Source organism: Lepidochelys kempii, chromosome 28 (assembly GCF_965140265.1).
Source record: "Lepidochelys kempii isolate rLepKem1 chromosome 28, rLepKem1.hap2, whole genome shotgun sequence".
Lineage (NCBI taxonomy): Eukaryota > Metazoa > Chordata > Testudines > Cheloniidae > Lepidochelys > Lepidochelys kempii.
In genome coordinates this window covers 1,741,971-1,884,472 of record NC_133283.1, presented here as the reverse complement: position 1 = coordinate 1,884,472, position 142,502 = coordinate 1,741,971, and the positions used below count along the sequence as shown (strand labels likewise).

The window sequence follows — 142,502 nt, the reverse complement described above, 5'->3', positions numbered from 1 at the left end:
CCCCAAGAATGGTAAAATGTACCGCTAGCCAGGTACAATCTTTGCAGTGCTGAACCTGGACACAAGGAGGTGCTCTGGAGAGGAGAGACTTGACGACAAGTGTACTAACAGGAGCATCCTATGTAAGACGTGGTCGTTAATTGTTGCGCTCTACTTTGGCGCAGGTGTGACCTCAGATCATAGAATCATAGAATATCAGGGTTGGAAGGGACCCCAGAAGGTCATCTAGTCCAACCCCCTGCTCAAAGCAGGACCAATTCCCAGTTAAATCATCCCAGCCAGGGCTTTGTCAAGCCTGACCTTAAAAACTTCTAAGGAAGGAGATTCCACCACCTCCCTAGGTAACGCATTCCAGTGTTTCACCACCCTCCTAGTGAAAAAGTTTTTCCTAATATCCAACCTAAATCTCCCCCACTGCCACTTGAGACCATTACTCCTTGTTCTGTCATCTGCTACCACTGAGAACAGTCTAGATCCATCCTCTTTGGAACCCCCTTTCAGGTAGTTGAAAGCAGCTACCAAATCCCTCCTCATTCTTCTCTTCCACAGACTAAACAATCCCAGTTCCCTCAGCCTCTCCTCATAAGTCATGTGTTCCAGTCCCCTAATCATTTTTGTTTCCCTCTGCTGGACTCTTTCCAATTTTTCCACATCCTTCTTGTAGTGTGGGGCCCAAAACTGGAGACAGTACTCCAGATGAGGCCTCACCAATGTCGAATAGAGGGGAATGATCACATCCCTCAATCTGCTGGCAATGCCCCTACCTATACATCCCAAAATGCCATTAGCCTTCTTGGCAACAAGGGCACACTGTTGACTCATATCCAGCTTCTCGTCCACTGTAACCCCTAGGTCCTTTTCTGCAGAACTGCTGCCGAGCCATTCGGTCCCTAGTCTGTAGCGGTGCATGGGATTCTTCCATCCTAAATGCAGGACTCTGCACTTGTCCTTGTTGAACCTCATCAGATTTCTTTTGGCCCAATCCTCTAATTTCTCGAAGTCCCTCTGTATCCTATCCCTACCCTCCAGTGTATCTACCTCTCCTCCCAGTTCAGTGTCATCTGCAAACTTGCTGAGGGTGCAATCCACACCATCCTCCAGATCATTTATGAAGATATTGAACAAAACTGGCCCAAGGACCAACCCTTGGGGCACTCCACTTGATACCGGCTGCCAACTGGACATGAAGCCATTGATCACTACCCATTGAGCCCGACAATCTAGCCAACTTTCTATCCACCTTATCGTCTATTCATCCAGCCCATACTTCTTTAACTTGCTGACAAGAATACTGTGGGAGACCGTGTCAAAAGCTTTGCTAAAGTCAAGGAACAACATGTCCACTGCTTTCCCCTTATCCACGGAGCCAGTTATCTCGTCATAGAAGGCAATTAGATTAGTCAGGCATGACTTGCCCTTGGTGAATCCATGCTGACTGTTCCTGATCACTTTCCTCTCCTCTAAGTGATTCAGAATTGATTTCTTGAGGACCTGCTCCATGATTTTTCCAGGGACTGAGGTGAGGTGAGGGTGGAGTATTGCATCCAATTCTGCGCACGGCATGTTAAAAAAAAGAAGAAGTGGAAATTGGAGAGAGTCCAGAAGAGAGCAACAAAGACAATGGAAGGGTTAAAAAAACCTGACTGATGAGGACGGGTTAAAAAAATGGGGCATTTAGTCTGGAGAAAAGAAGACTGGCGGGTGGGAGAAAAATGGTAAGTCTTCAAATCTAGTAAGGGCTGCTATAAGGATATGGATCACTGGTTCTCATTGGCCACAGAGGACATGCCAAGAAGTAATGGGCTTCATCTGCTGCACGGCACATTGAGGTTAGATGTTCGGAAAAGCACTTTCATTCTAAGGGTGGGTAAGCTCTGGAATAGGCTCCCAGTGGAGGTCATGGATGCCCCATCCTTGTAGGTTTTTCAGAACAGCTTAGACAAACACCAGTGGGTAATGATCTAGGTTTCTTTTGTCCTGAGTCGGTGCATGGGGCTAGATAAGTGACCTCTTGAAGTCCCTTCCAGCACTACCTTTCTAGGATTCTGCCATTCTAAAACCTCCACATGTTGGGGGATTTTCCTTGTCTTTTCCATTATCCCCAGAGACGACCCTGCCTGCTGATTGGGGTTAGAGACGGAGCTGGCCTGGAGGCAGAGAGGGAAAGAGGACAGAACTATGCTGGGGACAGGAGGCACAGGCAGAAGCAGAGCCTCAGCTGGGGCTGGAGCTGCAGCTTGGGGGTGGGGGCACGCTGAAGGCAGGGCCAGAGTGGAGCTGGGGGCAGAGTGGCACCCCCCAAAAAACCTAGGGGGGCACACCCCAGTTTGGGGACCACTGCTCTATCTTCTCAGCTCATTGTGCTTGGAAGAGGGGTGATGCCCTGCCCTGCTGATTATTAATTTCCTGATTATTAATGAAGCTAGCTAATGGACATGACCTTGACAACAGATTTTTTTTAAAAAATGGTTCAAAGCTGCTAACATTGTCTGGATGAATGGGTGGTCTTTTATTTTTGGTTAGCTCCATTTGTTTTGAACCCAACCGTTGCTAGGAATAGCTGTATCTGGGCTGGGCTCTAGTCTTCTTTGAGTTTTACTCAGTGCTTGGATGGACAATTGTTAATCCAGTTGATCACATCTTTTAATTGTGATGCATCATCATAATCAGTCAAATCAGGGAAATCTACTCCATCCCACTTTGGAGGCTTATGCAGAATTTTAGAACGCACCCCATGTCTTTTATGTTTCCATCTGAATTTTAATAGCACATACTTCCATGTTTTCAAGGTCATGGCAGGGATACCAACAAGGGTGCACTGAAACAAAAACAACAACTTTGGAAAGACAATTCCTCTGTACCGAGGCTACCTTACCTAGCCAAGAAAATTCCTGTTTGTTCCATTGTCCTGGGTCTTCTTATTTTATTCCACATTGGAGGGTAATTTGCCTTAGAATGATTTGTATGTTTCTCCACCATATTTATTCATAAACAGTTTAAATATTTCTTTACCCATTTAAATTTATGCAGCTGATGACAGTTTGGTTTTTACATTTGGGGAATATTAATTCCTAACATTTTGGATTCATCATAGTTCATTTTGAAGCCTGATAGCTATCTAAATCCCAAAATCCATTGTTCTATATATATATGAGGCTTCTGGCTCCTCTCACTATAAACAAGACATCATCAGTGTTCAATGCTATTTTGACTTCTAGCCCAGAAGGCATTTTGATGCCCTTTACCAACTGGCTCATTCTCATCTTTTACTGCAGATGGTTCCATTTCCAAAGCAAAGGGGGTGGGGGAAAAGGGGAAAACTGTAAAAAACAGGGCACAAACCGCAAACTGGTTGTGAGTCCTAAACTTATTGCACCAAGTGCAAAGTCCTCAGGCCTATGAACTGCCTCACAGAAAGTCCCCTTGGGTATTCCAGTCTGTCTTGCCACCCTGGTGAGCATCTCTCTGCGATAAACAGCCCCAGAAATGACCCGCGCCTGCTAATAGTGGGGGTCAGAATTAGGGCAGCTGGCTTCAGCAGTGCTACTGAGCATGCTCAGTCTGTGTGAGCATCCTCAGTACAAGCCAAGCAGCAAATCTGGGGGGCGGGCACATGACCCCACATGTTCACCTCGCCCCCCTGCATTTCCTCTGGGTGGCCTCTTACACCAAGAATCACAGCAATATTCAGATTAGCCCTGATCCTAAAGGACCAGTCTCTTATCCCAGGTCAATTACACTTTAGGTCTTATACCAAAGTCAACTCTTGTAGCCATTCCTATAGTAAACTATATGAAGGTTTATTAACTAGGAAAAAGAAGTCAGAGAGTTACCTACAAGGTTGAAGCAAGCAAACACAGATGCACAAATGAGTTACACAGTCTTCGGTTTCTGCCATATTTCTCCTTTAGGACTAACCCAGACTAAGCAACTGGGGATCTCTTACTTATGTCTAGAAACACCTTTCCTCCCTGCCCCCCCAAGAATCCAAGCATCATTGAGATCCATAGTTCCTTTTGTTTGGGGTATTTATCTCCCTCCTGCCATGTGTTCTGAGCTTTAAAGTCAGTTGATGGGATGAGTCCATGCGCAGAACTCATCTTCATGGGGATGAGAATGGAACAAGTCTTTCGTCCTTTCGTTGATGTAGAGTTTCCAGTTGTAAGATCCAACCATAGCCCGTCTGGCAATAGGGGGGCTGGGGAAGGGGGAACAATTTCTGTAGAAGAGCAGCCATTCGCACTAATTAATATCCCCTCCTATATGGCGATACGTACAGTCACAGAGGCTCACACGACACACATTCAACATATTACAACATGGAATTATATTACAACATGGAACATAGATAGAACAACTAAGATTAATGCATGGCATTCAACAGAGTCTAAACATTAAACACTTTCTTAGCAGTCTAATACCTATTTTATCAAAAGTATCCCACAAGACAGATTCTAGTATCTGTTAGTGTCCAGTTCAGACATGGGGGACTTGCCACAAGCTGGCCCCTGGCCTGCCATGCTCACACCTGCCTCATTCCCTATACAAATTCCAAGGAGGGAATTGATGACTATTAACAAAAGCCGACACTCAAGGAGGAATATATAGGGTGGATGAACAACAAATAAAACCGAGAACTCTTAGTACTAATGCTAAATTATATATTACTATAAAAATACTAAACTGTATTAAACAATACAGTGAAGATCAAATCACAAAAATCAAAGCACTAATGCCACTGCATTGGACTCAAGTCATCAATGGAGCCAAATCATCAGATTAATACAGCAGATAATCAACTCTTATAAATGCTAAAACTCGAATCCAAGGAGCTAGCTGAAAATCAGGGGTGAAATATGCTGTGGCTACAGACAACATGGCCTGACCCAGTTGGAATGAGACAGACTTTGGGTTAATGTCAGCTAGGAAAAGTCTCCCTTAACCAAGCAGTTTTCTTATAATATCTATTGTTACAAACCAAATTTTGTGGGAATGTGTGAACCCCAAAGGTATCAAATGTGAAAGGAAAACAAGTTTTGAGGACGTTTCCATAGTCAGGTCTCAGGGTTAATATTCTAAGAGCTGGCCTCAAAAGGAAAAGGGGGTTCAGCACCTGTAAAAATAACTAGTTGCAAAGGTTTTAGCAGAAAAAGTACCCACTGCATCACTACTCTTACAAATAAATGTGGACATCTCATGACAGATGTCACATCCTTTGCAAATAAAAGAAGAGGGGTACTCAGTGACTTTTGCAGTCTAACTGGATAAAAGGTTACATAAGAGAAAAAAATACTTAAAGACAAGTTAACAGAAATTCACTTTGATGTGTATCAAAATAAATTCCATTCAAAATAGAAACAATTGACATCTATACTGGGTCTGTAGTCTCATATAAAGTATTTCTCTTACATATCCACCATCCCAATACTTGGAGTGAGTTTTTACTTCAGAACTCTTTAGTCTGAAGGGGGTAAATTACATTGCATAAACTTTTCAGGATTATCCATCATTTCCTTTATTACTAACAAAACAAATATATATATACAACTCTCAGTTTTCCAATGATCACATAATTAGTCTCTTACTCTTTAACCACCATCTTTGTGGTTAATTTCATTTTCGCTGGTTATAACAACATATTCAAAGCTTACAAAATCTTATCATACATCAGTTTTCTTTTAATTCCCATTTCCACCAAGTGAACTTTTATGTCAAGTTGATGTTTACCCCAACATAGGTTCTTCCACATCTACAGGTTCATTTAACTTTGGGTCTTCTGTCATAAGTTTTGGAGAGAAGAGCCTCACACTATGTAGCGAGATTTGCATCACAAGCAAACACCTGTATGCTATTTCCACACTTTCTAATCTTTCGAAGTAGCAGGAGGTGGAAGAGAAGTGATACAAATGCTTGAGACACAAGAGCAAAACTATGAGACAAAAGAATAGCATCAGGACTCAACATTTATGTATGTTGAAGTCTCAACTTGGAATCTGACAAATTCATTCCCTCACTGTAGCCATCACTTGCACAAAAGGGAAGTCGTTGTTGTCCAACCAGGCAGCCAGATTGTGATCCTTGAGGAAAGAATGTTCTCTGAAGACATCAGCTGTTTCTCTTGTTACCTCATGAAACGTTGGATCCAAATGGAAAAGGACAATTGTCCACGGATCTAAGCATGGCATCCTTTGGCCATCAGTGACACTGAACTAGGAAATGGTGTTCTAAAACAATTTGACTTGTGCACCGTTCACCAGAGCTTTTTGACTTTGTGATGTAAGCTAACAACTGGCTGCATGCCATTTCTACCTGAACTCTTGCCAAATCTTTGGTCTTGGTCAAGGTTAATTTACACCCCAAATCTCAAGAGTGTTAGTGAGGAATGGTCTCTCCCAAGCATGCTCAATTTCTTTCTTTAATCTGGTGGCACAGGTCTAAATTAGGGACTGGACACAAACCTGGATCCCGAATTTCTTTAAGCTAGTAGAGGTAGGATTTCTATTTGAAAACAGTTTTTTTTCCTGCAGCTACATAACATTCAACACTTACTTCATTTTATACACATTTACAGCACGTACAAGGGGTGAGTTCAACAAAAACACCACGTCTATTTCTCTACATCTGCATAGTTAGGGACAGTATTTCCCAAATCACAGGAGTAACCTCCTGTCGGGCCTGGGTCACACGTGCTTGGGGGGGGAAAAATACATGGGGATTTTTGCCCAGTTGAAAGCCACATACTATGACACTGTCTCCCTGGATCATCTGAGATAATATTGACCTAAAGAACTGAATGGCATTGTGATCGCAGGCAATTACTTCAGTTAGTTGCACAGTCTGGGGTCTGCTATTGCTCACCAATTCAGACTGGAGACTTAAAAACACTACTATTGCTTTGCTAGCATGCCAAATAGCTTGGAGTATTCAATCCTGTTGACTGAACTGCACTTGAATTTCCTGTGTGTCATAATGGAGAGGTGGGAGGAAAGCAAAAATATACTAAGAAATGACTATTTTAGCAAATGGTCATTTGTCTCAAAGTCCCCAGTAAATCTGAGCTACGTCCTGTCAAACTAAATTAATATCTGGTTGTGTGACCAAAGGGCCTCCAGGCATGAGAGAAAAACCCACTTCACAGAGAGGTCATGAGACACATTTAGGGTCATGTAACGTGAAATTCCACAGCAGGTTACATCCGATAACTCAGAAGCAGGACCACTGATTCTCCCATCATCTTCTCTGAGTCGTTCAAACCTCCTTCACTCACCACTGTCTCATTAGTGAGTTGTGTTATTTACAAAAGCTTTAGCATCATCAGAATGGGAGGGGGGGGGGAAGGAGTGCAAAACCAGCCAACTTTCCCATCTGCGAACAATCCCAACTCAGTAGGAAAGAGACCAAAGTGGCTTTGCCAATAGATGAAAACTGGGATTTAAACTCAGTATGATCACACTGTGTTTGGGATCCATTGGAATTCCCCTTCCAGGTCTGTGACACTCATCTCCAGCCCGAATGAGTCTGATTTACGATCAAAGAAATCAAAGCACCATTCCGAAGCACAGAAACCTGAGGCTGCCGCATCACATGACTCTCTAGGATGTGGATGGGTAGAATGTGAAGACAAGACCTTCTATTTTAGCAGTGCAGAGATTAACGCTGCTGGGCTGATGGGGAAGGAGGGGATCCCTCTGACTCTCCCCACCTTCTTCGGGTGTCACAGTGGTGGAAAAGACACTTTTTTCCCACCCATGCTCCTTCTTTTTATTATATTTAAATACATTTTAAATGAGAAAAATGGTAAAAAAAAAGTATATAACTGCTCATCAGCACACCCTAGGGCAATGTGAGAACAGCAGAGAATGAGACAATTTATCCTCAAAGCAGAACTTGATGACTCTCACAACCGCTTTGCAATGGGAGGAACAATTCAAATGTGCTGCTCTGGGCTTTTTTAGACTATGAAAAGCCATAAAAGGTGAGGTCAGCTCATGAGAAAATAGCCTAGCTAACCACACCCATTCCTGCAAGAGTAGCTGTCTTCTTCATTGGGATAGTGAACATGAGCTAGCTAACTGCATGGGAAAAACCTAGCGGAGGTGAGGCCCACATAGACTGTGCTTCAATGTAGCTAATGAAGGTCATCCTTATCTCCCTCGCCTTGGCTGATGGACATTCCCGGCAAGAGAGACTAGCTCTCCCATGACTCATAGGAGTTGATAGAGAGGACCACGGTATTCATCCCAAGGAAGGGCGAGCAGCAAAACACAAAAGTGGACAACTCACGTGGGGAGGTGAGAGACCACAGTAAAAATAATTCTGCCAATATCCTTAAAGATCATTAGGTGGGAATTAACAAAAGCATTAATGCAAAACAAACAAACAAAAAAACCCAACAACTTTTGTCAGGCTTTGAAAAGGTTATTAAAAGGTGGTTCTCTCATGTGTAGTAAGGTGTGAGCTCAGTGTGAAGGTTTTCCCATACAAAGCATTCATAGGGTCTTGCATCTTTGTGGGTTCTCTGATGTGCATTAAGGTTTGATCTCCGCGTGAAGGTCTTCCTGCACTCACAGCACTCGTAGGGTCTCTCTCCGGTGTGGATCCTCTGATGTTTAATAAGGTTTGAGCTCTGGCTGAAGTTTTTCCCGCACTCACAGCACTCATAGGGTCTCTCCCCCGTGTGGATTCTCTGATGCGTGATAAGGTCTGAGCGGTACCGAAAGGTTTTCCCACACTCACAGCATTCGTAGGGTCTCTCTCCGGTGTGCATTCTCTGATGTCTAGTTAGGTGTGAGCTGTGAGTGAAGGTTTTCCCGCACTCTCCGCATTCATAGGGGCGCTCTCCTGTATGGATCCTCTGATGTTTAATAAGGTTTGAACTCAAACTGAAGGTCTTCCCACACTCAGCGCATTTATAGGGTCTCTCTCCCGTTGGGATTCTCTGCTGGGCTGTGCTTTCCTTGAAGTTGTTGTGAGTCTCCTGACAATTAGGGGATTTACCCACTTTCTCCCCTGGTTGACTTTCCAGCTGTCTCTCTGGCCTGTGCTGACTCTCACAGGCTTTTCCCTGCACATGATGCCTGGACACATTCCCTTGATATCCTTGCAATAATCCCCCATGTGCTTCCACTTGCTCAGCATGTTCCTGGTGAGGATTCTGCTCCACATTCTCACTCAGCATCCCACCGCCTGCTGGGATAGAGAAAGAAACCTCAGGACGAGTCTACGCTACAAAATTAAGTCAGCCTAAGTTCAGTCGACGTACACCCTCCACAGTAATTAAATTGCTTTTGCACGTCCATGCTAGGCTCTTTATGTCAGCAGTGCACGTCCTCACCAGGAGCGCTTGCACCAACTTAACAGGCAGCGTGGGGCATTGTGGGACAGCTTCTGAAAGGCAGTAACAGTCCATGCAAGCAACACAGTGTCTACACTGGCACTGCGTCAACATAATTACATCGACTTAAGCACCACACCTCTCACGAAGGGGGAATTATTAGAATGTAAGAATGGCCATACTGGGTCAGACCAATGGTCCATCTAGCCCAGTATCCTGCCTTCCGACAGTGGCCAATGCCAGGTGCCCCAGAGGGAATGAACAGAATAGGGAATCATCAAGTGATTCATCCCCTGTTGCCCATTCCCAGCTTCTGGCAAATAGAGGCAAGGGACCCCAACCCTGCCCATCCTGGCTAATAGCCATTGATGGACCTATCCTCCCTGAGTTTATCTAGTTCTTTTTTGAACCCTGTTATAGCCTTGGCCTCCACAACATGCTCTGGCAAGGAGTTTCCCAGGTTGACTCTGCGTTGTGTGAAGAAATACTTCCTTTGGTTTGTTTTAAACCTGCTGCCAATTAATTTCATTGGGTGACCCCTAGTACGTGTGTTATGAGAAGGGGCAAATAACACTTCCTTCTTTACTTTCTCCACACCCTTCATAATTTTACAGACCTCTCTCATATCCCCCCTTAGTTGTCTCTTTTCCAAGCTGAAAAGTCCCAGTCTTTTTAATCTCTCATCATACGAAAGCCGGTCCATACCCCTCATAATTTTTGTTGCCCTTTTCTGCTCCTTTCCCAATTCCAATATATCTTTTTTGTGATGGGACGACCACATCTGCTCACAGTATTCAAGATGCAGGTGTACCATGGATTTATATAGAGGCAACATGATATTTTCTGTCTTATTATCTATCCCTTTCTTAATGATTCCCAGCATTCTGTTCGCTTTTTTGACGCCACTGCACATTGAGTGGATGTTTTCAGAGAACTATCCACAGTGACTCCAAGATCTCTTTCTTGAGTGGTCACAGCTGATTTAGACTCCATCATTTTATACGTATAGTTGGGATTATTTAAGTCATTTAAGTCAGCGCAGTGGGGTGAGGGCTGCATTTTAGCATAGACACGTTCAGAGTTAGTCAACAAGAGGCAGCTTACATCGACCTAACTCAGGGATGGAAAAGGGGCGAGTTAACCAAAATAACTGGAAAGACAGAAAAAAAAATCAGGAACTGAATTTCCCCAAACTCTTCCCTGTAGGAGAAAGAGAAGGAGGTGAAGTCTGCCTCCATCCTATCCAAACATTCAGGGGAGGGGAGACCAGTGAGGGAGTTCCTGCCAGGTGTGAGTCAGGATGGGTAGGAAGCCATGAGCGATAGCTGCCCTGAGGATCTGACACCCGCTGGGGACAATCCTGAACTCACAAGGCTTTTGTAGGGAATCCTAGCTCTTTCCTTCAGGCACTAACATCTTTTGAGTGGATTTAATTATTCCTCACCAGAACAGGTGGCCATCAGAATCTCTCTTTCCTCCAAGCCCTGGAGAACCGGGGGCCCTGGCTCTTCCATTTGTTTCACCTGGGAGATCACATCGGATTTGAACACAGGAAACCCTGCTCAGGGGAAGAAAAAGAAGCAAGATCAGGTGAATTAATTTAATTTGTTCAGAAAAAAAAAGTTCTATTATTTTAACAGCCCATTGTAATGCAGCTCCCCAAACGCTCAAAGGCGCGGGACACTGTGCTTAGGAGGGGTTTACTATTGCCATCTCTGATGGGAACACACAGCCAGACACTCGTCATGAAAGGATCCCAAAAACACAGAAAAGGTAACTCCATGTCCCAGAAACGGAGGACTCAGAGGGGAGCTCACTGACAGAGATCCAGAGACATAGAGAGAGTCATAGGGAAGACGGGATGGGTGAGCAAGCTGTGACACGGAGGCCCAGTTGTGGCTCACTCCTCCGTGTCCGGAACACCTATAAGGTCTGACAAACTCACTCTGGTTTAATAGAATTTATTCAAAAAGTTTCTTGTAAGGCATCAGATGAAAGCCGGTGAAGAGCAACAAAAATGATTAAAGGTCTAGAAAACATGACTGATGAGGGAAGATTGAAAAAATTGGGTTTGTTTAGTCTGGAAAAGAAGAGTGAGAGGGGACATGATCACAGTTTCCAGGTACATAAAAGGTTGTTACAAGGAGGAGGGAGAAAAACTGTTCTTAACCGCTGAGGATAGGACAAGAAGCAATGGGCTTAAATTGCAGCAAGGGAGGTTTAGGTTGGACATTAGGAAAAACTTCCTACCTGTTAAGCACTGGAATAAACTGCCTAGGGAGGTTGTGGAATCTCCATCATTGGAGATTTTTAAGAGCTGGTGAGACAAACACCTGTCAGGGATGGGTTAGATAATACTTGGTTCTGCCATGAGTGCAGGGGACTGGACTAGGTGACCTCTCGAGGTCCCTTCCAGTCCTATGATTCAGAGAATTGTGAAATGTGTGCACTGATGCTATATGAGGAATAATGTATACCTAGTGATATTATGCTTTAAAACAGTGGTCCCCAAACTTTGAGGGTCACCCCTCCCCCTTTCCCCTGTCCGCCCCTGCACCCTGGGCCAGGAGCAGGTGGGTGGGGACGTGGACAGGGGGCCAAGGCTGGGGGTGGGTCTGAGGCCAAGGCTGGAGCTGCGGCCAGGGACCGAGGCTGAGGATGGGAGCAGAGCCGTGGTGGGGGCTGGCAGCTGGGCTCATGGCCGGGTGCGACTCTGCTCCTCTCCCACTCCCAGCCTTGGCCTTGGGCCAGGAATGGAGCCACAGACAGGGGCCCAGGTGCAGGGCCAGGGGCGGGGCTGGGTGGCACTCCCTCCCTGCCCCCCATGGGGACTGGCTTGGGCCACCGCCCCCCACCCCCGAACGTTCCTCTGAGCCCCACAGTTTGGGGACCTCTGCCTTAATGTCTAACCAAACAAAGGGAGAAACAGGTTTCTTCCAGACAGGAGGGAAGGTCTCTCTTTCCTACATAAGGTCATGTCTACACTAGCACTTATGTCGGCAAAACTTTGGTCGCTCGGGGGTGTGAAAAAAACCACACACCCCGAGCGACGTAAGTTTTGTCGGCATAAGCGCTCGTGTGCACAGCAGGAGACGCCTCCCACCGACACAGCCACTGCTGCTCATTGAGCTGGTTTTATTACGTCGATGGGAACGCGCTCTCCGGTCGGCATAACGGAGCTACACAAGCGTTCTCACCGGGGCACAGCACACCGGAGAAGAAGCAATGGGGGAGAGGTGTCTTAGCTGATAGTCCTCCTCAAAAGGATACATTTCAGAGGTTTACTGGACTATAAAAGGCAGGAAAAAGAATCCCCTTTGTTATCCATTTCACCAAAGAACACCCTTAGCGGAAGTGGATCGTTTGTTAACGTTCTGGATCCTGGTTTGACCGGAAACCAGCAAGCTCTGCAGAAAGGCTTTGAAGACAAGATAAAGCAGTGGACAAGGACTGTATCTTGATAAGTTTAAGTCTTGGTCTCTAGAAAGCACAGTACAGTAGAACCTCCGAGTTTCGAACCCCTCTGGAATGGAGATTGTTCGTAACTCTGAAACATTCGTAAATCTGAACAAAACAGTCTGGTTGTCCTTTCAAAAGTTTACAATGCAACATTGACTGAATACAGCTTTGAAACTTTACTATGCAGAAGAAAAATGCTGTCTTAACTGAAATGAAACAAGCACAGAAACAGTTTCCTGACCTTGTCAGATCTTTTTTTAAACTTTCCTTTTATTTTTTCAGTAATTTTACGTTTAACACAGCACAGTACTGTATTTGCATTTTGTTTTGTTTTTGTCTCTGCTGCTGCCTGATTGCGTACATCCAGTTCCAAATGAGGTGTGTGCTTGACCGGTTAGTTCTTAATTCTGGTGTTCGTAACTCTGAGGTTTTACTGCATGTTAGGATATAGATATTCAGGCCTGTCTGTAAAGGCCTATACTCTAAGAATTTAGGTGTATTCTTATCACTTGGCTAGTTCTAGAGGTATAAAAGAAAGAATCAAAATCACTGTCTGCTGGTGTAAGGGCCTTCTCTTACTGTGACAGTCTGAGGCCCTGTTCTTAGGCTAAGACCTTTGGCTAAGCGACAGAGGCAGCCATAAGCTGGGAAGCGAACGGTCACATCCTCACATTCCAAACTAGTCACATTGAAATAAGGTGCTATTGGGCTGTTAGGCACTATCAGGACAGGATTGTATTCCTATCACCTCCAGAGAAAGGGAAGTGCCTAGAAAATGTAAAAGGAAACTTAGTTTGATAGCATCCTGTCTGGCAAGAACTCACTTATCAATAGCTGGGATGTGAAATCCTCACTTCTGTATTGTTTTGTCATTATAGTTCCCACTTTGCTGTTGTTTGTCTGTATAATCTCTGTCTGGTTCTGTGATTGTTCCTGTCTGCTGTATAATTAATTTTGCTGGGTGTAAACTAATTGAGGTGGTGGGATATAATTGGTTACATAATCATGTTACAATATGTTAGGATTGGTTAGTTAAATTTCAGGAAAATGATTGGTTAAGGTATAGCTAAGCGGAACTCAAGTTTTACTATATAATCTGTAGTCAATGAGGAAGTGACGGGGTGTGGGTGGGGGTGGGCATGGGCATGTGGGTGTGTGAGATGGGAACAGGGAATGGGGGTAAGAAAATGGGAATCATGTTTTGCTAAAGGGGGAAATGGGAACAGGGAATGGGAGTAAGGAAGTTGGAATCATGTTTGGCTAAGGGCAGGAATGGGAACAGGGACACAGGTGTAAGGCTTTGTGGTGTCAGAGCTGGGAAGGAGGATACTAAGGAAGGAAACTGGAATCATGCTTGCTGGAAGTTCACCCCAATAAACATCGAATTGTTTGCACCTTTGGACTTCGGGTATTGTTGCTCTCTGTTCATGCGAGAAGGACCAGGGAAGTAAGTGGGTGAAGGAATAAGCCTCCTAACACTGCATACTTTTGTTTTATTTGTAACTAATTCAGTTCTTATTACCCTTGCTCACTGCCCATTTGAATCTCTGAGTCTCTGTTTTTTGTCAATAAACTTATATCTGTTTTCCCCATGAAGGGATTACAGTGCTGCGTTGTTATAAAGGACCCGCTCCAGAGTTGTAACCTTCCAAGACGCTGGTACGCTGCCCCTTTGGGGGCACCAGACCTGGTAATTTCTGTGAGTGTCCAGTGACAGGGGCTGGACACTACAGGGGGTGCTTCAGGGGAGTTGGTGGAAAGGTGTACACCAAGGGTTAACCTGCAAGGCAAAGTGAGAGCTGGCAGAACCTTGAGGAGTTTCTTTGTGGGGCGCTAAAGACTGGGAGTGGACACAAAGATTAACTCCAGCACCTCTCTCCCTGAGGCAGGAGGAGAAGACAATGACCTACAGTTCTGGACGCCCCAAGAAGGTGTCACACATGGGCTGGTGGGGTTCAGAGTAGTAAGGAGTAGGAGGGACCAGGGATGTCACTGAATGCAGGATCTCAGGGTTATTAGATGTTAGGAAAGCGCATAGAAACATAGAACTGGAAGGGCCCTTGAGAGGTCATCTAATCCAGTCCCCTGCACTCATAGAATCATAGAATATCAGGGTTGGAAGGGACCCCAGAAGGTCATCTAGTCCAACCCCCTGCTCGAAGCAGGACCAATTCCCAGTTAAATCATCCCAGCCAGGGCTTTGTCAAGCGTGACCTTAAAAACCTCTAAGGAAGGAGATTCTACCACCTCCCTAGGTAACGCATTCCAGTGTTTCACCACCCTCTTAGTGAAAAAGTTTTTCCTAATATCCAATCTAAACCTCCCCCACTGCAACTTGAGACCATTACTCCTCGTTCTGTCATCTGCTACCATTGAGAACAGTCTAGATCCATCCTCTTTGGAACCCCCTTTCAGGTAGTTGAAAGCAGCTATCAAATCCCCCCTCATTCTTCTCTTCTGCAGGCTACACAATCCCAGCTCCCTCAACCTCTCCTCATAACTCATGTGTTCCAGTCCCCTAATAATTTTTGTTGCCCTTCGCTGGACTCTCTCCAATTTATCCACATCCTTCTTGAAGTGTGGGGCCCAAAACTGGACACAGTACTCCAGATGAGGCCTCACCAATGTCGAATAGAGGGGAACGATCACGTCCCTCGATCTGCTCGCAATGCCCCTACTTATACTCATGGCAGAACTAAGTATTATCTAGACCAGGGGTTCTCAAACTGGGGGTTGGGACCCCTCAGGGGTTTGCACAGTTATTACATGGGGGGTTGCGAGCTGTCAGCCTCTGCCCCAAGCCCCTCTTTGCCTCCAGCATTTATAATGGTGTTAAATATATAAACCAATGTTTTTAATTTATAGGGGGTGGGGTCCACACTCAGAGGCTTGCTGTCACAGAGTCCCCGGGCGATGCTTTGGAACTGCTCCCTACGAAGCCAGGCAGGACTCTGGGGAAGACCCCTTTCTCTGAGCAGACTGTCTGCAGGACACACAGCTCACATGGTTTCCACCTTCCTGGGTCTGACCTCGGAGCATTCAGCATCCTCTGCCTCTCTGTGCACTTCCCACAATGAGTCCGCCCAGGCGGGGTCTTGGGGAAGCCAGAGGGTCCTGCCCCCCCAACTCCGTAGTCAGACATGACTCTCAGCCAGCTAGTAACACAGAAGGTTTATTAGATGACAGGAACATGGTCTAAACCAGCTTGTAGGTACAGAGAACAGGACCCCTCAGCCGGGTCCATTTTGGGGGGCAGTGAGCCAGAGAACCACGTCTGCACTTCACTCCATGTCCCCAGCCAGCTCCAAACTGACTCCCCTCCAGCCCCTCCTCCTCTCGGCTTTGACCCTTTCCTGGGCCAGGTCGTCACCTGATTCCTTTGTTCTCCAACCCTTTAGCTCTCACCTTGCAGGGGGGAAGGGCCCAGGCCATCAGGTGCCAGGAAACAGGGTGTCGGCCATTCTCTGTGTCCAGACCCCTGCACACACCTGTCCTCTAGGGCTCTGCAATGATCATATACCCTTATCCCACCATCTAGAACTGCATAGGGGAAACTGAGGCACCCCCACAATATTCAGAGGAAACATTAAGAACAGTCCCGCTTTGTCACACTTGCTGTGTGAAAGGGATCACCAGTACAAAAGTTTGAGAACCACTGATCTAGACCATCCCTGACAGGTGTGTGTCTAACCTGTTCTTAAAAATCTCCAGTGATGGAGATTCCAGAATCTCCCAAGGCAATTTATTCCAGTGCTTAACCACCCTGACAGTTATGAAATGAAGTAGGGAACGAATTAATAAATTTGCACTGCTTGTCTTGAGCAGTGCAGGACGGTATATTCCTGAGGTACAGGGCTGGGAGCTGGGAGGATTTGGTGCCTTTCTCTGTGTGATTCATGAGTGGCTCTGGGAGCATTCATGAAATCTAGCTGCATGTGGGGCTCCACATGCCGTTGTGCTGAGTGTTCACAGGGCCTGGAGGGGTTTGCTGCTTGTCACTAGCAAAGCATTGCGAGAGAGAGCCCAGGTTGGAGAGTTAAGGGGCAACAGCGGTCCCATGGTCCCAGGCTGCACCCTGGGGATCCCATCACAGGCAGGATAGCCAGTTCAGGTAATTGTTTGCAGGAAAGAGACAAAGAAATGACCCTGATGGGATGTCTGAAGAAGTTAGACCTGCTGAGGTGTCCATCAGGGGATGGTCAGCCAGGCAGGCATGAAGACCATTTTCAAATCTTTTTTTCCTACTGCAGAATAAACACTCCTTTGGTCTGAAGGAGACTCTTTTGTCACTGATCTCAGACTCCCGAAGGGAAGTAGTAAAGGTGTCCGCACTCAGCCTGACCTGCTGGGTAAGCACAGAGGGTAGCACCGCCCAGGGCCTGGTTTAGGAGAAGAAGAATTGCTGAATTCCACTCCAGGAGACAGAAAGGCGTGAGACCTGACCCCAGGGTAAGGAACTCTGAGAGAGGAGGAAGGGGACAGAAATGCAGCTAGCCCATCACTCACCGTGGCACTGTGACAATCCCAGGGGGAAAACAGTGGGGTCTGAACCCCAGAACAAGGGAAGCATCTGATTGTATGCAATATTACTGTGCTATAAAAATGCTCAATAGAGCAAGGTCTTGTCTGAAAGCCTGCAATATGCTGGTCATTACTATCTGAACACCACATGAGGAATTATGGATCCTCGCCTCTACTATGCTTTCGAGTTTGTGACCCGACAAATGGAGAAAAAAGTTGTCTAGCTTCCGGTCTGCAACAGCATCCACGTCACACTCCCTACCAGTACCTGGCCTGAGCCGGGAAAGCTAATGACCCGACCAGCAGAACAAACTCCGTGATGACTGCTAGGAGTGTTAGTGATGATAATGTAGTATTCAGGCCTGTATATCTGCCTGAGATAGAAGTTTGGGTCTTGTTTGGCTCATTTGACTTCTGATATTTTTATATTCTTATTAATGTGTGTGAACAAAGAACAAAGGCACCGTATGTTACATCTGCCCACAAGCAGATGGGGTGAAAAGAGAAAGTGTCGCTGGGCAGAGTGGGAGAGGACACTTGAAGGACAGCCCTGCCTCAACTTCTCTCCCAAGATAAGGTCAAGCAACAGGTTGGGAAGGGCAAGGGGAGATTTTTTTTGGGGGGGGGGAGGGAGGGTGGGTGGAAGGTATAAAAAACACTGAAAGCCAAAGAAATGCCTGTCCCTGACCAAAGCACAACCTCACTCCTTACCCTTCCCATGGGATACAAAAGAGGTGACACTGAGCCCCCAGACTCACGACCCTCCAAAACAGAACATGACCATAAATTGTAAGGAGTGGGATCATGGGTGTGCACTGCAGGTATAACTATGCCTTCTAGGGAAGCGGAAAGTGGGACACTGGGGAAAAGTCTCTGCTGGCGTGTAGAGCTATGGATATGCTTGATTAATGCCAATAACCATGGCATTGCCTGCACTTTGCCTGCTCATCTTCTGCTTTCTGTCTGCGTGACAAGAAGCAAGGGAGGGCGAAGAGAAAGCCGGCCCCTAACAATGATGTAAATTAACCAGGGGGGAATCAAAACAATAGAAAAGCCATTTACATGCAAACGAGTAGGGGATGGGAAGCGCACAGAAAGGGAAGAACAGGAGGAAGCAATACTGGCTGTTGAAACAGAGACATTTCATGGGGAGATAAGGTGGGTAAAGAAACAATTGAGCAGGAGACACAGGAACCAAGTGCTCTGGGTTTTGCTGGGTTGTATCCTGGCTAAGGAAGGAGGAGCGTGGGGAGCAAACGACTTGGAACAAAAAACCTAGTTAGTTAAGTTTCAGAGTAGCAGCCGTGTTAGTCTGTATTCGCAAAAAGAAAAGGAGGACTTGTGGCACCTTAGAGACTAACCCATTTATTTGAGCATGAGCTTTCGTGAGCTACAGCTCACTTCATCGGATGCATGCCGTGGAAAGTTTAGACGATCTTATTATATACACAGAAAGCATGAAAAAAATACCTCCTCCCACCCCAGTCTCCTGCTGGTAATAGCTTATCTAAAGTGATCACTCTCCTTACAATGTGTGAGCTGTAGCTCACGAAAGCTCATGCTCAAATAAATGGGTTAGTCTCTAAGGTGCCACAAGTACTCCTTTTCTAGTTAGTTAAGTTAGGTTTTAGTCTCAGAAGCATATTTTAACTTGGGTTTGTTTGTAACTATTTCTATCCCAATTCCCTCTCCTTGGTGTGAACAAAGAATGATTATTTAGGTAACAAACTTACTCGTTTTACTGCACAAGCATCCCAGTGCAGAGCTGCACCCTGAGGAGTGAAATCAGCCAAACTAAGGCCAGGTCTACACGAGAGAGCTTACAGTGAGGCAGCTGCATGTAGCCGCTCTGCATAACTAAACCACCCCCAACGAGGAGCAGCGGTAGCTATGTGGGCGGGAGAAGCCCTGCCACTTTCACAGCACGATGCACACTGGCGCTTATGCCGGTAAAGGGGTGATCTCACTTTGCTAGTCTGAGCTGGCTCGTGTGGAGTAGGCTGAGTGTTGGAGTGGAGGCCAGTGGCAGGCAGCTTCTCTTCACTCTGCTGGAATTAAACCCCAGTTTTGCCTTCGCAAAGAGAAGTTGTTAGACTTTGTGCAATACCGCTTCTGCTCCTGTTCCCAGAGCGTTCTGTAGCAGGGGAGGGCAGAGGGCGTCACTGTGTGTGTCACTGGCATGTTGGGGTGATGCTGAAACAGGGCAGAGGAGAGGTGGCATTGTGGGGTGTCGTGAACCTTAACTCTTCATTTCGTCTTCTAAGAACCAAGGGGAAAGGAATCCTTACCCAGCGAAGTCACATTCTCATAGTTCTCCTGCATGACGTCTCCGCAGAGGGCTCTCTGAGCGGGGTCCAGCAGAGCCCACTCTTCCCTGGTGAAATACACAGCCACCTCCTCGAAGGTCACCGGCCCCTGAAAGAGCAAGAGTCCCACACTCAGGACCTGCTGCCCCACTCACAGCCCCACCATTCACGGGGGAGAGGGACCTACCAGATGGAAGCTCTGGGAGGCTCACAATCAGCAAGTTCCTCCTCCACCCTGCTCAGAGCAGCCAGAAGGCCTCAGAGTGAGGTGAGAAAGAGAACTTCTCGTGCTTCCCAGCAGATAGAGGGGGCAGGGTCTTCACATTCATCACACACCTACTAGCCAGAGCCTGATACAGGAGATGGGGCCCCTAGCAGGCTCCAGGCCCCCTGGTAGGAATCCCAACCCCCTCCCCATTGCCATTAGCTGGATGTCAGGAGATGGGGCATCTCCCCTAACACCCTCTGGTGGGTGTCCCCTTCATGTTGCTCAGAAACCTTAGGTTGGTAGGTTGAGACTCCAGCACTAGTAATCTGGTAAGTTTTCCCAGCCCAGGCCAAGGGGTTTGTTTCCTGTTCCACTAATATGTGGATCTGAACCCCCAACCCCCATAGGTCTGTTCCTAGAATCCGGGCCCTAGGTTGAACAAGTCCCAGCAGGTTCGCCACACCCTGTCCCCCTCCCTTTCTCCACCCTGTGGATTTCCTGCGCCCCCCCCCACCTCTTGATCAAACTCTTAAGCAATCTTGACCTCCTCTGTATTTTCTGCCCCCCTCTCTGCAGCATGAACCCACCAGCAACTCCATCAGAAACCTTACCTGGACTGGCTCCACCGCAGCCATTGTCCTTTCTCGTCCCCGGGGAGGATGGGAGCATCGGGAGCCAAAGGCAGGTGTTACTCTACAGCCTGTCAGGGCAAGAAGGGGGACTGGGGAGATTTCAGAAGTGGCTTTAATGCATTTCACATCACGATTGCCCCTGGCTCTTTCCCTACCGACAGATTTTTCTTAAGAGCAGGTTAGACAAACACCTGTCAGGGATGGTCTAGATAATACTTAGTCCTGCCTTGAGTGCAGGGGACTGGACTAGATGACCTCTTGAGGGCTCTTCCAGTCCTATGATTCTGTGGAATTGAATCAGCCCCACTGGTTGACCTGATGCCCAGAATTCTTTCGGGCTGCATTCACCTCTCCAGTTTTATTCTGGTCTGCAGTGATTCTGGTCTATGTCTCATGTTCCTAAAGCTCAGGCTTCCAGCCAGCCAATGGCAGGGGTCAGGAAGGGATCTCTCCCCACCTTCCCCCTTCCAAATGTATTCTGGGAGATTTTTTGTTTTTATCTCCTTCCTCTGAAGTATCAGGCATGGTGACGGCTGGAGATGGGAGACTGGGCGGGGGTAATCATTTCCCTGTCAGGGGCCTCAAGCATCTCACTCCCCATCTCCCATTCTCTGCCTCTGGCGTAAAACAATCTAGTCTGCTGTGGGCCGTGATACTTGGATCTCACTCCAGCTGTTGGGTTTAGTAGGCGGGTGGTGGCTGGGGTTGGTGGCCTGTGACACAGGAGGTCAGATCAGATGATGTAGTGGACCCGTCTGGCCTGAAACTCTCTGCCTCTATAACTGGACCAGTTTGGGACCCTGTCACCGCTCTCCCCACTTACTTCTCCTTCAGTTTCTCTATCTCCTTCCCCGTCTCCCCTCCCTCCAGCTGGGAGACTTGGCCCACACCTACGTCTGGGTTCCCTCCCACTCCTACAATCGCTAATGGCAGCGAATACCATTTGGGATCCAAACTTGCTGCCCCACCCCCATCTCTGCTAATCACCAGAGGGGGTTACTGTGATAGAGACCCAGCAGTGAAAGGGTTACTGTGCACAGCTCCAAGGTCCCTATTTCCACAGCTGGGATTGTGAAGGAAAGGAAGAGATTTTGAAATGTGGGTTTTATCAGAATGACGAGTCCCCAGGGTTGGTCCATGTATGCTATAGCACCAGCAGCTCATTCATCTTTATATCCCCTGGGAGAATAACACGAGGGGGAAAGGAGTCCAGGAGAGCTGGCTATATTTTAAAGAATCCTCATTGTGGTTACAGGGACAAACCATCCCGATGTGTAGAAAGAATAGTAAATATGGCAGGTGACCAGCTTGGCTTAACAGTGAAATCCTTGCTGATCTTAAATACTAAAAAGAAGCTTACAAGAAGTGGAAGATTGGACAAAAATGGCCAGGGAAGAATATAAAAATATTGCTCGACCATGCAGGAGTGAAATCAGGAGGGCCAAATCACACCTGGAGTTGCAGCTAGCAAGAGATGTTACGAGTACCAAGATGGGTTTCTTCAGGGATGTTAGCAACAAGAAGAAAGTCAAGGAAAGTGTGGGCCCCTTACTGAATGAGGGAGGCAACCTAGTGACAGAGGATGTGCAAAAAGCTAATGTACTCAATGCTTTTTTTGCCTCTGTCTTCACGAACAAGGTCAGCTCCCAGACTACTGCACTGGGCAGCACAGCATGGGGAGGAGGTGACCAGCCCTCTGTGGAGAAAGAAGTGGTTCGGGACTATTTAGAAAAGCTGGACGAGCACAAGTCCATGGGGCCGGATGTGCTGCATCCGAGAGTGCTAAAGGAGTTGGCTCTGTGATTGCAGAGCTACTGGCCATTATCTTTGAAAACTCATGGCAATCGGGGGAGGTCCCAGATGACTGGAAAAAGGCTAATGTAGTGCCCATCTTTTAAAAAGGGAAGGAGGAGGATTAGGGGAACTACAGGCCAGTCAGCCTCACCTCAGTCCCTGGAAATATCATGGAGCAGGTCCTCAAGGAATCAATTCTGAAGCACTTAGAGGAGAAGAAAGTGATCAGGAACAGTCAGCATGGATTCACCAAGGGCAAGTCATGCCTGACTAATCTAATTGCCTTCTATGATGAGATAACTGGCTCTGTGGATGAGGGGAAAGCAGTGGACATGTTATTCCTTGACTTTAGCAAAGCTTTTGACATGGTCTCCCACAGTATTGTTGCCAGCAAGTTAAAGAAGTATGGGCTGGATGAATGAACTATAAGGTGGATAGAAAGCTGGCTAGATCATCGGGCTCAACAGGTAGTGATCAATGGCTCCATGTCTAGTTGGCAACTGATATGAAGCGGAGTGCCCCAAGGGTTGGTCCTGGGGCCGGTTTTTTTCAATATCTTCATTAATTATCTGGAGGATGGTGTGGATTGCACCCTCAGCAAGTTTGCAGATGACACTAAACTGGGAGGAGAGGTTGATACGCTGGAGGGTAGGGATAGGATACAGAGGGCCCTAGACGAATTAGAGGATTTGGCCAAAAGAAATCTGATGAGGTTCAACAAGGACAAGTGCAGAGTCATAGAATCATAGAATATCAGGGTTGGAAGGGACCTCAGGAGGTATCTAGTCCAACCCCCTGCACTTAGGACGGAAGAATCCCATGCACCGCTACAGACTAGGGACCGAATGGCTAGGCAGCAGTTCTGTAGAAAAGGACCTAGGGGTTACAGTGGACGAGAAGCTGGATATGAGTCAACAGTGTGCCCTTGTTGCCAAGGCAGCACTGGAATGCGTTACCTAGGGAGGTGGTGGAATCTCCTTCCTTAGAGGTTTTTAAGGTCAGGCTTGACAAAGCCCTGGCTGGGATGATTTAGTTGGGGATTGGTCCTGCTTTGAGCAGGGGGTTGGACTAGATGATCTCCTGAGGTCCCTTCCAACCCTGATATTCTATGATTCTATGATATCATGTTCTCTTCCCATTCATAATTAATGGTGACACAAAATAATGATCTAGTCTGGTGTTTCAACTGCCTGTAGGCTCAGGAAAGGCAATGCAGTGTTGAGGAGTAGGGGCTGTAAGATTTTGAAAGTTTTATTACGCTCTAAAGCAAAGAAAATCTCATTCCCCCACATCCAGTGCCCCCTTATCCGTTACGATCAAGTATTCTCCGTCAATTGCTTGAAACACACACATAAAATTTATATACAGGCTTGGCATGGATACGTGTTTTATTCTTACTTTTACAGTTAGTATAAGAGGGGATGTCAAAAAAAACCGAGTTCAAATAAGCATTCTGTTGTAATAACTGGGCCTAACATTTGTAATCTTCACTGTAAAAAGTATATGAAAGTTCTTAAGAGGTTACAATAACCTATAATAAAAGTAGGTCAAGTGCATGGTAAACAAGAAAATATGGGAATGAGGCTACCTAAGCCAAGTCTGTCCTGGTGGAAATAGATTTAGTTAGGAAACAAAATAAATTATGCCTCTCCCTTTTACTACTTTTGGAGGTTCTTAAAAAGAGACTTGGGGGAAAAAGTCATCTCCCACGCACCCTGACTTGCCATCATTGCATCTCATCTTTAATCATCTCACTTTCCTCAACCCCAAGTCGGAAGAAACAAAGCAAACTGAAAGACTGTCGTCCTGAGAGGCCTTGTTTTGATTATGTTTTAACCTATATTCCCTCTTTCCCTTCTTCTCCTGTGATGAGTGATTATAATTTGCATTTTTTATTTTTGGCTGTAGACATATCCTGTTTGTTTTTCTTAAAGTCTCTAAGTGGTTGTAAGTTATGTTATTTTCTAAAAAGACCCCATAAAAAGCAAGGCTAGTAATGAAATTTATCCTGTTACCCCAGAACCACGCACTCTGTGCCTTTACCCTCCAGTGCAACTCCTTTAAATAATTCTAGCAGTTTTAGCTCTGCTGAAACGGTTTCCCATAAATTAACGATCATAATAGATGAACAGGAACGTACTGGAAAAAACTTTAAGATTCTATCTTAAATGTATAAAATCATTCCAAGAAATATAAATGCTTTTCAGGTATAATTTAAGCATAAAAAATAAGTTTAGAGTAAAAAATGTAATTAAAAAAAACTATTTTTAAAAGAACAATGTAAAAACAGAAACACATCTGAATTTGTGTTTTAACAAAATTAGCTACTAATAATGGTTTTATCAATTTAACGGGTAAAAATCAGCTAGTCTGTGTAGCAAGAGTTAAATAGTGTGCTAAGACCAGTCCATTTGAAATGTACATACATTACAAACAAATTTTAAAAATTCACAAATAAATAACTTCTCCATTTAAAAAAAAAATGGAAAACCCCTCTAAATACATTAACTTAAACTCTCAAATAAGTGTTAAAAAAGCTCAGCCTTTATTCTTTTTAAAAAATTAATATCAGCCATTCACAAATGTTACCAGCTGTTACAAAATTTCGCAGCCTTAAAAAAAGAAGCACCAAAATTAGACTATATAAACTTAATAAAAAGAAAAACAATGATTGGCGTTACTACAATTAAAAGTGCAAAATAGTTACTGAAATTAGTTCAATGTAATCATGAAAATAAAATGTAATAATTTCAAAAAGAAAAAAAAAAATTGGCACTATAAAATTACATATCATTTAAATCTTCAAGTGACATTGAGAGAAGAGCTAAAAAACTTAAGAGAAAAGTTCATTTAAAAAATTCAGTGGTGCAAGGACAATGTAACATTGTAAAAAGTCAGCAAAAAAGCAAACTTCTGTCACCTTTGCGTCCTCTGAAAACTGTTAAAAAGCTTTAAAATAATTAGCAAAAAATGAAAAGAAAAAAAATAAAGCAAGCACGTGGTAATAACAATACAAACAGTAAACAAAAGCAACTCCAAAGTAGTTAGTAAAAATATTCCATATTTAAACCAAACAATAAAAAATATTAATCCATATAATCCAAAATGCTAATATTTACATGTGCTTAACTGTTGTGAAAGAAAGAAAGAAAGAAAGAAAGAAAGAAAGAAAGAAAGAAAGAAAGAAAGAAAGAAAGAAAGAAAGAAAGAAAGAAAGAAAGAAAGAAAGAAAGAAAGACCCACAAAACACACATCTGGCAAAAAAAACAGTTAGTTTTCACAGACTTAAATAAAATAGTTATTAAAACAAATGTCTACTAAAAAGGTTACAAAATAAATCTTTATCAACAAAGCGTCAGCAGAGCTTTACATGAATGTGGCTTGGTTTAAGGAGAGAATATGGCATATTTAAGAACTCCCTCACAGCCTGGCAAATAGCTTATAATATTAAAACAAAAAAGACAAGTATTTCTAAGTCTTATAAAAAGTTAAGGCAAACCTACTTTGGGGATCAAAAACATCCCCAATGTAAAGACCATAGTTTTAAGGAACTTTTAATCAGGAAATTAAATTCTCAAATACAAAGCTACCTACCATGCCCAGCTTACCTAGGAACAAATTCACTGGTATAAATGGTGACAGTTTTAGATTTTGAATACAAAGTTTTACCTATTGAAAGGACAACCCTAAAACCCACCAAAGGCCTGTTAAAATCTGGTGAAACAATTCCAGAAGTAGCACATGTAGTTGCAGAAAAATTTCCCTGTAAACACACTAATTCAGAAAGGACAAGCATGGAGTTATCCTATAGCTAATTACATTCCACTCCATGTTTCCAGGAAACTAGCCTAATATTAGCACAGCCCCCCACCCCGCCCACCTCATCTCTTAAATTTTAAGGAGGGTAATGCCTTTATTTTAGTGAATAATCCATTGTCTAAAATGATTAAAATTCCTCTCCACCATTTAATTTAGGTATTGTGTCATCTTCCACACAGAAAGGCAGAAAGTTCGTCCCATCAGTCACCATGATTGGTAAAGTTAAAAACTAACCCCCCAAAATGTTATGTATGTGTTATGCTGTATCTTCCTTTCAATTTAGGATTTATTTTAAAAAATTTTCCCTACACCTAGCTAATTAATGGGCAAAAATGAATTACATTTAAAAAATAAAAATCAATCAATGAAGTCCTGTTTAATGTTTAACAATCTAACATACTAGGTAAAGTTTTAAAAAAGCAGCACATAATTTCCAGAGCAAGTGAATAAATTAACAAAACTGGCAATAGTTTAACCTAAAAAGAAAATAAAGAATTAAAAAAATAATTCCAAAATGTCTGCCTGAATCGTTAAAAAAAAAAACAAAAACACAAACATCTCCACAAAGTAAAATTTAAAACCTCTTCAAAATCAAATCTAGTGTATATAAAACAATATTGTATTCTTAGCTTCTGAAAAATCCATGCAAATTATTTTATTCTTAATACATACACCCTTGTGGCCAGTTTTTTTTTTTTTATCTAATCAGATTTTAACAATTCATTATAAACAACAAATGCTCCTAAACTGGTAGCAACGGCCGTTTATAAATCAAAACTTAGCCAAGCTAAGTAAAAAAAAAAAAAAAGTATTTTACCACATCTTAAATGTAGTGAACACTTTTTAAACCCTAAAAGTAGTTCCAAAACACCAACATCAGCTACTTTTTGCTTTAAAAAAAGTCAATGTATCTGGGGAAAAAAATGTCCCGGGGATAAAAATGTCCCCAAATTTAATTGTTTCATTCACAAAGGTTTACCTAAAGTAAATAAACTAAAATAATAATAAATAATAATAATGTTTTAATTTTTAGTACAACTAAAAATAATGTAAAAACCCAATGAATATATGCTAAAACAACTTAAAAATGCTTGTCAAAACTGTCTTTAGTAAAAAGTCAATAAAAAAAGAGTAAATTATTTGGGCTTTAAAATTTCCTCAAATGGTCTACAACCCCCAAGTTCATAAAGTGCAATTTCTAATTAATTAAAAAATATATCAAAAGTACATAGTTTTTTGTAACCCTGCAATTACTGCAATTCATCCCAGAATATGCTAGAGTACACTTTAGTAAATTTACAAATACATAAGGATTGGGACTGGGAACCTGCACAAAATCAGACTAAAAAAAAATAATTATAAACAAAATTAATTCAAGACCCTAGCTTAATTTACCCTCAAAGAAGCAAAAAGTATTACTTAAAGATTGCATGTATAGAAGTCAGTATAAGTGCCAAGCTATTAATTATGCAATCAAAAAATTGCTGTAAAAATACTCAAACTATAAAAAATAATAAAAAAGTCACTATTCACATTAACCACCAGTCTTTAAAATAACTAAAATCCAATAACATTTTTAAAGTAAAGTGTCAAGTGCCAAACTAATCTCCTAAATTCAGGGGGGAAGGAGGGGAAGAGAGTAAAAATGAAGTATTTTAAAAATAGTTTGCAAAAGCACAAAATTAACCCAACTACATCAACATCAGGACAAAAAGAACACAGACAATTTATTTGGGCATAAGCTTTCGTGAACTGTAGCTCACTTCATCGGATGCATGCAGTGGAAAATACAGTAGGAATATTTTTTTTTTACCGTCACCTACTACAGGACAGGCCCAACAAAGGAAGTTACAGAACACCACTAGCCGTCACCTTCAGCCCCCAACTAAAACCTCTCCAACGCATCATCAAGGATCTACAACCTATCCTGAAGGACGACCCATCACTCTCACAGATCTTGGGAGACAGGCCAGTCCTCGCTTACAGACAACAAATACTCACCAGCAACCTCACACCACACAACAAAAACACTAACCCAGGAACCTATCCTTGCAACAAAGCCCGTTGCCAACTCTGTCCACATATCTATTTAAGGGACACCATCAAGGGCTCATTCACCTGCACAACTACCAATGTAATATATACCATCATGTGCCAGCAATGCCCCTCTGCCATGTACATTGGCCAAACCGGACAGTCTCTATGCAAAAGAATAAATGGACACAAATCAGACATCAAGAATTATAACATTCAAAAACCAGTTGGAGAACACTTCAACCTCCCTGGACACTCAGTTACAGACCTAAAAGTCACAATTCTTCAACAAAATAACTTCAAAAACAGACTCCAAAGAGAAACTGCAGAACTGGAATTAATTTTCAAACTGGACACCATTAAATTAGGCTTGAATAAAGACTGGGAGTGGATAAGTCATTACACAAACTAAGAACTATTTCCCCATGCTAATTTTTCCCCTACTGTTACTTACACCTTCTTGTCAACTATTTGCAATGGGCCATCCTGATGATCACTACAAAAGTTTTTTTTCTCCTGCTGATAATAGCCCACCTTAATTGATTAGTCTTGTTACAGTTGGTAAGGCAACATCCATTTTTTCATGTTCTTTGTATGTGTATATATATATATATCTTTGTACTGTATTTTCCACTGCATGCATCTGATGAAGTGGGTTTTAGCCCACAAAAGCTTAAGCCCAAATAAATTTGTTAGTCTCTAAGGTGCCATAAGTACTCATTCTTTTTGCGTTTACAGACTAACACTCTGAAACCTGTCAACATCAGGACAGTAATCTTAAGACAATACTTAAAGAAAAAGTAACTTATTTGTCCACAAAGTTTACAGTATCCATCTTATAAAGAAAATAATTTGTGCCAATTTACCCATTGCACACATATGTAGTTATTCATTTAATCAAAAGAGGGTCCAGCATGCTAGCACAAAAATACATGATCAAAACCCCCAAAAAATCTTACAACACTTTAAACTAATTCCTGTCACAAGTCATTATGCTGACTTTGCTGCTGTATTAGCCTTAAAGTCAGCTCTAAAAACTAATGTATAGACTTTCATTTTAGGTACAAATGAAAACTACGTGACGAGTAGCCTCCTGTTATGTCTTTGTACCTGGCGTACCTACACATTCCAAAATGCTAAAAGAAAACAAAGCAAATGCTGTAAACTACTTGCACTAACAAATCAATTAATTCAAACCCATAAATTAACCATTCATTAAAACACAGTGGAAAATGATTCACATGCAAATAAACAAAATCATCTAAACAAGTGGTTCTAGGCAGGGGTACATGTACCCTGGGGGTACGCAGAGATCATCCGGGGGCTACATCAACTCATCTAGAGATTTTCCTAGTTTTACAACAGGCTACATAGAAAGCAAGTTAAGGAAGTATGGGCTGGATGAATGCACTATAAGGTGGTAGAAAGCTGGCTAAATTGTCGGGCTCAACGGGTAGTGATCAATGGCTCCATGTCTAGTTGGCAGCCGGTATCAAGTGGAGTGCCCCAAGGGTCGGTCCTGGGGCCGGTTTTATTCAATATCTTCATAAATGATCTGGAGGATGGTGTGGATTGCACTCTCAGCAAATTTGTGGATGATACTAAACTGGGAGGAGTGGTAGATACGCTGGAGGGGAGGGATAGGATACAGAAGGACCTAGACCAATTGGAAGATTGGGCCAAAAGGAATCTGATGAGGTTCAATAAGGATAAGTGCAGGGTCCTGCACTTAGGACGGAAGAACCCAATGCACAGCTACAGACTAGGGACCGAATGGCTAGGCAGCAGTTCTGCAGAAAAGGACCTAGGGGTGACAGTGGACGAGAAGCTGGATATGAGGCAGCAGTGTGCCCTTGTTGCCAAGAAGGCCAATGGCATTTTGGGATGTATAAGTAGGGGCATAGCGAGCAGATCGAGGGACGTGATCGTTCCCCTCTATTCGACATTGGTGAGGCCTCATCTGGAGTACTGTGTCCAGTTTTGGGCCCCACACTTCAAGAAGGATGTGGATAAATTGGAGAGAGTCCAGCGAAGGGCAACAAAAATGATTAGGGGACTGGAACACATGAGTTATGAGGAGAGGCTGAGGGAGCTGGGATTGTTTAGCCTGCAGAAGAGAAGAATGAGGGGGGATTTGATAGCTGCTTTCAACTACCTGAAAGGGGGTTCCGAAGAGGATGGCTCTAGACTGTTCTCAATGGTAGCAGATGACAGAACGAGGAGTAATGGTCTCAAGTTGCAGTGGGGGAGGTTTAGATTGGATATTAGGAAAAACTTTTTCACTAAGAGGGTGGTGAAACACTGGAATGCGTTACCTAGGGAGGTGGTAGAATCTCCTTCCTTAGAGGTTTTTAAGGTCAGGCTTGACAAAGCCCTGGCTGGGATGATTTAACTGGGAATTGGTCCTGCTTTGAGCAGGGGGTTGGACTAGATGACCTTCTGGGGTCCCTTCCAACCCTGATATTCTATGATTCTATGATTCTATGATTCACGAGCGAAGTCAGTACAAACTAAAATTTCATACAGACAATGACTTGTTTAGACTGCTGTATAGACTATACACTGAAAGGGAAGCCCAATATTTCTATTCCAATTGATGTGTATTATAATTGTATGATAAAAATGAAAAGGTAAGCAATTTTTCAGTAATAGTGCATTGTCACACTTTTGTATTTTTGTGTCCGATTTCGTACTTTTTAAGAGATGTGAAATTTGGGGGTACGCAAGACAAATCAGACTCCTGAAAGGGGTACAGTAGTCTGGAAAGGCTGAGAGCCACTAAACAATAATAAAACTATCACACTTGCCAAAAAAAAGTGCACTAAATGGAACGCCATGGGAATTTACATCACCTGACAAAACCCCAGGTGAAAACACTAACTCTGGCTTAATCAATACGCTGTTGACTTAACTGCTTTTAAGTGTTTATCAAAAAAAAAAAAGGGGGGGGGTGGAAGCCAATGTGAAAAGAGTGAGAGACACAGATTATACACACAGATACTTTGCAACTCCCTCCTACATTCAAAATCAGCCTATATTCAATGTAGCACTCTCCTCCCATTCATAGTCACTGTACACAATATAGCAGCTTGATTTCCCATTCAGGGTCAGTCAATACAGGATACAGCTGGGCTCCAGCCCCTGCTCCTGAATCTTCGCTGCCCCCACCCCTCCAATACCATTTTTGGTCACTCCATACAGCTGTCAGACTGTTTTATTCTTGTCTCATCCTATTTCACACCATTCAGGGTGTTGTTCCTGTTCCCAAAGGGAAACACACCCCTGAGATCTGGATTCACTCTGAACCCATATCAGATGTCACAACAACAGTGAATTAGTCCAGGTGCTCATCCTGCTTTGCATTGCTCCACAGCTTCCAGGTGCACATCAGGGGCTGAAAGCCATGATGCCCTGTCGCTACTTTGGTTATTGGTCTGAAATCTCCCCATGGCCCTTCAGAGACAGAAACTGTCATAAAAATAAAGGGAAGGGTAACCACCTTTCTGTATACAGTGCTATAAAATCCATCCTGGCCAGAGGCAAAACCCCTTCACCTGTAAAGAGTTAAGGAGCTAAGATAACCTTGCTGGCACCTGACCAAAATGACCAGTTAGGAGACAAGATACTTTCAAAGCTGGAGGGGGGGGACAAAGGGTCTGTCTGTCTGTCTGATGCTTTTGCCAGGAACAGATCAGGAATGCAGCTCAGAACTCCTGTAAAAAGTTGGTAAGTAATCTAGCTAGAAATGCATTAGATTTCCTTTTGTTTAATGGCTGGTCAAATAAGGCTGTGCTGAATGGACTGTATATTCCTGTTTTTGTGTCTTTTTGTAACTTAAGGTTTTGCCTAGAAACATTCTCTATGTTTTGAATCGGATTACTCTGTAAGGTATTTACCATCCTGATTTTACAGAGGTGATTCTTTTACCTTTTCTTTGATTAAAATTCTTCTTTTAAGAACTGATTGATTTTTCATTGTTCTTAAGATCGAAGCATTTGGATCTGTGTTCACCTGTACCAATTGGTGAGGATTCTTATCAAGCCTTACCCAGGAAAGGGGGTGTAGGGCTTGGGGGGATATTTTGGGGGAATATCCAGGTGGATATTTCAAGTGGGCTCTTTCCCTGTTCTTTGTTTAACACGCTTGGTGGTGGCAGCATACTGTTCAAGAACAAGGCAAAGTTTGTATCTTGGGGAAGTTTTTAACCAAAGCTGGTAAGAATAAACTTGGGGGAGGTCTTTCATGCAGGTCCCCACATCTGTACCCCAGAGTTCAGAGTGGGGAAGGATCCTTGACAGAAACATACCTGTGTCACTCCCCAGCTCCAGTCGCAGCATCTCTAGGGGAAGAAGAGGATGGGAGAGGTCAGAATTGAAGCCCTCACATTCAGTGGGAGGTTCCCAATAGTTATTAACAGGGCCCTAACAAATTCGTGGCTGTGAAAAATGTGTCATGGACCATTAAATCTGGTCTCCCCTGTGAAATCTGGTCTTTTGTGTACTTTTACTCTTTACTATAAAAGTATACAAAAGTACACGGCGTCTCTCAAACTGGGAGTCACAAGGCTATGGGGGGGGGGTGGAAATCGCACTATTGCCACCCTTACTTCTATGCTGCTGGCGGCAGGGCTGCCTTGAGAGCTGGGCACCCGACCAGCAGCCGCTGCTTTCCAGCCACCCAGGTCTGAAGACAGCACAGAAGTAAGGGTGACAATAGCTTGAATCCTCCGCAATAGCCATGAGTCAGTTTGAGAAACACTGAGTCTTCCAAGAGATCATAGAATCATAGGGTTGGAAGGGACCTCAGGAGGTCATCTAGTCCAACCCCCTGCTCAAAGCAGGACCAAACCCCAATTTTTGCCCCAGATCCCTAAATGGCCCCCTCAAGGATTGAACTCTCAACCCTGGGTTTAGTAGGCCAATGCTCAAACCACTGAGCTATCCCTCCCCCTTTTTTTTTTTTTTTTTTATGGGAGCAGGCTGTTCACAGCAAGCCTTACCGAAGGAGCTCCCTTGTCCAGTTCACTTGCAACTTCACAGGCTTCCCATTATGGCTGAAGAAATGCCTGGCTTGCCCTCTAAGGCAACTGGATTTATTTCCGAACACTCAAGCTTCCTCACAGCAAGTCCAGCCCTCTCTGCCTTCATAGAATCATAGAATATCAAGGTTGGAAGGGACCTCAGGAGGTCATCTAGTCCAACCCCCTGCTCAAAGCAGGACCAATCCCCAATTTTTGCCCCAGATCCCTAAATGGCCCCCTCAAGGATTGAACTTGCAACCCTGTGTTTAGCAGGCAAATGCTCAAACCACTGAGCTATCCGAGTCTTAAGGCCTTTATATGTTTTGCCATTTTTAAATACATACTCATGTTTTATTACAACACCATGAGATTTAAATATCTGAAACTGTGATATTCAAGATTTTTTAAACGTTAAAATTGTGAAATTTACAAAAATGGACCATGAATTTGGTAGGGCCCTAGTTATTAATGTAACTGCTGTTAACTATGAGATGGTGACACAGACTGAGGCCGATAACGCAGCCGCTGCAGACAGAGCCAGCCCCACAGGGCTACTCCCATAGGGAAGGGCGACCCGCTGAACTGGGGCTGTGAGATGGAGCCCAGGGTCAGTGACATCACTAGAGACCCCGACTCCTCCCCAGGACCAGGGTCGCTCTAACCAGAGGAGACGCCACCCCGAGACTCCAACTCACCTTTGAATCCCAGCAGCACCTCCTGCAGGTGGGCGCTTTTCAGAGAGAAATCACTGAGTCTTTTCTCCAGCTCTGCAAACCCCAGCTCCAGCTTCCGAAACGTCCCGTCCTCCCTGCTGAGGAAAGGAGAAGGGGTAAGAACTGGGACCGATCCCCACGCCAACCATTTGTTACTGTTCTTTATTAAGTCCTTTATTTTCATGATCAGTATCACTCAGTAGGGAAACAGCCCCCTCTCACACACATTCAGGGCCCCTGCTATTTCTACTGTTTGTTTCCTTTCCTTTCCCACCCTCCTGTCTCCATTTCTCTCTCTCCTCACTGTCTTTGTGTCTCTCCTCTGTTCTTCCCTCTCTACATCAGCTCCCTATTCCCACCCCTCAAAGGCTTCTCTCCCACCACTCCCCTTCCACCTGCTCAATTGATTGGCCATGGAATACTGAATGTCGATGTTAAAGTGTCGTCATTTCAGTTGACACTGCAATGAGATTAAGAGAGGACAAGGGCATTCACGCCTCTCTGAATTGGTGTTTCAGGCTGTCTGCAGACTCAGGAAGGCAACATTGTCTCCGTGTCCATTTGGGAGAGTTTCTTTGTAACCAGGAGAGCTAGAAACTTACTTTTAAAAAAATGGAAAGCTGAGATTCTGCACACTCTGAATACATGATGTTGCCACATAAATAGGTCAGACAAGCCAGGTCTGGCCTCTATGTCTGACAGCCCTGGTGGGACCTCATTAGCTGTAAGAGTAACAGGCTCTGGCCCTTGCTGAGGAAGCCGCTAGGGGAGACAGAATCCCAGGCTCTAAGCCAGCATGTCACACTCCAAGGGCAGGGAGAAGCTCTGTATCCAGTGCAGTTTCCAAGCGTAATGGAACATGAGGGGGAGTGAAATGGAACCAGGGACTCACCTGCTCCCAGCACCCTGCAGAAGGAGAGAAGAAAGAAGCCATCAGAGGACTTGTCGCAGCCTGGGGAGCTCTCCTGCTCTGCAGGGGAATTACCATTGGAGTCTAATTTCAGACACTCGGGTTCATGTTTCCAGAGCAGCTGCCATCCCCTCAAGCAGAGACTTCTGCTCTCAGCAGCCCCACAAATCCTTGCTGAGAAATTGCCACAGGGGGAAGTTTCTCCCCAGGCATTTTACAGGAAGAAAATATTTGCTGCATTGAAAGTGAAATTCACTCTGACACCACTAAACCCATTAATCTGGTAGCAGTGGGGTCTTAGGCCTGGCTCAGGACCACGGCATGGGGGGAGGGGGATTTCAGTCTCCAAGTGCAAATGCAGACAGACATTTACAGGGCAGGAGAGAAGGTCTTGGGGTTGCAGCATCCAGGACTCCCGGGATCCATCCCTGGCGCCGCTGCCAGACTTGCTGTGTGACCTTGGGCAGAGCTCTGCCCCTCCCCCGCCTCACTTCCCCCATCTCTCCCATAGGGATAATGCCCCTGACCCCACTTTGTAAAGTGCTTTGGGGTCTAAGGCTGAGACACTCCTATAGGAACGCTGCGTATGACCACTGCAATGACAGTCTGACCTGCAGGGGTTGGCTCAGCGGCTGCTGCCCCTTCTCTCCTCCCCGCTCACTGTGCAGGGAAATCTCCCACGATAGTCTGCAAATGCCCTCATCCCTTCTCTGGACAATGGCTCTCTCTAGCTCTTCCAGCTGGTACAGCAGCCGCTGCTCCTGCTCCTCCAGAAACCCTCGCAGCTCCTGCCACTCCCAGACGATCTTCTGCCTCTCAGCTTCTGTCTGTATCTGCAATCACAGAGAGAGGGCGGCTTGGTAACAGGGGAACACAGAACATAAGAATGGCCACACTGGGTCTGACCAAAGGTCCATCTAGCCCAGTGTCCTGTCTTCCGACAGTGGCCAATGCCAGGTGCCCCAGAGGGAATTAACAGAACCGTGATCATCAAGTGATCCATCCCCTGTCGCCTATTCCCAGCTTCTGGCAAACAGAGGCTAGGGACACCATCCTTGCCCATCCTGGCTAATAGCCACTGATGGACCTGTCCTCCATGAACTTCTCCAGTTCTTTTTTGAACCCTGTTATAGTCTTGGCCTTCACAACATCCTCTGGCAAAGAGTTCCATAGGTTGACTGCGCGTTGTGTGAAGAAATACTTCCCTTTGTCTGTTTTAAACCTGCTGCCTATTGATTTCATTGGGTGACCCCTAGGTCTTGTGTTAGGAGAAGGAGTAAATAACACTTCCTTATTTACTTTCTCCACACTAGTCATTTTATAGACCTCAATCATATCCCCCCTTAGTCATCTCTTTTCCAAGCTGAAAAGTCCCAGTCTTATTAATCTCTCCTCATACGGAAGCTGTTCCATACCCCTAATAATTTTTGTTGCCCTTTTCTGCATCTTTTCCAATTCCAATAGATCTTTTTTGAGATGGGGCGACCACATCTGCATGCAGTATTCAAGATGTGGACGTACCATGGACTTGTACAGAGGCAACATGATATTTTCTGTCTTATTCTCTATCCCTTTCCTAATGATTGCCAACATTCTGTTTGCTTTTTTGACGGCTGCTGCACATTGAGTGGATGTTTTCAGAGAACTATCCACAGTGACTCCAAGATCTCATTGAGACCCCATCATTTTATACGTATAGTTGGGATTATGTTTTCCAAAGTGCATTACATTGCATTTATCAATACTGAATTTCATCTGCCATTTCATTGCCCTGTCACCCAGTTTTGTGAGATTCCTTTGTAGCTCTTCGCAGTCTGCTTTGGGCTTAACTTTCTGGAGTAGTTTTGTACCATCTGCAAATTTTGCCACCTCACTGTTTATCCCTTTTCCCAGATCATTTATGAATATGTTGAATAGGACTGGTCCCAGTACAGACCTCTGGGGGACACCACTATTTACCTCTCTCCATTCTGAAAACTGACCATTTATTCCTACCCTTTGTTGCCTTTTAATCAGTTACTGATCTATGAGAGGACCTTCCCTCTTATCCCATGACTGCTTATTTTGCTTAAGAGCCTTTGATTAACCATAAATGTGCCTCCAGTTTTATTGACCAGAACATAGGATCTCTTGCAGTGGGTGATGCAATTAGGCCAGGAAGGGTGGAGGGATCGGGGTGGGGTGAGCTGTACATCACCAACAAGAAGGACTGTTTTTCCCAGAATCTCATCAACTTGAACTGAGCCAAACTCTCCATCCCACATTTCATCTCTTTGCCCCCCTTCTCCCCTAAAGGTGCTAAAAAGGATCCCCGGTCACTGAGACATGCAGACAGCCCATGGGCAAGGGCTCTGGGCTAACATAGACTGACCCTCTCCTGCCCAGCAGCCTCCTGCACCCTAAGGGCATCATGTTACCCACGTATCTGAGCATGCCTCTCCCTGGGCTCCAGTGGGGACGATTTCAGGGCTAAGGCTGGAAGGACAGGCCCTGCATTCACCACATCACCCAGGGCAGTGGTTCTCAGCCAGCGGTACCCGTATTCCTGGATGTACCCAGAGGCCTTCAAGGGGGCCCATCAACTCATCTCGAGATTTGCCTAGTTTTACAACAGGCTACATAAAAAGCACGAGCGAAGTCAGTACAAACAAATTTCATACAATGACTTGTTTAGACTGCTGAATAGACTAAACACTTGAAATGGAAGTACAAGGTTTATATTCAAATGGATTTATTTTATAATTACACGGTAAAAATGAGAACGTCGGCCATTTTTTCAGTACTAGCGGCTGTGACTCTTTTGCATTTGTGTGTCCGATTTTGTAAGCAGGTTGTTTCTAAGAGAGGTGAAACTTGGGGCTACACAAGACAAATCAGCCGGCTGAAAGGGGGACAGTCGTCTGGAACGGTTGAGAGCCGCTGATTCAGGGCACCGGGATCCCAGGCAAATCTGCAGGGCAGGGGCTCCCGGGGAACCTACCAGCAGCTCCTCGCTTTGCTGCTGCTCCTCGGCTTTGGCTGCTTCTCGCTCTTTTCCCAGAGGGGCCCGATGCTCTCGTGGGGGCTCCTGGAAGAAGTGGGGGAGGGGCTTAGAAACTGCCGCAAATGGCCTCCCAGCTGCCAGATTTCAGGGCCCGTCCTGCCCTGCCCTGCCGAGGGTCGTGCAGAGTCTCTAAGACTCAGACTTTTATCCCAGGTCTTGTTTGGCCTCAGCGAGGCAGCTCTGAGAGGGGCTGGTGAAAGGGGCACCAGGTTTTCCAGAGAAAACTCAGGACCCCTTGGAGAAGTGACAGGGGTGCAGCCCCCCCAACCCGAACATCCCCAGGCCCTGCCCACATCTCAAGCAGCCAACGTCAGATATTGCCCCCAACTTCCCCAGCTCCAACCCCCAATGCTCCCGCAGGGCCAGATCTGAACATGGACCCCCCCCCCGCAACCAAATATCCCCCAAACCCCCGTTCCGCCCTCCCGCCCCAAACTCCAGCAGCCCCACGATCCCCAACACCAGCCACTGCCCCCCTCCCCAGATGCCCCTGCTCTGACCCCCACCAGATGCCACCATCCCCTCGCTCTCGGGGCTCAGCCTGGGCTCCGAGCTCTGCAGCCGAACCGGGCTCCGGGCCCTCCCGGCAGGAGCGTGTCCGCCCCACGCGTGTCTCGGGCCCACGCTTCCCCTCCGCCCACCCGGGCCCTGCCCGCTCCGCGCGGCCCCCAGTCCTACCGCGCTGCCCCGCGGGCTGCAGGGGTGGAGCAGCCTCCGCGCTGCGCTCCCGGCCCCGGCCATGGCTCCGCTGCAAACACAAAGGGCTCCTGGGTTGGGGGGAGGCAGGAAGGGGCGGCTCCTACCCGGGCCGGGCCCTGCCCCTGCCCCGGGCGGTCCCCTCGCAGGGCCGAGAAAAACCTGAACCCGGGCAGCCGGCGGGGGGGCCATGCACCCATGGGAGGGAGGGGAAACGTTGTTGACATTGAAAGAGCAGTGAAAGCCAATGGGGCATGGTTAAACCTACCAGCATTAATCTACTTCTTTGAGAGAAATCCAGGAGAGGGTACCACATACCATCTAAAATATGAGCCCTGCCCCAAAGAGAAAAAATATTTGCAAATCATTCATTAAATGCCTGAACTAAACAGTATTCATGAATAAGTCGAGATTTCTGTTTACTATTTTGGTCATCAAGCAAGCAGCCTCTGCTTAAATGACATTGATTTTTGTGGAGAATGCGGAAGACAACTTCCATATGAGGAGAGATTAATAAGACTGGGACTTTTCAGCTTGGAAACCAGATGACTAAGGGGGATATTTACTCCTTCTCATAACACAAGAACTAGGGGTCGGCCAATAAAATTAATAGGCAGCAGGTTTAAAACAAACAAATGCAAGTATTTCTTCATACAATGCATAGTCAACCTGTGGAACTCCTTGCCAGAGGATGTTGTGAAGGTCAAGATTATAACAGGATTCAAATAAAAACTAGAGAAGTTCATGGAGGGTAGATCCATCAACGGCTATTAGCCAGGCTGGGCAGGGATGGTGTCCCTAGCCTGTTTGCCAGAAGCTGGGAATGAGCGACAGAGGATGGATCATGTGATGATTGCCTGTTCTGTTCATTCCCTCTGGGGCACCTGGCGTTGGCCACTGTCGGCAGACAGGACACTGGGCTAGATGGACCTTTGGTCTGACCCAGTGTGGCCGTTCTTATGTTCTGTGTTGCCTCTACTGCAACCTTGTCAGCTATGGAAAGGAAAACAAGGATCGCAGGATGGGAAAAAACACAAAAGCATGTCCAAAACACACATCATATCTTTGAGCAGACGAGTAAAGTGAATCTGGTTGTTCGTCTTACAAGAACAAAAGTTATCCTCTAGCAAAGAATTCCACCTGCAAGTTTTGTTTTTATTCCTTGTCACAATGGTGAAATTATCCAAATTAGAAATATGCCTCTTTTTCTTTGTGTCCAGAGTTAAAACAGAGACATCATCATGGTAGCAAATGGTGATGGGAGAGGGCCCAATAGGTCCGAATGCATGGAGATCATCCTCAAGAGAACCCTTCCATTTGTGGGGTGGGGGGAGAAGCCATCCGTTTTACAAAGGAGTACCTAGATCAGTGGTTCTCAACCCGTGGCCTACATGCCGCCCAATTAGCACACAGCTGTGGCCCAGCTGTGTGCTAAAAATCATTCAAAATTTGCTGCTCTGGTCTGGCAGGGGGTGGGGCTGGCTGAGGGGGAGACAGCATCTTGCAGTCTGCACCAGTGTTCCTGCCAGCAGGGGGCTGGTGAGTGGGTCTGTGGGTAGGTTGAAGGGAACTAGGGGTTTGTCCCAGGTTTTAGGTGGGGTTCTTTCCTGGCCCCCCTTCTCGGGTCCTGGATGCTGGCCTTGCTGGGCACTCTGGTCCTGGATGGTGTCCAGGTCCAGGGCCTGGGTCCCAGCAGAGCCAGCTCTAGGTTTTTTGCTGCCCCAAGCTCCAAAAGCACAACTGCCCAACCCCCCCCAAAAAAAAAAGGTGGCCAGAAAGCCACCCCTGGGATTGTGCCACCCCAAGCATGTGCTTGCTTTGCTGGTACCTAGAGCCGGTCTGGGTCCCAGCTCTTGCCTGGCCTCGCGTGGTGGGGTCTGGGTCTGAGTCCTGGCTCCTGTCCGGGCTTGTGCAGCACGACCTCCACAGCAGGGTTTGGGTCCCAGATCCTGGCTGTGCCCACGTGGCAGGGTCTGGGTCTGGGGTCCGGCTCCTGTGTGCAGCAGAGTCTGGGTCCAGATCTGGGGTTGGGGTCCTGGTCTAGGTCTAGGTCCCAGCTCCTGCCTGGCCCCGTGTGGTGGGGTCCTGATCTGGGGTCCGGCTCATCCCTGGCCCCGTGCGGCGAGGTCTAGGTCTAGGGTCTGGCTCCTGCATGCAAAGGGGTCTGGGTCTGGGGTCCATCTGCCTGGCCTGTGCCCAGGACTCCACTACTGGCCCCGCTCTGGGCAGGGGCACTGGGCATAGGGGACTGTGGGCAGTTTTAGGGCAGGGGAGTGCTGTGGTTCTCAACTTAACACAGCCTCTCCCCCACAGCTGGCTGGGGCTGGCAGGCTGGTGCTTGGGCTGCACTTAACACATTGGTAGGTAAAACAGGTTGAGAACCACTGACCTAGATATAAAGTTGAACCAGGGGCTAGATCCTCAAACACATACATCACAAGTTATTGTCATCCAATACTTCCGCATACGTCAATGAAGGGGCCATTCTGAAGGCAGTTCTTGCTGGGTTTGTTGAAACACTGGAGATGAAACTAGAAGCTCAGATTGGGGGGTGCATGAGCCCCCAGTTTGGGAAGGTTAGCTCCCAGTCCCACTCCTTCCGCCATAGGCCGGGGGACAGGGGACGACGACATGGGGAAAGAGCAGGACACGGAGAGGGGTCTCACAGTGGAGCATGGAAGGGGCCACGCCTGGCTATCTGGGGAGGCTTAGCCTCCCCCTGGCCTATGATCTCATCTTCACGGGCGGTAGGTAAGATTCTGAAAAGAAACCCCTCTGGGTAATTCAGAACTGCCCCCACTGTCTTGCTCCTGAGCATCATTTACCCTCTCTGATTTTTCCCCTCAAATTTCTTTAGGGCACTGTAGTCCTACGCATTTGGGGGGTGGGGGCTGGGGGTTTCTGTGCCATAGGGGGCACCAGGGCCAGGGGCTTCAGTCTCGTGGGGTGCACCAGGGCTCCTGCAGGTTTGAAAATATTTACTGGAGCAACACTTCAGATGGCTCCAGCTGAAGTTAAGCCCTGCTCTCATGATTTCAAAGCCAGTCTCAGGGGTTTTGGTCACCTGGGGTTGGCAGGGCTGCCCCTTGGTACAGCCAGGAGCAGATAGTAACCCCAAGGAAAGGCAGGGTCAGGCCAGTGCCTTCAGCAGATGTTGCTAAACATCTTTATCATAGAATGATAGAAGATTAGGATTGGAAGAGACCTCAGGAAGTATCTAGTCCAACCCCCTGCTCAAAGCAGGACCAATCCCCAACTAAATCATCCCAGCCAGGGTTTTATCAAGCAGGGTGTTAAAAACCTCTAAGGATGGTTACCACCTCCCTAGGGAACCCATTCCAGGGCGTCACCACCCTCCTAGTGAAATAGTGTTTCCTAATATCCAAACTAGACCTCCCGCACTGCAACGTGAGACCATTGCTCCTTGTTCTGTCATCTGCCACCACTGAGAACAGCCGAGCTCCCTCCTCTTTGGAACCCGCTTCAGAGCTGAGCGAATTCTAACCGGGGCAGCAGCTTTTAGCCTTGCAGTGTGTGTGTGAGAGAGAGCCAGTCCATCCCCTCTGAGGCGTGCTGGGGGCGGGGGGTTCCCAGCAGAGGAAACCCTTGTCCCAGTGAGCAGCTGCAGCCGGGTTGCTATCCAGAGACACAGGAAGGGGCTGGAGCAGGAGAGATCAGGAGGCAGGAAGAAAACAAAGTACACAGATAATACCGAGGCGCTCACTGCAAAATGCAAGACGCTGCCTCCTCCATTGTGACCTGGGAGCTGAGTGGCTGCTGCTTCCCCATGGGGATCTGTGCTGGGGAGAGACCTTCGTACCCGGCCAAGTGCGGGGGACTTTCTCCAGCTGGATCTAGCCCCCTAGGGCAGCCCTGGGCTCTACCAACATCAACTCCTGAGCTGGAGACTTCAGGTGACTGAGAGTCCCAGGGGAAAGTGCTGGGGACCGGCAGGAAAGTGACTCTCTGGCTGCCCAAGGGATCCTCAGATGTTGCAACCCTAGGCAATGAAGCCTCTGTCCTCTCTCTGCCTCTAGCTCAGGTCAGAAGCTGCCCCAGAGGGCAAAACTGGCGGGGGGAGGGAATTGGGGCCCCAGTGGGGATTAGAATCATAGAATATCAGGGTTGGAAGGGGCCTCAGGAGGTAACCAGTCCAACCCCCTGCTCAAAGCAAAAGTTGGGGAAGGGGAGGTGTCAGGAAGCAAAAGGGATGAAAAATAAGCCAGAGTTGCAGGGAGGGGAAGACAGACTGTGAACTCTGTACAGGCAAGAGATTGCAGGGGAGAAGAAAAGCAGCTGATCTGGGAAGGGCGGGGACATCTCTGATTTTGCCACTTCTCTCAACTCTTGACAAAATTCTCTCCCCGTCTCTCCCTAATTGTCACATAGGGATTGTCATAAATATAAATATAAATATAAAGGGAAGGGTAATCACCTTTAAAATCCCTCCTGGCTAGAGGAAAAATCCTTTCACCTGTGAAGGGTTAAGAAGCTAAAGGTAACCTCGCTGACACCTGACCAAAATGACCAATGAGGAGACAAGATACTTTCAAAAGCTGGGAGGAGGGAGAGAAACAAAGGGTCTGTGTCTGTCTCTGGGATGCTTTTGCTGGGGATGGAACAGGAATGGAGTCTTAGAATTTAGTAAGTAATCTAGCTAGGTATGTGTTAGATTATAATTTCTCTAAATGGCTGAGAAAATAGCTGTGCTGAATAGAATGAATATTCCTGTCCGTGTGTCTTTTTTGTAACTAAAGGTTTTGCCTAGAGGGATTCTCTATGTTTTGAATCTAATTATCCTGTAAGGTATTTACCATCCTGATTTTACAGAGGTGATTCTTCCTTTTTTTTTTTTTTTTCTTCTATTAAAAGTCTTCTTGTAAGGAAACTGAATATTTTTTCATTGTTCTAAGATCCAAGGGTTTGGGTCTGTGGTCACCTATGCAAATTGGTGAGGATTTTTTATCAAACGTTCCCCAGGAAGTGGGGTGCAAGGGTTGGGAGGATTTTGGGGGGAAAGATGTTTCCAAACGATGCTTTCCTAATAAAAATAAACCCAGATAAATGTTTGGTGGTGGCAGTGGAAGGCAAAGGGTAAAATAGTTTGTACCTTGGGGAAGTTTTAACCTAAACTGGTAAAAGTAAGCTTAGGAGGTTTTTATGCAGGTCCCCACATCTGTACCCTAGAGTTCAGAGTGGGGAAGGAACCTTGACCGGGATATAAAATCTGCATTGATTCTCCCCCCCCCCCCTTTTATCTCAGATTATCGACTCTTTATCTAGCCTCAGATTTTGCTCCCATTTTTCTCTCTCCAATGTAAAATCTCCTCAGATTTGGGGGGGGGTGGGTTTCCTCCCATTTGACCCTCTGAAAGCTGCTTCCCAAAGGGCTGCCCACTTCCCACGTGAACGGTGGCAGAGGAGGAGAAGGATTGCTGTCTGCTGAACATTCATATATAATCCTTTCAAACTTTTCCCACTTAATATAATATCGACATAAAATCCCTTCAGATTTTGACAATTTTCTCTCCTAGTATCAAATATTTCCATTTTCTCCCCAATTTTTCAAAGATTGACATCAAATATCCTAAAATTTTGTCCTACTTTCTCTCTAGTTTTCTGTTACTAAGGCTATGTCTTTTGTCGGTAAAACTTTTGTCATGAAAAAAACACACACCCCTTGACTGACGCAAATTACACTGACAGAAGCGCCAGGGTGCACAGCGCTACGTCAGTGGGAGACACTTTCCTGTCCACATAGCTACCGCCGCTCGTTAGGGGTGGTTTAAGTATGCCGGCGGGAGAGCTCTCTGGCCAGCATAGAGTGGCTACACTAAAGATCTTACAGCGGCGCAGCTGCAGTGGAAGATTACTAGTGTCCACCACCATCTTTATTCTGCTGCTCACTTTCCTTCCTTTCCTTACATTGTGAAATCTATCATATATTGGTGACATTTATGCAAATGGCCTTCCACAGTCACATTCATAATCAATTCCTCCGTCGTAGTCAGAATCAATTCTAAAACAGCTGCCCCCCTCTTTACTTCTGCCATCTTCTGAAACAAAACCCCAAAAGAGTCCAGGAACTTGCTGGATGTTTTGTGTTTGGCTGTATTACTTTTCCAACAGATGTCTGAGCAGTTCAACTCTGCCCCATTATCAGGGCCGGATTAAGGCAGGGGCTTTAGGGGCTGCAGCCCAGGGCCCCAGCTCAAGGGGGACCACGCAAAAATAAATCACAGGCACATAGGCACCGACTTGTGCTGGTGGGTGCTTGACCCCTCATTTACCCCAGGCCCCACCCCCATTCAGCCCCTTCCCCAAAGTCCCTGCCCCTATTCGACTCCTCCCCCCTACCCCCGGAGCTTGTTACACCACAAAACAGCTGTTTTGCAGCAGCAAGCACTGGGAGGTAGGTGGAGGAGCAGGGACGCAGCACGCTCAGAGGAGGAGGAGTCGGCAGAGGTGAGGTGAGGTGGGGCGGGGGGGCAGGGAGAGGAGCTTGGCTGCCAGTGGGTGCAGTGCACCCACTAATTTTTCCCCATGGGAGCTCCAGCCCTGGAACACCCACGGAGTCGGTGCCTATGCACAGGCAGCGATCTCCAAAGCCGGGCCGCTAAAAGTCCTGTGGCCTCTAAAAGTCCCCCGTCCCTGGGGGTGGCACTTGTGGGCATGGGCAGCACATGGAGACATGCTGTCCCACTCCCCCTCCCCCTCCCCCTGGGGTCACAGAGACGTGCTAGCAGCCAGCTGCTTCTGGGAGCAGCGTGGGGTCACGGCATGCAGGCAGCCTGCCTGAGCCCTACTGCGCTGCCGGCCGGGAGCCGCCTGTGGTAAAGTGCCTCCTGGCCAGAGCCTGCACCCCACACTCCACCCCCCTGCCCCATGTCAGAACCCTCTCCTGTACCCAAACTCCCTCCCAGGAAAAAGACTTGTATACAGGGGCCCCACAAAATCTAATAGCCCCTGGCCCACAGGAGAGTTAATCTGTCCCTGCCCATTATTACTTGTGTATTGGCTCTTTCTGTTTGCATGGTAGCATCTGGAATGTCCTGCAGCGAAAGAGCATGGGAGAAATTGTAATGTGAAATTTCTAAATCCTGTTCTGAAAAAACAAGCCTCGATTGCCTTTCTTTCCCTCGCAGGCTGCAGAATGACGTCCATGTTTCACTCCAGCTCATCCCATCCTCCCATGGGACAGGGAAGAGAAATGGCCGCATTAGAGCCAGTTCAGGTAGGGACTATCGGGGAATTGCTGGAGGGGTCCTGCTGGAGGGAGAGTGGAAGTAAATACTGAGGAGGTGGGAACTTTGAGGGTGGGTGGTCTGGAGAGGGAAGGAGGCAGGAAATATACAGGGTGGACTTACACAAACCTGCGGGGACTTGTTTAACCTGGGGCCTGGATTCTAGGAACAGAATAGGAGCTGGGGCTGGAAATTCCCTAATTTATGGAAAAGGAAAGAGCTCCTCTGGACTAGGCTAGGAAAACTTCCCAGAATCCAAGCACTGGAGCCTGAGCGCTATGAGCCAGCGGCTGCTGTGAGATATAACGGGGGCACCCGCCAGTCAGGCTTAAGGGAGCTGTCCCTCTGCTCATAACCAGCTCCTCACAATGCAGAGGGTGTTGGGCTTCCTACCAGGCAGCTCTCCCTGGACCCTGCTAGGGGCTTCATCTCCTGTATCAGTGTCTAGCTAGCAGGAGTGTGATGGATCTGCTGGGAGAGACAACGGGCTCTCTCCATCGTCTCACCCTGGTGTTTCCTTTATGCTCTGAGCAGTGTGCGGGTAGGACTCTGTTGACTGTGATCCTCCCAGAGCTCCCATTTGATTGGCTCCTCTCCCCCGTGAATAGTGTGGCTGTGAGTGGGGCAGCAGGCACTGAGTGTGGGACTCTTGCTCTTTCAGGGGCTGGTGACCTTCAAGGAGGTGGCTGTGTATTCCCCCAGGAAAGAGGGGGGCTCTGCTGGGCCCAGCTCAGAGAGCCCTCTACGGAGATCTCATGCAGGAGAACTATGAGAATGTGACCTCGCTGGGTAAGGATTCCTGTCCCCTCGGTTATTATGCTTTTTTTTTGCCTCTGTCTTCACGAACAAGGTCAGCTCCCAGACTACTGCACTGCGCAGCACAGCATGAGGAGGAGGTGACCAGCTCTCTGTGGAGAAAGAAGTGGTTAGGGACTATTTAGAAAAGCTGGACATGCACAAGTCCATGGGGCCGGAAGCACTGCATCCGAGAGTGCTAAAGGAGTTGGTGGATGTGATTGCAGAGCCATTGGCCGTTATCTTTGAAAACTCATGGCGATCGGGGGAAGTCCCGGACGACTAGAAAAAGGCTAATGTAGTGCCCATCTTTAAAAAGGGGAAGAAGGAGGATCCTGGGAACTACAGGCTCCATGTCTAGTTGGAAACTGTATCAAGTGGAGTGCCCCAAAGGTCAGTCCTGGGGCCGGTTTTGTTCAATATCTTCATAAATGATCTGGAGGATGGTGTGGATTGCACCCTCAGCAAGTTTGCAGAGGACACTAAACTGGGAGGAGAGGTAGATACGCTGGAGGGTAGGGATAGGATACAGAGGGCCCTAGACAAATTAGAGGATTGGGCTAAAAGAAATCTGATGAGGTTCAACAAGGACAAGTGCAGAGTCCTGCACTTAAGACGGAAGAATCCCATGCACTGCTGCAGACTAGGGACCGAATGGCTAGGCAGCAGTTCTGCAGGGGGGGATTTGGTAGCTGCTTTCAACTACCTGAAAGGGGGTTCCAAAGAGGATGGATCTAGACTGTTCTCAGTGGTGACAGATGGCAGAACAAGGAGTAATGGTCTCAAGTTGCAGTGGGAGAGGTTTAGGTTGGATATTCGGAAAAACGTTTTCACTAGGAGGGTGGTGAAACACTGGAATGGGTTACCTAAGGAGGTGGTGGAATCTCCTTCCTTTGAGGTTTTTAAGGTCAGGCTTGACAAAGCCCTGGCTGGGATGATTTAGTTGGGGATTGGTCCTGTTTTGAGCAGGGGGTTGGACTAAATGACCTCCTGAGGTCCCTTCCAACCCTGATATTCTATGATTAGAAGGGGAAATGAAGAGTTAAGGTTCATGCCACCCCTACAAAACACCCTCCTCTCTTTTGCAGCATCACCCCAACATGCCAGTGACACACACACAGCCAGGGACCCTCCCCTGCTACAGAGCACTTTGGGGACAGAGCAGAGGGGCAGTTCACCACAAGGTCTAACGTCTTCTCTTTGCTAAGGCAAAACTTGGGGTTAGGTCCAGCATAACGAACAGAAGTTTCCGACCCCTGGCTGGCACTCAAACACTGAGCCTACTCCACGCACACCAGCTCAGACTAGCAAAATGATACGACTCCCTTACCCTCACCTTGAGGATTCCTTCCCAGTCATTGCCTTTACTTGGCTGTCACTGAGCCCTGGAGATTACTAGCATGTATCCCACTGGACTGCTGACAACCCTGGTGTCAAGAACATACCTTTGTGCACCTTTACTGAAACAAACTAACAATACTCAGCAGCACTGAAATGGGGCAGACTAGGTCCCTCAACTTTCACATGTACCTCTCTTTATACCACAGTCACAGCTCTCCAAAGCTGCTCCAACTAATTCTTTCAGTTACAGCTACGCCTGATACAGTGCACACAGGTGGAGGGTATGCAGATAAATGCTGGCATTCCAATCTGTAGACTATAACACAAATAATGGCAAGTTCTGTTCTGGATTCATAGATTTTTATGCCCAAAAAGGACTACTAGGTCATCTAGTCCGACCTCCTATATAGCACAGGCCAGAGAATTTCACCTAGTTACTGCTGAATTGAGCTGAAGAGCTTGTGTTTCACTAAATTGTCTTCCTGAAAGGTATGCAGTCTTGACTTAAAGACTTCCTGAGATGGAGAAACCTCCACGTCCCTTGTTAGTTTGTTAATCTTTGTACCAGCCTTACTGAACCACTCTCAGTGACTAGTGCCAGGTCCAGGGTTAAGGGGTGGAGGGCAGAGTTAAGGTGACTTTTCAGGGGTGGCATATATTTTAAATCTTCCTTCACAGAATATAAACTTAAATCTCTGAAAACTAGGAAATGGACGCTGGAACACTGAATTCTGAATTAAGGTAGTTTATGGACATTTTTTGTCATTAGAACTGTATCTACTCTACAGATTTTGCTGGCATAGCTGTGTCGGTTAGGGATGTGATTTTTCACACCCCTAACCAGACATAGCCACGTTGGCAGATCTTTTAAGCAGATACCAAACTAGAGTCTGCCTTTGGACTTGAGAGCACTTTAAAATGTTGCTCTTAACCCAGAAATTTTGGGGCAAATTATTGGGGCAAAACTGCCCAAGGAAACTCCTGCAGAAAGCAGAAGAAATATACAACATGCGTTGGTTGAAAGCTACCCATGGTAGAGCTCAAACTCAAATGCACGGGCGTAGTTCAGGTTCAATGACCACAGCATGTCCCCTGGAGCCAACCAGTGCTTCATTTATAATGAAAGATGATATTAAACTAGGAGGAGTGGTAGATACGCTGGAGGGCAGGGATAGGATACAGAGGGACCTAGACAAATTGGAGGATTGGGCCAAAAGAAATCTGATGAGGTTCAATAAGGATAAGTGCAGGGTCCTACACTTAGGACGGGAGAACCCAATGCACCGCTACAGACTAGGGACCGAATGGCTAGGCAGCAGTTCTGCGGAAAAGGACCTAGGGGTGACAGTGGACGAGAAGCTGGATATGAGGCAGCAGTGTGCCCTTGTTGCCAAGAAGGCCAATGGCATTTTGGGATGTATAAGTAGGGGCATAGCGAGCAGATCGAGGGACGTGATCTTTCCCCTCTATTCGACATTGGTGAGGCCTCATCTGGAGGACAGTGTCCAGTTTTGGGCCCCACACTACAAGAAGGATGTGGATAAATTGGAGAGAGTCCAGCGAAGGGCAACAAAAATGATTAGGGGTCTGGAACACATGACTTATGAGGAGAGGCTGAGGGAGCTGGGATTGTTTAGCCTGCAGAAGAGAAGAATGAGGGGAGATTTGATAGCTGCTTTCAACTATCTGAGAGGTGGTTCCAGAGAGGATGGTTCTAGACAATTCTCAGTGGTAGAAGAGGACAGGACAAGGAGTAATGGTCTCAAGTTGCAGTGGGGGAGGTTTAGGTTGGATATTAGGAAAAACTTTTTCACTAGGAGGGTGGTGAAACACTGGAATGCGTTACCTAGGGAGGTGGTAGAATCTCCTTCCTTAGAAGTTTTTAAGGTCAGGCTTGACAAAGCCCTGGCTGGGATGATTTAATTGGGGATTGGTCCTGCTTTGAGCAGGGGGTTGGACTAGACGACCTCCTGAGGTCCCTTCCAACCCTGATATTCTATGAAAGAGGTGCCAGGGCTCAAGTAATTAGGTGCCGGGGCTCAGTCCTGGCATGAATTAAGCCTTGGAGCCAACCAATCTCTGTGACAGCTGAGTCCCGGAAATCTACTGGCTCCTAACAGGGTCTCGGTTTGTTAGCACATGTGCATGTTGATGTCTTTGACTCGTCTGTTCAGCTTGTGCTGAATTGGAATTCCAGACTCTACAGTTATTAACTTTTTTTCAATATTGCTTCCACAAAGGGGCCGTGGGTGCCATGTAGATGAGAAATAAGTGACTGAGATCAGTCAGAGGACAATTAAAACCATAGTTTGAGCCCAAGGTGATTCTTGTATAAAGCTGCTTTTTAGGGGGGCAGGTCTGTATCTCATGACCAAATCACCCCAAATTGGGTCCTCTGATCCTGCCCTGCACCCCCATAAAGAAAAGCAAACTCCAATACAATTTGAGTAAACCTGTGGATTTTAGAGCAGTTACAATAGTCAATCTTTAAAGAGAAATTAATGCCAAACCTTAACTGTACCAGAGCTGGTGTTCCACTCTAGAATAACTTCCCAAAGGCCGGGAGGGTGTGACAGTCAGATGGGTCCATGTGTTGATAGAAGACCGTTTGAGGTTCCTCCTATTCATAAGTCCACAGGAGAAGGGAGAGCGGGGAGCAGTGGGAGGGGAGCAGATGAGCTGGTGATTCTGGGGTGCCACAAGGCAAGGGGGGCTGAGACGAGGGGAGAGGTCTGTGAAGGATTAGGATTAGAGGGAATCAGAGAGGGCTGGCTACAGTGGAAGGGAAAGGTGTGAGAGAGGTCAGGGACAGGAGCTTCTGAGAACTGGTAGCGTATTGGGGTGGGCTGGGGGAATGGGGAAAAGGGGGTGCTGTGGTGGGGGAGGATTGGGTGGGAGATTTAGGTAACATGGGAGTGGGGAACACTGGGAAGAGGGGGAGGGAAGGGGTCGCTCTAAGAAGCGGGGCAGGTCTAGAGGGAGAGGGAAGGGAAGGTTTCAGAGAGGCAGAGATTTGGGGCAAAAACAGTCTCAGTGGAGTGCCAAGGTCTCTGATGCCCTCTCCCTAGGCAAAGTTCACCAACACTGCTCCACCTAGGGATGTAAACAGCAGGTAAAAAAAGTAACCATTTAACCGATTGAAATTCAATCGGTTAAATGGTTAACGGGGAACTAGAGGTGTGGGGACACTGCAGCCCCCCCTCCCCGCCACGTGCTCAGGGTCCCCGCTGTTCCCTGGCCCCATGCCTGGGGTTCTGCTGCTGCCAGCATCTGGGGGTGGCAGCCAGGACCCCGGGCGCACGCGGGGGGGGGGAGCAGCCAGGACCCTGGGCGCGTGGGGGGAGAAGCCAGGATGCCGGGTGCAGGGGAGCAGTGGAGTTTAATCGTTAACTGGAACCAATAAGCATCAAGCTTCTCAGTTAACCGGTTAAACGTTTACATCCATGCTCCTCCTCCTCCTTGACCTGGTCAGCTGCCTTTGACACCGCTGACCCTGCTCTTCTTCTTGAAACCTTGTCTTCCCTTGTCTTCTTCCTGGCTCCCTTCCTACCTCTGTAATCACTCCTTCAGCATGTCCTCTGTGAGATCCTCCTTACGCCCACCCCAGCTTTCCATGGGGTTCCACAGGGCTGTGTCCTTGGTCCCCCTTTTCCTCTTCACCTTACCTCTGGTAACCTCATCCGCACACACCGTATTCAGCCACCTTCTCTGTGCTGCTCCAGACCCACTGCCTTCTGCCCCAACTAAAACCTCCTCTCCTGCTGAATGGCTAGTCACTAGCTCAAGCGCAACAGCTGAAAAGGTAAACGCAGAGCTCTCAATGTGTTCCCCAAGCCACCCCACTCCGCCTTTTTTCTCTCTCATTGCGGACAGCACCCCCATCCTGCCTGTCACCAGGGCCGGATTAAGACCTTTAGAGGCCCTAAGCACTGAAAAGATTATTGTGCGCCCCCCATATGTAGTTCAAAATAAAAACAATACTATACCGTAAAATACAGGGGGTTTTTTCGAAATGATACAAAATTTACCTGTATGCTGAAATTAAAATAGCTTCTTTCTAGATTTTCTGATTGCAAAATTCTGGATAAGTTCATCGAAGCTGACTCGACGAAGCATGTCCGCTTCCATACACAATAGGGAAAGTGAATCAAGTCTGTCCTGACACATTGTTGTTCTCTGAGGGTTGTTATTCTTTTCAGCTGAGAAAGAGCGTTCTGCGGAGCAGTTAGTAATCATCAATGTTAGAAAAATACGTCGTGTGATCTCTACATTTGGAAATACATATTGTATTCCATCTTTCAATACTGTGTCATGAAGATCAATGTGACTGGATTTCATTTTTCCTGTTTCATTAAACTTTGCGTGCATATAACAATGGAACTGCCATACTTCTCCACAGAGATTCATGTTCAAGTCAACAGGGTATGAGTCAACTAGCTTTTGGGAACCTTGTGAATATTGTTCGTCAGATAAGTCCATATCGTTTAGAAAAGAAAATCTACTTGATACTTCTTTGTACACTTCACCTCTCCTCTTCATATGAGCTTCAAGTGTATCAATTATAGTGTAATAAGTAGATATGCAAAATTTGTCTCTAGGATTCAATGCTGTTTCTGCCTTGCACTGCTATCATTTGCTTGTTTTTTTCCTGATTTGCTTGTGGGACTGGGCTTCTCTGTAGTTAGTATCAGGCAAGATATCTTTTGATTTGTCTTCAAATTTTTTGAAATCATTCCTCAAAGTGTGTAAGTGGTCTGCTAATGATTGACAGAGGTGGTCTGCACATGTTTTCAAATCCCATTGCTTTTCTTGGAGAGCTTGACTTGTGTGGTGAAAGTGTTGTAAAATTTCATTCCACATGATCAACATGCATACAAACTCTAGTTCTTGCATCTTGTTTGCAATGTTTTCTGCCTCTCGTAGAGTTTCTCCCTTTTGTGATTGGTCTTCAGCTATACTTTCTAATGGAGTAGGACTCCAGAATGGCACTTGTTGCCACTTCATGTGCCTCCCAGCGAGTATTAGAAAGAGATTTCAGCACACGATCATTGCCCAAATATGTTTTAAGAACTGCCCATCGGTGTGTTGAGGCAGAGAAAAATGTATAAAGTAACTGGACTGTTGAGAAAAAACTTACTGCCACCGGACAACAATCAACAAGACTGAGAGAGTGCAGCACATGGTGTGAGGATGGCATATTTGTTCTGTTCTAAAAGCTTCTTCTGCATTCCTTGATAACGCCCTGACATGTTGGCAGCGTTGTCATAAGCTTGACCTCTGCACTTTGAGAAATCTATTTTGCAAACTTGGCACAGATACTGCAGTACTTGATTTGCCATGTCTTCACCAGGGTGGCTTTTCGAATTGAGGAATGTTATAAATCGTTCAACTGGTTTTCCATCTGTGGGAGACACATATCTTAGTACAATACTCAATTGATCAATCTGTGAAAGATCAGGTGTAGAGTCAACAGATAACCTGAAGTACCCAGCAGTACTTACTTCATCCACAATAGCGGAACAAACTTTGTCACTCATTAGACCAAAGAGTTCATCACATGTTGTCTTGGATAAGTATGATGGATTACCTTTGCAAACATTCCCATATTTTGAGATATGGCTTGCTAAAAATGGGTCAAACTGAGCCACAAGCTCCAACAATCCCAAGTTTCAGAGTAGCAGCCGTGTTAGTCTGTATCCGCAAAAAGAAAAGGAGTACTTGTGGCACCTTAGAGACTAACCAATTTATTAGAGCATAAGCTTTCATGAGCTACAGCTCACAGTATGCATCCAATGAAGTGAGCTGTAGCTCACGAAAGCTTACGCTCTAATAAATTGGTTAGTCTCTAAGGTGCCACAAGTCCTCCTTTTCTTTTTGCGGATACAGACTAACACGGCTGCTACTCTGAAACTTGGGATTGTTGGAGCTTGTGGCTCAGTTTGACCCATTTTTAGCAAGCCATATCTCAAAATATGGGAATGTTTGCAAAGGTAATCCATCATGTTGTCTTGGATAAGTATGATGGATTACCTTTGCAAACATTCCCATAGTTTGAGATATGGCTTGCTAAAAATGGGTCAAACTGAGCCACAAGCTCCAACAATCCCAAGTTTCAGAGTAGCAGCCGTGTTAGTCTGTATCCGCAAAAAGAAAAGGAGGACTTGTGGCACCTTAGAGACTAACCAATTTATTAGAGCGTAAGCTTTCGTGAGCTACAGCTCACTTCATTGGATGCATACTGTGAGCTGTAGCTCATGAAAGCTTATGCTCTAATAAATTGGTTAGTCTCTAAGGTGCCACAAGTACTCCTTTTCTTTCAACAATCCCAAGAAATTTCCATTCTGCAATGATCCAAATCTGTCATTTGATCCCCAGAAGGCAGACCACGTTCAGCTGATGTTTGAATAACAGCTATAACATGCTGCAAGACATGTTGCCAGTATTCACGCTCCCCTTTAATTTGTTACAGTCTCTGACACATCCACATGTTCTGGAATGGTGTTTGTTTCACCAATAGAAGAAGGGTCAGTCTCTGAAACACCTACAGGTTTTGGAACGATGTCTGTCCTACTGAGAGGAAGATGTTTCTGATGGATTCGCTTTGAAAAATGATGTCAGCTTTGGAAGATTTTGGAAAATTTCACTAGTTTTTTGTTTCTTTTCTTCTGCCACTTTACGTTTCTGTGCACTTGCTTAGTCTGCCTATTGGGTAATCCAGCACTGCCTGTCACACATCTTCGACCCAGACCTCCTGCTAGCACCCAGGCCACAGGGCGACATCTTGCATTTTCGTTCTGCACAACGTCCCGAAGATATGGCCTGAGCTAGCGTCTTTTCTGCCCATCCACACTGCTAAAACGCGTGTCCAGGCTCTCCTCCACGCAACACCCCTTCCCTGCCGCAGGGAACTAGACTAGCTCAGTGGTTCTCAATAGGGGCTCACATACCCCTGGGAGTACGCCAAGCTCTGCCAGGGGCTCCATCAACTCATCGACACATTTGCCTAGTTTTACAACAGGCTACATAAAAAGCACCAGTGAAGAATCATGGAAAAATCATGGAGCAGGTCCTCAAAGAATCAATCCTGAAGCACTTGCATGAGAGGAAAGTGATCAGGAACAGCCAGCATGGATTCACCAAGGGAAGGTCATGCCTGACTAATCTAATTGCCTTTTATGATGAGATTACTGGTTCTGTGGATGAAGGGAAAGCAGTGGATGTATTGTTTCTTGACTTTAGCAAAGCTTTTGACACGGTCTCCCACAGTATTCTTGTCAGCAAGTTAAGGAAGTATGGGCTGGATGAATGCACTACAAGGTGGGTAGAAAGCTGGCTAGATTGTCGGGCTCAACAGGTAGTGATCAATGGCTCCATATCTAGTTGGCAGCTGGTATCAAGTGGAGTACCCCAAGGGTCGGTCCTGGGGCCGGTTTTGTTCAATATCTTCATAAATGATCTGGAGGATGGTGTGGATTGCACTCTCAGCAAATTTGCGGATGATACTAAACTGGGAGGAGTGGTAGATATGCTGGAGGGGAGGGATAGGATACAGAGGGACCTAGACAAATTGGAGGATTGGGCCAAAAGAAATCTGATGAGGTTCAATAAGGATAAGTGCAGGGTCCTGCACTTAGGACGGAAGAACCCAATGCACAGCTACAGACTAGGGACCGAATGGCTAGGCAGCAGTTCTGCGGAAAAGGACCTAGGGGTGACAGTGGACGAGAAGCTGGATATGAGTCAGCAGTGTGCCCTTGTTGCCAAGAAGGCCAATGGCATTTTGGGATGTATAAGTAGGGGCATAGCGAGCAGATCGAGGGATGTGATCGTTCCCCTCTATTCGACATTGGTGAGGCCTCATCTGGAGTACTGTGTCCAGTTTTGGGCCCCACACTTCAAGAAGGATGTGGATAAATTGGAGAGAGTCCAGCGAAGGGCAACAAAAATGATTAGGGGACTGGAACACATGAGTTATGAGGAGAGGCTGAGGGAGCTGGGATTGTTTAGCCTGCAGAAGAGAAGAATGAGGGGGGATTTGATAGCTGCTTTCAACTACCTGAAAGGGGGTTCCAAAGAGGATGGCTCTAGACTGTTCTCAATGGTAGCAGATGACAGAACGAGGAGTAGTGGTCTCAAGTTGCAGTGGGGAAGGTTTAGATTGGATATTAGGAAAAACTTTTTCACTAAGAGGGTGGTGAAACACTGGAATGCGTTACCTAGGGAGGTGGTAGAATCTCCTTCCTTAGAGGTTTTTAAGGTCAGGCTTGACAAAGCCCTGGCTGGGATGATTTAACTGGGAATTGGTCCTGCTTTGAGCAGGGGGTTGGACTAGATGACCTTCTGGGGTCCCTTCCAACCCTGATATTCTATGAAGACAGTGCAAACTTAAATCGCATCCAGACAATGATTTGTTTCTACTGCTCTGTAGACTATACACCGAAATGTCAGTACAAGATTTGTATTCCAATTGATCTGTTTTGTAATTGTATGGTAAAAATGAGAGAGCCAGCCATTTTTTCAGTACTAATGGCTGTGACACTTCTGTACTTTTATGTCTGATTGTGTAAGCAAGTCGTTTTGAAGTGACGTACAACTTGGGGCTACGCAAGACAAACCAGACTCCTGCAAAGGGGACAGTAGTCTGGAAAGATTGAGAGCCACTGCCCCACACAATTACCCGATTAGCCATCCCTCTGTTGTGAGGGGGTCTCTTTTTAAACTGCTCCAGACCTTTGATCTTCTGGGTCCCAGGTCTTGCTCATCTCACCCAGTTCTGTAAATTGGTTGGAGCAAGGAGGGAGAATATTCAAAGTGAATAGTTCGGGCATTCTCTCTCAACAGCCCTTAAGTGTTTACCAAGGAGTGGCTCATCTTCAACCCTTCTCCTTGCCTTCCTGCTTCTTTTCCTTACAGGCCCCCAATTAAACTGAACCAACACAGGAGATATCCCAATGACCGGGTCAATGTACAGTTTCCATCAATATGAGAGAGCAGCTCCAATCCCATCAGAAAGGGGGCTGAAAAACAGGACCAAGGGACAGTTGGGAAGAGGTAGTGAGGGGAGGTTGGAGGGATCTGGAGCTGTGGGGGATCTCAGTGCATTAACCTGGCCCTATTGATTTAGACCCTGCGTTTCCTTTGTATTAGTCCAGTTTCCCTTTATTTTATGTACTTTTTACAAATATTATTTTCACTCATAAGAATGGCCATACTGGGTCAGACCAAAGGTCCACCTAGCCCGGTATCCTGTCTTCCACAGTGGCCAATGCCAGGTGCCTCAGAGTGAATGAATAGAACAGGTGATCACCAAGTTATCCATCCCCTGCTGCCCACTCCCAGCCTCTGGCAAACAGAGGCTAGGGACACCTTCCCTGCCCATCCTGGCTAATAGATCCATCAGTGGCTATCCTCCATTTACTTATTTAATTCTTTTTTGAACCCTGTTCTAGTCTTGGCCTTCACAACATCCTCTGCCAAAGAGTTCCGCAGGCTGACTGTGTGTTGTGTGAAGAAATAATTTCTTTTGTTTGTTTTAAACCTGCTGCATTTTGGGATGTATAAGTAGGGGCATTGCCAGCAGATCGAGGGACGTGATCGTTCCCCTCTATTCGACATTGGTGAGGCCTCATCTGGAGTACTGTGTCCAATTTTGGGGCCCACACTACAAGAAGGATGTCGAAAAATTGGAAAACGTCCAGCGGAGGGCAACAAAAATTATTAGGGGACTGGAACACATGACTTATGAGGAGAGGCTGAGGGAACTGGGGATGTTTAGTCTACGGAAGAAAAGAATGAGGGGGGATTTGATAGCTGCTTTCAACTACCTGAAAGGGCGTTCCAAAGAGGATGGATCTAGACTGTTCTCAGTGGTAGCAGATGACAGAACAAGGAATAATGGTCTCAAGTTTCAGTGGGGGAGATTTAGGTTGGATATTAGGAAAAACGTTTTCACTAGGAGGGTGGTGAAACACTGGAATGCGTTACCTTAGGTGGTGGAATCTCCTTCCTTAAAGTTTTTAAGGTCAGGCTTGACAAAGCCCTGGCTGGGATGATTTAATTGGGGATTGGTCCTGCTTTGAGCAGGGGGTTGGACTAGATGACCTCCTGAGGTCCCTTCCAACCCTGATATTCTATGCCCATGATTTCATAGAATCATAGAATATAGAGTCATTTGGTGACTTCTGATTCTTGTGTTATGAGGAGTAAATAACATTTCCTTGTCTACTTTCTCTACACCAGTCATGATTTTATAGACCTCTAGCATATCCCCCCTTAGTCATCTCTTTTCCAAGCTGAAAAGTCCCAGTCTTATTAATCTCTCCTTATACGGAAGCCGTTCTATACCCTTCATCATTTTTGTTGCCCTTTTCTGTACCTTTTCCAATTCCAATAGATCTTTTTTGAGGTGGGGCGACCACACCTGCTCGTAGTATTCAAGATGTGGACGTACCGTGGATTTATATATAGGCAACAGGATATTTTCGGTCTTATTATCTATCCCTCTCTTAATGAGGCCGAACATTCTGTTCGCTTTTTGACGCTGCTGCACATTGAGTGGATGTTTTTAGAGAACTCTCCACAATGACTCCATGATCCCTCTCTTCAGTGGTAACAGCTAATTTAGACCCCTCCTCTCTTCTCCACTGCATAGTGCCTAACCTTGCCCCCCCATCTCTTCCTTCCCCACTGTGACCCCAGCCACTCCCCCTGAATCCATTCATACATTCCTCCCAGCCACAGTGTGACCCCTTCCCTGCCACAAACGGGAGCTTTCTTGAGGATGACATAGAATCATAGAATATCAGGGTTGGAAGGGACCCCAGAAGGTCATCTAGTCCAACCCCCTGCTCGAAGCAGGACCAATTCCCAGTTAAATCATCCCAGCCAGGGCTTTGTCAAGCCTGACCTTAAAAACCTCTAAGGAAGGAGATTCTACCACCTCCCTAGGTAACGCATTCCAGTGTTTCACCACCCTCTTAGTAAAAAAGTTTTTCCTAATATCCAATCTAAACCTCCCCTGTCATCAGTTGGCAGTGAAACTTCTGGGGCTTGGAGGCTTCACTTCCCTCTCCGCTGCCTGAAGCAGCCACAGTCTCACTTCCACGCAGGCTTCTCAGGTCTTGGAGTCTGTCCCTGCTGAGCTCACGTGGCCTGACCCTGCTTTTTTCACGTTCTCCTTTTCCAGAGAAATGTAGAGTCTGTTACTCCTGGAATAGAGCATCTAATTCCCCAGCTGTCTCCACGCCCTGGGGGATTTTCATACCCCCTCCTGTCACACCTGGCTTGCTACATTCCCCAGATCCTCAAAATGTGCTTCCCTGACATCTAAGACCGCTGAGATTCTGCATTCAGTGCCATCCCTCACGCTCACTAGCCTCACCTTCCCTATGGGGGTGCCGGAACAGGGAGGGGCCATAGCCCCATCACTTTAACAAACTTTGTACTGGCCACAAGGGGGGGAAGGGAGAGGGCAGAGGGGAGGGAGTGAGGTTTTGGGGGGAAGATGAGACGAAAGGCCAGGGCGGGGGTCAGCGAGAAGGGGTGGTGCAAGGACGTGGCCTCGGGGAGAAGGGGCAGGGCCACAGTTCAGGAGTCTCTGGCCCCCTCACTTTTAGGGACCTTCCGCCGCTCCTGCTTCCCTATCACTCTCATGATCTTTGTTTCTCTCTGGCATTAGAAGCAGGTCCAGGGTCACTTGCCCTCTGGCTGGAGTCTTTACTTTCTGGGACATGGAGTTTATGTCTCTGTGTTTTACGAGCCCCTTTGCTGAGAAGTGTCTGGCTGTGTGTGTTCCCAGCAGAGATGGGGATAGTTAAATGCCTCATATGCAGAGTGTCCTACACTTTTGAGTACCTGGGGAGCTCGCTGTGGGATTGTACTGCTGTAAAATGGGCTGGGGTTAAAGTAATAGAATGTTATTTTTATAACAAATGGCCTATGAATTCACCTGGTCTTCCTTGTTTTCTTTCCCCTCAGCAGGGTTTTCAGTTTCGAAACCTGATGTGATCTCCCAGCTGGAACAAGGGGAGGAGCCGTGGGTCCTGGATCTCCAGGGTTTAGAGGAAAGAAAGATCCTAAGAGTGTCTGTGCAGGTGAGGGATCATTAAACCAAGATGGTCAGTGCCTGAAGGAAACAGCTGGGATTCCCTACAAAGACATTGTGCGTTCTCTGAGTTCAGGATTGTCCCCAGCAGGTGTCTTATCTTCAGGGCAGCTACCACTCATGGCTTCCTGCCCACCCTGACTGACACCTGGCAATAGAGCTCTCCCTGATCTCCCTTCCCCTGAGTGTTTGGATGGGATGTGAAGGGAGAATTGATCCCTCCTACTCTCCCCTATGGGGAAGAGTTTGGGGGAATTCAGTCCCTGATTTATTTTCCCCATCTTTCTGGTATTTAGTTTGGTTTGCTCACCCTTTTTCCAGACCTCTTTCTGAGGTTTCTCCCTCTATCCGGCTGGTGAGTGAGAACAAGGAGCAGAATCCTCAGCAGGAAGATGCTGAGCAAGTGGAAGCGCATGGGGCATTATTGCAAAGACCCTGAGGGAATTTGTCTGGGAGCCATGAGCAGGGAAAAGCCGGTGAGAGTCAGAGCAGGCCAGAGAGGCTGGAGGGAAACCAGCCAGGGGAAAAAGTGGATAAATCCATTAATTGTCAGGGAATTCACAAGGACCTCAAGGAAACCACAGCCCAGCAGAGACTCCCCACAGGAGAGAGAAACAACACATGCACTGAGTGTGGGAAACACGTCACTTGCCACTCTGGCCTTCTTACGCATCGGAGAACCCACACAGGCGAGAGACCCTACGAATGCTATCAGTGCGGGAAAACCTTTGCTCGGCGGTTGAACCTGAATAGACATCAGAGGATCTATACAAGCGAGGGTCCCTATATATGCGCCGAGTGTGGGAAAACCTTCCATCAGAGCTCGGCCCTTGTTTATCATCAGAGAATCTGCAAAGGAGATAAACATTGTGAAAATGCCGTCTAGGGCTGGCAACAGAGTTTATTTTTTGTTTGTTTTTTGTCCTCTAAGACTTTTGTTAATTCCCAAATATTGACCTTTAAGCTATTTGGCCCCTTTGCTTCACCGTGTTCTCTCAGCTCCCCTCGGCAAGTTGCCTGCTTTTCCCTTTTGCAGTTTGCCCTTTTCTGGGGTAAATCCTGTGGTCCTGTCTATCAATTCCATTGTCCTTTGAGTCTTGGAAGTGTGTGTCCATCAGCCCCAGATGGGGGAGAGAGGGGTGACCTCAACTAGCTAAATCTACCTGGGCCTCATATCCCCTAGGCCAGTGGTTCTCAAGCTTTTTTTTTTTTTTTTTCACGGACCACTTGAAAATTGCTGAGGGTCTCGGTGGGCCACTTAATGATCTTTCCAAATGTTGTTTTTACCATTAGCTAACGATTGGAACGCACTATGGATAAAAGTGCTATATAATAAAACCAATAATAATTAACTTTTTTTTGTTCTACAAATAAAAGCACACAATTCATATTTTAATATCAGTAGTCTTACCTTTCTAATGCAATGGCTGTGCCCTCTCTCCCCCACCGCGGCAGCCCCCGAGCTGGGGCTGGAAAGGAGGAGGGTCTCTCCCTGGAAGCAGCAGCCCTGGAGCTGGGGAAAGTTGCCTCTTTTTCTGGCTGCCACAGCCCAAATTCCCCCCACTCCCTCTTCTCACTGCACTACCCCCTCCCACCTCCCCCCATTCTCCCCAAGGCCACCACCTCATCTTACATCTGTGTCTTCTCCAGGGTCCAGGCACCTAATTAGTGGAGCTACGCCTGTCCACTAATTAGGTGGGTGGCCCTTCATTCTCCTGTGTGTGGCCGCCCAAGTGCGCACCTTAGAGGGAACTATCCGCAGACCACCTGAATGGAGCTCGCGGACCACAGTTTGAGGACCTCTGCCCTAGGATTTTCCTTGGACTTAGCTAGATCGAGTTAGCTGTCGTGATGTAAAAGCACAACTATTCTTGCTGTAAAGACACAGCCCATGTATAAGGGAGGGGGTTGACCCCTGGCCTGATCTTATGACTTGCCTTGTGTCTCCTGGGTGATTTTATGCTTGCTAGGAGTTAAATGACATTATGGGAGTGTAAGATTGGTAGGGGTGCATTGCTCATTAACTTGGAATTTGGGGTGGGAGGGCAAATAGGTAAAGGATTCTGCGCCAGAGAAATGTAAGATAACCCTGACCAAGGCCCAGGATCTGGCAAGAAACCCAAATTGTTCAGTCTCCTGCAATCTCCTCCCCCTGCTGACTCAATGGGTCAGTTTGCTACTTACATGTAAACTGAGACAGATGCACATTCTTTGCTTAGGACAAGTCTGTTTAATAACTTTTACCTAGGCGGGACAGCCTGATTTTGAACAATGAACATCATACAAAGGAAAAAAGCCAACATCATTCTGGGATGTTGTGATGAAGTGGGAATGTTTTTAATGTTTTCTCTGAATACGGTGTGTGTGCCTCAGTTTCCCCTATGCATTTCTTAAGTATCTAGGTGGTGGGATAAGGGGGTGTGATTGTTGCAGAGCCCTAGAGGGCAAGTGTGATGCTGTCTGCACAGAGAATGGCTGACACCCTGTTTCCTGGCAACTGATGGCCTGAGCCCCTCCACTGCAAGGTGTCAACTGAAGGGGTTGGAGAACAAAGAGATCACGTGGCCTCCTTGCTCGGAGAAGAGACAAGGGCCAGAGGAGGGGCTGGAGGGTGTTTCAGTTTACAGCTGGCTGGGGAGATGGGGGGAGGCCCAGAACCTGGGTCTGGGCTCCCCAGCCCCCAAGATGGACCTGACTGAGGGGTCCTGTTTTCTGTACCAACAAGCTTGGTTTTAGACCATGTTCCTGTCGTCTAATAAACCTTCTGTTTTACTGGCTGGCTGAGAGTCCCAGGGAATCGCAGGAAGTGGGGGGTGCAGGGCCCGGACTGCCCCACACTCAGTGACAGATGTATGAGCAGGAGTGTTGTAAGTAAGACAGGAGAAGTAAGAAGTCTAAGGGGCTTCCATAACTTTCTGCCTAATGTTGCTCCATACATATCCCCAGGATAGTATTAACCAGACAGTTGTTAGTTTTCCCAGACATCTCCTGGTGTCTGGGTCTCGGCCTGGGTCTCGGTGGCCCTTGCTCCTGCTGTCAGAGCCTCTGGGGCTTCCTGGTCTGGAGCCTGCAGTGAGTGTCCTTCCTCTTCAGCTGTCAGCCCAGGCTGAGCTGAGCTGCTCCCCTTTATACTCCTGCTACAATTGGAGCATGCCCAGTAGGGCTTGGTGGGCGGGGCTTCCACAGCCCACAATGCAGAGTTAACCGGCCAGACAAAACAGACATCCTGGCACTCCAGGTTGGGGGTCAGGCACCGGGCTGACAACCTGTCCAGTAAAAAACAAAATATGTTACGGAAACAGTGGCTGAGAAATCGACCTTCACTGCAGCGGTTCTCAAACTGTGGGGCGGGACCCCAAAGTGGGTCACGACCCTGTTTTAATGGGCTTGCCTGGGCTGGTATTTAGACTTGCTGGGGTCTGGGACCGAAGCCCGAGCCACGCCTCCCGGGGCCAAAGCCCAAAGACGTCGTCCCTGGGGAATGGGGCTTGGGCTTTGGGATGATTTAATTGGGGATTGGTCCTGCTTTAAGCAGGGGGTTGGACTAGATGACCTCCTGAGGTCCCTTCCAACCCTGATATTCTATGATTCTATGATTCGGCGCTTGGACTTGGGCTTTGCTGCCCCCCACCCTGACCCGCCCCCAGGATGGTGAGACTTGGACTTTGCTCCCTCCCTCCCCCCACCCATGGGGGCTGGGCACCGGCGGGCTCAGGCTTCAGTCCCTCTTCCTGGGGCTATGTAGTAATTTCTGTTGTCAGAAGGGGGTTGTGGTGCAATGAAGTTTGAGAATCGCTGCTTTACTGTGTGCAATGGCCTTCAGGAGTCAAACACCCATATGACTGCCAGTGGTGAAAGCTGAAAGGAAGCCACTGGCATGAAGACTGAAGTGCTCAACACCAAGAGAAAAAACAAACTTTGGTTTTTGGAATGTACGGACAATGTACGAGAAAAGGGAAGCTAGCTCAGGTCCCAGCAGAGATGAGACGCTACAGCTCACACATCCTGGGTGTCAGCGAGAGCAGATGGACAGGATCAGGAAGATTAACAACAGCCTCAGTAGAAACTTTGCTGTATTCTGGATGGGATGATGGACAACACTATGAAAGCATTGCCATCCTTTTGAAGAAGGGAGTGGAGCGGTCCTTGCTTGAGTGGAAATCCATCTGCAGCAGAATTGTGAGAGCCAGACTGAAGGGGAAACACAATAACATCACCCTGATTCAGTGCTATGCTCCGACAAATGACTGTGATGAAGAAGCAAAGGACAAACTCTACCTTACACTACAGGAGGAGTTAGAGACACCACGGCATGACCTATCGTCATGGGAGACCTGAATGCCAAGGTCGGTAAGGAGAACAGTGCCAGAGGAATGGGAAGACATGGGTGTGGCACGATGAATGAAAATGGAGAGAGGCTTGTTGACTTCTGCAATGTGAAGGATCTGGTCATCGGCAGAACCCTATTTCAACATCGTGAAATTCACAAGTTGACATGGTGCTCTCCAAATGGCAGAGATAAGAACCAGATTGACCATATGATGATCGATGGCAAATGGCAACACTCACTGACAGATGTGAAAGTGAGAAGGGGAGCAGATGTTGGCAGCGACCACCACCTTAGTGATAGCCTCCATCAAGCTAAAACTGAGAAGTGTGGGGCCACCGAAAAAGGGACATAGCCATTATGCCCTTGACAAGCTAAAGTTCCCTGAAGTACAGAAAGCCTTCGCTCTGCAGTGAAAGAACAGGTTTCAGATACTTGCAGACACTGATGAAGAGGAGGAGAAGGCAGATGAGGAGATCAACAAGAAGTGGGACAAAGTAACTACAATCTATGAAAAGAACAGTGAAGCCTGTCTAAGCCAGAGGCAGAAGAGAAGAAAGGAGTGGATTATACCCAGCACATGGAACACCATAGAAACCAGATGATCCCTGAAGAAAAAAGTTTTAGACATAAAATCCCAGAAGCTAAAGGACAAATACCACGAGCAGTATAGCAAGGCACACCAAGAGATCAAACACCTTGTGAGAACAGACAATTGATATTATATTGATAATCTAGCAACACAAGCCAGGGAGGCAACTGCTCATGGTGAACAAGGAACCATCTACAAAATCTTATCAGTGGTAAACGGCAGACACCAACAAACACTCTCATCAGGGACACAGAAGGCCACCTACTGACAACAGAAAAAGAACAAGAAATGCACTGGACAGAGCATTTCAAAGAATTGCTGGACAGGGATCCACCTATAGAGGAAGCAAACATCCAGGAGGCAGAAGAAGATCTTGATATCAACACAGACACCCCAACAAAGCAAGAGATCATTCAAGCCATCAAATCCTTAAAAAATGGCATGGTATCACACGTTTATCTGTGCCAAGCAAGGTATTGGGTAAGATCATAGTCCAGCTTATATCAGAGGCAGTTGATAGCGTTCTCAGAAAAGAGCAAGCCGGTTTTTGGAAAGGGCGTGCATGCACAGACCAGATCTTCACTCAACGAAACATAATAGAACAATGCTTAGAATGGCAATGGCAACTCTACATAAACTTCTTAGACTTTGAGAAGGCTGTTGATAGCATTCACAGGACCGGCCTATGGAACATATTGTATAATCAACATTATCAAAAGCATCTATTCCAACTTCACATGCAGTGTTGATCACAGTGAGCTCAGTTTTGAAGTCAGAACAGGAGTACATCAGGGGTGTGTCATGTCTGCAATCCTCTTCAGCATTGCCTGGGTAATGCGGCGTACAACAGAAGACGTTCCAAGAGGCATTAACTGGACACCCTTCTCATGCCTTGAAGACTTGGACTTCGCAGATTCTCTCGCTCTCCTATCACATACCCAACACCATATACAAGGAAAAACAACTCAGCCAAGAGGATCTGAGCCCCATCATTGCCGGGAGATGCTGGAGATGGATTGGTCATGTGCTTCAGATGGAAACTGATTCTATCACCAGAATAGCACTAAGATGGACACCTGAAGGCAAGCGAAAACGCGACCACCTGAAAACAACATGGTGATGAGCTGTGGAAGCTGAGCTGAGAAACCTGGGGCACAGCTGGGGAACCATTGAAAGACGTGCCACAAACAGACAGGAGTGGAGGAGCTTCGTCACTGCCCTAAACGCAAGAGGCATAATGGGAACATGATGTGATGATGAATTCAGGTTCAATGACCACAGCACATCCCCTTGAGCCAACACTTCACTGTCACAGCAGATTGCAGGAAACCCTCGAGCAGTTAACAGGAACTTAGTCTTGCTGCAGGTGTGTATTTCCATGTCATCGACTCACCAGTTTGGCTTGTGCTGCTCTGAAACTCCAAATCCTACAGGTATTGACTTTTTCAATCCTGGTTTCCCAAAGAGGCAGTGGGTGCTATGTACTAACTGAGATAAATGCCAAGTGACCGAGATCCGTCGGGGGACAAGGAGAACCATAATTTCAGCCCCAGCTGTGTGCAAAAAAAGTTTCAAGAGCAAGATGATTTTGTAAAAAGCTGCATACCATGGGGGGGAGGGCTATGTCTTAGGAACGTCTTTAACAAATCGCCCCATATTTGGACCACTAAGCCTTCCCTGCCCATGAAAAATTTGCCCAGCAAATTACAAGACAATCCGAATACACATGTGGAATTTAGGGTAGTTAGAATAGTTGGTCTTTAAACAGAAAATAATGCTTCCATCGAGCTAGCTGCTGCCTCTCACGGAGGTGGATGACCTACGCTGATGGGAGAACCTTTCTTGTTGCTGTAGCGAGTGTCTACACTGATGCACCACATCAGGACAGTCGCAGGGTCTCAGGTGTAGACAAGCCCTGGGATACGACATTCAGTGACACCCCCAGTCCCTCCTTTTCCTGACTGCGCTGAATCCCTCCAGTCCGTGCTCACCAGTCCCGGCTTTCCTACACCTCTCCCATTGTCTCTGGGTTTCTCTCTGGTGATTAAGAAGCAGGTCTAAGGTGACTTCCCCTCTGGCTGGAGTCTTTACTTCCTGGAACATGGTGTTACTGTCTCTGTGTTTTAGGAGCCCCTTTGCTGAGGAGTGTCTGGCTTTGTGTGTTCCCAGCAGAGATGGGGATAGATAAATCCCTCCTATGCAGAGTGTCCTGCACCTTGGAGCACCTGGGGAGCTTTCCCAAGCATTTTACTGCTTTACAATGGGCTGGCTTAAAACCAATAGACTCTTCTTTGTGACAAATGTCCCATGAACTCCCCTGATCTCCCTTCTTTTCTATCCCCTGAGCAGGGTTTCCCATTTCCAAACCTGACGTGATCTCCCAGCTGGAACGAGGGGAGGAGCCGTGGGTGCTGGATCTCCAGGGCTTTGAGGAAGGAGAGATCCCGAGAGGTGCCTGCGCAGGTGAGGGATCCTTAAACCAATTCAAATACACTCTGTGGCTGAAGGAAATACCTGGGACATCCTAAAAAGGCCTTGGGAGCTCTCGGAGTTCAGGAGTATCCCCAGGAGGCCTTGTACCCTATGGGCAGCTATCGCTCATGGCTTCCTACCCATCCTGACTGACACCCAGCAGCAGCTCCCTCCCTGATGGGATGTGGAGGCAGAATTGTTCCCCTCCTCTCTCCTCAAAGGAGAAGAGTTTTGGAGAATTCAGCTACTAGATTTTTTCTGTCTCTCCAGCTCTAATTATGGTTTGATTTCCCCTTTTCCACCCCTGTTTCTGACTTTCCTCTCTCTCTCCAAGGAGGTCCTGGGCAGGTGAGTGAGAACGAGGAGCTGAATCCTGAGCAGGAAGATGCTGAGCAAGTGGAAGCGCACAGGGGATTACCCCAAGGATCCAAAGGGAATGTGTCCAGGCGTCCTGCGAAGGGGAAAGCCTGTGAGAGCCACAACAGGCCAGACAGGCAGCAGGGAAACCAGCCCAAGGAGAAAGTGGGTAAATCCATTAGTTGTCAGGGGACTCACCAGGATTCCAAGGAAATCACAGCCCAGCAGGGAATACCTACAGGAGAGAGAAAAAACACATGCCCTGAGTGTGGGAAACACTTCACTCTGAACTCCACCCTCGTTAGACATCAGCGGATCCACACGGGAGAGCACCCCTACCAATGCTGTGAGTGCGGGAAACAGTTCAGTGAGAAATCAAACCTTATTACACATCAGACAAGCCACACAAGAGACAGACCCTATGAGTGCTGTGAGTGCGGGAAAAGCTTCACTCGGAGTTCAACCCTTACTAGACATCAGAGAATGCACACAGGAGAGAGCCCTTAGGAATGCTGTGAGTGTGCAAAAAAGTTCACTCTGAGCTCAGTCCTTATTAATCACCAGAAAATGCTCACAGGGGAGCGCCCCATACGTGCTGTGAGTGCAGGCAAACATTCGCTCAGAGCTCAGCCCTATTTAAACATGAGAAGATCCACACAGGAGAGAGACCCTATGAGTGCTCTGAGTATGGGAAACAGTTCAGTGAGAAATCAAGCCTTATTACAGATCAGACAAGCCACACAAGGGAGAGACCCTATGAGTGCTGTGAGTGCGGGAAAAGTTTCACTCGGAGCTCATCCCTTATTCGACATCAGAGGATCCACACAGGAGAGAGACCATATAAATGTGAGTGCGGGAAAAGTTTCACTTTCAAATCAAACCTTAATATACATCAGAGAATCCACACAGGAGAGCGCCCCTATGAATGCCTTGAGTGCGGGGAACAGTCTCATCAATCATCAAAGGATCCACTCACGAGAGCAGCCTGTGAATGCAGGAAAAGTTTCATCTGGAGCTCACACCTTAATAGACATCAGCGATTTCACAGGCTAGAGACACACCATAAAACTTTGTGTAGGCAGAGAAAAGATTTTTTTAAAGACATTTGCTAATTCCCACATAGCGACTTTTTAGGGCTGTTTGCACCATTTGCGTCACCCTGTTCTCTCAGTTCCCCCAGGTGAGTTGCCTGCTTTTTGTTTTGCAGGTCGCCCTTCTCTGGGGTGAATCCCGTGGTCCTTTCTACCAACTCCCTTCTCCTGAGAGTCATCATGGGAGTGTGTCCATCCTGCCAGGAGTGTCCGTCAGCCCCAGGTGGGGGAAATAGGGGTGACCTCAAGTAGCTACACTGAGCGAAAATCAACCTGGGCTTTGTCTCCGCTAGGATTTTCCATGGGCTCGGCCTGCTGGAGGTGGCGATCCCAGTGCCAACACCCCGCTGTATGTGCCGTGCTGACATAGCCCAGGCTGGGGTTAGCTCGCACCTTCCCCTTTGACCTGTCCTAATCGACGCCAATTTCATAGTCTAGACAGGCCCTGAGCAGCACCTTTATACTGGCCCCGCTGTAGCAGAGCGAGTGTTAGAGTCACCAAGTTCCCCCTCTGGTGACAGATTGTTTCATTCCCAGTTGTTCTCACGCTGGTCCAGGTTGTGCTGGGCAGCAGTTTTTTTCTTTTTACCATTTCCCTTATTGAAAATTTATTTCAATATAACAAAGAGGAGGAGCAGAATGGGACAAATGTATCATTTCAGTCTTTGCAACACTGGCAGGAAATGGGGTGAGTCAGCGGGATTCCCTCCTTCCCCATCACCATCACTAGGCCCGCTCACTCCAGCAGCGCTGGCGTCCATCTGAGCCACAATGGAGCTTATCCACCTATATTCTACCCCTACACCTCCCAAAGAGTCTCTGCACTTCATAGCAAATTGATCCTAAATCCGACTCGTTAGGGCTGGAGATGAAAGTGTTGCAGACCTGGATCAGAAATTCCAATGGATCCCAAACACAGTGTGATCATTCCCCATTTAAATCCCAGTTTCTGTCTATTGACAAAGCCACTTCTGGGCTTTTCCCTGCTGAGCTGAGACTGTTTGAAGATGAGAAGGTCGGCAGTTTTTCCTTATTACGATGAAGCTTTTTTTTTTCTAAATAACACGATTCCATAATAATGAAGGGCTGTTGAGTGAAGCAGGTGTGAATGGATCAGAGGAGAAGGCGACAGGGGAATCTGTTCTCCTGATTTTTGAGTCATCAGATGTAACCTGCTCTGGAATTTCATTTTGTATGAAAAAGAAAGTGACTTACACCGCTCTTTGTCCTGGGATTTCTCTCTCTCCTGAAGGCCATTTGATCACATAATTTAATATTAATTTAGTTGTCCAGGATGTAGCTCAGATTTATCTGGGACTTTGGGAGAAATGACTGTTTGCTAAAATAGTGCTTTCTTATTTTATTTTTGTCTTTCCCGTACCACTGCATGAGGACATGGAAGAAGCTCAAGTGCAGTTCACTCACCAGGGGAGGATGCTCTGAGCCATCAGGTGTGCTACCAAGGAAACAGTAGTGGGTTTAGGTCTCCACTCTGAAATGGTGAAGAACAGCATGCGCCAGATTGTGCAACTAACTGAAGTAACTGGGTGCGTGTGGCCTATGGTTTAGGAAATGCTGTCCTTGTCTGTGTTGATGTGGAGAAACCAGAAATGGCATTTTTGATGAACTTGCCCTTGGTAGATGCTGCAAATGTGCATTGAAATGAAATCAGTGTTGTATGTGGGATAGCTGCAGAATATCTATTTTTAATAAGTTCCCCTCCTTTGGTGACTTATGGGGATTCTGATGCTGGAGTGTTTCAAGTCCCTAACTTAGACCTGTGCCACCGGATTAAAGAAATAAATTGGCCATGTTTGGGGAAGTCATTCCTCACGAACACTGCTCAGTATTTGAGTGGTTTTGTAAAGGATTCTATTCCACAAGAGTGTTAATGTACCCCGACGAAGGCCAAGGATTTGGCAAGAACTCCACAGTGCATGTGGTTCACAGCAACCAATATTTTAACAAAATTGTGTGTTTAATGGGACTTTTCCAAACTGACGATAGCCTGAAGTCAGCCTCACCTGAAATGGATCAGGCCACATTGTCTGTACCAATGCATAATTCACACCTGATTTGCCTGGTGACTTCAGGGGAGTGACCGCAATGTGGGGTGATCTGGAATTGTCAACCATGAAGACCAAGGTAAAGGTGGAAGCCCTTTTGCACCAGGAACCTGTCTAAGAAAGACATTCCAGGATTCCCAGACTGATCCCGTCTGGAGAAGGAAGTTGTAACATCAACACCAGGCTGTGCCAGCCTTGACCTGTCTCCTCTTACCTGAGAGCACTTGCGAATGAGGAGTATTGAGCCGGCGACCCCATCGCCTGGTTCCTTGACTGCAGCTCTAGATCCTATTCCGTGGAAGTCCAAAGAGCTGCAGAGTTGGATTCATTTGTCAGTTTCAATATCTGATTGTTACTTGTTCTAGTTTTTATCAACTGGGAGCCATTCCATCCTTCCTGTTCTACTCTGGTGGTACAGTGGGGTCAGTGCGTGCAGGTGTGTATGAAACCTGTCGCATCCATGCAGGAAAGAAGCTAAAAAGAATAATTCCCAAATTATTATAATTATTATAATTATTATTATTATAATTCCCAAACCTAAATAATCCTAAAATGCTGCCCTACAATGTCATGCTCCTCGTTCTGTGAAAGTGGTCAAAGAACCTAAGATGTCGGATACATACTGTTAAAATTCTGTGTATTAAGGTCTGTGTCCATCTTAAGGTTTTTATCTATAGAAGCCACTGGGAGAAGGTTAGCCACATACTGGTGAGATCTAAGGTGGAAGCTCTGAAGTTGTGGCTTAAATGTGAACAATAATTTGGTGTTAGAACTGAAATATTCAAGCAGCTGAGTGTGGATCGCACGGCCTGGGTGAAGTTCTGTGATTGGGATTAATAACTAAATGGACAGCTGCCTCCTCGGGTCCTGTTTCAGGATTTAACAAAGGTTCATTTTCTGCTGTATTGTTGTGATAATTTGGCTAAAGTGATGACTTGAGTCCAAAGCAAGATCGTTATTTACTGACAGATTTTCTGATCTGACCTGAACATGATCACTGTGTTGTACACTCGAGAGCTAGCTGGGTGGTGTTAATAGTTTAGGGTTAGTGACCTGTGTTCTTCATTTTATTTGTTTCTTCATTTTAATTAAATGTATAAAAGGGATATTTTTGAGTCATGTCTTTCAATAAGCTCCATGGGCGAGAATCATGGAGTATCTGGGTGGAGATCAGCTGATGGACCACGGAGCCTTATCAGCTCCCTCTACATTAACCCTTTGGTTCTCATATGGGAGCAGCTGGGGGAGTGGGGGGCACCCATCTCAGCTCTGGCTGCATCCTAGGAAGTCAGAGCATCACAAGGGGAAATGAGCTCCCCTGCGCAGCCTTTCGGGAGCATGGAGTGGGGGCAAGGGAGGGGGGCCGGGGCAGTGCGTCTCCCTGATGAGAGATTGCTGGAAGGGCGGGGTATCTCTAAACAGGTGGTGGTTGGTGGATTTCTCTGCTGTCACTATCATGGCCAGACCCAGCCGCCACACCGGTCTGGCTTGCAATCAGGCTGAGGTGAGGTTGTGGGTCTGGTTTGAAAGGTTATAAATGGAGGTGAAAGGGGCCAAGCAAGCCAGAAATGTGCTGGGATGGCTCCGGCTTGCTTGGCCTCTGTCCCCAGCATCCGGCCTGGTCAGGGAGCGGAGGGGGCGGGCTGCCACTGCTCCCTCCCCAGCCGGGCTCTCTCGCAGGCAGCTGCTGCTGTGCAACCCAGAGTTAGGGTTCCCAGGCCCTCGGTTTTTCACCGGAACGGTTGGTTAAAAAACAAACCCTGGTGGCTCCGGTCAGCACCGCTGCCTGAGCTGTTAAAAGTCCGGTCTGCGGCGCAGCAGGGCTAAAGCAGGCTCCCTGCCTGCCCTGGCTCCGCACGGATCCTGGTAGTGGCCGGCATGTTCCTGCAGCCCATAGACACAGGAGTGATCAGGGAAGCTCCGTGCGCTGGCTCCACAGCTCCCATTGGCCAGGAACTGAGGAAAGGGGCTCATGGCTCGTGCAGTGGGTTGGAATCCAGGAGGGGGCTCAGGGCTGGGGGCGGTGCCTGCAGGTGTGGGCAATGTGCACGGCGCAGAGCTCCCTGACCGTGCCTCTGCCTAGGGGCTGGACATGCCGGCTGCTTCTGGGAGCAGCGCGGAGCTAGGGCAGGCAGGGAGCCTGCCTTAGCCCTGCTGCTCCGCCACCCAGCAGCTGCCTAAGGTAAGCGTCGCCCAGCCACAGCCACACCCTGAACTTCTGGTCCCAGGTTGGAACCCCCTCCCTCATCCCAACTCCCTCCCAGAGCCCACACCCCTACCCCAGGCCTGAGCCCCCTCCTGCACCCCAAACCCCTCATTCCCGCTCGCACCCCAGAGCCCTCACCCCCTCCTACACTCCAACACCCGGCTCCAGCCCGGAACCCCTCCTGCACCCTAAACCCCTCACCCCCGGCCCCACCCCAGAGCCCTCACCCCCTCCTGCACTCCAACACCTGGCTCCAGCCTGGAGCCCTCTCCCGCACCCACAACCCCTCGTCCCTGGCCACATCCCAGAGCCCGCATCCCCAGCCCAGTGAAAGTGATTGAGGGTGGGGGCGAGTGAGGGACTGAAGGGGGGGGGCTGGAGTGAATGGGGCGGGGCTTTGGGGAAGGGGCAGGGTGGGGTAAGGGGGCTCGGTTCTGTGCAATTAGAAAGTTGGCAACCCTTCGCCGAGTGGCCACCCTCTGCCGGCCTGAGAAGCAGCTCTGTCCTGCCCCCTTCCCCTGCTGAGGTGCCCGCAAGAGTGCTGGAGCTCCGACCAGACGCTGTGGTGCTCTGAGTCTCCCTGGGCCGGGGCCAGCCCAGAGACGTGTTCCCCGCTCCTGTGGCCCCAGCCCCCCAGGTTCCTTCCAGAGGCGACACATGGGGCAGTCATGTGCCCCCACCCCGCCCATGTTTACATTGTGCCGTTCCTGTATCAGGAGGTACAAATAGTCTCTGGTGGGAGGGATATCTTGTCCCCAACAGTAATTATTTGGAAGGGGGTGTCCTGACTCCATGGCAGATGACCACTCTCCCTCCCCTGACCCTGGAGGGAGGGGAAACCCTTTACCCATGTCTCCAGCTCCCTTTCTTCCACAGCTGCAGGAGAGCTCGAGGTTGTGTTAAAAACACTGCATGGCAGTTCAGGCCAGTGGGTGGTTAGAGCTGGCTGTGCTGGCTGCAGGGTCCCGCTGTAACCTCGTTGTCACCGTTCAGGGCAACTGCCCCTGGATTCCCCCTCCGTGATTCACCAGTGACATCCACTCTTACACTTCCCAGATGTCACCTCTCTTGGGCAGAGACACGTGTCTCTCCCTCTCCTAAACAGAGTATTTCCAGGCTGCACCAGCCCTGTTTACCCTGTACTAGCCCTCAGCAAGTCCTAAACGGCCAGTGCCTGCCCTTTGCTGTCTCTGCAGTGACTAAGGGCAGTGTCATGGCCAACACTGATACCCACCCAGCTCTTTGGTGCAAGCACGTTTATTCTTCAGGGGAAAGTACTGCCCAGAAAACATTAAAAACAAGGTTTCAGAGTAACAGCCGTGTTAGTCTGTATTCGCAAAAAGAAAAGGAGTACTTGTGGCACCTTAGAGACTAACCAATTTATTTGAGCATGAGCTTTCGTGAGCTACAGCTCACTTCATCGGATGCGTACTGTGGAAACTGCAGAAGACATTATATACACAGAGACCATGAAACAATACCTCCTCCCACCCCACTCTCCTGCTGGCAATATCTTATCTAAAGTGATCATCAAGTTGGTCAAAAAAAAAAAAAGTGATCAAAAAAAGGGGGTGGGGGGGTGAGAAAACCTGTATTTGTGCTGGAAATGGCCCACCTTGATTTTCATACTCATTGTGAGGAGAGTGGTCACTTTGGATAAGCTATTACCAGCAGGAGAGTGGGGTGGGAGGAGGTATTGTTTCATGGTCTCTGTGTATATAATGTCTTCTGCAGTTTCCACAGTATGCATCCGACGAAGTGAGCTGTAGCTCACGAAAGCTCATGCTCAAATAAATGGGTTAGTCTCTAAGGTGCCACAAGTCCTCCTTTTCTTTTTGTGAATACAGACTAACAACGGCTGTTACTCTGAAACCTGTCATTATGCAAGGCCCTGCATTTAGCCGTATGGAGTGGAAATCTATCAACTGCATGAAAAAACTTGTACAGATACAGACAGACGTCATCTTCCTTTCCAAATGCAAACAGATGGCCATCGTACCAAAAGGACTGAAGGTAAAAAATCCATTACAATCTACATACCACACAGGCTATGCTGACAGCTTGTGCCACACGCTCTCAAAGAAACTGCGGAACCACCTGATCAACATCCTCTACAGCAAACAGGGAAAGATTAAGAATGAGCTCTCAAAAATGGATACTCTCATAAAAAAACAACCTTCCACACAAACTTCCTCATGGCTGGATTTTACTAAAACTAGACAAGCCATTTACAATGCACACTTTGCTTCTCTACAAAAGAAAAAGGACACTAAACTTTCTAAACTACTACATGCTACAAGGGGCCACAGCAATGGTTCCCTCAACCCACCCAGCAATATTGTTAACCTATCCAACTATACTCTCAGCCCAGCAGAAGCAGCTGTCCTATCTCGGGGCCTCTCCTTCTGCCCCTCCACCCTCACGAACATGATATAGTTCTGTGGTGACCTAGAATCCTATTTTCGACGTCTCTGACTCAAGGAATATTTCCAAAATACCTCTGAACAACATACTAATCCACAGAGACCTCCCTACCAACATTACAAAAAGAAGGATTCTAGGTGGACTCCTCCTGAAGGTCGAAACAGCAGACTAGACTTCTACATAGACTGCTTTCACCGACGTGCACAGGCTGAAATTGTGGAAAAGCAGCATCACTTGCCCCATAACCTCAACCGTGCAGAACACAATGCCATCCACAGCCTCAGAAACAACTCTGACATCATAATCAAAAAGGCTGACAAAGGAGGTGCTGTTGTCATCATGAATAGGTCGGAATATGAACAAGAGGCTGCTCGGCAGCTCTCCAACACCACTTTCTACAAGCCATTACCCTCTGATCCCACTGAGAGTTACCAAAAGCAACTACAGCATTTGCTCAAGAAACTTCCTGAAAAAGCACAAGATCAAATCCGCACAGACACACCCCTGGAACCCTGACCTGGGATATTCTATCTACTACCCAAGATCCATAAACCTGGAAATCCTGGGCGCCCCATCATCTCAGGCATTGGCACCCTGACAGCAGGATTGTCTGGCTGTGTAGACTCCCTCCTCAGGCCCTACGCTACCAGCACTCCCAGCTACCTTCGAGACACCACTGACTTCCTGAGGAAACTACAATCCATTGGTGATCTTCCTGATAACACCATCTTGGCCACTATGGATGTAGAAGCCCTCTACACCAACATTCCACACAAAGATGGACTACAAGCCATCAAGAACACTATCCCCAATGATGTCACGGCTAACCTGGTGGCTGAACTTTGTGACTTTGTCCTTACCCATAACTATTTTACATTTGGGGACAATGTATACCTTCAGATCAGCGGCACTGCTCTGGGTACCCGCATAGCCCCACAGTATGCCAACATTTTTATGGCTGACTTAGAACAACGCTTCCTCAGCTCTCGTCCCCTAACGCCCCTACTCTACTTACGCTATATTGATGACATCTTCATCATCTGGACCCATGGAAAAGAAGCCCTTGAGGAATTCCACCATGATTTCAACGATTTCCATCCCACCATCAACCTCAGCCTGGTCCAGTCCACACAAGAGATCCACTTCCTGGACACTACAGTGCTAATAAACAATGGTCAAAGAAACACCACCCTATACCGGAAACCTACTGACCGCTATTCCTACCTACATGCCTCCAGCTTTCATCCCGACCACACCACACGATCCATGGTCTACAGCCAAGCTCTGCAATACAACCGCATTTGCTCCAACCCCTCAGACAGAGACAAACACCTACAAGATCTCTATCAAGCATTCTTACAACTACAATACCCACCTGCGGAAGTGAAGAAACAGATTGATAGAGCCAGAAGAGTTCCCAGAAGTCACCTACTACAGGACAGGCCTAACAAAGAAAATAACAGAACGCCACTAGCCGTCACCTTCAGCCCCCAACTAAAACCCCTCCAACGCATTATTAAGGATCTACAACCTATCCTGAAGGATGACCCAACACTCTCACAAATCTTGGGAGACAGGCCAGTCCTTGCCTACAGACAGCCCCCCAACCTGAAGCAAATACTCACCAACAACCACATACCACACAACAGAACCACTAACCCAGGAACCTATCCTTGCAACAAAGCCCGTTGCCAACTGTGCCCACATGTCTATTCAGGGGACAACATCACAGAGCCTAATAACATCAGCCACACTATCAGAGGCTCGTTCACCTGCACATCCACCAATGTGATATATGCCATCATGTGCCAGCAATGCCCCTCTGCCATGTACATTGGTCAAACTGGACAGTCTCTACGTAAAAGAATAAATGGACACAAATCAGATGTCAAGAATTATAACATTCATAAACCAGTCGGAGAACACTTCAATCTCTCTGGTCACGCAATCACAGACATGAAGGTCGCTATCTTATAACAAAAAAACTTCAAATCCAGACTCCAGCGAGAAACTGCTGAATTGGAATTCATTTGCAAATTGGATACAATTAACTTAGGCTTGACTAGAGACTGGGAGTGGCTTAGTCATTATGCAAGGTAACCTATTTCCCCTTGTTTTTTTCTACCCCCTCCCCCCCCCCCCCGACGTTCTGGTTATACTTGGATTTATGCTGGAAAGGGCCCACCTTGATTATCATGCACATTGTAAGGAGAGTGGTCAGTTTGGATGAGCTATTGCCAGCAGGAGAGTGAGTTTGTGTGTTGCGGTGGGGGGGGTGAGAAAACCTGGATTTGTGCTGGAAATGGCCCACCTTGATTATCATGCACATTGTAGGGAGAGTGGTCACTTTGGATAAGCTATTACCAGCAGGAGAGTGAGTTTTTGTGTGTGTGTTTTTTTGAAAAAAAAAAAAGGGGGGGGGTGAGAAAACCTGTATTTGTGCTGGAAATGGCCCACCTTGATTTTCATACACATTGTAGGGAAAGTGGTCACTTTGGATAAGCTATTACCAGCAGGAGAGTGAGTTTGTGTGTGTGGTTTTTGGAGGGGGGTGGGGGGTGACAAAACCTGGATTTGTGCTGGAAATGGCCCACCTTGATTATCATACACATTTTAAAGAGAGTGGTCACTTTGGATGGGCTATTACCAGCAGGAGAGTGAGTTTGTATGTAGGGGGGGCGGAGGATGAGAAAACCTGGATTTGTGCTGGAAATGGCCCAACTTGATGATCACTTTAGATAAGCTATTACCAGCAGGAGAGTGGGGTGGGAGGAGGTATTGTTTCATGGTCTCTGTGTATATAATGTCTTCTGCAGTTTCCACAGTATGCATCCGATGAAGTGAGCCGTAGCTCACGAAAGCTCATGCTCAAATAAATTGGTTCATCTCTAAGGTGCCACAAGTACTCCTTTTCTTTTTATTAAAAACAAGAAAAGAACCAGAGATCACCCCAGCTCCAGCAAGGGCTCTGGTTTGGGATTTGTCCTTCAAACCCCACCACGGCTTTTTCTATGGTCACAACAGCCTTCGCTCAGCACAAGCCCCCACCCCGTTAATCTGCAAATCTCTCCTTTGTGGGGTTCTGTGATCTGGGAATGGAATCACAGGGTCACCAAAGCACGAACCTGTCCATGGGGGGGTGGAAGGGGCGTCAAACGGCAGATTCTACCCCAGCCTGACTCTGGTTCCCCTAATCCTATGAGGTTTGCCTGCACAGGTTCAAATCCTGCTCACAGCAAAGGGCAAAGCACCAGTCCCATGGAAGGGCAGTGGGGGTTTGTGCTCCTAGGTCACCTTGGTGCTTCTCAGAATCCAACCTCGTGGGCTTCCCGAGAGGATGCTCAATGCCGAAAGATAAGGGGGGGATCCCGGAGAGAAAGAGCCACATCAACACAGACTGAACGGTGAGGAAATGGGGTGGGGGAAGCAGGCAGAGGTTACAGAGAAGTCTCTTTACACACAACAGGGAGCAGGAGGCAAGTGCAGCATGTTTAGGATGATGGTGGTGGAGAGAAAAAAGGCTGGATTCAATGCACGATGAGACCAAAGGAGGGGAAGGGGAGTGGCAGCCCCACACAGGACCACGGCGCTCAGAGACCCCAGTGCTGGGCACCCTGACTGTCCTAGCTACAGAGAACTGGCTAACAGGGAACCTGGGAGGCACTGACCATGAGATGGTCGAGTTCAGGATCCTGACACAGGGAAGAAAGGAGAGCAGCAGAATATGGACCCTGGACTTCAGAAAAGCAGACTTTGACTCCCTCAGGGAACTGATTGGCAGGATCCCCTGGGAGAATAACATGAGGGGGAAAAGAGTCCAGGAGAGCTGGCTGTATTTTAAAGAATCCTTATTGAGGTTACAGGGACAAACCATCCCGATGCGGAGAAAGAATAGTAAATATGGCAGGCGACCAGCTTGGCTTAACAGTGAAATCCTTGCTGATCTTGAACACAAAAAAGAAGCTTACAAGAAGTGGAAGATTGGACAAATGACCGGGGAAGAGTATAAAAATATTGCTTGGGCATGCAGGAGTGAAATCAGGAAGGCCAAATCACACCTGGAGTTGCAGCTAGCAAGAGCTATTAAGAGTAACAAGAAGGGTTTCTTCAGGTATGTTAGCAACAAGAAGAAAATCAAGGAAAGTGTGGGCCCCTTACTGAATGAGGGAGGCAACTTAGTGACAGAGGATGTGGAAAAAAGCTAATGTACTCAATGCTTTTTTTGCCTCTGTCTTCACGAATAAGATCAGCTCCCAGACTGCTGCACTGGGCAGCACAGCATGGGGAGGAGGTGACCAGCCCTCTGTGAAAAAAGAAGTGGTTCGGGACTATTTAGAAAAGCTGGACGAGCACAAGTCCATGGGGCTGGATGCGCTGCATCCGAGAGTGCTAAAGGAGTTGGCGGATGTGATTGCGGAGCCATTGGCTATTACCTTTGAAAACTCATGGCGATCAGGGGAAGTCCCGCATGACTGGAAAAAGGCTAATGTAGTGCCCATCTTTAAAAAAGGGAAGAAGGAGGATCCTGGGAACTACAGGCCAGTCAGCCTCACCTCGGTCCCTGGAAAAATCATGGAGCAGGTCCTCAAGGAATCAATTCTGAAGCACTTAGAGGAGAGGAAAGTGATCAGGAACAATCAGCATGGATTCACCGAGGGCAAGTCATGCCTGACTAATCTAATTGCCTTCTATGACGAGATAACTGGTTCTGTGGATGAGGGGAAAGCGGTGGACGTGTTGTTCCTTGACTTTAGCAAAGCTTTTGACACGGTCTCCCACAGTATTCTTGTCAGCAAGTTAAAGAAGTATGGGCTGGATGAATGCACTATAAGGTGCGTAGAAAGTTGGCTAGATTGTCGGGCTCAATGGGTAGTGATCAATGGCTCCATGTCTAGTTGGCAGCCGGTATCTAGCGGAGTGCCCCAAGGGTCGGTCCTGGGGCCGGTTTTGTTCAATATCTTCATAAATGATCTGGAGGATGGTGTGGATTGCACCCTCAGCAAGTTTGCAGAGGACACTAAACTGGGAGGAGCGGTAGATACGTTGGAGGGTAGGGATAGCATACAGAGGGCCCTAGACAAATTAGAGGATTGGGCCAAAAGAAATCTGATGAGGTTCAACAAGGACAAGTGCAGGGTCCTGCACTTAGGAAGGAAGAATCCCATGCACCCCTAAAAACTAGGAACCGAATGGCTAGACAGCCGTTCTGCAGAAAAGAACCTAGGGGTTACGGTGGACGAGAAGCTGTATATGAGTCAACAGTGTGCCATTGTTGCCAAGAAGGCCAATGGCATTTTGGGATGTATAGGCAGGGGCATTGCCAGCAGATTGAGGGACGTGATCATTCCCCTCTATTCGACATTGGTGAGGCCTCATCTGGAGTACTGTGTCCAGTTTTGGGCCCCACACTACAAGAAGGATGTCGAAAAATTGGAAAGAGTCCAGCGGAGGGCAACAAAAATGATTAGGGGACTGGAATACATGAGTTATAAGGAGAGGCTGAGGGAACTGGGATTGTTTAGTCTGCAGAAGAGAAGAATGAGGGGGGATTTGATAGCTGCTTTCAACTACCTGAAAGGGGTTCCAAAAACGATGGATCTAGACTGTTCTTGTTGGTAGCTGATGACAGAACAAGGAGTAATGGTCTCAAGTTGCAGTGGGGGAGGTTTATGTTGGATATTAGGAAAAACGTTTTCACTAGAAGGGTGGTGAAACACTGGAATGCGTTACCTAGGGAGGTGGTGGAATCTCGTTCCCTAGAAGTTTTTAAGGTCAGGCTTGACAAAGCCCTGGCTGGGATGATTTAGTTGGGGATTAGTCCTGCTTTGAGCAGGGGGTTGGACTAGATGACCTCCTGAGGTCCCTTCCGACCCTGATATTCTATGATTTCTATGATCCCCCTGCCATGCTCCTCTCCTGGCAGAAGGCCCCTTGGAGCAGTAGGAGCTGGATTGGGAGTGGGGGTCCCTGGGAACAGAGGGCAGCTGAAGTCCCTCAGATATCTGGGAACTAGGCACTGCACAATGAAAGGGCTTCACACCCCTCACAGCCGGGACCGAGGGGCAGCAGCAGCTGGTAGGTCTGCGACCAGGATTGGGGAAAAGACGAGCAGATGGGCCAGATCCCTAGCCGATGAAAACTTCTTTTACTCCAATGATGACAACTTCTCTATTTTCCTCATGTCCCATTTAATCAGCTAACTTCCCTTTTTGTCATCTAGGTGGTACTGACTCCCCAGCATCCTCTATCTCACCCCTCACACACAGCAAAGGGTCATGCAGAGAAAAGGGGCCTGGGAGGGGGAAGAAATCTGCTAACTTCTTCCTGGGACTTTTCACTGGATTTTCTTGTCTTTCTCCCTCTTATAAAGACACCCAGCTCGCAGGGAGCAGAGCGTGGCAGGGCTGGAGGCTGCACACTCTGCCTGATCCTCATTCTCCTGAGGACGGGAAAGGGCCTGGGATACCCTGCCAGCTCTGGCAAAGAGTGGGGAAGGGCAGGGCTGCACCACACCACGTCCCCCGGCAGGACAGTAAAGAAGTTGTGGGGAGTAAAGCCCCTGGGGTGTTGGCATCTGGGCCAGGGGCTGCCCCATGGCTAGACTCTGTGGAGAGGCCGGAACTGGTGTCTGGCAGCTGTCCCGCAGCTGGGCTATGGGGAGAGGGGGGACTGGTGTCCGGGGGCTGCCCTGTAGCTGGGCTCTGGGGGGATGGGAGTGCAGGTGTCTGGGCTCTGGGGGCCCCACACAGCCCCCTCCAGCATCCCCCATCTGGAATTCGGTTATTGTAGGGGTTTCTTTAACTCTCTTTCTCCTAGGGGAATCATTTTTGCTGTTGTCTGTATTGTTGACATATTTGTTGACAGGTATTTTGAATAACTGAAACTGGAGTGATTATATTGTGTTACTTTGACAAATAAAATACACAAAATTTTAAAATAGTGTGCAGAATTTTTAATGTTTTGGTGCAGAATTCCTCAAGGAGTAATTAAAGGACAAAAACCATCATTAACAAGGAGTTAAGTGCCTGGTGGAATGTTGTCTGCCTGGAGAAGCTCAACTTCAGCAAAACTCACACGCCTGAAAAATAGGAAACTAAGAGAGAAGGTTGCCCACACAACCTTAACTCTGCCTGCCCTCTTTCAGTTATTCCCCAATGTTCCCCCAAAACACAAACACATCTTCAGTCTGCCAACACCACAATGGCTAAAAGGCACAATCTCTTCCCCTCCATTTACAACCCTTCGAACCAGACCCCCAACATCAGCTGATCCTGACCAGACACAATCCCAGGGCAAGCCAGATGGATGTGCTGGCTGGTCCTGGTCATGACAGTGACAGCAGAGAAATCCACCACCATCCCACCCCTACTTAGAGATACCCTGCCCTTCCACCAACTCCCTACTCCTAAAAGCCTGTGTAGGTGAGCTCATTTTTTACTTGTGATGCTCTGAGCTCCCTAGAATCCAGCGGGAGCTGAGATAGGTTCCCACCCCCTACCCCCACAGCTGCTCTCATGTGAGAGCCAAAGGGTTAATACAGAGGGAGCCGATAAGGCTCCAACTTGGACTGGCTGATCTCCACCCAGATGCTCCATGGTTCTGACCCATGTGACTTATTGAAAGAGATGACTCATTATCGCTTTTATACATTTCATTAAAATGAACAAACAAATAAAATGAAGAACACAGCTCACTAAACGTAAACTATACTTAACACCACTCAACTAGCTCTGTATAAGTCACTTTCAGTTTCATATAAAATTAAATTCCAGAGCAGGTTACATCCGATAACTCAAAAATCAGCAGAGCAGATTCCCCTGTCACTTTCTCCTCTGATCCATTCAAACCTGTTTCACTCAACAGCACTTCATTATTATGGAATTGTTATTGACAAAACAAGAAAATTATCATATCAGGGAAAAACTGCTGACCTTCTCGTCTGCAAACGATCCCAGCTCAGCAGGAAAATTTCCACAAGTTGCTCTGTCAATAGACAGAAACTGAGATTTAAATGGGGAATGATCGCATGGTGTTTGGGATCCATGGAAATTCCCCATCCAGGTCTGGGACATTTTCATCTCCAGCCGTAACAAGTCGGATTTAGGATCAATTTGCTATGAAGTGCAGAGACGCTTTGGGAGGTGGGGGGGGGGGTAGATTATAGGTGGATAAGCTCCATTGTGGCTCAAACAGAACCCAGCGCTGCTGGAGTGAGCGGGCCTAGTGATGGCGATGGGGAAGGAGGGAATCCCGTCGACTCACCCCATTTCCTTCCAGTGTCACAGGGGCCAAAATGATACATTTGTCCCACTCCTGCTCCTCCTCTTTGTTATATTGAAATAGATTTTCAATAAGGAAAATGTTAAAAAGAAAAATACCTACTGCCCAGAACAACCTGGATCAGCGTGAGAACAACTGGGAATGAGACAATCTGTCGCCAAAGGGGGAACTTGGTGACTAACACTCGCTCTGCTAGAGCAGGGCCAGTATAAATGTGCTGCTCAGGGATTGTCCAGAGCAGGAACATTGGTGTCGATTAGGACAGGTCAAAGGGGAAGGTGTGAGCTAACCCCAGCCCCTGGGCTATGTCAGCACTGCACATACAGCAGGGTGTTTACATTAGGATCGCTACCTCCAGCAGGCTGGAAAATCCTAGCAGAGACAAAGCCCAGGTCAATTTTAGATCACCCCTACCTGAGGTCACCCCTATTAACCCCACTTGAGGCTGATGGACACTCCTGGCCGGAGGGGGAGACACTCTCATGACTCACAGGAGAAAGGAGTAGGTAGAAAGGACCATGGGTCACCCCAGAGAAGGGCGACCTGCAAAGAAAAAGTGGGCAACTCACCTGGGGGAGCTGAGAGAACAGGGTGACACAAATTTAGGGCTGTTTTCACCAAAGTCCCTGTGTAGGAATTAACAAATGTCTTTAAAAAAAAAAAATCTTTTCTCTGCCCTACACAAAGTTCTTATGGTGTGTCTCTATCCTGTGAAATCACTGATGTCTATTAAGGTGTGAGCTCCAGGTGAAACTTTTCCCACTTTCACAGCATTCACAGGCTGCTCTCGTGTGTGGATCCTCTGATGATTAACAAGGTCCGATTTAAAAGTGAAGCTTTTCCCACACTCAAAGCATTCATAGGGTCTCTCTCCCGTGTGGATCCCCTGATGTCTAATAAGGGATGAGCTCTCAGTGAAACTTTTCCCGCACTCGGAGCACTCATAGGGTTTCTCTCCTGTGTGGATCCTCCGATGTTTAATAAGGCCTGAGCTCTGAGTGAACTTTTTCCCACACTCGCAGCATGTATAGGGGCGCTCTCCTGTGTGGATTCTCTGGTGATTAATAAGGCCTGAGCGCTGAGTGAACTTTTTCCCGCACTCGCAGCACTCATAGGGTCTCTCTCCTGTGTGGTCTGCCTCACGTTTAAGAACGTTTGATTTCTCACTGAACTGTTTCCCCCACTCACAGCATTGATAGGGGCGCTCTCCCGGGTGGATTCTCTGGTGATTAATAAGGCTTGAGAGCTGAGTGAACTTTTTCCCGCACTCACGGCATTCATAGGGACTCTGTTCTGTGTGGCCTCTCTGATGTGCCCTAAGGTTTGATTTCTGACTGAACTGTTTCCCGCACTCGCGGCATTCATAGGGGCGCTCTCCCGTGTGGACCCTCTGATGTTTATTAACGTCTGATTTGAAAGCAAAGCTTTTCCCACACTCACAGCATTTATACGGTCTCTCTCCTGTGTGGATCCTCTGATGTCTTATGAGGGATGAGCTCCGAGTGAAGCTTTTCCCGCACTCACTACACTCATAGGGTCTCTCATCTGTGTGGCTTGCCTGATGTTTAGTAAGGCTTGATTTCTCACTGAACTGTTTCCTGCACTGACAACATTCATAGGGTCTCCCTCCTGTGTGACTCTTCTGATGTTTCATAAATTTTGATTTCTCAATGAATTGTTTCCCGCACTCAGAGCATTCATAGGGGCGCTCTCCTGTGTGGATCTTCTCATGCTTAAACAGGGCTGAGCTCTGAGCGAATGTTTGCCCACACTCACAGCATGTATAGGGGCGCTCTCCTGTGTGCATTCGCTGGTGATTAATAAGGACTGAGCTCTGAGTGAACTTTTTTCCGCACTCACAGCACTCATACGGTCTGTCTCCTGTATGGATTCTCTGATGTCTAGTAAGGGTTGAACTCCGAGTGAAGCTTTTCCCGCACTCACAGCATTCATAGGGTTTCTCTCTTGTGTGGCTTGTCTGATGAGTAATAAGGTTTGATTTCTCACTGAACTGTTTCCCGCACTCACAGCATTTGTAGGGGTGCTCCCCTGTGTGGATCCGCTGATGTCTAACGAGGGTGGAGTTCAGAGTGAAGTGTTTCCCACACTCAGTGCATGTGTTTTTTCTCTCTCCTGTAGGTATTCCCTGCTGGGCTGTGATTTCCTTGGAGTCTTGGTGAGTCCCCTGACAATTAATGGATTTACCCACTTTCTCCCTGGGCTGGTTTCCCTGCGGCTTCTGTGGCCTGTGCTGGTTCTCACAGGCTTTCCCCTTCACACAACACCTGGACACATTCCCTTTCGATCCTTGCGATAATCCCCCGCGCGCTTCCACTTGCTCAGCATCTTCCTGCTCAGGATTCTGCTCCTCGTTCTCATTCACCATCCCAGCACCTGTCAGGACAGAGAGAGAAACCTCAGAAACAGGGGTGGAAAAGAAGGAAACAAACTGAAATTAGAACTTGAGAGACAGGGAAAAAAAACCTGGTAGTGAATTCTCCTAAACTTTTCTCCACAGCGGTGAGAAGAGAGGATGTGGAGGCAGAATTGTATCCGTCAGGGAGGGAGCTGCTGCCGGGTGTCAATCAGGATGGGTAGGAAGCTGTGAGCGATAGCTGCCCATAGGGTGCAAGGCCTCCTGGGGATACTCCTGAACTCCGAGAGCTCCCAAGGCCTTTTTAGGGAGTCCCAGCTCCCTCCTTCAGCCACAGAGTGTATTTGAATTGGTTTAATGATCCCTCACCTGCACAAGCGCCGCTCAGGATCTCTCCTTCCTCAGAGCCCTGGAGATCCAGGCCCCACGGCTCCTCCCCTCGTTCCAGCTGGGAGATCACATCTGGTTTGGGAACAGGAAATCCTGCTCAGGGGATAGAAAACAAAGGAGATCAGGGGAGTTCATGGGACATTTCTTACAAAGAAGCAGCTATTGGTTTTAAACCAGTCTATTGTAAAGCAGTAAAATGCTTGGGGCAGCTTCCCAGGTGCTCCAAGGGGCAGGACAGAGGCATTTAACTATCCCCATCTCTGCTGGGAACACACACAGACAGACACTCCCGTGACATTGATCCAGAATGTCAACTAGCAGACTAAATTAATCAATAGCAACTAGCAGACTAAATTACCCAAACTTTAAAGTCACATTAGAAAAATATGTATTTAGGGCTATTCCTTATAAATAGCTAACGTAGCCATGTCCCATAGATGAGAGCTCTGAAATGCAAACCGGTTTTGTGAGAGAATTAGGGGTAATACTAATTCTGTGTGTTCGCTTATAACTTGTTAGATGTTAACCATGTAAACAGACGGTTCCTGTCTGTCACTACACGTACTGAATCATAGCTCAAAAGGCAATATTAACATTTATATGAAACTTGGGTGTAATAATGTCTTTGTCTATATTTCTCTTTGAAGTTTGTAGTAAACTGTCTATGACAGTGGTGGGCAACCTGTGACCTATCACGGTAAACGGCTGGCGGGCTGCCAAACAGTTTGTTTACATTTGCACAACAGCTCCCAGTGGCTGCGGTTCACCGTTTCCAGCCAATGGGAGCTGCGGGCCGCCGCTTCCCACAGCTCCCATTGGCCAGGAACAGTGAACCGTGGAAACTGGGAGCTGTGGACGGCTGTAGAAATGTAAACAAACTGTCTGGTGGTCTGCCAGCAGTTTACCCTGACCAGTTACCCACAGGCTGCCCACCACTGGTCTATGAACTGCTCAATGGAGAATTACCTTGGGCTGATGAATACAACTAGTTACCTGTGTATGCATAGGAAATAGGGGGGGTTATTTCAAAGCCACAATGCTGCACCAAAAGAATGTGGGCTGTCAAGAGGCTGCACGAGAGCTATAAAAAGAACTCCTGGGCCCTGATCCTGTTATCTCAGATCTGCTTAAGCTTTGCCAGGGGAAGTTTGAGTTGCAAGGTTGAGGTCCTCAGCTCCAGTCTGGGTCACTCCGATATTGGGCACTGGACTGTGACCAATGCAACTAATTCTGGAAGAACTATTTACACCTTTGAAACTCATCATCTCTACTATGAAACTGACCTAAGAACTCGACTCATATCTGCATGGATAATGGTCTTTTAACCAAAGTACCGGGTGTGTAGACATTACTACAGCAATGGAAAGGGTTCCCCATTGCCATAGGTCATCCACCGACCCAAGTGGCAGTAGCTAGGTTGATGGACGCATTATTTTCTGTTTAAAGATCAATTATTCTAACTACACTAAAAGGCATGTGTTTATTCGAATTGTCTTGATATTTTCTGGGGTTTATGGGCATTCAGGGAAGGTTATTGATCCAAATATGGGGTTATTTGATCACAAGGTTCCTGAGATACAGCCCTGCCACCAGAGGCAGCTTTTACAAAATCATCTTGCTCTTTTAACATTTCACTGCACACAGCTGGGGCTGAAACCACGATTCCCCTCGTTCCCTCACAGATCTCGGTCACTTGGCATTTATCTCAGTTAGTACGTAGCCCCCACTGCCTCTTTGGGAAACCAGGACTGAAAAAGTCAATACCTGTAGGAATTGGAATTTCAGAGCAGCACAAGCCAAACTGGTGAATCACGGACATTGAAATGCAGACAGGCTGCAAGACTAAGTCCCTGTTAACTGCTAGAGGGTTTCCCGCAATCTGCTGTCACAGTAAAGGGTTGGCTCAAGGAGATGTGCTGTGGCCACTGAACCTGAACCACACCTGAGCCTTACCTCTGGTAGCTTTCACATAATATGTGTTGTGCATTTTTCTTACAGTCTGCTGAAATTCCCCTTGGAAGCTTTGCCCTCTGATTCCAACAAGTTTGGGTCAAGAGTAGTATTTTAAAGTGCCCTAATATCCACATGCAGAGTTTTGCTAGGTCTGCACTTAAAAGTTTTTCCAGCGTAGCTCTGTCAGTTTGGGGTGTGAAAAATCACACCGCTAACCAACACAGCTTGGAGAGCAAAAGCTTTAGGGAACACACAGTTACAGTGGCAAAAAAAGCCCAAACCACTACTGAATAAAATCAAAGTAATTAAATGCCCATAAACTACATTAATGCAGAGTTACAGTGGCCCAGTGCTTCCTCCTGCCCTCCCAGCATGTGGATGGGAGCTAAAGTTAAACCTCTGAAAACTAGGAAATGAAGAGTTAAAGTACATGTCCTAACTGCAACACAACCTTAACTCTGCCCCTTCTCTATCCCTGGAGTTGGCATTCGCCACTGGGAATGGTTCAGGAAGGCTGGTGCAAAGGTTTACAAATTACCAGGGAAGTGACAGCTTCAACATCTCAGGAAGTCTTTGAGTCAAGACTAGATGCCTTTCTGGAAGATGCTTTAATCCAACACAAGGCATTCAGCTAAACTTGGCAGCAAATGGATGAAATTTTCTTGCCTGTGTTATAGAAGAGGTCAGACTAGATAACCTAATCGTCACATCTGGCCATAAAAACCCATAAATCTACAATAGATACAAGGAAGGACTAAGAGAACATGCCACTGTTTGTGTTGTGTTGCACAGACGGGAATACCGGCATTTACCTGCATGCCCTCCAGCTGTGTGCACTCCGTCATCTCTAGCTAGAATTTGTTGCTGGAGGGATTACTGGGAGCAGCTTGGCAGAGCTGTGACTGGGATATGAAGGGGGGTGCGTGTGAAACTTGGGGCACCAAGTCTGCCTCATTTCCATGCTGAGTGTTGTAGGTTGTGTCAGTGAAGGTGCACAAGGATCTGTTCTTGTCACATAGACGGTCAGCAGCCTGGTGGTGTATGTGTAAAGAGAAGTTGTTAGACTTTGTGCTGTACTGCTCCTGTTCCCAAAGTGTTGTGTAGCAGGGGAGGGCAGAGGGTGTCACTCTATGTGTCACTGGCATGCTGGGGTGATGCTGAAACAGGACAGAGTAGAGGTTGCATTCTGGGGCTGGTGTGAACCTTAACTCTGCATTTCCCCTTCCAAGAACCGAGGGGACAGGAATCCTTACCCAGCGAGGTCACACTCTCATAGTTCTCCTGCATGACGTCTCTGCAGAGGGCTCTCTGAGCGGGGTCAGCAGAGCCCACTCTTCCCTGGTGAAATACACAGCCACCTCCTCGAAGGTCACCGGTCCCTGAAAGAGCAAGAGTCCAAAACTCAGGACCTGCTGCCCCACTCACAACCCCACTATTCGTGGGGGAGAGGAGCCAATCAAATTGGAGCTCCGGGAGGCTCCCTGTCAAAAGAGTTTCAACCCCCCACAAGGCTCCGAGCATCCAGGAAACACCAGGGTGAGGGGACGAAGAGAGAGCTCCTCCTCTCTCCCAGCAGATCCATCACACAGACTAACCAGAGACATGCAGGAGATGGGGCCCCGAGCAGGGTCTAGGCAGAGCTGCCTGGTAGGAAGAGAATGGAGCGTCAATCATTTTAAGAGAAATAGGGGAAGGATCTCCTTGGAATTGATGAGCCACATGGGATAATGAGAGAGAAAAGGGGAAGAACTAGAGAGAATTTGGAGCAGTGTGAGAGAGCGAAGAGGCACAAATAGGGAAAGGGTGCAATGAACTCCCCCCCCCCTCCCCCACTTCTCCTCCTCGGATTTCCTGCACAGAGACAGTTCAAAGGCCCCGACCGACCGACCTCCCCCGCCCTGCACCTCCGGTTTTTCCCCTTCCCCACACCCCAGGGGAACCCCGCCAGGCCCCAGTCTCTCTCCCCCCCCCAATCCCAGCCGTGCCGGGGCCGACCCCCGGGGGCTGCAGCGTCTGGGGCTCCCCGGGGCAGAGAGTCACGCTTCCCCCGGGGGCTCTCGGGCACCTGGAGTCTCTGGCTCCGGAGCGGACGGGGGCAGAGCCCGGGGCTGGCTCCCCGCGGGGAACGGACCTGCCCCGGGCCCGATCTCCGGGCTTTGTTCTCCTGCTTCCTCCAGCCCGCCCCGCTCCCGGCTGCTCCTGCCCCTTCCTGTGGGTCCTGCAGACGCCGGGCCCCGGCGTGCCTGTGAGTCGCGGAGCCGCTGCAGGGGCTGAGCCCGGGGCCGGGCCGGGCCGGGCCGGGGGAGGCGGCGGCGGGTCGGTGCAGGCGGGACCGTGCTGCGGGGGGGTCGGTGCGACCGTCGCCTTTTTTCGGGCTGCGGGGGGGCGGGGCTCCTCCCTCCCCGCGAGCTTTGGGCGAGCCTGCGGGGGGCGGGTCGGCTGCTCCAAGCGCCCCAGCCGGCCCCCGCGGGGCTTGTGCGGCTCTGAGCCTCCGGCCCTGGCGCCAGACCGCGGGCGGCTGGTCCCGGGGGCTGCGAAGGGCGCCCCAGCCCCGCGGGGCCAGGGGGAGGCTCAGCCCGCGGGGGGCGCTGCAGCGGGGCCCTAGTGCGCAGAGCCCCCGCTCCTTGCAAGCCTGGGGGGCGTAGTGTGAAAATCTCTGCTTTCGCAAAAGGAAAAGGGGAAACTTTCGTGAGCTCATGCTCAAATAAATGGGTTAGTCTCTAAGGTGCCACAAATCCTCCTTTCCTTTTTGTGAATACAGACTCACAGGGCTGTTATCTGGCATCTCTGTTTTGGCTACTTAGGGGGCAGGGCGCATGCTCAGTAACATCTGCGGAAGCCGCTGCCCTTCTGCCTCTGCCCTTCCGTGGCCCCCGGTTCTGCCGGCTGCCCTTCACCGGGCTCAGAAAGGGGCCAGGGGGCAGATCGGAGCGGGGGGGGGGGGTGTCAAGCAGCTGGAGGCAGGGTTAGGAGGGGGCTGAGGGCAAAATCGTGGGGGGAGGAACCGGGCGTGAGGCCTGCCTGAGGGTGAGGGGGGCAAAAGCCCGGCACAGGCAGAGGGGGGCCAGTTACACTCCAGTGCGACACCAGTGTTTGCAATGGGGGGGGGCAGAGGGGCTTCTTTATTTCCCCTCCCCCAGACAGCACCTCCCAGCATGGGCTTCCCGGGGCTGGTGCTTCAAGGCCCAGGCGGGGCACGGCCCAGTCGCGGCAGCGTCTCCCTGGCTGGTGTAGGGAACTGAGGTGGTGCAGTGAAATGTTTGACCTACACCCACTCACCCCACCTGACTCATCAGTAACTGCTCCTGTTAGCACATTAAGACAGAGAGCAGTTTTTCACACTACGGGGGACTGAGCCATCTCTTTGCAGCCAGGAATTTCCAGGGGGAGAAGTGTGTGTTTGGGAGGGGAGGTAATTGCATCCTTTCCCTGTTTGTGTCACTTGCCTCTCAAATACTGGTAAAAATTCTCTCTGCTTCTTCCCCTTTTCTCTCTCGTTATCACATATAGCTATAAATTCCCCCATTTCTCCTAAAATTATTGACTTCCCCTTCTCTTCCTACCAGGCAGCTCTCCCTAGACCCTGCTAAGGGCTCCATCTCCTGCATCAGTCTGTGGCGAGTAGGTGTGTGATGGATCTGCTGGGAGAGACGAGGAGCTCTCTCTTCGTCCCCTCACCCTGGTGTTTCCTGGATGCTCGGAGCCTTGTGGGGGGTTGAAACTCTTTTGACAGCGAGCCTCCCAGAGCTCCAATTTGATTGGCTCCTCTCCCCCCCGAATAGTGGGGTTGTGTGTGGAGCAGCAGGTCCTGAGTTTTGGACTCTTGCTCTTTCAGGGACCGGTGACCTTCAAGGAGGTGGCGGTGTATTTCACAGGGGAAGAGGGGGCTCTGCTGGACCCCGCTCAGAGAGCCCTTTGCAGAGACATCATGCAGGAGAACTATGAGAATGTGACCTCACTGGGTAAGGATTCCTGTCCCCTCAGTTCTTGGAAGGGGAAATGCAGAGTTAAGGTTCACACCAGCCCCAGAATGCAACCTCTACTCTGTCCTGTTTCAGCATCACCCCAGCATGCTAGTGACACACACAATGACACCCTCTGCCCTCCCCTGCTACACAACACTTTGGGAACAGGAGCAGTACAGCACAAAGTCTAACAACTTCTCTTTACACATACGCCACCAGCCTGCTGACCGTCTATGTGACAAGAACAGATCCTTGTGCACCTTCACTGACACAACCTACAACACTCAGCATAAAGAAAAGGAGGACTTGTGGCACCTTAGAGACTAACCAATTTATTTGAGCATGAGCTTTCGTGAGCTACAGCTCACTTCATCGGATGCATACCGAAGTACTCCTTTTCTTTTTGCGAATACAGACTAACACGGCTGTTACTCTGAAACACTCAGCATGGAAATGAGACAGACTTGGTGCCCCAAGTTTCACACGCACCCCCCCTTCATATCCCAGTCACAGCTCTGCCAAGCTGCTCCCAGTAATCCCTCCAGCAACAAATTCTAGCTAGAGATGACGGAGTGCACACAGCTGGAGGGCATGCAGGTAAATGCCGGTATTCCCGTCTGTGCAACACAACACAAACAGTGGCATGTTCTCTTAGTCCTTCCTTGTATCTATTGTAGATTCATAGGTTTTTTATGGCCAGATGTGATGATTAGGTCATCTAGTCTGACCTCTTCTATAACACAGGCAAGAAAATTTCATCCATTTGCTGCCAAGTTGAGCTGAATGCCTTGTGTTGGATTAAAGCATCTTCCAGAAAGGCATCTAGTCTTGACTCAAAGACTTCCTGAGATGTTGAAGCTGCCACTTCCCTGGTAATTTGTAAACCTTCCTTACTGAACTGTTTCCAGTGGTGAGTGCCAACTCCAGAGATAGGGAAAGGGCAGAGTTAAGGTTGTTTTGCAGTTAGGACATGTACTTTAACTCTTCATTTCCTAGTTTTCAGAGGTTTAACTTTAGCTCCCATCCACATGCTGGGAGGGCAGGAGGAAGCAGTGGGCCTCCTTAACTCCACATTAATGTAGTTTATGGGCACTTAATTACCTTGATTTTATTTACTGGATTTTTTTGCCACTATGACTATGTGTAATGTAGAGCTTTTCCTGGCATAGCTATGTAGGGCTCAATCTCAAATTCATGGGTGCAATTTAGGTTCAATGGCCACAGCACATCCCCTTGAACCAACCTTTTACTGACAGCAGATTGGGGAAACCCTCTTGCAGTTAACAGGGACTTAGTCTTGCAGCCCATCTGTAATGTCAGTGACTCACCAGTTTGGCTTGTGCTGCTCTGAAATTCCAAATCCTACAGGTATTGACTTTTTCAGTCCTGGTTTCCCAAAGAGGCAGTGGGTGAATGAACAGAGATAAATGCCAAATGACCGAGATCCGTCAGGGAACAAAGAGAACCATAGTTTCAGCCCCAGCTGTGTGAAATAAAATGTTAAAAGAACAAGATATTATACAGTAGAAAATCAGCCCTTATAAATCCTGAAACAGGAACCCAAGGAGGCAGCTGTCCATTTAGTTATTAATCCCAGTCACAGAACTTCACCCAGGCCATGCGATCCACACTCAGCCGCTTGAATATTTCAATTCTAACACCAATTTATTGCTCACATTTAAGCCACAACTTCAGAGCTTCCGTCTTAGACCTCACCAGTGTGTAGCTTCTGCTGGTGGCTTCTACAGATAAAACCTTAATACAGACACAGCCATTAATGTACAGAATTTTAACGTATGTATCCAGCAGCTCAGGTTCTTTGACCACTTTCACAGAACAAGGAGCTCAGTCATTTTGTAGGGCAGCATTTTAGTGTTATTTAGATTTGAGACTTATTCTTTTTAGCTCCTTCCTTCTGTGGATGTGACAGGTTTCATACACCCATGCACGCACTGAGCCCCACTGTACCACTGGGGTAGAATAGAAAGAGTGGGATGGCTCCCACTTGATAAAAACAAAGTGTGACTTGCACTCCATATGTTTTATGGCAATATGCTAATGAGCGTATATATAATGTCACTGGAATATGCTTCATGCAAAAGGTCTCTTGTAAGGTACCATTACAAAGCTCATAATCTATTGAGTGTGGTCATCCCATTTGTACATATGTTATTTCTAGGTCTGGACTCAGGAGAATAAGACATAAACGTGTATCACTGATGTAAACATATTAAGTGGAAGCCATTCAGGGTGCTTCAGAATCAATCACCTGCACCTGGCTCTGTTTACTTGCAAACCTTCCTGGGGTAGATGCTGGGCAGCCTTGGAAGAATGGAGGCTGGGGTCTCACAGGACGTGTGACCATGTCACATGATACTGGAATCCATCTTAAACCTGGTGCTTTTCCATTTAGAAGGAGGGGTGGGAACCCAGAGAGAGACAAAGGAGTCATGCCTTGGGCCAAAGCTAGAACAGAACAAAGGAACAGAACAAAGGAGGCTGCCAGTCATGAGAAATCCCCTAGTTACCACCTGAGCTGGAACAACCAAGGATTGTACTGGGGAAGAATTGGGCCCAGACTAGGAAGAGGTCTAGTCTGTGAAAGAAGCTTATTGGAACGTCTCTAAGGGTGAGATTTACCTGTATTCAGTTTCTTAATGTGTTAGGCTTAGACTTGCGTGTTTTGTTTTATTTTGCTTGGTATCTTACTTTGTTCTTTCTGTTATTACTTGGAACCAATTAAATCCTACTTTTTATAGGATAAAATCACAATTAACCCAGAGTAAGTGATTAATACCTGGGGGAGCAAACACCTGTGCATATCTCTCTATCAGTGTTATAGAGGGCGGACAATTTATGAGTTTACCCTGTATGAGCTTTATACAGAGTAAAACAGATTTATTTGGGGTTTGGATCCCATTGGGAGTTGGGTGCTGAAGACGGGAGCACTTGCTGAGCTGTTTTCACTTAAGTCTGCAGCTTTGGGGGTGTGGTTCAGGTCTGTTTTGTAGCAGGCTAGCTTGTCTGGCTCAACAAGGCAGGGTTCTGGAGGCCCAAACTGGCAGAGAAAATGGGCTTAGAGGTAAATTCAGCACGTCAGGTGACAGTCCCAAGGGGGTCTCTGTGACCGAACCCGTCACACAAAGTCTGAAAAACTGAAAGAGTAACAATCAGATATTGAAACTGACAAGTGATTCCAACTCTGCAGCTCTTTCAACTCCCCTGGAGTAGGAGCTCGAGCTGCAGTCAAGGAACCAGGCGATGGGGTCGCCGGCTCAGTACTCCACATTCGCAAGCTGTGTCAGGTACGAGGAGACAAGTCAAGGCTGGCACAGCCTGGTGTTGATGTTACAACTTCCTTCCCCAGAGGGGATCAGTCTGGGAGTCCTGGAATGTCCGTCTTTCTTAGGCAGGTGCTGGTGCAAAAAAGCTTCCACATTTACCTTGGTCTTTATGGTTGAGGATTCCAGCTCACCCCACATTACGGTCACTCCGCTGAAGTCTCCAGGCATGTGAGGAGTGAAAGACGCCTTGGTTACAGACACTGTGGCCTGATCCATGAGGCAGACTTTGGGCTATTGTCAGTTTGGAAGAGTCCGAATTAACCCAGCAGTTTTCTTAAAATATCGGTTGCTCCGAACCACAGGCACTGTGGAGGTTTGAACCCCAAAGCTCTCCAAAGTGAAAATACCAAGGACAGTTTTGGGGAGGTTTCCATAGCCCGGCTTGAGGGTTAAAAGTCTGAGCTGTGACAATGGGCTTTGTTAAAGAAGGAAAAGGGGTCCCAGCTCCCATAAAAATTACAGGTGAAGCAAAAAATAACAGAAAAACTACCTATTTGCTCATGCGTCCATTGCCACTTGTATTGGTGGGTTTGTTTGTTTTTTATTGTAAAGCATTTAGGCTGCTTTTGTAGATACGTGTTAATGATCTGTCCTCTTCCTAGAGTTCTGAGGAAGTTCTGAGTATTTTTAAAGAGTGCAGACTGCATTTTAGGTTGCAATGAGGTCTTCGTAAGTGCAGGATCAGGCTTGAAACTGCTGTCCAGTCCACACAGTGAACAAATTGAAAAAACACTTTGATCTTTCTGTTGTAGTGATCTGATGGGTAAATTACAGCAATCCAAGGTTAAAAGAAATAGATCTGTGATTTTATTTTGATTGGTATTGCTTTAAGAAGCTGCTTTCATGCTATTTCCGCTCTCTTAGGGCTTGGCTACACTTGCAGATGTAGAGCGCTGGGAGTTAAACCTGCTTTCAGAGACTGCAGCAGGGAAAACACTGCCCTGTGTTTACACTGTCAGCTGGAAGCGCACTGGCGTGGCCACATCAGCAGCTCTTGCAACGCCACAAAGAGCAGTGCGTTGTGGTAGCTATTCCAGTGTGCAAATGGCTGCAACATGCTTTTCAAATGGGGCGGCGGGTGGAGTGTGACAGGGAGTGTGTGTGTGTATGTGGTGGGAGAGAGAGTGGGTTTCGGGCGGGGTGAGTGTATCAGCATGCTGTCTTGTAAGTTCAGACAGCAGCAGACCCCCCTCCCCCCCACATCACACACACTCACAACAGCAGCATTCCACAGTAATGGTTGCTTTGTCCCAGAGCAGATAAGCAGCCAGCTGTCAGAAGTGGAGCATAGCCGCATTCCTGTAGCCGATTTCAAAACAGTGACAAAAGTGGCCACTTGGGGGATTATGGGACGTTTTATGAGGCCAATCACCGCGCAGTAATGCAACACCTCGATCACACTGATGCCTGGGCGTTTCAGCCGGGGCACAGCAAGTGTTATGCTTCTCGTGAAGGTGGATTACCAGGGCTCCCATGCATAGACGTTTGCAGGATTGGGGCTTTAGTGAATGAATACTGGCGCAAAAGCATGTGGCTAGACCTAGCTCATGACATTGGCACGGTTACATTTCAGACAAAGTTTACATGGGTGTTAATGGCTTAAGGTTAGAAAGACAAGGATTCTTTCAACAACATAATTTTTTTGGAGTGTTGTAGGTATCTGAAAACTGAGATCTTAATGATTTTTTTAAAATATCCTATGTTACTAATTAATACATAATAAATTGTTAAAACTGGAAGAACTTTACCATGGATTCTGTTTGGCCTTTCAATTAGAGTTGGATTTCAGAGAAGTGATTCCCATTAAGTTTTAGAATTTGTCTGGGGAGAGGTATTAGCAAAGATCTGGCCTTAATGCTTTCCATCTGGTATAGTTCTGGCATGTCAGAGTACTCCCATTGACTCAGAAGTAGGAATAGGTGTTTTGTAGGATGAAGACCTTACTTGCAAGCTCTCTGAAGCAGGGATCTGTCTGTAAACTCCGAAGCCATGTGTCAGTCTGCTCCAGGGCTTCTGCTCTGAGTTTTTGAGTTGGTGACACACACACACACACACAATGTGAAAACAGGAGAACTTTGCCTGTTTCTGCAGGGCTCTGTTGCACTTGCACAGGTCCTGGACACTCATTTAAAATACCCATCACCAGCCAGTTGCTGTTTTACTTCCCTTTGTATTCTCAGTGTTGTCACTTGTTTGTTCGGGGTTTTGTTTGCTGTGTGTTGCTTTATTACTTCTTTTTCCTGTTCTACGTGTGTGAAATATTCATCAAGTTAAGAATTGACATCCCATAGAAATGGTATAAGCGTGAGTGAATACCTTCTACTCTCCTTTCCACTATGAGAGCATGACTGTTTCTAGTTGACTCATAGATTTGTTTAGCATCTTAAAGCTGGGCTGTGTGCGCAGATAATATGCATGCAAGAGGGATAGTTTGGGGAACTGCGAAAGTCGGTAGCATGCTAGTGTTTTGGCAGATGCTTCATTTTTTGAGAGCAGCTTTCCCTGAAGATTTAGTGATCAGGCTGTATGGTAGGAGGAGGTTATTAAATTGGGTCTCCGGTGCATACTTTTTATGCTTTTACTAAGTGGCCATGGCTTTGTTTTATTTCTATAGCTGTTTTCAGTAGGCCACATTTGGGTGTGTTTACTAGCTTGAGTTGTTAGAAAGGATGATAAAATACATGTACTCCAAGGGCAGTGTCCATTTTCTTTTTATTTGATTTCATATTAAATACACATCTTAAGCAGTGCACCTTGATAATTATCCCTTGTTTAATATTCTCTCTTCTTCCTCCATACCTAGGAACTGTTTAAGAATATATATTCTATCTAGGGTTTTGTTTGAACTGGTAGCGCGCACCCACACATTACCTCAATGCTGGTGGAGCGCATAACAAAATTCAACCCGCACGTGGATGGAAAATATTCGAGGGAACATTGGTTAGTGGTGTGATTTTTCACACCCGTAGCTGACACAGCTACGCTGTTAAAAGTTTTAAGTACAGACCGAGCAAAGGTCTGCATGTGGATTTCAGAGCACTTTAAACTATTACTTTTAACCCAAACATTTTGGAATCGGAGGGCAAAACTTTCAAGAGGAACTTCTACAAAATGCAAGAAAAATGCACAATGCATATTGTCTGAAAGCTACCAGAAGTAGGGTTCAATCTCAAATTCATGGGTGTAGTTTAGGTTCAATGTCCACAGCACATCCCCTTGAGCCAACGCTTTACTGTGACAGCAGATTGGGGAAACTCTCTAGCAGTTAACAGGGACTTAGTCTTGCAGCCTGTCTGCATTTCAATGTCCGTGACTCACCAGTTTGGCTTGTGCTGCTCTGAAACTCCAACTCCTGCAGGTATTGACGTTTTCAGTCCTGGTTTCCCAAAGAGGCAGTGGGGGCTATGTACTAATAATGCCAAGTGACCGAGATCCATAAGGGAACAAGGAGAACCGTAGTTTCAGCCCCAGCTGTGAGCAGTGAAATGTTAAAAGAGCAAGATGACTTTGTAAAAAGCTGCCTCTGGTGGCAAGGCTGTATCTCAGGAACCTCATGATCAAACAGATCCATATTTGGACAAATAACCCTTCCCTGAATGCCCGTAAACCCCAGAAAATATCAAGACAATTTGAATAAACACATGCCTTTTAGTTTAGTTAGAATAATTGATCTTTAAACAGAAAATAATGCTTCCATCAACCTTCCTACTGCCCCTTGGGTGGTGGATGACCTATGGGAATGGGAGAACCCTTTCCATTGCTGTAGTAATGTCTACACGCCCGGTCCATCCTATCCCTTACTGCGCTGAAACCCGCCAGTCCATGCTCACCGGTCTGGACCTTCCTACAACTCTCACTGTGTCTGGGTGACTCTCTGTGGTTAATGACCAGGTGACTTCCCCTTTGGCCGGAGCCTTTACTTTCTGGGGCATGGGGTTACTGTCTCTGTTTTGGGAGCCCCTCTGATGAGGAGTCGTGACCGGGGTCCCAGGGGTGGGGTCAGCGGAACAGGGCCATTTGCAGACCTCTGCCCCTTGAGCTAGTGGCATAATTGAGAGCAGTTGGCTGTTCTCCTGCACGTGGGCCAGCCACTAGAGATCGAGGATGCTCGGGAGTGAATACCACTGTGATGCTCTGTACCTACACACCCATGTTCATCGTCATAAAATGATTGTGTGGTATTGTGACGAAGTGGGACTGTTCTTAATGTCCCCTCTGAATACTGTAGGGGTGCCTCAGTTTCCCGAATGCATTTCTTAAGTCTCTAGGTGGTGGGATAAGGGGGTGTGATTGTTGCAAAGGGCCAGTGTACATAAATGGCCGACACTCTGTCTCCTGGCAACTGATGGCCTGGGCCCTTCCCCCCTGCAAGGTGAGAGCTAAAGGGTTGGAGAACAAAGGACTCAGGTGCCCTCCTGGCCCGGGAAAGGGACAAAGCCCAGAGGAGAAGGGGCTGGAGGGGGAGTCAGTTGGGGGCTGGGACGAGGAGTGAAGTGCAGAGGTGGTTGTCTAACTCACTGCCCCCCAAAGTGGACCCAGCTGAGGGGTCCTGTTCTCTGCACCTACAAGCTCTGTGTTAGACCATGTTCCTGTCGTCTAATAAACCTCTGTTTTACTGGCTGGCTGAGAGTCACGTCTGACTGCGAAGTTCGGGGCAGGACCCTCTGGCTTCCCCAGGACCCCGCCTGAGCAGCCTCGCTGTGGGAAGCGCACGGAGGGGCAGAGGATGCTGAATGCTTAGAGGTCAGACCCAGGAAGGTGGAAGCCATGTGAGCTGTTTGCCCTGGAGACAGTCTGCTCCCAGAGAGGACACTTCCCCAGAGTCCTGCCGGGCTTCGTAGGGAGCAGCTCCAGAGCTTCGCCCGGCGACTCCATGACAGGTATCCAATGCAAAGTTTGTCATGTTGGGTGTCTTTGGAAGGCTTATGATGCACTGAGCATGGTTGTGATAATGATGTTATAGTCATTGTTACAGTAATGTTATAGGTAATAATTTCATGTGTATGGGACTGCAATGAGGTAATGCTCACCTGACTAAAATGGGGGGGCAAAGCGAAGAGGGAGGAAAGCACATGCTAAAAGAGAGAGACGTTTGCCATGCCACGTCCTCTCTCTTCCACCTTCATCTACAGACACCTCCACCACCATGCGACTGAAGCTCTGATCACAGGGGAGAGCCTGGCTGAAGGGCAACCAGCCAGCCCGTGGTGAGAAGCTTCTAAGTTTTTAAGGGCACTGAAAGTGCTAAGGTCGGCTTAGAAAGCTCTTTGCTTTCATTTCATTTTACCAAATCTGACTTGTTATGCTTTGACTTATAAACACTTAAATCTACCTTTATAGTTAATAAATTTGTTTGTTCTACCGGAAGCAGTGCGTTTGGTTTGAAGCACGTTCTCCCAAGGGGGGACTCTGACAAGCCTGGTACGTATCAATTTCTTTGTTAAATTGACTAACTCATAGAATCAAAGAATATCAGGGTTGGAAGGGACCTCAGGAGGTCACCTAGTCCAACCCCCTGCTCAAAGCAGGACCGATCCCCGACTAAATCATCCCAGCCAGGGCTTTGTCAAGCCTGACCTTAAAAACTTCTAGGGAACGAGATTTCACCACCTCCCTAGGTAACGCATTCCAGTGTTTCACCACCCTCATAGTGAAAAAGTTTTTCCTAATATCCAACCTAAATCTCCCCCACTGTAACTTGAGACCATTACTCCTTGTTCTGTCATCTGCTACCACTGAGAACAGTCTAGAGCCATCCTCTTTGGAACCCCCTTTCAGGTAGTTGAAAGCAGCTATCAAATCCCCCCTCATTCTTCTCTTCTGCAGACTAAACAATCCCAGTTCCCTCAGCCTCTCCTTATAAGTCATGTGTTCCAGTCCCCTAATCATTTTTGTTGCCCTCCGCTGGATTCTTTCCAATTTTTCGACATCCTTCTTGTAGTGTGGGGCCCAAAACTGGACACAGTACTCCAGATGAGGCCTCACCAATGTCAAATAGAGGGGAACGATCACGTCCCTCGATCTGCTCGCTATGCCCCTACTTATACATCCCAAAATGCCATTGGCCTTCTTGGCAACAAGGGCACACTGTTGACTCATATCCAACTTCTAGTCCACTGTAACCCCTAGGTTCTTTTCTGCAGAACTGCTGCCGAGCCATTCGGTCCCTAGTCTGTAGCAGTGCCTGGGATTCTTCCATCCTAAGTGCAGGACTCTGCACTTGTCCTTGTTGAACCTCTTCAGATTTCTTTTGGCCCAATCCTCCAATTTGTCTAGGTCCCTCTGTATCCTATCCCTACCCTCCAGCGTATCTACCACTCCTCCCAGTTTAGTATCATCTGCAAACTTGCTGAGGGTGCAATCCACACCATCCTCCAGATCATTTATGAAGATATTGAACAAAACTGGCCCCAGGACCGACCCCTGGGGCACTCCACTTGATACCAGCTGCCAACTAAACATGGAGCCATTGATCACTACCTGTTGAGCCCAACAATCTAGCCAGCTTTCTACTCACCTTATAGTCTATTCGTCCAGCCCATACTTCTTTAATATCTTCATAAATGATCTGGAGGATGGTGTGGATTGCACTCTCAGCAAATTTGCAGATGATACTAAACTGGGAGGAGTGGTAGATAGCTCAGCAGAAGAAGGGGGTGGGACAGAGCCACTTTTCACACCAGTAGAGGGTGGCCACTCGGCGAAGGCTTGCCAACTTTGTAGTTGCACAAAACCGAACACCCTTGCGCCACCCCGCCCCTTCCCCAAGGCCACGCCCCACTCACTCCAGCCCCCCCACTCCTTTGGTCGCTCACTCTCCCCTACCCTCTCTCACTTTTCACTGGTGCAGGCGCTGGGATGTGGCTAGAAATGAGGGGTTGTGGGTGCGGGAGGGGGCTCCAGGCTGGAGCCGGGTGTTGGGGTGCAGGAGGGGGTGAGGGCTCTGGGATGGGGCCAGGGATGAGGGGTTTGGGGTACAGGAGGGGCTCCGGGCTGGGGCCAAGGGATTTAGAATGCAGGAGGGGGCTCCGGGTTGGAGTATGGGATTGGGGTGTGGGAGGAGGTGTGGGCTCTGGGAGTGAGTTGGGGTGTGGGAGGGGGTTCCGACCTGGGACCGGAAGTTCAGGATGTGGCTGGGTGGCGCTTACCTCAGGTGGCTGCGCAGTGGGGCTAAAGCAGGCTCTCTACCTACCTTGGCTCTGCACTGCTCCCAGAAACAACCGGCATGTCCAGCCTGTAACAGGGTGCTAGCCAGGAGGCCCTATTAGCCCAGCTCCAATTAAGAAGGATTAATTGGGGCTGGCTGAATAGGACATGCCTAATTGATGAAAGAGGAGCACCTGCGGGCCTTATTAGCCGGGGGCTATATAACACTGGCAGGCAGGAAGTGAAAGGGGGAAAGGAAAGGGAGAAGTCACAGGCTGTGCATGCCTGCTGGCTGGAGAAGCTTGCTGTCCCCCAGGTTGCTGGTTTACACATGTCTGTAAATAGAAGGTGGTGGGAGCTGACACGTAATAAAAGAAGCACCGGTGATTGCACGTGGAGGGGGTCTCTGACTTGATTTGTGCAAGCGTAAGTGAAGGCATCGTTACAGGCCCCTACGCAGAGGCGCGGCCAGGTGGCTCTGCTCCATCCACGCTGCCTACGCCCCCAGGTGCCGCCCCAAGCCCTGAGCCCCATCCCTCAATTCCTGGCCAATGGGAGCTGCGGAGTCAGGGCAGGCAGGGAGCCTGCTTTAGCCCTGCTGCGCCACTGGCCGGACTTTTAACAGCTCAGTCAGAGGTGCAGACTGGTGCCACCAGGGTTTGTTTTTGACCAACCGTTCCGGTGAAAAACTGACCGCCTGGGAACCCTAACTCTGGGTTGCACAGCAGCAGCTGCCTGCGAGAGAGCCCGGCTGGGGAGAGGGCAGTGGCAGCCCGCCCCCTCCGCTCCCTGACCAGGCCGGATGCTGGGGACAGAGGCCAAGCAAGCAGGAGCCATCCCAGCACATTTCTGGCTTGCTTGGCCCCTTTCACCTCCATTTATAACCTTTCAAACCAGACCCCCAACCTCACCTCGGCCTGATCAGACTCAAGTCCAGGGCAAGCCAGACCGGTGTGGCGGCTGGGTCTGGCCATGATAGTGACAGCAGAGAAATCCACCAACCACCACCTGTTTAGAGATACCCCGCCCTTCCAGCAATCTCTCATCAGGGAGACGCACTGCCCTGGCCCCCCTCCCCTGCCCCCACTCCATGCTCCTGAAAGGCTGCGCAGGGGAGCTCATTTCCCCTTGCGATGCTCTGACCCCCTAGGATGCAGCCAGAGCTGAGATGGGTGCCCCCCACTCCCCCAGCTGCTCCCATATGAGAACCAAAGGGTTAATGTAGAGGGAGCTGATAAGGCTCCGTGGTCCATCAGCTGATCTCCACCCAGATACTCCATGATTCTCGCCCATGGAGCTTATTGAAAGACATGACTCAAAAATATCCCTTTTATACATTTAATTAAAATGAAGAAACAAATAAAATGAAGAACACAGGTCACTAACCCTAAACTATTAACACCACCCAGCTAGCTCTCGAGTGTACAACACAGTGATCATGTTCAGGTCAGATCAGAAAATCCGTCAGTAAATAACGATCTTGCTTTGGACTCAAGTCATCACTTTAGTCAAATTATCACAACAATACAGCAGAAAATGAACCTTTGTTAAATCCTGAAACAGGAACTGAGGAGGCAGCTGTCCATTTAGTTATTAATCCCAATCACAGAACTTCACCCAGGCCGTGCAATCCACACTCAGCTGCTTGAATATTTCAGTTCTAACACCAAATTATTGTTCACATTTAAGCCACAACTTCAGAGCTTCCACCTTAGATCTCACCAGTATGTGGCTAACCTTCTCCCAGTGGCTTCTATAGATAAAAACCTTAATACGGACACAGACTTTAATACACAGAATTTTAACAGTATGTATCCGACAGCTTAGGTTCTTTGACCACTTTCACAGAACGAGGAGCATGTGTGCACTGACATTGTAGGGCAGCATTTTAGGATTATTTAGGTTTGGGAATTATTCTTTTTAGCTTCTTTCCTGCATGGATGCGACAGGTTTCATACACACCTGCACGCACTGACCCCACTGTACCACCGGAGTAGAACAGGAAGGATGGAATGGCTCCCAGTTGATAAAAACTAGAACAAGTAACAATCAGATACTGAAACTGACAAATGAATCCAACTCTGCAGCTCTTTGGACTTCCACGGAGTAGGATCTAGAGCTGCAGTCAAGGAACCAGGCGATGGGGTCGCCGGCTCAATACTCCATATTCGCAAGTGCTCTCAGGTAAGAGGAGACAGGTCAAGGCTGGCACAGCCTGGTGTTGATGTTACAACCTCCTTCTCCAGACGGGATCAGTCTGGGAATCCTGGAATGTCTTTCTTAGACAGGTTCCTGGTGCAAAAGGGCTTCCACCTTTACCTTAGTCTTCATGGTTGACAATTCCAGATCTCCCCACATTGCGGTCACTCCCCTGAAGTCTCCAGGCAAATCAGGTGTGAATTATGCATTAGGTACAGACAATGTGGCCTGATCTATTTCAAGTGAGGCAGACTTTGGAAAAGTTTGGAAATAGTCAGTTTGGAAAAGTCCCATTAAACACACAGTTTTGTTAAAATATTGGTTGCTGTGAGCCACATGCACTGTGGAGGACTGAATCCCAAAGATCTCAAAAATGAATGAAATCTAAGGACAGTTTTGGGGAGGTTTCCATAGCCTGGCTTGAGGGTTAAAAGGCTGAGCTGTGACAATGGGCTTCCTTAAAAAACAAAAAGGGGTCTCAGCTCCCATAAAAATAACGGGCAGCCAATTCCCTCCTCCCCAACACACAAAACCAAACTACCTCTTGCCTCATGCTTCCATTACCATTCATAAAAAGAATCGTGGCCATCTCCTGACAGACATTATACATCTTCGCTTTGCAGAGAAGAGGGGAACTCAGTGACCCATACAGTCTAATTGGGTAAAAGGTTACACAACTTGTCTCCTTAAGTAATTTTACTTTAGAGCTTGTCAAAACAAATTACATTTGAAATAGAAATAACTGAAGTCTGGGTCTGTGTTCTCCTGTACACTATTTCTCTCACACCACAGCCTTGGGGGAATATTGTACTTCAGAGTGCCTTAGCCCAAAGAGGGTGTTTTACATCAAATAAACTTTTTAAGGTTAGCCACCACTTCCTACATTACTAACAAAAAACAAACCAATGTAAGTCACAGTGTTCCAATATAATTCAGGTTATCACTAAATTAGGCTTTAACCAATAATTAACTTCATTTTCACTGGTAAAAAGAACATAGTCAAAGATTATGAAATCTTATCATACAGGTTAGTTTCATTTTAAGCCCCATTTCCACCACATGAGCACTGTGTAAATGTGGTCTACACCAGCATAGGAGCTTTCCACATCTGAGAGTTCATTTATCTCTGGTCCTTCTGATGTAAGTGTTGGTGGAAGGGGTCTCCTGCTATGGGGGAAGGTTTGCATCATGAGAAAAAGGACCTCAGCTCTATATCCACATCTTCCAATCTTTCAAAGTATCAGGAGGTGCATGCGAAGTGGTACAACTGAATCAGACACAAAAGCAAAACTAAGTGACAACAGCATAGAATCAGGACTCAACATTTGTCTATCCAGCAGTCTGAAATTAGAGTCTGACACACAGGATGACAGTAATGGATGAGGGAATCAAACAAAATGGAAGTCCTTGGTGCTCAATCAGGCTGGGGCAGGAATCTCCTCTGAAGGCATCAGCTAGTTCTCACTTTGTCTCAAAGAACCATGGATCCAAATAGTGAAGGACCTTCCACTCGAGCCATGGTAACATTTGGAACTCTAATCAGTGACAGTGAACTAGGGAACGGTGTTAAAAACAAACAAAAAGTTTTACCTGGACCATAGTTCAACACAGCTTCCTCTCTGGGGCGAAAATCAACTACTGCGTGTCTGCTGTATCAAATGGAGTTCTTACCAAATCCTTGACCTTGTCAGGGTACATTAACACTCCTGTGGAATAGAATCCTTTACAAAACCACCCAAATTCTGAGCAGTGTTAGTGAGGAATGACTTCCCCAAACACAGCCAATTTATTTCTTTAATCCAGTAGCACAGGTCTAAGTTAGGGACTAGAAACACTCCAGCATCAGAATCCCCGTATTCTGCAGCTATCCCACATACAACACTGATTTCATTTCAATGCACATTTGCAGCATCTACCAAGGGCAAGTTCATCAAAAATGCCATTTCTGGTTTCTCCACATCAACACAGACAAGGACAGCATTTCCTAAATCATAGGCCACACGAACCCAGTTACTTCAGTTAGTTGCACAATCTGGGGCGTGCTGTTCTTCACCATTTCAGAGTGGAGACCTAAACCCACTACTGTTTCCTTGGTAGCATACCCGATGGCTCAGAGCATCCTCTCCTGGTGAGTGAACTGCACTTGAGCTTCTTCCATGTCCTCATGCAGCGGTGCGGGAAAGACAAAAATAAAATAAGAAAGCACTATTTTAGCAAACAGTCATTTCTCCCAAAGTCCCAGATAAATCTGAGCTACATCCTGGACAACTAAATTAATATTAAATTATGTGATCAAATGGCCTTCAGGAGAGAGAGAAATCCCAGGACAAAGAGCGGTGTAAGTCACTTTCTTTTTCATACAAAATGAAATTCCAGAGCAGGTTACACCTGATGACTCAAAAATCAGGAGAACAGATTCTCCTGTCGCCTTCTCCTCTGATCCATTCACACCTGCTTCACTCAACAGCCCTTCATTATTATGGAGTCGTGTTATTTAGAAAAAAAAAAAGCATCATAATAGGGAAAAACTGCAGACCTTCTCATCTTCAAACAGTCTCAGCTCAGCAGGGAAAAGCCCAGAAATGGCTTTGTCAATAGACAGAAACTGGGATTTAAATGGGGAATGATCACACTGTGTTTGGGATCCATTGGAATTTCTGATCCAGGTCTGCAACACTTTCATCTCCAGCCCTAACGAGTCGGATTTAGGATCAATTTGCTATGAAGTGCAGAGACTCTTTGGGAGGTGGAGGGATAGAATATAGGTGGATAAGCTCCATTGTGGCTCAGACAGACCCCAGCGCTGCTGGAGTGAGCGGGCCTAGAGACGGTGATGAGGAAGGAGGGAATCCCGTTGACTCACCCCATTTCCTGCCAGTGTTGCAAAGACTGAAATGATACATTTGTCCCACTCCTGCTCCTCCTCTTTGTTATATTGAAATAGATTTTCAATAAGGGAAATGGTAAAAAGAAAAAAACTGCTGCCCAGCACAACCTGGACCAGCGTGAGAACAACTGGGAATGAAACAATCTGTCACCAGAGGGGGAACTTGGTGACTCTAACACTCGCTCTGCTACAGCGGGGCCAGTATAAAGGTGCTGCTCAGGGCCTGTCTAGACTATGAAATTGGCGTCGATTAGGACAGGTCAAAGGGGAAGGTGCGAGCTAACCCCAGCCTGGGCTTTGTCAGCACGGCACATACAGCGGGGTGTTGGCACTGGGATCGCCACCTCCAGCAGGCCGAGCCCATGGAAAATCCTAGCGGAGACAAAGCCCAGGTTGATTTTCGCTCAGTGTAGCTACTTGAGGTCACCCCTATTTCCCCCACCTGGGGCTGACGGACACTCCTGGCAGGAGGGACACACTCCCATGATGACTCTCAGGAGAAGGGAGTTGGTAGAAAGGACCACGGGATTCACCCCAGAGAAGGGCGACCCGCAAAACAAAAAGCAGGCAACTCACCTGGGGGAGCTGAAAGAACAGGGTGACGCAAATGGTGCAAACAGCCCTAAAAAGTCGCTATATGGGAATTAGCAAATGTCTTTAAAAAAATCTTTTCTCTGCCTACACAAAGTTTTATGGTGTGTCTCTAGCCTGTGAAATCGCTGATGTCTATTAAGGTGTGAGCTCCAGATGAAACTTTTCCCGCTTTCACAGGATTCACAGGCTGCTCTCGTGTATGGATCCTCTGATGATTGATGAGACTTGAGCTCTGAGTGAACCTTTTCCCGCACTCACAGCATTCATAGGGTCGCTCTCCTGTGTGGATTCTCTGATGAATAATAAGCCCTGTGCTCCAAGTGAATTGTTTCCCGCACTCGCGGCATTCATAGGGGCGCTCTCCTGTGTGGATCCTCTGATGGTTATTAAGGTCTGATTTGAAACTGAACCTTTTCCCGCACTCACAGCATTCATATGGTCTCACGCCTGTGTGGATCCTCTGATGTCTAGTAAGGGATGAGTTCTCAGTGAAGCTTTTCCCACACTCAGAGCACTCATAAGGTCTCTCTCCTGTGTGGATCCTCTGATGTTTAATAAGGCCTGAGTTATGAGGAAATGCTTTCCCGCACTCAGAACATATATAGGGTCGCTCTCCTGTATGCATTCTCTGATGATTAATAAGGCCTGAGCTCTGAGTGAACTTTTTCCCACACTCACTACATTCATAGGGTCGCTCTCCTGTGTGGATTCTCTGATGATTAATAAGGCTTGAGCTCTGAGTGAACTTTTTCCCACACTCACAGCATGTATAGGGTCGCTCTCCTGTGTGCATTCGCTGATGATGAAAGAGGCCTGAGCTCTGAGTGAACTTTTTCCCACACTCACAGCATTCATAGGGTCTCTCTCCTGTGTGGCCTATCTGATGTGTGATAAGGTTTGATTTCTCACTGAACTGTTTCCCGCACTCACAGCATTTGTAGGGGCGCTCTCCTGTGTGGACCCTCTGATGTTTATTAAGGTTTGATTTGAAAGCAAAGCTTTTCGCACACTCACAGCATTGATACGGTCTCTCTCCTGTGTGAACCCTCTGATGTCTAATAAAGGATGAGCTCCGAGTGAAGCTTTTCCCACACTCACAGCACTCATAGAGTCTCTCTCTTGTGTGTATTCTCTGATGTTTAAGAAGGGCTGAGCTCTGAGGGAACATTTGCCCGCACTCACGGCATTCATAGGACTGCTCTCCTGTGTGGATTCTCTGATGTTTATGAAAGGCTGTGCTCCAAGTGAACTGTTTCCCACACTCACGGCATTCATAGGGGCGCTCTCCTGTGTGAATTCTCTGATGTATATTAAGGTTTGATTTGAAAGTGAAACTTTTCCCACACTCACAGCATTTATACGGTCTCTCTCCTGTGTGGCTCCTCTGATGTCGAATAAGGGATGAGCTCCGAGTGTAACTTTTGCCGCACTCACAGCACTCATAGGGTCTCTCTTCTGTGTGACTTGTCTGATGTTTATTAAGGCTTAATTTCTCACTGAACTGTTTCCCGCACTCAGAGCATTCATAGGTGCGCTCTCCTGTGTGGATCTTCTCATGTTTAAATAGGGCTGAGCTCTGAGTGAATGTTTGCCCGCACTCACAGCATGTATAGGGGTGCTCTCCTATGTGCATTCGCTGATGACTAATAAGGAATGAGCTCAGAGTGAACTTTTGCCCGCACTCATAGAATTCATAAGGTCTCTCCCCAGTGTGGATCCTCTGATGTCTAGTAAGGGATGAGTGCCGAGTGAAGTTTTTCCCACACTCACAGCACTCATAGGGTCTCTCTCTTGTGTGGCTTGTCTGATGTGTAATAAGGTTTGATTTCTCGCTGAACTGTTTCCCACACTCACAGCATTGGTAGGGGTGCTCTCCCGTGTGGATCCTCTGATGTCTAACAAGGGTGGAGTTCAGAGTGAAGTGTTTCCCACACTCAGTGCATGTGTTTTTTCTCTCTTCTGTAGGTATTCCCTGCTGGTCTGTGATTTCCTGGGAGTCCTGGTGAGGCCCCCGACAATTAATGGATTTGCCCACTTTCTCCCTGAGCTGGTTTCCCTGCTGCCTCTCTGGCCTGTTGTGGCTCTCACAGGCTTTCCCCTTCACACAACACCTGGACACATTCCCTTTCGATCCTTGCGATAATCCCCCACGCGCTTCCACTTGCTCAGCATCTTCCTGCTGAGGAGTCAGCTCCTCGTTCTCATTCACCATCCAAGCACCTGCTAGGACACAGGGAGAAACATCAGAAATGGGTGGAAAAGGGGAAAACAAACCAAAATTAGAGCTGGAGAGACAGAAAAAATCTAGAACCTGAATTCTCCAAAACTCTTCTCCTTAGGGGAGAGAGGAGGGGAACAATTCTGCCTCCACATCCCATCAGAGAGGGACACCTGCTGCCAGGTGTCAGTCAGGATTGGTAGGAAGCCGTGAGCGATAGCTGCCCATAGGGTACAAGGCCTCCTGGGGATACTCCTGAACTCAGAGAGCTCCCAAGGCCTTTTTAGTGAGTCCCAGGTATTTCTTTCAGCCACAGAGTGTATTTGAATTGGTTTAATGATCCCTCACCTGCGCAGGCGCCTCTCGGGATCTCTCCTTCCTCAGAGCCCTGGAGATCCAGGACCCACGGCTCCTCCCTTCGTTCAAGCTGAGAGATCACATCAGGTTTGGAAATGGGAAACCCTGCTCAGGGCATAGAAAACAAGGGAGTTCAGGGGAGTTCATGGGACATGTCAGAAATATAAAGGGAAGGGTAACCACCTTTCTGTATACCGTGCTATAAAATCCCTCCTGGCGAGAGGCAAAACCCTTTCATCTGTAAAGGGTTAAGAAGCTAAAGGTAACCTCGCTGGCACCTGACCAAAATGACCAATGAGGAGACAAGTTACTTTCAAAACTGGAGTGGGGAGGGAACAAAGGGTCTGTCTGTCTGTGTGATGCTTTTGCCGGGACCAGGTCAGGAATGCTCTTCAGAACTTCTGTTAAGTTAGTAAGTAATCTGGCTAGAAATGCGTTAGATTTCCTTTTGTTTAATGGCTGGTAAAATAGCTGTGCTGAATGGAATGTATATTCCTGGTTTTGTGTCTTTTTGTAACTTAATGTTTTGCCTAGAGGGATTCTCTATGTTTTGAATCTGATTACCCTGTAAGGTATTTACCATCCTGATTTTACAGGGGTGATTCTTTTCCTTTTTCTTCCCCAGGAAAGGGGGTGTAGGGCTTGGGGAGATATTTTGGGGGGAAGACGTCTCCAAGTGGGCTCTTTCCCTGTTCTTTGTTTAACACGCTTAGTGGTGAGGGTTCAAGGACTAGGCAAAGTTTGTACCTTGAGGAAGTTTTTAACCTAAGCTGGTAAGAATAAGCTTAGGGGGTCTTTCATGCAGGTCCCCACATCTGTACCCTAGAGTTCAGAGTGGGGAAGGAACCTTGACAGGACATTTCTCACAAAAAAGAGCCTATCAGTTTTAACTCAGCCCATTTTAAAGCAGTAAAATGCTTGAGGCACCTCTCCAGGTGCTCCAAGGTGGACACATATGAGGGATTTAGCTATCCCCATCTCTGCTGGGAACACACAAACAGACAGACACTCCTCAGCAAAGGGGCTCCTAAAACACAGAGACAGTAACTCCGTGTTCCAGGAAGTAAAGACTCCAGCCAGAGGGGAAGTCACCTTGGACCTGCTTCTTAATCACAGAGAGAAATACTGAGATTATGGGAGAGTGTGACATTCTACACCTTGGTGGAGCGTACTGTAACCCCCATATTCCTCATTTTCATATAATCATGATCTTACGTATAAAGCATGCCTTGTAAGGTATCAGGGGAAAGGTTATGATCTGTTGAAAGTCATTTCTCTGTCCGTCCATGTGAATCATTCATGCATATGAAGTTATGAGAATTGTGTAGTATGGTTGTCACTGAGACATGCTGTAAATTGGGGAATCAGCCAGTTCTTAGCTCCCCAGAGGCAACAGCAAGGAAAGTAACCAACGCCCGGGTTGGGTATCAAACAACCCATCAACAGCCATTGTCCAGTAAGGAAGCTACAATGCAGTGACTCACTTGCATGGGGCCACACCAGGGGAATTGCTCAACCTTGCTTGGAGAGACTCAGTAATGCTCACCTGACTCTGAAGAGGGGGCAAAGCCACGAGGTAGGAAAGGGCAGTGGAAAGGCTAACAGAGGGAGTTCACCTAGGGAGAGCCCGCTGAAGATTTCATCTTACAGGCTTCTCTGAGTAGTAACTGCAACAGCTGAGGAAGCTCGTAGAAGGAAGGTAATATGGATGATGAGCGATCAGCTGTTGTGACCTGCATAGGATGTGCCATGTTTGTCTTTCTTCCACAGGACAGAAGCGGCTTTGTCTGTACAAAATGCAAGCTGGTCTCCATATTGGAAGAGAAGGTTCAAGAACTGGAGAAACAAGTATCAACCCTGAGTTGCATACGAGAAAATGAAGATTTCCTGGACAGACATCAGGATATGCTTCTGCGGGCACAACTTTCTGAAGATTCAGAGCAGGCTGCGCAGTGGGGACAGAAGGACGGTGAGGAAAATTGGCAGCATGTGACCTCCAGAAGAAGAAAGAGGAGCACCCTTGTACCAGCAACGCAGATACAGGTAAGCAACCATTTTCATGTTCTCTCTGCAGGTACTAATGCGGAAAGTGGACTAGATGATACATCTGAGGGAAGGGAACAGAAGTAGACTCCTCCAATTGGAAGGCATGAGCTGCACTGTCCTAAGGATGGGAGTTCCACAACCACCGCTCCCAAGAGAAGGAGGCGGGTGGTGGTGGTTGGGGACTCCCTCCTAAGTGGGGACTGAGTCATCTATCTGCAGTCTCAACCGGGAAAACCGAGAAGCGTGCTGCTTGCCAGAAGCTAGGATTCACGATGTGATGGAGAGACTGCCGAGACTCATCAAGCCCTCAGATCACTACCCCTTCCTGCCTCTCCACGTGGGCACCAATGATACTGCCAAGAATGACCTTGGGCGGATCACTGTGGACTACGTGGCGCTGGGAAGAAGGATAAAGGAGTTTGAGGCGCAAGTGGTCTTCTCGTCCATCCTCCCTGTGGAAGGAAAAGGCCCAGGTACACAGGTGCTGACTTTTGGTTTTGCCGGCGGGTGCCCCATCCTGGCTCTGCCCCCTTCTCCAAAGTCCTGCCCGCACTCCACCTTTTCCTGCCCCATTCTCCTAGACCCCCCTGAATGCCTCCTTCTTGCTGACCCCCTCTGCTAAATGCCTCCCACCTGCCGCTCACTCCTTTCTGCCCCTTCCTGCCTTAAGGGCGAGGTGTGTGTGCTGGAGGGGTGCTCTGCCAATTTTGAGGGGAAGCTATTTTCAACATATTTATACACTTTCATTCTAGTTATTGAAAGTGTGTCTATCATTGGTATCTCCCCTTCCTGATGTTTCCCAGTTCTTGCTCTCTACCCGTGTCCCTTTTCCCATCTCTCTCTGCTCCCCACCTCCTGGTGGCTCTGTTTAGCGCCCGCTCCCACCCACGCACTCCAAGCAGCTCTGTCTCCCCCCAGCCCCACCCCCTGCGGCCAGCCCAGAAACTGCCCACCCTGAGCCAGAGAGAGACATTTCATTCAACAGCCCAGCATAGAAACAGCCCGTTCCTTCATCCTGCTGTGTGGCGAGGCTGTGTTGCTCCAGCTCCTCCCAGTCCACAGGGCTGCAGCCCACCCCCAACTCCCGCACACACTCTGCAACTTTTGTGGGCGGGGAGCCCCTGGTGGGACCATGGCCAAGGAGGGGGGAGGGCTGGGGGGGGGGTTGCTTCCTCCACCCGGCTGCTGCAGCCCGGCACCCTGAAGCAGGAGGAGCTCAGGTGTCCCAAGGTGAAGCGAGGCAGCAGCTCCTGACATGTAGCGGATACAGGGAGGTGGATGGAAGGGAAGGAATTTCCTGGGAACTGCGGGGAATGGATCCAGGGGAAGGGAATCAATCCCTCCTGATGCGGGGAGGAAGGGATGCTGATGGGTGTGGGAGGGGATAAACTTCCTCTCTGGGAGGAAAAGCCGCTCAGGCAGGCTTGATCTGGGCATGGGGGTGGGGGACACAGCTTTGGGCTGGGCAAGCGTTACTTTCCCAGGCATGAGAGCCGGCCATGGAGAAGAGCCCACGGGGAGGATGGGGCTAGAAGTACTGGGGCTGTGTTGCCCCCTCCTGATCCCCCACACACGGGGAAGGGATGCGGAGCCCCGGGACCTGGGTCAGAACCATAGGGGTTGGGAGCCCCCAGAGCCCACCTGGGAGGGGTCCGGGCACAGGCAGGGTCCGGGCTGGGGGAGGCTGCTCATTTGCACCAGGGGCTGCAGTGAAGCCCCTCTCACCTTTGGCCATGGCTGGGCGCACCCGACTCGCTGGACGGAGCACGGGGGTGGGGGAGGCAGGGTGTGAGCTGCTGGCCCCAGCCCAAGTTCACTCATCAGACACAAGGGCAAACTTTTCTTAAAGGAGCCATGTCCTTTGGTTTGTCCCTCTGCCCAGCACTAAGGGGATCTGCAGTTGGTTTCTCCTGGCTGGAGGGGGAGCACAGGTCCTGGGGGAGACACCAGGGTGGGCTGAGAATGGCTGGCTCAGTCCTTGAGAAACCCCCTGGCCCATACTCTCCCCAGCAAACTCCTGGGGCCAGCCGAGAGGCTGCCCATCCATCTCCCCCCAATCCCCTGCGGAGGGGCTGCCCACCCATCTGCCCCACCCCTCCAGAGCTAGCCCAGAAGCTGCCGTGCCCTGGCTGCTTGTCCCTCAGCCTAGCTCCCTCTGCCCTGAACATTAAAAGGACTCACACATGCTTGCAGTGGGAGCCCACTGGGAGCTTCAGCAGCTGCAGGGGAAACAGCTGATAGGTGGGACTTTGTGCCAAACAGCTGATTGGCCGCAGCCACACAAAGAGCTGATGAGGGCGGCTGTGCATGCTAAATAGCTGATTGGCAGTTGGCAACAGTGATCTCCCCGGTGGGTGCAGAGCACCCACAAATTTTTTTCTGTGGGTGCTCCAGCCCTGGAGCAGCTTAGAATGCATTTTGCTTTTGTTTCTGTTTCTTTTGACCAAATCTGATTTGTTATGTTTTGACTTATAATCACTTAAAAATCTATCTTTATAGTTTATAAACCTGTTTGTTTATTCCACCTGAAGCAGTGCGTTTGGTTTGAAGCATGTCAGAGACTCCCCTTGGCATAACTAGCCTGGTACATATGACTTTGTCAATTTAACAAAGAAATTGATATAAGCTCATATAAGCTTGCAGCGTCCAGCGGGCATAATTGGACACTGCAAGATGGAGGTCCCTTGGGTTGTGTCTGGGACTGGAGATATTCACTAGTGTCTTTCGGTTGCACAATCCAAGGAGCAGCTTAAATGCCAGAGGCCGTGCATGAACAGCCCGGGGGGGAAAGGGGGTTCTCACAGCAGAGCAGGGTAAGGCCGGCTCCCAGAGTCAAGGCATGGAGTGACCTATCAGATCACTGGTCCACATAACACCAGAGGGGAACGTCACGGACATTTGCAGGAAAGCCGGGACCAGTGACCACAGGCTGGAGGGATTCAGCACTGTAAGGAAAAGGAGGGACTGGGGGTGTCACTGAATGTCGTATCCCAGGGCTTGTCTACACCTGAGACCCTGCGACTGTCTTGCTATGGTGCGTCACTGTAGACACTCGCTACAGCAACGGGAAAGGTTCTCCCATCAGCGTGACGAAGCTCCTCCACTCCTGTCTGTTTCTGGCACGTCTTTCAATGGTTCCCCAGCTGTGCCCCAGGTTTCTCAGCTCAGCTTCTACAGCTCGTCACCATGTTGTTTTCAGGCGGTCGCGTTTTCGCTTGCCTTCAGGTGTCCATCTTAGTGCTATTCTGATGATGGAATCAGTTTCCATCTGAAGCACATGACCGATCCATCTCCAGTGTCTCCCGGAAATGATGGGGCTCAGATCCTCTTGGCTGCACTGTGTGAATCGGTCTTGGTTTGAGATTGCTGTGGGACAAAAGATAAGGAGGATTTTTCTGAGGCAGGTTGTATGGAATGAAGACAGTTTGGACGTGTCAGACTTTGTCATTCCCCAGCATTCTGCACTAGAAAGTAGTGTTGGAAGTACGCAGCTCTGATAAAATCTTGAGTTTGGTTTTGGTGTTATAATTTGATGATTTCCAGACTGTATTTAAGCTCCTGAAGGTGTTCCTGGCTTTATTGATTCTGTTCCGGATGTCTTGGTTTGCTCCACCGTCCTGCCTGATGGTGCTGCACAGTTATGTGAATATTTCTATATTGGTGAGAACATGACGCTCTATCTCGACTAGTGATGGTGAGGCAATATTAAAGGTCATGGTATCTGTCTTATTGCAGTTGATTTTCAATCCATTTTGTTGGCTGAATGTGTTGAATCGAGTTGTTTTTTCTTGTATATGGTGTTGGGTATGTGATAGGAGAGCGAGAGAATCTGTGAAGTCCAAGTCTTCAAGGCATGAGAAGGGTGTCCAGTTAATGCCTCTTGGAACGTCTTCTGTTGTACGTCGCATTACCAGGGCAATGCTGAAGAGGATTGCAGACATGACACACCCCTGATGTACTCCTGTTCTGACTTCAAAACTGAGCTCACTGTGATCAACACTGCATGTGAAGTTGGAATAGATGCTTTTGATAATGTTGATTATACAATATGTTCCATAGGCCGGTCCTGTGAATGCTATCAACAGCCTTCTCAAAGTCTAAGACGTTTACGTAGAGTTGCCATTGCCATTCTAAGCATTGTTCTATTATGTTTCGTTGAGTGAAGATCTGGTCTGTGCATGCACGGCCTTTCCAAAAACCGGCTTGCTCTTTTTTGAGAACGCTATCAACTGCCTCTGATATAAGCTGGACTATGATCTTACCCAATACCTTACTTGGCACAGATAAACGTGTGATACCATGCCATTTTTTAAGGATTTGATGGCTTGAATGATCTCTTGCTTTGTTGGGGTGTCTTGTGTTGATATCAAGATCTTCTTCTGCCTCCTGGATGTTTGCTTCCTCTATAGGTGGATCCCTGTCCAGCAATTCTTTGAAATGCTCTGTCCAGTGCATTTCTTGTTCTTTTTCTGTTGTCAGTAGGTGGCCTTCTGTGTCCCTGATGAGAGTGTTTGTTGGTGTCTGCCATTTACCACTGATAAGATTTTGTAGATGGTTCCTTGTTCACCATGAGCAGTTGCCTCCCTGGCTTGTGTTGCTAGATTATCAATATAATGTCGATTGTCTGCTCTCACAAGGCATTTGATCTCCCGGTGTGCCTTGCTATACTGCTCATAGTATTTGTCCTTTAGCTTCTGGGATTTTATGTTAAACTTTTTTCTTCAGGGCTCGTCTGGTTTCTATGGTGTTCCATGTGCTGGGTATAATCCACTCCTTTCTTCTCTTCTGCCTCTGGCTTAGACAGGCTTCACTGCTCTGTTCATAGATGGTTTTTACTTTGTCCCATTTCTTGTTGATCTCCTCATCTGCCTTCTCCTCCTCTTCATCAATGTCTGCAAGTGTCTGAAACCTGTTCTTTCACTGCAGAATGAAGGCTTTCTGTATTTCAGGGGACTTTAGCTTGTCAATATCATAACGTCTATGTCCCTTGTTTGGTGGCCCCACACGTCTCAGTTTTAGCTTGATGGAGGCTATCACAAGGTGGTGGCCGCTGCCAACATCTGCTCCCCTTCTCACTTTCACATCTGTCAGTGAGTGTCGCCATTTGCCATCGATCATCATATGGTCAATCTGGTTCTTATCTCTGCCATTTGGAGAACACCACGTCAGCTTGTGAATTTCACGATGTTGAAATAGGGGTCCCTCAATGACTAGATCCTTCACATTGCAGAAATCAACAAGCCTCTCTCTGTTTTCATTCATCGTGCCACACCCATGTCTTCCCATTCCTCTGGCACTGTTCTCCTTACCGACCTTGGCATTCAGGTCTCCCATGACGATAGGTCGTGCCGTGGTACTCCCTCTAACTCCTCCTGTAGCGTAAGGTAGAATTTGTCCTTTGCTTCTTCATCACAGTCATTTGTCGGAGCGTAGCACTGAATCAAGGTGATGTTATTGTGTTTCCCTTTCAGTCTGGCTCTCATAATTCTGCTGCAGATGGATTTCCACTCAAGCAGGGACCGCTCCACTCCCTTCTTCAAAGGATGGCAACACTTTCATGGTGTTGTCCATCATCCCGTCCAGAATACAGCAAAGTTTCTACTGAGGCTGTTGTTAATCTTCCTGATCCTGTTCATCTGCTCTCGCTGACACCCAGGATGTGTGAGCTGTAGCGTCTCATCTCTGCTGGGACCTAAGCTAGCTTCCCTTTTCTCGTACATTGTTCGTACATTCCAAAAACCAAGTTTCCCCAGGGTCAACGTCTTTGGGCTTTGGCCCAGGGGGGCGTGGCTCGGGCTTCGGCCCTGGACCCCAGCATGTCTAAATACCAGACCAGGCGACCCCATTAAAACCGGGTCGCGACCCACTTTGGGGTCCCGCCCCACAGTTTGAGAACTGCTGCAGTGAAGGTCAATTTCTCAGCTGCTGTTTCCATAACATATTTTGTTTTTTACGAGCCAGGATGCCTGTTTTGTCTGGCCGGTTGACTCTGCATTGTGGGCTATGGAAGCCCCGCCCACCAAGCCCTACTGGGCATGCTCCAAATGTAGCAGGAGTATAAAGGGGAGAAGCTCAGCTCAGCCTGGGCTGACAACTGAAGAGGAAGGACACTCGCTGCAGGCTCCAGACCAGGAAGCCCCAGAGGCTCTGACAGCAGGAGCAAGGGCCACCGAGACCCAGGTGGAGACCCAGATTCCAGCAGATGTCTGGGAAAACCCAGGATCGCTGGGAGCCTCCACACTGACAAATCCAGGAACCTTGCAGACGCCCAAAACATGACTACCAGAGACGTAGTAGGAAGTAGCCGAGGGAGGATGCCAGTCGAAGGGTTGAGAACACTCAGCATGTTGCAGTCGGCTCCCTGCTGACTCAATAGCAGAGACACTTGCCACAGACTGGGACCTGGTGGAGCAGGAGGGCCTGGGTCCCCCTACCCTGGCCTCCACGCACCCCAAGGTGGCAACCCATTGTCCTTGACATTGATCCTGGCTACTAGGCCATAGCACCATGAGGATCAGGGCAACCCAAATGACTCTGGCCATTAGGCCTTATTGCCCTACGGATAAAGGCAATCCTATAGACCAGGGATCATAGAATCATAGAATATCAGGGTTGGAAGGGACCTCAGGAGGTCATCTAGTCCAACCCGCTGCTCAAAGCAAGACCAATCCCCAATTAAATCATCCCAGGCAGGGCTTTGTCAAGCCGGACCTTAAAAACTTCTAAGGAAGGAGATTCTACCATCTCCCTAGGTAACGCATTCCAGTGTTTTACCACCCTCATAGTGAAAAAGTTTTTCCTAATATCCAACCTAAACCTCCCCCACTGCAACTTGAGACCATTACTCCTTGTCCTGTCATCTTCTACCACTGAGAATAGTCTAGAACCATCCTTTTTGGAACCCCCTTTCAGGTAGTTGAAAGCAGCTATCAAATCCCCCCTCATTCTTCTCTTCTGCAGACTAAACAATCCCAGTTCCCTCAGCCTCTCCTCATAACTCATGTGTTCCAGACCCCTAATCGTTTTTGTTGCCCTTCGCTGGACTCTCTCCAATTTATCCACATCCTTCTTGTAGTGTGGGGCCCAAAACTGGACACAGTACTCCAGATGAGGCCTCACCAATGTCGAATAGAGGGGAACGATCACGTCCCTCGATCTGCTCGCTATGCCCCTACTTATACATCCCAAAATGCCATTGGCCTTCTTGGCAACAAGGGCACACTGCTGACTCATATCCAGCTTCTCGTCCACTGTCACCCCTAGGTCCTTTTCCGCAGAACTGCTGCCTAGCCATTCGGTCCCTAGTCTGTAGCGGTGCATGGGATTCTTCCGTCCTAAGTGCAGGACTCTGCACTTGTCCTTGTTGAACCTCTTCAGATTTCTTTTGGCCCAATCCTCCAATTTGTCTAGGTCCCTCTGTAACCTATCCCTACCTGCCACTGTATCTACCACTCCTCGTGGTTTAGTATCATCTGCAAATTTGCTGAAAGTGCAATCTATACCATCCTCCAGATCATTTATGAAGATACTGAACAAAACCAGCCCCAGGACCGACCCTTGGGGCACTCCACTTGATACCGGCTGCCATCTAGACATGGAGCCATTGATCACTACCTGTTGAGCCCGACAATCTAGCCAACTTTCTAGCCACCTTATAGTGCATCCATCCAGCCCATACTTCTTTAACTTGCTGACAAGAATACTGTGGGAGACCGTGTCAAAAACTTTGCAACCTTTGGCATGTAGCCCATCAGGGAAAGTCACTGGCAGGCTGGGCTGGTTTGTCTACCTGAGGCGTCCGCAGGTTCGGCCGATCGCAGCTCCCACTGGCTGCAGTTCGCCATCCCTGGCCAATGGGGGCTGCAGGAAGAAGCAGCCAGAACATCCCTCGGCCTGCGCCACTTCCCTGGTAAAGGGGTGATACCACTTTGCAAGTCTGAGCTGGTGAGTTTGGAGTAGGTTCAGTGTTTTAGTCCCAGCCAGGGGTCAGAAGCTTCTGTTCTTTATGCTGGACCTAAATTCAAGTTTGGCCTTAGCAAAGTGAAGTTGTTAGACTTTGTGCTGAACTGCCCCTGTGAAATGTTCCCAGACTGTACTGTAGCGGGGAGGGCAGAGTGTTAGTATGTGGGCCACTGGCTTGTCGGGGTGAAGCTGAAATAGGACAGAGAAGAGGTTGCATTGTGGGGGTGGCGTGAACCTTATCTCTTCATTTCCCCTTCTAAGAGCTGAGGGGACAGGAATCCTTACCCAGCGAGGTCACACTCTCATAGTTCTCCTGCATGACGTCTCTGCAGAGGGCTCTCTGAGCGGGGTCCAGCAGAGCCCACTCTTCCCTGGTGAAATACACCGCCACCTCCTCAAAGGTCACCAGCCCCTGAAAGAGAAAGAGTCCAACACTCAGTGCCTGCTGCCCCAGTCACAGCCCCACTATTCAATGGGGAAAGGAGCCAATCAAATGGATGCTCTGGGTGGCTTGCAGTCAACAGAGTCCAACCCGCACACCGCTCATAGGAGCAGCCATTACTAGGTCAGACCAAAGGTCCATTTAGCCCAGTATCTTCTAACAGTGGCCAATGCTAGGTCCTTCAGAGGGAATGAACAGAACCGGTAATCGTCAGTGATCTATCCCCTGTTGCCCATTCCCAGCTTCTGGCAAACAGGGGCTAGGGACACGATCCCTGCCCATCCAAGCTAATAGCCATTGATGGACCTAGCCTGCATGAACTTATCAAGTATTAGAGCATCCAGAAAACATCAGGGTGAGGGGACGAAGAGAGAGACCCTCCTCTCTCAGCAGATCCATCACACACCTACTAGCCAGAGACTGATACAGCTGATGCTAGCAGATTAGGGTTGGTAGAAACCTCAGGAGGTCATCTAGTCCAACTCCCTGATCAAAGCAGGACCAACCTCAACTAAATCATCCCAGCCAGGGTTTTGTCAAGCCAGGCCTTAAAAACCTCTAAGGATGGAGATTCCACCACGTCCCCAGGTAACTCATTCCAAGGCTTTACCACCCTCCTAGTGAAATAGTTTTTCCTAATATCCAACCTAGATCTCCCCCATTGCATCTTGAGACCATTGCTCCTTGTTCTGTCATCTGCATCACTGAGAACAGCTGAGCTCCATCCTCTTTGGAACCCCCCTTCAGGTAGTTGAAGGCTGCTATCAAATCCCCCCTCACTCTTCTCTTCTGCAGACTAAATAAGCCAAGTTCCCTCAGCCTCTCCTCATAAGTCATGTGCCCCAGCCCCCTAATTATTGTCGTTGTCCTCCGCTGGACTCTCTCCAATTTGTTCACCTCCTTTCTGTAGTGGGGCACCCAAAACTGGAAGCAGTACTCCAGGTGTGGACTCACGAGTGCTGAATAGAAGGGAATAATCACTTCCCTCGATCTGCTGGCAATGCTTCTACTAATGCAGACCAATAGGCTGTTAGCCTTCTTGGCAACTAGGGCACACTGCTGACTCATATCCAGCTTCTCATCTGGACCCTATCCCTACCCTCCAGTGTATCTACCTCTACCCCCAGCTTAGTGTCATCCACAAACTTTCTGAGGGTGCAATCCATCCCATCATCCAGATCATTAATGAAGATGTTGAAAAAACTGGCTCCAGAACCGACCCGTGAGGCACTCCGCTTGATACTGGCTGCCATCTAGACATCAAACCGTTGATCACTACCCGTTGAGCCCAATGATCTAGCCAGGTTTCTGTCCACCTTATAGTCCATTCATCCAGCCCATACTTCTTTAGCTTGCTGGCAAGAATACTGTGCGAGATCGTATCAAAAGCTTTGCTAAAGTCCAGACATATCATGTCCAATGCTTTTCCCATATCCAGAGTCAGTTATCTCATCGTAGAAGGCAATCAGGTTGGTCAGGCATGACTTGCCCTTGGTGAATCCATGTTGACTGTTCCTGATCACCGTCCTCTCCTCCAAGTGCTTCAAAATGGATTCCTCAAGGACCTTCTCCATGATTTTTCCAGGGACTGAGGTGAGGCTCATCGGTCTGTATTTCCCCAGATTCTCCTTCTTCCCTTTTTTAAAGATGGGCACTACATTAGCCTTTTTCCAATCGTCTGGGACCTCCCCCGATCGCCATGAGTTTTCAAAGATAATGGCCAATGGGTCTGCAATCACATCCGCCAACTCCCTCAGCACCCTCGGATGCATTGCATCCAGCCCCATGGACTTGTGTATGTCCAGCTTTTCTAAATAGCCCTTAACCTGTTCTTTCACCACGGAGGGCTGCTCACCCCTCCCCATACTGTGCTGGCCAGTGCAGCAGTCTGGGAGCTGCCCTTGTCTGTGAAGACCGAGGCAAAAAGAGCACTGAGTACTTCATCTTTTTCCACATTATCTGTCACTAGGTTGACTCCCCCATTCAGTAAGGGTCCCACACTTTTCCCTTGTTGCTGACATACCTATGGAAACCCTTCTTGTTACCCTTCGCTTCCCCTGCTAGCTGCAACTCCAGTTGTGATTTGGCCTTCCTGATTACACCCCTGCACACTCGAGCACATATTTATACTCCTCCCTAGTCATCTGTCCAAGTTTCCATTTCTTGTAAGCTTCCTTTTTGTGTTTAAGCTCACCAAAGATTTCTCTGTTAAGCCAAGCTGGTTGCCTGCCATATTTGCTATTCTTTCTACACATTGGGATGGTTTGTTCCTGCATCCTCAATAAGGCCTCTTTAAAATACAGCCAGCTCTCCTGGACTCCTTTCCCCCTCATGTTATTCTCCCAGGGGATCCTGCCCATCAGTTCCCTCAGGGAGTCTAAGTCTGCTTTTCTGAAGTCCAAGGTCCGTATTCTGCTGCTTTCCTTTCTTCCTTTTGTCAGGATCCTGAAGTCGACCATCTGTAGATCACTGCTGCCCAGGTTGTCACTCACTTCTACTTCCCCTACTAATTTTTCCCTGTTTGTCAGCAGCAGGTCAAGAGGAGCATGGCTCCTAGCCGGTTCCTCCAGCACTTGCACCAGGAAGTTGTCCCCAGCATTCTCCAAAAACTTTCTAGATTGTCTGTGCCCTGCTGTATTGCTCTCCCAGCAGATGTCAGGGTGATTGAAGTCCCCCATGAGAACCAGGGCCTGTGATCTGGAAACTTCTGTTAGTTGTCCGAAGAAAGCCTCGTCTACCTCATCCTCCTGGTCTGGTGGTCTATAGCAGATGCCCACCACGACATCACCATGACATGGGTAGGAAGCCCAACACCCTCCTCATTGTGAGGAACTGGATATGAGGGAAGAGTCATCTCCCCTAAGCCTGACTGGTGGGTGCCCCCTTCATATCTCACAGCAGCTGCTGGTTAGTCAGGTCAGGCTCCAGCACTGGGAGTCTGGCCACTTTTCCTAGCCCCATCTAGGTGGGTTGTTTCCTCTTCCACAATTTAGGACATTTCCACCTCCGAACCTCATGAATCTGTTCCTAGACTCTAAGCCACTTATTAAACTAGTCCCGGAAGGTTTGCCACACCCTGGTCTCCTCCCTTTCTCCACCCTGGGCATTTCCTGCCCTGCTCCAAAATACAAACCAAACTTCCCATCTCCGGTGTATTTGCTGTCCCTCTCCCTCCAGCAGGAACCCACCAGCCACCCCCCGATAAGCCCTACCTGAGCTGGCATTTCTCTCCCCTGTCCCGTGGGAGGATGGGGTGAGCTGGAGCGAGACGTGGGCATCATTCTGCAGCCTGGCAGGGCGAGAAGGGCAGTTGTGGAGGTTTCAGAACAGGCTTTAGTTCATTTCACATCTCAATTCCCCCAGGCCCTTTTCCTGCAGAGAGACACCCTAGAGTCTGCCAGACGGAGAGAACAGGGGAAGCACTAGAGGGAATTTCTATCAGCATTTGAGAGGAAGTGGCAGAGACAGGGAAAGCATGAGTGGAGGATGAAGCTTCTCCTGGGGGAGGCTAGCTCCCTGCCTCACCTCTCCAGCCCCAGGCTCCCCCCACCTTCACCCCATCTCTCCTCTCCTCTTCCCCCTTCTCCCTGGGGAGAGGGATAGGATGTGGAGGGACAGAGTGGACAGGGAGTCTTGTGAGGGAGGGGGAATCAGGAGGGACCAGGCATGCCAGTGGGGTCTCAAGGGGGAGGGGATGTGAGGAGGAACCTGGTAGGTGCGGGGGGGGTATGGTAAGGGAGGGGGGCGAGGCAGGACTCTGCAGGCGGGGAGGCAGTTCTCGCAGGGAAGGGGGGGTCAGGAGGGACCCGGCGGCCAGGGGAGGGTCTGGCACTGGAGGGGGGCGAGGAGGGACCCAGCAGGTCGGGGGGGTTCTGACGGGGCAAGGCAGGGATGGGGTCTCGCCGGGAAGAGGGGGTGAGGAGGGACCTGGCAGGTGAGGAGGGACCTGGCGGGCAGGGGAGGGGGTCTCACAGGGAAGAGGAGGGGTGAGGTAGGACCGAGCGGGCGGGTCTGTTTGGGGAGGGGGAGCGAGGCAAGACCCGGGGAGGGAATCTCCCAAGGAAGGTGGGGTATGGAGGGACCCAGCAGGCAGAGGAGGGTCTAGTGGGGGAGGGGGGACGAGGCATGACCCGGTTGGCAGGGTGGGGGTCTCAAAGGGAAGCGGGGGTGAGGAGGGACCTGGCAGGCGGCGGGGGTCTGGTGGAGGAGGGGGGACAAGCCAGAACCCCGGAGAGGGTCTTGCACAGAACAGGGGGGTGAGGTGGGACACAGAGGGTGGGGGAGTGAGGCGGGACCAGGAGGGTGTCTCGGAAGAAAAGGGGGGTGAAGAGGGACCCAGCAGGCAGGGGAGAGTCTGGCAGGGGATGGGGGACGAGGTGGGACCCGGCAGGTGTAGGGTACTGACATGGCCAGAGGGGGTGAGGAGGGACCCGGCAGGTGGGGGGATCTGACAGGGGACTGGGGTCGAGCCGGGACCCGGGAGAGGGTCTTGCAGGGAAGGGGGTGTGAGGTGGGACTCGGCAGGTGGGGGCAAGGTCTGATGTGGGAGGGCAGGGACGTATCCCAGCGGGGGAGGGAGGGGAAGGAAGTGGCATCCCAATGGGGGATGGAGAGGAAGGGGTATACCGCAGGCGGGGGATGGGGAGGAAGGGGTCTCCCATGGGCGGGGGGGTATCCTAGCGGGGGGGACGGAGGGGTCTCCTGCAGGCGGGGGGAGGAAGGGGTATCCCAGCGGGGGGGGACAGTGGGGATCCGGCGGGCGGGGGGAGGAAGCAGTATCTTGGCAGGGGGAGAGGAAGGGGTATCCCAGTGGGGGATGGGAGGAAGGGGTATCCCAGCGGGGGGGGACAGTGGGGATCCGGCGGGCGGGGGGAGGAAGCAGTATCTTGGCAGGGGGAGAGGAAGGGGTATCCCAGTGGGGGATGGGAGGAAGGGGTCTCCCGCGGGCAGGAGGGTATCCCGGCGGGGGGGGGTGGAGGGGTACCCGGCGGGCGGGGGGAGGAAGGAGTCTCCCGCGGGCGGGGGGTATCCCGGCGGGGGGGGGAGGAAGGGGTATCACAGCGGGCGGGGGGGTTTCCCGGCGGGGGGGGGAGGAAGGGGTATCACAGCGGGCGGGGGGGCTATCCCGGCGGGGGGGGGGACGGAGGGGTATCCCGCGGGCAGGGAGGTATCCCGGCGGGGGGGGGGGACGGAGGGGTATCCGGCGGGCAGGGAGGTATCCCGGCGGGGGACGACGACGGAGGGGTATCCGGCGGGCGGGGGGAGGAAGGGGTCTCCCGCGGGCAGGGGGGTATCCCGGCGGGGGGGGGGAGAAAGGGGTATCCCGGCGGGGGGGGGACGGAGGGGTATCACAGCGGGCGGGGGGGGTATCCCGGCGGGGGGGGGGGACGGAGGGGTATCCCGCGGGCAGGGAGGTATCCCGGCGGGGGGGGACGACGGAGGGGTATCCGGCGGGCGGGGGGAGGAAGGGGTCTCCCGCGGGCAGGGGGGTATCCCGGCGGGGGGGGGGGAGAAAGGGGTATCCCGGGGGGGGGGGGACGGAGGGGTATCCGGCGGGACCCCCGGAGAGGGGGCGCAGCGGGCCCGGAGGGGTCTCACCAGGCCGCGGCGGGGCCCGGGGATGGGGCGGAGCAGGGCCGGGAAGAGGCGGACCCAGAGCCCGGCGTGGGGTTCAGGGGCTCTCTGCGCCCCCAGGGCAAGCGGGGCCAGACCCCCGAGTGCAACGGCGGAGCCTCCCCCGCGACCCACCTTTGTGCTCGGGGAATCTGCCCTGCCAGGTCAGCCCCTGCCTTTAATTCCCTTCTGCCCCTTCCCCCGGGCATGTCCTGGCTGCACAGAGACGGTTCAGCATCCCCCCCCCCGCCCCAAACTCCGGCTTCCCCCCTCCTGACGCCTCCCCCCATCCCAGCGGGGCCGGGGCCGACCCCCGGGGGCTGCAGCGTCTGGGGCTCCCCGGGGCAGAGAGTCACTTTCCTGCCCGGCCCCAGCGCTTCCCCCGGGGCCTCTCGGGCACCTGGAGTCTCTGGCTCCGGAGCAGACGAGGGCAGAGCCCGGGGCTGGCTCCCCCCGCCCCTTTATTCTCCCAAAGTCCTGCCTCCAGCTGCTCCTGCCCCTTCCTGTGTGTCCTGCAGATACCAACCCGGGCTGCCTCTGTCTCCCTGCCCGCCGGAGGGGACAGCAGGGGAAGGGGTGTAAACCAAAGCAGCCTGTATTCACACCCTGCACCCTATTGTAATAATCTGCCTGCCAACAGGCCTTGTGAGGTAGCCTTTGAAAAGTAACAACTAAGTAACAACCTTAAACTTAGTCCTTCTCCTTTCTTACTTACAACACTCCTGCTAATACCTCTATCCTGGGGTGTGGGGAAGTCCAGGCCCTGCACCCCCCACTTCCTGCGATTCCCCGGGACTCTCAGCCAGCCAGTAATACAGAAGGTTTATTAGACAGCAGGAACATGGTCTAAAACCAAGCTTGTTGATACAGAAAACAGGACCCCTCAGTCAGGTCCATCTGGGGGCTGGGGAGCCCAGACCCAGATTCTGGGCCTCCCCCTGTCTCCCCAGCCAACTCCAACCTGAAACCCCTCCAGCCCCTCCTCTGGATTTTGTCTCTTCTCCGAGCAAGGAGGCCACCTGATCTCTGTTCTCCCACACTTTCAGCTGGCACCTTGCAGGAGAGGGGCCCAGGCCATCAGTTGCCAGGAAACAGGGTGTTGGCCATTCTCTGTGCAGACAGCATCACACCTGCCCTCTAGGGCTCTGCAACAATCACACCCCCTTATCCCACCACCTAGGTACTTAAGAAATGCATAGGGGAAACTGAGGCACCCACACTGTATTCAGAGAAAACATTAACATTCCCGCTTCATCACAACATCCCAGAATGATGTTGGCTTTTTTCCCTTGTATGATGTTCCTTGTTCAAAATCAGGCCTGCCTGCCTAGGTAAAAGTTATTAAACAGGCTTGTCCTAAGCAAAGCATGTGCATCTGTCTAAGTAGCAAACTGACCCATCAAGTCAGCAGGGGGAGGAGATTGCAGGAGACTGAAGAATTTGGGTTTCTTGCCAGATCCTGGGCCTTGGTCAGGGTTATCTTACACTTCTCTGGCGCAGAATCCTTTACCAAACCACCCCAACACTCAGCAGTGCCAGTGAGGAATGGCATCCCCAAATGTGATCAGTTTATTTCTTTAATCTGATCATGGCACAGGTCTAAATGAGGGACTAGAGACAGGCAAAGCCACCACTTCTGTTTCCTCCACATCTGCCTAATTAGGGATAGTAGTTCCCATAGCATAGGATTCAATAGGAGAGATTCAGGAGTAACCTCCTGTAAGACCCCGGGTCACAACTGCTTTGGGAACCAAATACATGGGCATTTTGCGTACTTGGAAGTCTCTTACTATGGAAGTCCCTCGTGAGATCATCTGAGACAACATTGATCTACACAACTGCCATTGATTCGTGTTGTCCCAGAGAGCCGGAACAGGAGTACCAGGGGCCTTCAGTCCTGGTGGGTCGGGTCTCATGTGCATGCCCCGCAAGCAAGCATCCCTGGAGTAGAGTGCATCTCTTCAGGAAGTCAGGAGTGCTTGTGAGGCTCAAAGACTGACTCGGGGGTTAGACAGGACCACTGAGATATTTGGGGATGGGGAACCTTACATTAAGAAAAAAAACCCTATAAGAAAATAGCCTGTGAAGAGAGAGATATAGATATATTTCTTTGTATAGCACATTCTATTTAAGTATTTACTTAGTAGTAAGTTTTATATATAATCTCTCTCTCTCTCTCTCTCTCTCTCTCTCTCTATATATATATATATATACACACACATATATATAAAAAATCTCAAATACCATATGTTCAAACTGTATGTTCACATGATTAATTGCACTGTTAAACAATAGAATACCATTTATTTAAATATTTTTGGATTTTTTTACATTTTCAAATATATTGATTTCAATTACAACACAGAATACAAAGTGTACAGTGCTCACTTTATTTTTTTATTACAAATATTTGCACTGTAAAATACAAAATAAATAGTATGTTTCAGTTCACCTAATATGAGTACTATAGTGCAATCTCTTTATCATGAAAGTTGAACTTACAAATGTAGAATTAAAAAATGTAGAAAAAAACAACTGCATTCAAAAATAAAACAATGTAAAACTTCAGAGCCTACAAGCCCACTCGGTCCTACTTCAGCCAATCACTCAGACAAACAAGTTTGTTTACATTTGCAGGAGATAATGCTGCCCGCTTCTTGTTTACAATGTCACCTGAAGGTGAGAACAGGTGTTCACATGGCACTGTTGTAACGAGGAGTGTCGCAAGATATTTACGTGCCAGATGCGCTGAAGAGACATATGTCCCTTCATGCTTCAACCACCACTCCAGAGGACGTGTTCATGCTGATGACGGGTTCTGCTCGGTAATGGTCCAAGGCAGAGTGGACCGATGCATGTTCATTTTCATCATCTGAGTCAGATGCCACCAGCAGAAGGATGGATTTTCTTTTTTTGTGGTTTGGGTTCTGTAGTTTCCGCATTGAAATGTTGCTCTTTTAAGACTTCTGAAAGCATTCTCCACACCTTGTCACTCTCAGACTTTGGAAGGCACTTCAGATTCTTAAACCTTGGGTCGAGTGCTGTAGCTATCTTCAGAAATCTCCCATTGGTACCTTATTTGCGTTTTGTCAAATCTGCAAAGACAGTGTTCATAAATCAAACGTGCTGGGACATCATCTGAGACTGCTATAACATGAAATATATGGCAGAATGCAAGTAAAACAGAACAGGAGACATACAATTCTTCCCCAAGAAGTTCAGTCACAAATTTAATTAACACACTATTTTTTTAATGAATGTCACCAGCATGGAAGCATGTCCTCCAGAATCATGGCTGAAGTATGAAGGGGCATACGAATGTTTAGCATATGTTTAGAATGTCACATAAATACCTTGCAATGCCAGCTACAAAAGTGCTATGCAAATGCCTGTTCTCACTTTCAGGTGACATTGTAAACAAGAAGTGGTCAGCATTATGTCCTGCAAATGTAAACAAACTTGTTTGTTTCAGAGTAACAGCCGTGTTAGTCTGTCTTTGCAAAAAGAAAAGGAGTACTTGTGGTACCTTAGAGACTAACCAATTTATTTGAGCATGAGCTTTCGTGAGCTACAGCTCACTTCATCGGATGCATCTGATGAAGTGAGCTGTAGCTCACGAAAGCTCATGCTCAAGTAAATTGGTTAAACTTGTTTGTCTTAGTGATTGGCTGAACAAGAAGTAGGACTGAGTGGACCTGTAGGCTCTAAAGTTTTACATTGTTTTATTTTTGAATGCAGTTATGTAACAAAATAATCTACATTTGTAAGTTACACTTTCACAATAGAGATTGCACTACAGTACTTGTATGAGCTGAATTGAAAAATATTATTTCTTTTGTTTATCATTTTTACACTGCAAATATTTGTAATAAAAACTAATATAAAGTGAGCACTGTACACTTTGTATTCTGTGTTGTAATAGAAATCAACATATTTGAAAATGTAGAAAAACATCAAAAATATTTAATATATTTCAATTGGTATTCTACTGTTTTACAGTGCAATTAATCACGATTAATTTTTTTAATCACAGTTAATTTTTTTGAGTTAATCGCATGAGTTAACTGCAATTCATCATCAGCCCTAATTCAAACTTATTTTTTTATGATTTACTTTCTTCATCCATTTAACAGTATTATAGGCCGGTGCAATCCAGTTCTGTTTGTTCTGGTTTAAATAAAACCTCTGTTATACTTTGTTGTTGTTTTTTGACAACCAGTTATAGTATCTCGGCTACGCTTAAATAATCTTTTTTCACTTTTTCCCCCCACCCCCATCAGCTCTCATCTGCCAGATAATTTATAGCACCACTTGAACTCCAATTGAGAAGTGTAATCATGAAGAAGACTGAGACAATCTGTTCCCAAAGGGAGAAGCTGATGACTCTGACAATTGCTTTGCACAAGGAGGAGATGTATAAACATGATGCTCCAGGTTTGTTTAGATGAGGGAAAGTGATGAGGAAACATCACATTACACTGAATTTATTCTCTAAATTCCTGTTCTTTTTGCGGATACGACTAACACGGCTGCTCCTCTGCAACCGGAATTTATTGGGGTGCAGTGTGCACATGTCACAGAGAACAGGGTCTTTTCCTGGGCTGCTCCGTCCAGTTAATTGAGAAGATGGAGTCTGGTCACACACACACACACACACACACACACACTTTATGTCATATCGACAACTATAACAGAGATCCTAAGACAGGCTCAACACACGCACACATTGACCTTACTCACAATCTTGCAAGTAAAGAGACTGTTAGCAAGAGGTGGAGCCCACCAGAAGGGAGGTCCTGATTCCATTTACACTGTCTCAGGGACCCAACGAACTGAGAAAAATGGGAACTGGGTATAGCAGAGTATGGTTTTATACCATATTTGATCCTTGACCCTGGTTATAACAAGATCCATAACTGTTTATGCGGCCTTTGTGGGTGTCCAGAATTAAGTGTCAAGCATTAATATTCATGATTTGCATCACTTATTTCTTAATAATTCCTATTGATCAATGCGGTCTAACTGCTTAGCTGCTGCATGGCAACTGAGTTGCTAATGCCCCCTCCCCTCCCACGCTCCCTTCTTGCAGAATTCTGTGGAGTGCTATCCCTGGTTGCGGTCACTCATTTGCTTCCAAAAATGAGCATGCAAAATATCTGACCTGGGATTATCTGCTTAGGCCTACCCTATTTTGCTAAATCCCAGCCTTTAGCGTAACTACTCCCACAAAGCCTTAAACTAATAGAATAGGCCCTTAACTGTAGCAAACTTAATAACCCATTCACTTATGTTCACCGATTTCCCCCCCACCCCAAGTTCCAAGTTAATGAGCGATGCACCCCTACCAATCTTACACTCCCATTTTACCCCTAGCAAGCATAAAATCACCCAGGAGACATGAGGCAAGTCATAAGATCAGGCCAAGGGTCAACCCCGTCCCCTATACATGGGCTGTGTCTTTACAGCAAGAATAATTGTGCTTTTACATCACAATAGCTAACTCGATCTAGCTAAGTCCAAGGAAAATCCTAGGGCAGAGGTCCTCAAACTGTGGTCCGCGAGCTCCATTCAGGTGGTCCGCGGATAGTTCCCTCTAAGGTGTGCACCTGGGCGGCCACACACAGGAGAATGAAGGGCCACCCACCTAATTAGTGGACAGGCGTAGCTCCACTAATTAGGTGCCTGGACCATGGAGAAGACACACACATAAGATGAGGTGGTGGCCTTGGGGAGAATAGGAGGGAGGTGGGAGGGGACAGTGGGGTGAGAAGGGGGGGAACTTGGGACGTGCAGGGCTGCAACGGCCAGAGAAAGAGGCGACTTTCCCCAGCTCCAGGGCTGCTGCTGCTGGGGAGAGACCCTCCGCCTTCCCAGCAATTTTCAAAAGTGGTCAGCAAAAAAAAAAAAAAAAGTTTGAGAACCTCTGGCCGAGGGGACATGAGGCCCAGGTAGATTTAGCTAGTTGAGGTCACCCCTCTCTCCCCCTTCTGGGGCTGATGGACACTTCTGGCAGATGGGACATACGCACACTTCCAAGACTGAAAGGGCAATGGAATTGATAGACAGGACCACAGGATTCAACCCAGAAAAGGGCAAACTGCAAAAGGCAAAAGCAGGCAACTTGACTAGGGAAGCTGAGAGAACATGGTGAAGCAAAGGGGCCAAATAGCTTAAAGGTCAATATGTGGGAATTAACAAAAGCCTTAGAGGACAGAAAAAAACAACAACAACAACAACAAAAAACCCCTCTTTTGCCAGCCCAAAATAGGGTTTTCACAATGTTTATCTCCTTTGCAGATTCTCTGATGATAAACAAGGGCCGAGCTCTGATGGAAGGTTTTCCCACACTCGGCGCATATATAGGGACCCTCGCTTGTATAGATCCTCTGATGTCTAATCAGGTTCGACCGCCGAGCGAAGGTTTTCCCGCACTGATAGCATTCGTAGGGTCTCTCGCCTGTGTGGATTCTCTGGTGCAAAATAAGGTTGGCGCGCCGAGTGAAGTGTTTCCCACACTCCTGGCGCTCGTAGAGTGTCTCTCCTGTGTGGGTTCTCCAATACGTAAGAAGGGCTGAGCTGTCACTGAAGCTTTTCCCGCACACGCCGCATTCGTAGCATCTCTCCCCGGTGTGGATTCTCTGATGCGTAACAAGGTGTGAGTTCCGAACAAAGGTTTTCCCGCACTCGCCGCATTCGTAGGGTCGCTCCCCAGTGTGGATTCTCTGATGTGTAGTAAGGCCAGAGCGGCAAGTGACGTGTTTCCCACACTCAGTGCATGTGTTGTTTCTCTCTCCTGTGGGGAGTCTCTGCTGGGCTGTGGCTTCCTTGAGGTCCTTGTGAATTCCCTGACAATTAATGGATTTATCCACTTTTTCCCCTGGCTGGTTTCCCTCCAGCCTCTCTGGCCTGCTCTGACTCTCACCGGCTTTTCCCTGCTCATGGCTCCCGGACAAATTCCCTCAGGGTCTTTGCAATAATGCCCCATGCGCTTCCACTTGCTCAGCATCTTCCTGCTGAGGATTCTGCTCCTTGTTCTCACTCACCAGCTGGATAGAGGGAGAAACCTCAGAAACAGGGCTGGAAAAAGGGTGAGCAAACCAAACTAAATATCAGAAAGATGGGGAAAATAAATCAGGTACTGAATTCCCCCAAACTCTTCCCCATAGGGGAGAGTAGGAGGGATCAATTCTCCCTTCACATCCCATCCAAACACTCAGGGGAAGGGAGATCAGGGAGAGCTCTATTGCCAGGTGTCAGTCAGGGTGGGCAGGAAGCCATGAGTGGTAGCTGCCCTGAAGATAAGACACCTGCTGGGGACAATCCTGATCTCAGAGAACGCACAATGTCTTTGTAGGGAATCCCAGCTGTTTCCTTCAGGCACTGACCATGTTGGTTTAATGATCCCTCACCTGCACAGACACCTCTTAGGATCTTTCGTTCCTCTAAACCCTGGAGATCCAGGACCCACGGCTCCTCCCCTCGTTCCAGCTGGGAGATCACATCAGGTTTGGAAACTGAAAACCCTGCTGAGGGGAAAGAAAACAAGGAAGACCAGGTGAATTCATAGGCCATTTGTTATAAAAATAACTTTCTATTACTTTAACCCCAGCCCATTTTACAGCAGTACAATCCCACAGCCAGCTCCCCAGGTACTCAAAAGTGTAGGACGCTCTGCATATGAGGCATTTAACTATCCCCATCTCTGCTGGGAACACACACAGCCAGACACTTCTCAGCAAAGGGGCTCGTAAAACACAGAGACATAAACTCCATGTCCCAGAAAGTAAAGACTCCAGCCAGAGGGCAAGTGACCCTGGATCTGCTTCTAATGCCAGAGAGAAACAAAGGTTTCAGAGTAACAGCCGTGTTAGTCTGTATCCGCAAAAAGAAAAGGAGGACTTGTGGCACCTTAGAGACTAACCAATTTATTAGAGCATAAGCTTTCGTGAGCTACAGCTCACTTCCTCAGATGCATATCGTGGAAACTGCAGCAGGCTTTATATATACACAGAGAATATGAAACAATACCTATTCCCACCCCACTGTCCTGCTGGTAATAGCTTATCTAAAGTGATTTCCAGCACAAATCCAGGTTTTCTCACCCTCCACCCCCCCCACACAAATTCACTCTCCTGCTGGTGATAGCCCATCCAAAGTGACAACTCTTTACACAATGTGCATGACAATCAAGCTGGGCTATTTCCTGCATAAATCCAGGTTCTCACATCCCCCCCACCCCCATACACACACAAACTCACTCTCCTGCTGGTAATAGCTCATCCAAACTGACCACTCTTCAAGTTAAAATCCAAGTTAAACCAGAACATCTGGGGGGGGGGGGTAGGAAAAAACAAGAGGAAACAGGCTACCTTGCATAATGACTTAGCCACTCCAAGTCTCTATTTAAGCCTAAATTAATAGTATCCAATTTGCAAATGAATTCCAATTCAGCAGTTTCTCGCTGGAGTCTGGATTTGAAGTTTTTTTTGTTTTAAGATAGCGACCTTCATGTCTGTGATCGCGTGACCAGAGAGATTGAAGTGTTCTCCGACTGGTTTATGAATGTTATAATTCTTGACATCTGATTTGTGTCCATTTATTCTTTTACGTAGAGACTGTCCAGTTTGACCAATGTACATGGCAGAGGGGCATTGCTGGCACATGATGGCATATATCACATTGGTGGATGTGCAGGTGAACGAGCCTCTGATAGTGTGGCTGATGTTATTAGGCCCTGTGATGGTGTCCCCTGAATAGATATGTGGGCACAGTTGGCAACGGGCTTTGTTGCAAGGATAAGTTCCTGGGTTAGTGGTTCTGTTGTGTGGTATGTGGTTGTTGGTGAGTATTTGCTTCAGGTTGCGGGGCTGTCTGTAGGCAAGGACTGGCCTGTCTCCCAAGATTTGTGAGAGTGTTGGGTCATCCTTTAGGATAGGTTGTAGATCCTTAATAATGCGTTGGAGGGGTTTTAGTTGGGGGCTGAAGGTGACGGCTAGTGGCGTTCTGTTATTTTCTTTGTTAGGCCTGTCCTGTAGTAGGTAACTTCTGGGAACTCTTCTGGCTCTATCAATCTGTTTCTTTACTTCTGCAGGTGGGTATTGTAGTTGTAAGAAAGCTTGACAGAGATCTTGTAGGTGTTTGTCTCTGTCTGAGGGGTTGGAACAAATGCGGTTGTATCGCAGAGCTTGGCTGTAGACGATGGATCGTGTGGTGTGGTCAGGGTGAAAGCTGGAGGCATGCAGGTAGGAATAGCGGTCAGTAGGTTTCCGGTATAGGGTGGTGTTTATGTGACCATTGTTTATTAGCACTGTAGTGTCCAGGAAGTGGATCTCTTGTGTGGACTGGACCAGGCTGAGGTTGGTGGTGGGATGGAAATTGTTGAAATCATGGTGGAATTCCTCAAGGGCTTCTTTTCCATGGGTCCAGATGATGAAGATGTCATCAATATAGCGCAAGTAGAGTAGGGGCTTTAGGGGACGAGAGCTGAGGAAGCGTTGTTCTAAATCCGCCATAAAAATGTTGGCATACTGTGGGGCCATGCGGGTACCCATAGCAGTGCCGCTGATCTGAAGGTATACATTGTCCCCAAATGTGAAGTAGTTATGGGTAAGGACAAAGTCACAAAGTTCAGCCACCAGGTTAGCCGTGACATTATCGGGGATAGTGTTCTTGACGGCTTGTAGTCCATCTTTGTGTGGAATGTTGGTGTAGAGGGCTTCTACATCCATAGTGGCCAGGATGGTGTTATCAGGAAGATCACCGATGGATTGTAGTTTCCTCAGGAAGTCAGTGGTGTCTCGAAGGTAGCTGGGAGTGCTGGTAGCGTAGGGCCTGAGGAGGGAGTCTACATAGCCAGACAATACTGCTGTCAGGGTGCCAACGCCTGAGATGATGGGGCGCCCAGGATTTCCAGGTTTATGGATCTTGGGTAGTAGATAGAATATCCCAGGTCGGGGTTCCAGGGGTGTGTCTGTGCGGATTTGATCTTGTGCTTTTTCAGGAAGTTTCTTGAGCAAATGCTGTAGTTGCTTTTGGTAACTCTCAGTGGGATCAGAGGGTAATGGCTTGTAGAAACTCGTGTTGGAGAGCTGCCGAGCAGCCTCTTGTTCATATTCCGACCTATTCATGACGACAACAGCACCTCCTTTGTCAGCCTTTTTGATTATGATGTCAGAGTTGTTTCTGAGGCTGTGGATGGCATTGCATTCCGCATGGCTGAGGTTATGGGGCAAGTGATGCTGCTTTTCCATAATTTCAGCCCGTGCACATCGGCGGAAGCACTCTATGTAGAAGTCCAGTCTGCTGTTTCGACCTTCAGGAGGAGTCCACCTAGAATCCCTCTTTCTGTAGTGTTGGTAGGGAGACCTCTGTGGATTAGTATGCTGTTCTGATGTAGAAGCCCTCTACACCAACATTCCACACAAAGATGGACTACAAGCCGTCAAGAACACTATCCCCGATAATGTCACGGCTAACCTGGTGGCTGAACTTTGTGACTTTGTCCTTACCCATAACTACTTCACATTTGGGGACAATGTATACCTTCAGATCAGCGGCACTGCTATGGGTACCCGCATGGCCCCACAGTATGCCAACATTTTTATGGCTGATTTAGAACAACGCTTCCTCAGCTCTCGTCCCCTAAAGCCCCTACTCTACTTGCGCTATATTGATGACATCTTCATCATCTGGACCCATGGAAAAGAAGCCCTTGAGGAATTCCACCATGATTTCAACAATTTCCATCCCACCACCAACCTCAGCCTGGTCCAGTCCACACAAGAGATCCACTTCCTGGACACTACAGTGCTAATAAACAATGGTCACATAAACACCACCCTATACCGGAAACCTACTGACCGCTATTCCTACCTGCATGCCTCCAGCTTTCACCCTGACCACACCACACGATCCATCGTCTACAGCCAAGCTCTGCGATACAACCGCATTTGCTCCAACCCCTCAGACAGAGACAAACACCTACAAGATCTCTGTCAAGCTTTCTTACAACTACAATACCCACCTGCAGAAGTAAAGAAACAGATTGATAGAGCCAGAAGAGTTCCCAGAAGTTACCTACTACAGGACAGGCCTAACAAAGAAAATAACAGAACGCCACTAGCCGTCACCTTCAGCCCCCAACTAAAACCCCTCCAACGCATTATTAAGGATCTACAACCTATCCTAAAGGATGACCCAACACTCTCACAAATCTTGGGAGACAGGCCAGTCCTTGCCTACAGACAGCCCCGCAACCTGAAGCAAATACTCACCAACAACCACATACCACACAACAGAACCACTAACCCAGGAACTTATCCTTGCAACAAAGCCCGTTGCCAACTGTGCCCACATATCTATTCAGGGGACACCATCACAGGGCCTAATAACATCAGCCACACTATCAGAGGCTCGTTCACCTGCACATCCACCAATGTGATATATGCCATCATGTGCCAGCAATGCCCCTCTGCCATGTACATTGGTCAAACTGGACAGTCTCTACGTAAAAGAATAAATGGACACAAATCAGATGTCAAGAATTATAACATTCATAAACCAGTCGGAGAACACTTCAATCTCTCTGGTCACGCGATCACAGACATGAAGGTCGCTATCTTAAAACAAAAAAAACTTCAAATCCAGACTCCAGCGAGAAACTGCTGAATTGGAATTCATTTGCAAATTGGATACTATTAATTTAGGCTTAAATAGAGACTTGGAGTGGCTAAGTCATTATGCAAGGTAGCCTGTTTCCTCTTGTTTTTTCCTACCCCCCCCCCCCCAGATGTTCTGGTTTAACTTGGATTTTAACTTGAAGAGTGGTCAGTTTGGATGAGCTATTACCAGCAGGAGAGTGAGTTTGTGTGTGTATGGGGGTGGGGGGGATGTGAGAACCTGGATTTATGCAGGAAATAGCCCAGCTTGATTGTCATGCACATTGTGTAAAGAGTTGTCACTTTGGATGGGCTATCACCAGCAGGAGAGTGAATTTGTGTGGGGGGGTGGAGGGTGAGAAAACCTGGATTTGTGCTGGAAATCACTTTAGATAAGCTATTACCAGCAGGACAGTGGGGTGGGAATAGGTATTGTTTCATATTCTCTGTGTATATATAAAGCCTGCTGCAGTTTCCACGATATGCATCTGAGGAAGTGAGCTGTAGCTCACGAAAGCTTATGCTCTAATAAATTGGTTAGTCTCTAAGGTGCCACAAGTCCTCCTTTTCTTTTAGAGAGAAACAAAGATCATGAGAGTGATAGGGAAGCAGGAGCGGTGGAAGGTCCCTAAAAGTGAAGGGGCCATAGACTCCTGAACTGTGGCCCTGCCCCTTCTCCCCGAGGCCACGTCCTTGCACCACCCCTTCTCGCTGACCCCCGCCCTGCCCTTTCGCCTCATCTTCCCCCCAAAACCTCACTCCCCCCCCCTGCCTTCTCCCTTCCCCCCCTTGTGGCCAGTACAAAGTTTGTTAAAGTGATGGGGCCATGGCCCCTCCCTGTTCCGGCACCCCCATAGGGAAGGTGAGGCTAGTGAGCGTGAGGGATGGCACTGAATGCAGAATCTCAGAGGTCTTAGATGTCAGGGAAGCACATTTTGAGGATCTGGGGAATGTAGCAAGCCAGGTATGACAGGAGGGGGTATGAAAATCCCCCAGGGCGTGGAGACAGCTGGGGAATTATATGCTCTGTTCCAGGAGTAACAGACTCTACATTTCTCTGGAAAAGGAGAACGTGAAAAAAGCAGGGTCAGGCCATGTGAGCTCAGCAGGGACGGACTCCAAGACCTGAGAAGCCTGCGTGGAAGTGAGACTGTGGCTGCTTCAGGCAGCGGAGAGGGAAGTGAGGCCTCCAACCCCCCAGAAGTTTCACTGCCAACTGATGACATCCTCAAGAAAGCTCCCATTTGTGGCAGGGAAGAGGTCACACTGTGGCTGGGAGGAATGTATGAATGGATTCAGGGGGAGTGGCTGGGGTCACAGTGGGGAGGGAAGAGATGTGGGGGGCACCGTTAGGCACTATGCAGTGGAGAAGAGAGGAGTCTAAATTAGCTGTTACCACTGAAGAGAGGGATCATGGAGTCATTGTGGAGAGTTCTCTAAAAACATCCACTCAATGTGCAGCAGCGTCAAAAAGCGAACAGAATGTTCGGCCTCATTAAGAGAGGGATAGATAATAAGACCAAAAATATTCTGTTGCCTCTATATAAATCCATGGTACGTCCACATCTTGAATACTACGAGCAGGTGTGGTCGCCCCACCTCAAAAAAGATCAATTGGAATTGGAAAAGGTACAGAAAAGGGCAACAAAAATTATGAGGGTTATAGAACGGCTTCCGTACAAGGAGAAATTAATAAGACTGGGACTTTTCAGCTTGAAAAAGAGATGACTAAGGGGGGATATGCTAGAGGTCTATAAAATCATGACTGATGTAGAGAAAGTAGACAAGGAAGTGTTATTTACTGCTCATAACACAAGAATCAGAAGTCACCAAATGAAATAATGGGCAGCAGGTTTAAAACAAACAAAAGGAAGTATTTCTTCACACAACACACAGTCAACCTGTGGAACTCTTTGCCATTGGATGTTGTGAAGGCCAAGACTAGAACAGGGTTCAAAAAAGAACTAGATAAATTCATGGAGGATAGGTCCATCCATGGCTATTAGCCAGGATGGGCAGGGAAGGTGTCCCTAGCCTCTGTTTGCCAGAGGCTGGGAGTGGGCAGCAGGGGATGGATAACTTGGTGATCACCTGTTCTGTTCATTCCTTCTGAGGCACCTGGCATTGGCCACTGTGGAAGACAGGATACCAGGCTAAGTGGACCTTTGGTCTGACCCAGTATGGCCATTCTTATGAGTGAAAATAATATTTGTAAAAAGTACATAAAATAAAGGGAAATGACTAATACAAAGGAAATGCAGGGTCTAAATCAATAGGGCCAGGTTAATGCACTGAGATCCCCCACAGCTCCAGATCCCTCCAACCTCCCCTCCCCTAACTACCTCTTCCCAACTGTCCCTTGGTCCTGTTTTTCAGCCCCCTTTCTGATGGGATTGGAGCTGCTCTCTCATATTGATGGAAACTGTACATTGACCCGGTCATTGGGATATCTCCTGTGTTGGTTCAGTTTAATTGGGGGCCTGTAAGGAAAAGAAGCAGGAAGGCAAGGAGAAGGGTTGAAGATGAGCCACTCCTTGGTAAACACTTAAGGGCTGTTGAGAGAGAATGCCCGAACTATTCACTTTGAATATTCTCCCTCCTTGCTCCAACCAATTTACAGAACTGGGTGAGATGAGCAAGACCTGGGACCCAGAAGATCAAAGGTCTGGAGCAGTTTAAAAAGAGACCCCCTCACAACAGAGGGATGGCTAATCGGGTAATTGTGTGGGGCAGTGGCTCTCAATCTTTCCAGACTACTGTCCCCTTTGCAGGAGTCTGGTTTGTCTTGCGTAGCCCCAAGTTGTACGTCACTTCAAAACGACTTGCTTACACAATCAGACATAAAAGTACAGAAGTGTCACAGCCATTAGTACTGAAAAAATGGCTGGCTCTCTCATTTTTACCATACAATTACAAAACAGATCAATTGGAATACAAATCTTGTACTGACATTTTGGTGTATAGTCTACAGAGCAGTAGAAACAAATCATTGTCTGGATGCGATTTAAGTTTGCACTGTCTTCACTGGTGCTTTTTATGGAGCCTGTTGTAAAACTAGGCAAATCTGTCGATGAGTTAATGGACCCCCTGGCAGAGCTTGGCGTACTCCCAGGGGTACGTGAGCCCCTATTGAGAACCACTGAGCTAGTCTAGTTCCCTGCGGCAGGGAAGGGGTGTTGCGTGGAGGAGAGCCTGGACACGCGTTTTAGCGGTGTGGATGGGCAGAAAAGACGCTAGCTCAGGCCATATCTTCGGGATGTTGTGCAGAACGAAAATGCAAGATGTCGCCCTGTGGCCTGGGTGCTAGCAGGAGGTCCGGGTCGAAGATGTGTGACAGGCAGGATGGGGGTGCTGTCCACAATGAGAGAGAAAGAGGTGGAGGGGGGTGGCTTGGGGGGCATATTGAGAGCTCTGCGTTTACCTTTTCAAGCTGTTGCGCTTGAGCTAGTGACTAGCAGAGCAGAGCAGAGCAGCACACAGCAGGAGTTTGCCTGGGATTGGTGAGTATCCGAGTGCCTGTTTGCTGAGTAAGTATCCGAGTGCGTGTCTGCTGGGAGGGCAGTGTGAG

The 142,502-nt window shown here is 48.1% G+C and overlaps 3 protein-coding genes, 1 long non-coding RNA gene and 1 pseudogene across 10 annotated transcripts; 2 read left to right on the top strand and 3 right to left on the bottom strand.

Moving 5' to 3' along the window:
- Window positions 1-3,799: 3,799 nt before the first annotated feature.
- On the bottom strand, window positions 3,800-38,657 carry LOC140904231 (uncharacterized). 4 transcript variants are annotated; one of them, XM_073326671.1, is made up of 10 exons: window positions 38,472-38,657; window positions 37,731-37,817; window positions 35,362-35,583; window positions 34,733-34,746; window positions 33,823-33,938; window positions 32,414-32,446; window positions 20,440-20,549; window positions 19,603-19,729; window positions 10,779-10,892; window positions 3,800-9,189 (listed from the first exon to the last, which is right to left on the bottom strand). In XM_073326671.1, exons 1-10 carry the CDS (start codon window positions 38,532-38,534, stop codon window positions 8,438-8,440), a joined length of 1,638 nt encoding a protein of 545 aa, XP_073182772.1. In that variant the 5' UTR covers window positions 38,535-38,657; the 3' UTR covers window positions 3,800-8,437. The 4 variants fall into 4 exon arrangements, with proteins under 4 accessions (XP_073182772.1, XP_073182773.1, XP_073182775.1 ...); XM_073326672.1 differs by having other exon boundaries at window positions 3,800-9,186; XM_073326674.1 differs by having other exon boundaries at window positions 20,440-20,528.
- Window positions 38,658-42,194: 3,537 nt separating this feature from the next.
- LOC140904278 (uncharacterized) lies at window positions 42,195-46,516 on the top strand. The gene is made up of 3 exons (XR_012156487.1): window positions 42,195-42,531; window positions 45,635-45,723; window positions 46,395-46,516. It is a non-coding gene; the product is annotated as an uncharacterized lncRNA (long non-coding RNA).
- A 17,781-nt stretch (window positions 46,517-64,297) lies between these two features.
- LOC140904147 (uncharacterized) lies at window positions 64,298-69,460 on the top strand (annotated as a pseudogene).
- A 12,984-nt stretch (window positions 69,461-82,444) lies between these two features.
- Window positions 82,445-127,485, bottom strand: LOC140904219 (uncharacterized). 4 transcript variants are annotated; one of them, XM_073326643.1, is made up of 6 exons: window positions 127,413-127,485; window positions 124,877-124,953; window positions 121,508-121,634; window positions 111,206-111,319; window positions 108,903-110,862; window positions 82,445-85,904 (listed from the first exon to the last, which is right to left on the bottom strand). In XM_073326643.1, the coding sequence occupies exons 2-6, from the start codon at window positions 124,943-124,945 to the stop codon at window positions 84,491-84,493; spliced, it is 3,684 nt and encodes a 1,227-aa protein (XP_073182744.1). In that variant the 5' UTR covers window positions 124,946-124,953; window positions 127,413-127,485; the 3' UTR covers window positions 82,445-84,490. The 4 variants fall into 4 exon arrangements, with proteins under 4 accessions (XP_073182744.1, XP_073182740.1, XP_073182739.1 ...); XM_073326639.1 differs by lacking the exons at window positions 108,903-110,862; window positions 111,206-111,319; window positions 121,508-121,634; window positions 124,877-124,953; window positions 127,413-127,485 and adding exons at window positions 86,531-86,644; window positions 89,317-89,535; window positions 89,758-89,883; window positions 90,570-91,027 and having other exon boundaries at window positions 82,445-86,181; XM_073326638.1 differs by lacking the exons at window positions 108,903-110,862; window positions 111,206-111,319; window positions 121,508-121,634; window positions 124,877-124,953; window positions 127,413-127,485 and adding exons at window positions 86,531-86,644; window positions 89,758-89,883; window positions 90,636-91,123 and having other exon boundaries at window positions 82,445-86,181.
- A 5,750-nt stretch (window positions 127,486-133,235) lies between these two features.
- On the bottom strand, window positions 133,236-134,217 carry LOC140904146 (uncharacterized). Its single transcript, XM_073326457.1, has 3 exons — window positions 134,200-134,217; window positions 133,555-134,122; window positions 133,236-133,315 (listed from the first exon to the last, which is right to left on the bottom strand). Exons 1-3 carry the CDS (start codon window positions 134,215-134,217, stop codon window positions 133,236-133,238), a joined length of 666 nt encoding a protein of 221 aa, XP_073182558.1.
- Between the last annotated feature and the right edge of the window lie 8,285 nt (window positions 134,218-142,502).

Excerpts from the sequence above, each read along its gene's own strand:
- LOC140904231 (XM_073326671.1), bottom strand. The coding sequence starts at position 38,534 with ATGGCCGGGGCCGGGAGCGCAGCGCGGAGGCTGCTCCACCCCTGCAGC. Across the intron at positions 32,447-33,822 it reads GGTGCTGCTGGGATTCAAAG|AGATGCTGCGACTGGAGCTG; the intron begins GTGAGTTGGAGT and ends TTCTTCCCCTAG. Across the intron at positions 19,730-20,439 it reads CTGCGGTGGAGCCAGTCCAG|GGGCCGGTGACCTTCGAGGA; the intron begins GTAAGGTTTCTG and ends TTGCTCTTTCAG.
- LOC140904219 (XM_073326643.1), bottom strand. The coding sequence starts at position 124,945 with ATGATGCCCACGTCTCGCTCCAGCTCACCCCATCCTCCCACGGGACAG. Across the intron at positions 121,635-124,876 it reads GGAGAGAAATGCCAGCTCAG|GGGCTGGTGACCTTTGAGGA; the intron begins GTAGGGCTTATC and ends TTTCTCTTTCAG. Across the intron at positions 111,320-121,507 it reads TGAGAGTGTGACCTCGCTGG|GGTTTCCCATTTCCAAACCT; the intron begins GTAAGGATTCCT and ends TGCCCTGAGCAG.
- LOC140904146 (XM_073326457.1), bottom strand. Across the intron at positions 133,316-133,554 it reads CTGCAAAGGAGATAAACATT|TCTTGGAAGTGTGCGTATGT; the intron begins GTGAAAACCCTA and ends TTGCCCTTTCAG.